Consider the following 144,179-nt stretch of genomic DNA (forward strand, 5'->3'; position numbering starts at 1 on the left):
GTGGGGAAGCAGGGTAATTGCATGTAATTCCATTACAGTTAAATTTGAGTCAGCAGGAAGGCGGCAGCCACATCCTACATGGTCCTTTTGTCCAAAGCCAACTAGGCTCACAAAATCTTATTATTAAAGTACTTAGAAATAAATGGCAGGAAACAATATGTAGCTACTGTCCTCTTGCTCTCTAATGCTGCATCAGGAAGGACAAACTGCTTCGATGAATTGATGAATGTTTTGTGATTAATAGGAAAAAGTAAGACAACAGCATCAATCAATTTGAGGATGCCTGGCTGCGAAGGAATTGCAATAGATCTGATTAGGAAGACTGTCACAAGGATTACATCTATTGTTCACCAACTGCAGAACAACTTCAGTGCGGTGTTACTGTTTGTTGTTCTTGAAAACCACTTCAGAGGGTGTGTGTTAATCTGTGTGAGATACAATGAGATTTCCCTCATAGATCATAATAATCAAAGATTGCTGTGATCTTAATGATTATCACCCCAGGACGTCTCTGTGGATTTAGATGTGTTGCTAGATATCCATGTGGAAGCGTCAGTGTGTTCATCTTTGGAAAGTGTGTTTTTTGCTCATCCCCATGGGGTGTGTTGTTGTTCCTGAGTGAATGTGGAGCAGCTTGAAGCGTCTCCCCTACCCCCCCGGCTGTGACAGCTCATCCATATGAGTTAGACGAGCAGGCTGGGCTGCAGTCCTATTGGTAATTGCCTCTGAAATGAATTACTTGGCAGAGAGTGAGACGGAGGGAGGGGAGGAAATTGTAATTGAACTGCCCCCTCCCTCCCGCCCTCTCCCTTATGCCTCAAGTTATTACATCTGCAGTGCAGAAAGCCATTTTCTGTCCGCACATAGACACACACACACGGACAAATACACACCCTCTTACAAAAACAATTTTACCCCTCCCCCATGCAATGGCCTCAGAAGAGGACCATATTGATGCAGGGTGATTTCATAGATTGATTGTTCACGGGCCCATGCACACTGGGCCACACTTCACTCCTGCACTCTTATTCAGAGCACAAATACTCTCTCACATGCTGCATTTGTGTATGTATTTGTTTCTGCTGCACTGCTCCTGCTCCACCCCCTATTTGGGGTGCCCTATAGCTGGCCCTGGTGTAAGGCCTAATGCTGCAGGACATTGTGGTGTTTAGTGCCAGTAGAGCCCTGGTTACCCCGTACACACAGACACACTCACAGCCAAGCATCGCTATTAATAACCTGCCTGTTGCTGGCATGTTGACAGTGAAAGCCAGATGGATTAAAGAGCTACCTGTTATTTTGCTTGAGGTTGCACATTTATACACATAATATTGTAGTTTCCTTTCTTAATTCGTCAACTCTATGAAGTGTGTCAGAGATATACTGTCAGTGCGGCCTTGCCCTGACTTCCTTATGCAACACATGTCCTTTGGCCTTTTAGCAGCCAGGGCATAGAAATAGGGTTGGGGGTGGGGATGAAGGCAAATGAGCCACCTATCCCTGCTCTGCCAGACATGCACATGTTGTGACTCCAACTATAGCACACAATAGGATCTATTTCTGTAAATGCACTCGGGTTATCACTCCACTTATGCTGAGCTCTGTCTTCCCCCCTCCCTCTCTTTGCCTAACGCTCTCACCCACTTTCACAGAATCATGGCCGACAGAAACAGCCGGTTCACCGTTAAGAAGAAAGAGACCAAGGTGGAAAACAAAGCAAGTGACGACAAGGGGAAGGAGAAAGCCGTGAAAAAGCCCGACAAAGTTGTGAAAAAGCCAGAGAAGACCCCTGAGCAGCCCAATGCGGGGGAGGAGAAGAGGAATGGGGCAACAGGAGGGGCGACAGGAGCGGAGGCGAGCAACAGTGAAGAAAATGGAGAATTTCAGCCCATAGAGCTGCCACCGTTTGAGATTGTCACAGGGTGGGTAAGATTCAACACACATACAGGAGTTAGAGTCAGTGTGTACACACCTGTTTTGCTCTGTAACACATCCACTTTTTGATGTGTATAGTTTTATCGAGACTTTCTCTAACTCATGTTGTTCCCAATGCATGTTCTATAGCTGATTTCAGTGAGGAAGGATACTAATGACTCGCACCTGCCGTCCTTACTAAAACTGCAGTAAGAATAGGGATGAGTCACAGACGTCGGCCCCTGCTATATCACTCCACCTAGCATCTGTTCCCTGGTGTCTGTCCTGTGAGTGCTAGCTGTTTCATATCAAAGCTATAAGAGATCTATTTGTGTAATCCATGTGGTTATTCGTGTACAACATAACAATGGGTTGATGTAGAGAGACAGGAGGGGTTTGTGTTTTGTACAGAGGCTGAATCACGGAGGGATCATCCACAGATTGTGGGATGACGTGAAAGCCAAAAATATTTATAGAAACATGAGTTTACTCAGTGGTAGCCTCATTAATATTCTATTCGCTGTGTCACCATAGTCTATATAGAAGACTCACTGTTATTTCTCTTCCACTGTGTCTTGGATGGTTGACAAATTCATCACAAAATAAGTGGCTCATGCTCTCAGTGTTGGTGTCTCCTGGACTGGCATTTCCAGTAATGCTGTCATACACTTCCATTAAAGGTGACAGATTATTTTGAAAGCACTGCTGATACATACATCACGCTGATTGTTTCAGGACTAGCATCCAGACACTAAAAAGCCCTGATTACGATGGCAGCCAGTGCACGAAACAGGCAGCTTAATATCAGATTTATTGAAACACTCAATGTCAATCTCCACTAGGGAACAGATGAGCCCGTTCTACTTCAAGTTCCAGTTCAGAAACGTGGAATACTCATCAGGGAGGAACAAGACCCTGCTGTGCTTTAGAGTGGATACGCCAGGAGGCAGCACAGAGCCTCTGAAAGGCTACATGGAGGATGAACATGCCACAGCTCATGCTGAAGAGGCCTTCTTTCAACAGGTAATGAACACTCAAATGTTTCACACTGACGGATCATGTGACACACATGTGAACCCTGCGGGAGGTCTGATTTCCATTAATTGGCAAACATTTCCCTTGCGATAATGATGTATGTAATCTGATGGTAGCTGTTTCTCCTTTATTCTCCATAAATCCCCACTCTCTCCTTTACAGGTGCTCCCTAATGCCTCCCAAGAGTATGACATCACATGGTACGTATCATCCAGTCCCTGTGTGTCCTGCGCAGCCAAGTTGGCCAACATCCTCAAGCAGCGCAAAAAGGTCCGTCTCTGCATATTCTGCTCCCGTCTCTTTGAATGGGAGGAGCCGGAGATAGTCGAAGGGCTCCGGGCTCTGGCGAGCGCTGGCTGCAAGCTGCGGATGATGAAGCCGTGTGACTTCCAACATGTTTGGGACACGTACGTGGAGAAGGAGGACCAAAGCTTCACACCCTGGGAGGACTGTCAGGAGAACTACATCTACTACATGGAGAAACTGTCTGATATCCTCAAGTAGATGTGAGTCAGTAAGTATTCTGTATTATATGTTGCTGTGGGCTTTTTTGGTCAATAAAAACCTTTTGATTTGAAGGTTTGACTGGATAATGACTGTCTCTTGTCCTGTCTTGTTGCAGATGGAAAACATCTCCCCACTGATCAGCCCACTTGTGAAATTCCCACTGGTTCAGCGTGTTATCTGATGGTGCAGATCAGTATTAGTTTGAATGAACACTGACGGCAACATTTTGTATTTTTTATTTTGACAATTTCATAAGGAGACACAAAATGCTCGAATGGCATTTCAGCAGCATCACTTCCTGTAGATAAATATATCATACAATATCCAAGTGGTTGCCTTTAACAGTCATTGCTGAGCTATTTAAACACATTAAATAAGCTTTGCTATCTACTGACATCTGGTGTTTGTTCTGAGAATTGAAAAACTTTGCACAGATCTTCATAAACATATTACACATGTATGCGTCAATATATGTACAATCCCCAACAGTATTGTGCAGTGCAAATCAAATCTGTACACATTTCTATGGCAGTGTTAGGCAGCTGGCTATTCTTACCTTAATAATTACTTTTTGAAAATAATATTTATTAATATAAAAAGCCTGAATTTGGCAGGTGGCAGATGCTAATTTCATTCCCTGTTTAAGACTAATGCTAACATAGTGAACGTGAGAGCATTAGCGTTCAGGTCAAAGCCCAGCTGAGGCTGAAAGTTTGACTATGTAGAGCTGATGAGTCTTGAATCTGTTATGATGGACACAGCTTGACCTTTCTCATGCCACTATTTGCATTTTCGGCCTGAAACTAAAATGATACAAATAGAGCTTCAGTCACTCATTGTTGAAAGGAAACCAGGCCGCCATTGTTTTCGGTTGCGTCATGGCTCTCAGCTGTCACAGCTGGAAAGACATGAAGGGTGAGATGTGTAAACTTGGATTATAAATACATTATGTGTCAGTCATAAATAAACTGACATAGTCTGTCATCACAGGGAAAATGTTTAATTAGAAAAGTGAATTCATATTATAATTATATTACCTTGGTCCTCCTCCGAGGCGATTGGTAATGGTGTTGTTTCACTGCAAACCGTGCCGTTCTCGTTCACTTCTGCAGGTCGGATTGGTTTAAAAGGCAACCAAAAAAGACTCTTGAGACACACTTACATAATAATATCGTTTTTGTATAATTTTCTTTACTCATCTGTTGGTTCTTTACCTTTAGATGAAGAATTCAGTGCTGCATCAGTGATGTATTGAACCAGTGGACAGGGTGCATCTGCAGGAGGGAGGAATGAATTCTTAACACAAGTGCACCAACGGCTAAAGGCAAACTATGAAAGTCAGGCTTAAACTTGAAAGTGTCAGTAGACACAAGTGTCTGTAAATTACAAATTAATTCAAGTGAAAATTTAAAGTATGTACAAATGACATCTGGTAATTTCAAATGTAGCTCAGAAATGAATAGGTGGTGGGCTGAATGTGCAGCATATGAGGAAATGGAGACCAAAACCACAAGCCAACGTACCATCACGCTCCTTCAGCTGAGACATGGTGAGAAACAAGTCTGTCTCTTCCGGCTTATATTCATCAACAACTATGTGACAGAAAAAGATATTAGGTAAGCTTGTTGTGGCTTTTGTTGACTTCAGATGAAAAATTCTCAGGGCAGCAGAAACAAGGCGTGAACACGACACTGACACATCGTCCCCTTTTAAAGTTGATATGGCCAACTTGTTAACAAACAGAAACATTTACACATAAAGCAATGTGCTGACTCTCTGTAAGTTCATCACTACGACTTACTGCATTACCATCGATACATTATTGCTATATTAATATTAATTATAGCTGCGTCCATGCAGATTTGTAGGCGCCATGGTCCCAAAAACTAAAGCAAAACCTGGTTTGCGGACGAGTCTGAGGACAATGCATGCCAGGAAGACACCGATGATGCCAAAGAAGATTAAGCCAGAGATGGAAAGGAGCACCCTCCTCTTCACAACTACAGATTAAGAATAAAAACAAAATGTAAATGAGACACAGTATTTGCAGAAAATGGAAATCTTCCAGTGGCTCAGTTGTACTCACGAAGATTCTTGGTCTTGAGTTTTTCACTGTTTTTTGAATAAGATGGTCTCCCGGTGCGAATGCCTCGACAGGTGTACTGGCTCTGCTCAGGGTCGTTCTGGGGTGTGACTGTATATTTCTCAGAGGGCAGCATATTGATCGGTTGGTCCTCTTTGAACCTGTTAAATTTTTGTATGTTTGAATCTTCAGAAAGGTGAGAATACACACAGTATACAGAACGCATTCAGAAAACGTTACCCTGCAGCTTTAACTGGTGTTTTTGATGTGCATTACCATGTGTAGTTCCAAGTGTCCTGACTTTCCTGCACCCCACACTTGAGCACCAGGCTGTCCGTGGAGAAGACCTCTGACCAACCAGTCAGCAGGATTATAGAAGCCTGTGGGCGCTCTGTAGAAACACAATCAAAGGTGTAACAAACACAGTCAACACATACACAAAACTGTGAGCAGGAAGGAACAAAAACGCACCTTGTACGTCAAGTCTCACTACTTGACTCTGGTCTGAGTGGAGGACCGCATGGCTTCCTCTTTTAGTTTGGCATTTATATGATCCGGTGTTTTTTGTCCTAACAGAAGTGATGGTATAATTTTTTCCAGATTCGGTGAGCAGACTGCCATCTTTGTACCACAGGTACTCCCATCCAGAAGAGACGTTAATGTGGCAGCTAAATGAGACTCCATCTCCAGTGTGCATCACACTGTGACTGGGACTCTGCGTCAGTATGACTCTGGGTTTTGAATCTGAGGGGGGATAATTATGTCATTGGCATTAGTGTCACAGCATTTTGAAGTACAGCATATCACACTGCACAGCCAAGAGGAAGGGGAAGCTGGCCTTTAACTATATGCTTTCAATGGCTTTTGACATGCTGGAAAAAAAAAATCTCACAAAGAAAAAACTTTCTGTCCCTTTTCAGTTTACTTAAAGTTGAACATTTTGGGAAATCCATTTATTTGCTTTCTTGTTGAGAGTTTGATGAGAAGATCAATGCTACTCTCTTCTTTGTCCATTAAATATTAAGATACAGCCCAGAGATGGTGAGGTTAGCTTGGCATTAAGACTGGAAGCAGGGGGAAACTGCTAGTCTGGTCCAGTTCAGAGTGTAAAACCAACAGTTTGTGGTTTAAGGGGAGATTAAATAGGTTAAAGTCCTGGATTCTTGTAGTCACTGTGAGGTTGCATTGCTAGCTGTTTCCCCCTACCTCTAGTCTTTATGCTAAGCTACGCTCTCCATCTCCTGGCTGAAGTGTCATACTGAACAGGACAGATGTGAGAGTCTTCTAATGCACAGCGAGAATGTGTTTCCCAGAACATCAAACCATTCCTTCAAAATGTTTTTGCTGAATATAGAGATGCCACCTACCACGTCTTCCAGTGTGAAAAGTCAAAACAATTAATATTAATTAAACGATATATGAAAACTATTTCTCTAAAAAACTGTCAAAAAAGAAGAAAAAAATCTCACCATAAACATGAAGTGTTAATCCAGAACTGAAGTTGCTGCTGACAGACCTGCTCTTGAGTTTTCCTGAGCAGCTGTATCGTCCACGGTGCGAGGCTGAAGCGGAGCTGATGGACAGAACGGTTCTATCTGAGTCAAAAGACACAGTATTATCAGCCTGGACCACCTGTCCATCTTTGCGCCATTTATATTGCCAGTCAGAGCTGCCGTCCATCCCGCAGCTCAACTTCACACTCTCAGTGGGGAACACATCCAACCACGGCGTTTGTCTCGTCAAAGAGGGAACAGGGATTTCTGCAGAGAAACACACACATTAGGCCCTTTCTAGGATCCTCAGCCACAACATTTCACAGCATGAAATCCAGAATCACAGACGAAGGCTGTTTATTGCTCTAAGCAATCACAACACATCAGCACAAAGTAACCGTCTTTGGCTCACCAGATATGCGCAAGTTTTGTCCACTGCTGCGCTCTGTACTGTACATCTGGTTGTTTCTTATGGCCATGCACTCATACAACCCGCTGTCCGATGAACTGGCATTTTGGATGTTCAAACTGTTGCTGATGATACGGAGCTCTGTTCCATCTTTGTACCAGAGATACTTCCAACCGGACGAGAGTTCAACGTTACATTTGAAGGACAGCGACTCTCCAGCGTACACCTTGTCAACTTCTGGCCGTTGAGTCATCGAGGGCTTGGGCTTCTTTTCTACACACACAAAGAAGAAATGCATCCGTGCATGTTTTGTGATATCAGCTAGTTTACTGGCTCCTTTCTGAACAGACATGCGGCACACTACAAATAAATGTTTAGATGTAGTGTAGTGTAACAGAGTAGTGTAACAGACACTTACTTTCAACTTCAAGGCGTACAGCCTTGCTAGTGTTGAAGAAAACTTCTTTTCCTCTTTTTGCTTCGCATTTGTACAATCCTCGATCTGTTGTTCTAACATGGCTGATTGTAAACTTGTTTCCAGAGTTAAGTAAATTGTTATCTTTGTACCACAGGTACTCCCATCCAGTGGAGACATTAATGTGGCAGCTAAAGGAGACTGACTCCCCAGGAAACATCAACTGGTAGTCCGGATCCTGCATCAGTGTGATACTGGGCGTCTCATCTGAGGGTTAGTAAACATGCAATTGCCATCAGTGTGTTAGATTACACTGCAGTCAATGTAAAAAGAAGCTAGTATTACACCAAATGTGCCTTAAACAGATATTTATCCCACCCACCCCTGCCCTGATCCCCAAAATGTTTAACTTTACAATTAAGAAAACGACTCTTTTATTATGTATTTAGTAGATGTAGATGTAATATCTTTACTCTCATGTAAATTGAAATAAAATAAAACTCACCATATACTGTGAGAGTAAGTCCAGAGTTAGAGCTTCTGCTGACAGACCTGTCCCTCAGGTGTCCCTTGCAGTTATATTGTCCTGCATGCGCAGCTGAAGCAGAGCTGATGGAGAGAGTAGCTCCATTCGAGTCAAAGGACACACCATTATCAGCCTGGACCAACCGTCCATCTTTGCTCCATGTATAAATCCAGTCAGAGCCACCGTCCATCCCGCAGCTCAACTTCACACTCTCACCGGGGAACACATCCAACCATGGTTGTAGCTGCTTCACAGAGGGAGCAGGAATTTCTAAAGACAAACAGACACATTAGCCTCCTTTCATACCCCTTTATCATACCGTATAAAACATGAGATAGGCACAAACAAAAGCATAATCTTTACATTATCTTATATCATACACAACAAAACTCACTTAATCAGGAGTTTTATAGAGTCAAATAACTGAATAATAATTCTTAAAACTAGATCCTCATTGGATTTGTCTCATGAACCTTTGTGACTGCAACAAGTAAACACCACCACGTTCCTCTAAAGATGTAAGCGCACAGATAAGCAGAAGCAGACCTACAAGGGCCTCACAGACAAGACAAATAACCAGTGTTTAATATGAAGATGAATAAATCCACTATGTGTGAAAACAGGCCACTCAACCTAAGGCACAATGATGCCAACCCATAATATTCAATGATTCACAGGGTTTAGAGAGGAAGCAATTAAATAACAACAACACGGACTTTACTGAGTATTAACATGAAAGAAGAAGTTTCTTAAACAGCTGCAAATCAAAGAATTTTTGTTGTCTGAACATAATTTTTCCCTTTGTTTGCCTTTACACTGAGCTTCCTTTTTCTCCATAAGTGGCGTGCTTCTGCTGCATTCATACTGAATACACACTTCTGAGCCATCCCTACCTGCCTTATGCTACACCACAACATCCTGTTTCAACAGAAATGCATAAAATAACGGAAGCAAGAGGCCCTCACAATGCGGTTTGACTGAATTCGAGAGCAGCCTGTAGGTTCCTGACGTCTTCAGGGACAAAACCAAACGATGCAAAATTACAACTGCACTGACATGTAATAGATAATCAGCATTTTACACATCAAACAACTGAACATCTGTAAACATGATGCCTGCTTCTCACCTACCGAGAACCTCTTGTGTTATTTTCTCACTGACGTCTGTTCCTGTTGTTTCACTCCTGGAGGCCTCGCAGGAGTATTTCCCCCCACTGGAAGGATTAAGATGGATGCTGATGGTTTTGTTGGTTTCAGGGAGATACCTTCCATCTTTGTGCCACTGATACTCCCAGCCCGTGGACACGTCAACATTGCAAGTGAAGTTGACTGTTTCTCCAACATACATGGGGTTAAAACCAGGGTTCTTGCTCAGTGTTGGTTTTGGTTTGTTTTCTAAAACAGAGAAGCGGTTCACAACAAATTAGCCAACTGCTGCACTGCACTCCAAAATATATCATCTATCAAATAAAATTATGCTAATTAATAATGAAATATTAACATTAAGAAGTAATAATTGTTTGATATTTTAGAAGACGGATTTTACTCTCACAGTTGCCTGTATGGTAAATATGAAGGTACAGCCATTTAGCTTAGCTTAGCACAAAGGGGGAAAGAGCTAGCCTGGCTAGATAGCAAAATCTACCAACCAGGCTCACAGAGACAACACGTCTCTGGGAAAACTTTCTCCAAGTCATAAGAGTCCAGCACATACCCAAACATAATTAATTAGTGGGGTTTTTTTGCTGCACTTTGGAGCAGTTCGGATTTTATCATCTTTGGCACAGAGCAAGGTTAGCTGTTTCCAGTTTTTGTGCTAAGCTAAGCTAGCTTGCTGTTGACAGTAGCTTCATGTTCAACTTTTAGCAAAAAAGAGGATAAGGTCACTCCTCAAAAACGTTAAACAATTCCTTTAAGATAGCTGAATGAATGTGAAGGTTATGGAACACTCACTATAAACTGTGACATCGACTGTGTTGCTGAATCCAGAGCTGACCCTGGATTGAAGGTGAACTTTGCAGGCGTAGCCTCCCTGAAAGGCTTGATTGATGGAGGTGATGTTGAGCGATGGCTCCCATTCATCCAGGCTGAAGACTGAGTCATCCTGGATCTGCACTCTATTTCTGTACCAGGTGAACATCCAATCAGAGCTGTCGATTTCACATCTGAACCCCACTGTCTCATCTTCAAACACATCCGTCCAGGGAGTTAGCAGCCTCAGGGATGGTTTAGGCGGGTCTGGAAATATGCAACACAAAGAAATGTTCAAGATGTTGATAGAAATTATTAACAGATTTAACAGTTAAAATGAAAAGAGAACCGAAGCACAGGAATGTTGATTGAATCATCTAAACTTCCAGTTTTGCAGATTGAAGTACCACTGATGTGTGCATAAAGGCTCGTATATGTAGATTCAGATGAAGCTGTCATACTGTTTGAAGTGCAGTTTGAGCCAGCAGGTGGCAGATTGATGACAGGGCTCACAGGTGAGCTTACCAGAGACCTTCAGCGTTGTTTTTTCACTCTCCTCTGTGTAGAATGGGCCTTTGCCTCTCTTGGCTTTGCAGTGATACTGTCCACTGTTGGGATGATCTATAGAATTTATGGTATAAGTATCACTATTAGCTGCTTGAATTTCACTTCCATTATGGTACCACAGATATTCCCATCCAGAGGATTCAGTGACCCTGCACGTGAAGGTGACAGACTCTCCGGGGAACAGCTTGTCGAACTTCAAACTTCGGTCCTGAGTGGGCTTGGGCCTTTTTGCTAATCAGAAAGAAGAAAGAAAAAGGTACCATTTCAGCTATTTTATATTTTCCTAGACATTCAGCAAAATATGGGTGATAGAGCAACATGAAACCTACCATTAACTGTGAGTTCGAGTGAGTTACTAGCTGCTGTGGTAACGCCCTTTGTTTTGTGCCGACCTTTACAGGAATAGAGTCCAGAATATGTTTGTGCTGCTGCAGTAATTGTAAGCGCTGATCGGTCTGCAGGCAGAGACACATTTGGATCTGAATCTTGTACTTCCTCTGCATTTCTGAACCAGGTGAGGGTCCAGTCAGAGCTGCCGGCAACGCTGCACTTGAACTCCACTTTCTCAGAAGGGAACACATCCAACCAGTCTGACTGTAGCTGCAGCGTTGGGACGGGAGGCTCTGGAAGTTTATTCAAAAATATTATTGATTAGATGAATGCAATAAAAAAGAACGTTATGCTGAAATAGCTGTGCACATTTGGCTCCACTGGCATTAGGAGTCTCATAGTTAAAATTATTTCAGAACACATGCATACAAAGGTTTACAATTTTCAGGTAGAATTAATACTCAAATGACATATTATTTAAACAGGAAGTCAGTCTCATTTTGCAAATTTGAAAGCAAAGCAACAAATTGTGGTAAAATAAACCTGAATGCCTGTGATGAGCTCACAGAGGACATTTGCTGACTCACAGCTTGGAAGCCTTCAGATGTCATTTGGCTCTGATTTTGTGGAGCTCTGCTTTGTCATATGTCTGTGTTTGTTAGTAGATTTTGCAGAACTGCATATAAAGACCTCACATGTACATCACATATGCTTTTTTTAAAACACTGACGCGGTTTCTGGCATGTCTCCACGGTAAGTGGCAGATGCATGATCATACTTCACGTTTGTGTTCTTCAGGTTAAAATCTCACCGTAGACAGCTGGGATCACTGTTGACATTAACCGAGATTTAGTTGGAGCAACATCTGGGACGAAGGTGACTGGTGGATGAGAGCAGAGGTGTGGAGAACAGAATTCAGATCAGAACAGCCAGGATTTGTGCTCTACCTACATCTCAGGAAGCGTTTTAAAAAGCAAATGCAGCAATAATTAACTTACAGCATCAACAAAAATCATTCCGGTAATTTGTCAAGCAAAAATGCTAATCATGCGCTGGTTCCAGCTTCTCAAAAGTGAAGATTTGTTGCTTTTCTTTGTTATATTTGGCAGCAAACTGAATATCTTTGGGTGTGGGCCGTTGGTCAAATAAAACAAACTATTTGAATACAGCTCAGTGAGTTGTGGGTAATCATAACAGGACTTTGTCACGATTTTCTGGCATTTCAAAGACGAAACAATCAATCAATGAAATTATGATGAGCTGCAGCCCTGAATGAGCCACTGTGGTCCTGTGTGCAACCACCGAACAGGTGAACTGAAACCCCATTAAATCAAACATCAAATCATTTCAGCAGAGCTGGCGTTGAAATAAGGAATGTTATGCTACACATGAGAGTGACAAAGGGGTGGACAAAATAACAGAAACACCTGACAGTCAAATGCAGTTCAGCACAACTCAAACTGCTGCCTCACAGCTGAAACACATCTGAGACATTATCCAAAAAATGATGATACATTTCTGAGCTGCATGTAGTATATTATCAGGTGTTATTCAATCTGCCTCTCATGCAACTGGATGACACAAGAACATTACTTTTAGAAAAACCAACCATGTAAAAACACGAAGTGGGAACTACAGAACAGTGAAATATGTGTGCGCACTAGCAGACGTCTAATTGCAGGAACTGCCACACTCATGACAACAAAGTACTTCATGTTCCTAAAACTTTCCTCACGTTCTACTTCCTAAACGTTGTTTTGGTCTGCTTGTGTTTTAGCACAGACAATCCAAAAATTTCATCCAGTCACCCAGGGTTAACTTGGAAACGAAATATTTAATTATTTACAGTGTATTTTGGCTCAACCAGAATAAGTGATGGACTTAGTATGACCGCTTTCAGCCTAAAGTTTTTAATGACTAAACTAAAAAAAAAAAATCAGTGTAACATGCATAAACTATATTGCAAAGTTCTCTCAGCATGTCAAACATGTGTCTTACCATCTTCAAGATCCTCATCCGCACAAACAGCGGTGAGATCTGTCAAGTGAGAATTAAGATGAACGGTCAGTGGGATTCACATGAAAATGCAAAAGAGATAAATCAGTGTGCACAGGACAGATCAAAATGCAAAAGATGCAATGGCCTAAAACTTACATATGGCGAAGACCTTGATAAGCCACATTTTCCACTGAGCGGCACATGAAGAGGCTTAGCTGCTGAAGTGAGTCATCTGCAATGTTGTGAAGTTCAGTAAAGGAAATAAAGTGCCGAATCGATAGGCGTGTTAAGCATGCTAATTTGGGTGGCAACTTTCCTGTCTGACATCTGCTTTTTCTTTTCTTTTTTTTTTCTTGTTAAAGCAACAGGAAACACTTGGCCAACCACACTCAGTTTGTGCTCTTAACATGAATGTGAAATTCGCTGATTTGTGCTGAAAAGCGGGTTTAGGGAATTGAAACAACTTGCAAGAATGCAACTGTGTTGACAAGACCAACGCAATATTGCTGTCTGCCATGTGCAAGAGAGGTTGAGTGTGTTTGATTTTTGAGCAATCTAAAATATGCCAGGATTGACTCAAACCCCTCTTAAACTAGACCCTTATTGTCATTTTAGTAAATAATCAGATTTTTCTTATTTTCTTCTTACAGAAGTGACAAACTAAACAAGCAGAAGTAAAACCAACCCACTCTCTAAAAGAGCAGTTTATTATTTTTACAGAAGATCTTTTTAAACCTGGGGGTGTGACACGATTTTGGGAACCTGAGCGGAAGCCACAGGGTTTTCTTCTTTCTTTTTTTTTTTTAACACTTCTATGAAAACATGAAGCCAGTTTACCACAAGCATCACATCCTTTTGTCCTCAGCTGGGAGTCACTCTCTAGGCATGCAAATGGAATTAACTTTATTCCCACTGACATTCAAGCATACACATTTTAGAATAATCCAAACATTTATGCATACTGTTAAGTGGCCACAGACTGCTGCTTTAGAAGAAAGTCAGCACTGAGGTTAACTTGTGCTCTGTCGTACAGTTTGACTTCCTGTGTGGCTGCGATGTGAGTCAGATGTCTGTTCTTCTGTCAGTGGTTCTGTCTCGCCATGAGATGTCAGTATAACACAGGAAATCACATCATCTCCAATCACGCAGCTGACCTGCATGTTGTAACTCACACAAAACTGGTACCGTACCCTACTCATCCTGTGGACATGCTCCATCTAGTGACCAGCTATTTCTTGCACAACAAAACTCTTAAAACTAAGGCGTCTTAATATGCAGTAACGTTTGTTTGTACGGTAGTTCATTTTTATGATGGAGAAACAGGCTGAGAAATATTGCTTACCAAGAGCAGATAAACCTAGCATGTGTGCAGGTCCAGATGTGAGATTCATATACATTAGCAAACACAGCCCCTTTGATTCTGGTTTAACTTTAATGAATCAATTGTTGTGAGCACTGGCTTCTTCCGCCTTACATCAAATGCAAAATTAAAACCATTCCTGTCATTCCATGTCAAGATTTGGATGCTGCAGTTTTTATATAAGGACACACCTCATCATTTCACAGGATGGTCCGAGCCCAGATTTGTGTTGGTGCTGCAAATGGTAACATTGTCACATATTGTATTTTAATCACTGTCACAAATCAGTTCCATCATAGTGTTCAGATTGCATCACAAATGTTGTTACTATTTAGAATTTTTTGTTTATTAAACTGGTGGCCAGTAGTGTCTGCCAGTAGAGCCCCAACGCTGACCTGTGACTCAATCTGGATATTTTATGGGGCTGTAACACTATTTTGTGGTCATGTAAAGATTCTCGAGTAGCCAAAAAATTCATTTTTTTATGCTGGCGTCCTCCTGTAGGTCTTTCATTAAATACAAAGTCTTAAAAATAAGAGTGATTTGACAGGTCAACTTGCAAGGTGACAGATTTTTTTATGAAATTTTACTTGAGCCATAAACTGAACGTTTGGTCTTGATGTTTTAAGTTGTCTTGCTGAGAATAGTTTCCTATGATTTAATTTTAGATTATGTTCATATTAAAGCTACTTATCCGTCTTGGTTTTGATTTTGTTTGATGGTGTGGAGCTCATGGTTTCCCCTAGATTTTGTAGATTTTTTGTAAATAAATCAAATAAAAATATTTGGTCAACCATAACCTGCACAGCATCCCAGTTCAACACATGCCCCTGAAGTCTGAGGGATTTAGTGTCACGTTCAAAGACGTTTATGTTCAATGGGTGTTTGCCTGGCAGGTGTTTGTGAATCTCATCCTCTGTCTGTCGCTGTTTTCTGAAGGAATATTCCACCACAGCCTTCTCTGCTGGCCTCACAACACGTGCCTCTGTATGCTGCTAGACAGCCAAACAAGAAAACTCTGCTCACAAGGCTTTCTTTTCTTGCTTTATTGAGCTCTTGCAACATGCTTGAATGTGATAACAACATGCATAAACTGCAATTACAGTACTAAAGTGCATGGGACACGGGCAGTTAGCTATATAACTGCTAGAACAAACAGCAGTGATTTAACTAACTTATATCAAACGTCTTTTCAGAAACATTGTGACCTCTATAAGTGCTTTGTACACATATGATGACGAAAATTTCCCAAGGTCCGAAACGTTTTAGAACAAAAATACAGTGTGACATGAATTGTTCAGATTTCGTCTCTACCTTTTGGCTAACTTGTTTTCACTGAGAGGAAAAACCCACATAGATTGTCTCTAGCGGGAGAAGCACTCACTCTGCTGTGACCAAACAAAATGTTTTATGGAGAAGATGTCTCACTTCGTAACTTTTAACCTTGGCCATTTTTATCATACATTTTTAACTTATTTACTTCCATCTATGAACCTATTTAAAACCTTTTTTTTACTAACTTATTATTCTTATGAAAACACTGATGTCTTTGACCCAAAGACATGACACTCCCCACTTGATATAAACACATTATATCACCACAAATACCAAAATAGCACAAAACATTTCCAGTGTTACATGGCATTAAACATATCACTCAGTCTCTGAGTAGGACAATAACCTCTGAGATAGGTCTTGCAGTCCCTTCCGTTACGATCTGCACTTCAACCTTGCGGACCTTCTTGTCACTGCACTAAAAACAAAAGTTTTTACGACAAGTCCCATGGGCCATTCCTTTCTGTTTACTTGAGCATCCTTCAACAGAGAAAAGTCCCCTTCCTTGATATTTGGTTCGTTGTCAGTCCATTTTATGCGTTTCTGTAAAGTCGACAAATACTTTCCTTTCCACCTCTTCCAACATGCATCTGCGAGATGTTGAACTTGTTTCCACTGTTTTCCAAACAGTTGTCCCGAGGAGTATTGCCAGATGGAGCAGAAACTGTGCTTGACTTTTGCGTGAGTAACATTGCTGGAGTGAGTATTTCTGGACAGTCTGGGTCAGTAGATATTGGAACGAGAGGTCTTGCATTTATAATAGCCAGTACCTCGACCAGTACCTCGACCAGTACCTCGACCAGTACCTCGGCCATAAATGACTGTCAGTGGAAAAACTTTACATTGTCTATTTTTATGTCCAACTCGTCTCTGATTAACTCGTACATTTTGACCGCAAGTATGGCAGCACAAAGTTCTAGACGTGGTACAGTGTGTGCGGGACGAGGAGTGAGTTAAGACTTTGCCATCACAAAACCTACACAATGTCTAAAGTTTGCAGGTAAGCCACAGCTCCTATTGCTACAGTAGACGCATTAGAGAAGATATACAGTTCATTGCTTTTCATAGCACTTAACGAACCTAGACTGTAGCACCTTTTGATTTGCAAATCTTCAAGAGCTTTTAAAGAGTCTTTCCACATAACCCACGCCTCCTCCTTTTCTGGAGGAAGTGGTGCATCCCAATCTCTCTCTTCAGATGACAGTTGTCTGAGTAGTGCTTTGCCCTGCATGATTATGGGAGCAGCAAACCCCAAAGGGTCATAAAGGCTATTGACTGTCGACAGCACCCCCCTGCGTGTGAATGGTTTGGTCTCATTGGATACAAGGTAAGTGAAGCTGTCTGTTTGCAGATTCCAAAGTCCCAGATTCCAAGTTCTCTTCTGAACTGGGAGAGGATCTACTCCGAGGTCCAAATCTTTCAGCTCCTTTCCGTGATCCTACACAGGAAACGCTTCCATGACTATGCTACAGTTTGATGCAACTTTGTGAAGTCTCAGATTAGATTCGGCTAATATGTTTTTGGTTCTTGTTAACAGATCAACAGCATCCTCTGATGTGGCAACTGATGTGAGTCCATCATCAACATAAAATTGTCTCTCAACAAACTGTCTTGCATCAGTGCCATGTTCTTGCACCCAGTTTTGTCATCTATAGACACTCACTGCGACCTTATCATCTGACTCAGATCTCTTGAACACAGAGTGACCCAGCTTGTCTGTGTTTTGTGTGAACTCAATAGTGTCCTTCCTCTTTGTGACTGATTGAGTGCTTTGCTGTGGCATGGTTTGATGTGCTGTGAGCCTTCCCTAAACACACAATAACCCAACCCAAGTCCAGTCTCTGTGCATAAGGAGCCTTATTTGGCCCATTTACTTGTTCGCGAACCTTATGCAGCCTGAGGATGTCCCGTCCCAGTAGTAAGAGGACTGGAACGTGGTGGTCGACTGGTTGGGTTTTGTTTGCAACGGGGAGCAGATGGGGATGACGCTGAGCAGTCTCGGGAGAGGGTATTTCAGTTCTGTCATCCGGCACTGAATCACATTCAATCAAAGGAGGCAGCCGGATGTCTGTTCTTTCATCCATGGATTGTATGAAGAAGTTCACAGCTCTCCTGCCAGTAGTTTCAGCTTTAATGGAGCAGGTTTTCAATGTGTACAGCGCAGGTGTGGCTTTTATTTCAAACAAGTTGAGGAACTCTGTCCCGGCCAGGGACCTATTGCTTTGTTCGTCGATCACTGCATACATATTGATTGCGCTATCTTTCTGACCTCCTGGATAGGCTTTCAATGGACAGATCTTAGAGCAAGACCGTGGGCTATTATTTTGACCACACACCTCAGTGCACTTGGATACGACTGCAGGAGGGTTCTCGGTTTGCTCTTCATCTTTGTTTTGTTCGTCACTTCCTGGCATGGCACTTTTTGGGAGAGGAGTAGGACCTGGATGAAGTGCCGATGTGTGCTTGGCGCTGTTGCACTCACTTAACTGCCACTCACTTAACTGCCACTTTACAATCTTTGGCCATGTGCTGAACTGAACCACAACACCTGTAGCAAATGCAATGCTCTTTGAGAAGGGCTTGACGTTCCTCTATAGGTTTGTCTCTGAACATCTTGCATTTTTTGAGCGATCTGGTGTGACCAAAACAACCAATCTTTTATGGGGTCTCACTTCATAACTTTTAACCATTTTTATCATACATTTTTAACTTATTTACTTCCATCGATTAACTTATTTAAAACCTTTTTTACTCACTTATTATTCTTATGAAAATACTGATGTCTTTGACCCAAAGACATGACAAAAGTGTTTTTGAAAAGTTTGTAGCTTGTTGCTTCAATAAGGTCTGCAGCTGTCGTTAGCTTGGATTCACAGCAATAATAATGGATTCCAATGATGTTCTGGAGTCAAGGACAAGAAGGAATAACCAGCATGCAAGCACTCAGTTTCTTCCTAAAAACACCACTTCTATGTCACTGATTTGGTGGGCAGTGGTGGCCTATTGTAGGCAGTGGGAATGAAAAAGAGCATTATTAAGAAAGGCCTGCTGCTCAGTAGCTGGTCCTGTGGTTGTAGTGCGTAGCATTTTATGTAAGCATCATATAGTGTCTTGAAATTTGTGTAGAAATCCATATAATCGATAATATAAAATACAGTTTTTATTAGTCATCGCAATAGCATGTCCAAGGATTCACTGTTTTATTAGGTTGTGCATACAGTATATTTACTGCAACAAACAGCACATGGACTGGCAGAAAAAACACATGGTAAATATAGCCTTACATACATGTCACCAACTAAAATAACATACAACATTTGGCAAACTGGGCGGGTTGGGTGGCGTGGGTCTTCCCTGCGTACTGGGGGGAGTGAGTGAGTCCGGTACATGTGGGTAGGTGGGTGGGATAGGGGGGAGGAGGGGGAGGGATATGGAGATGTTGGTATGTTGTTCTGTCCTCTTTTTCATTATGTACACACTGCTGCACAGCCAGCCGCGACTTTTTCTTACACCTCCTCAAACACTCTGGGCAATATAAGAGAGAGACACACAGAAAGGATTAGAGGGATTTATGGTATGTGGGCACGCACGCACGCACACACACACAAATAAACTCACCTTAAAACATAAGACCTGAACTTCTGCTCGTCATTTAAAAGCGCTGGTGGAGAGAGAATTGAAGCAAGAAGAGGGTTAAATGAGGTCATGAGGTGTTGATAATCACTTCAGCCACGAATGTGTGTGTGAGTATGGTTGAGGTTGTGTGTGTGTGTGTGTGACAGATTTTTTCCATCGAGGATTATCTGGCTCGGTTTCTGCCCTCTTAGCCCATTTTCCCTTCTTCTCGCAGCGCTCTACTCGGCCTGTCGACTCATGGTAATGTGAAGAGTTTGGCTGTGTGTCAGATCATCTGGAGTAATTTTTAGAAGCTGTGGAGCATCGCGCTGACATCACCTGCCACCCCCTCCCCCACCCAAAGGCACTCCCTGCCTAATCCCTCGTTTTCCCCCCTTGAGGGGCCCTCCCATGTATGGCTGTGCCTTACGGGACCGCATCCGACACCCTGCACAGACTTGCAAGCACGATCACGTCATCTATACGCCGCACTTTACACTTGGCATGAAAAACGGGCCTTTGGTAATCTGATCACAAGTGGACAGCTGTAAGTACAGGTGTGAATGCATCGAAGCACATCGAGGATGCATTAAGATCTGATCACTGGAGCCTCGTCGAGGATCGGTCAGGCAGGCATGTGACCCCATTTGCAGTATAGTGTGAACACACGCGTCCCTGCCCGCACTGAAGGTCAGCTTTGTAGTGAGCATGTAGCACAACAACTGCATCCAGTTTATGTGTTAATGTCAAACAAGTACAACGAGGAACAGGGGCCCTACGTTCAAGGTGGATGTAGTTTGGCGGGGGTCATATTGTGCCACGTGTGAACTATAACTGACGTCAACTAGACATAAACACAGTTCAGTCGTAGTTCATGTTTACATGCACTCAAGTCTGATGATATTATGTATTTTTTTATTGCCGGTAAATCCAGAGAAAAGACGAAAGCCAGCAACAAATTCCTGTGTTGCAAAGACGGATATATCTTAATCCTCTGTATCATAGATTTCCTTTGTTGTCCAAAAACTATAAAAAGAAACACCTCAGTGAGCCTCGCTGTTGCACTGAGTGACGTTCTTCATTCCCATAAACACGTCCAAGTTTATTGAAAGTCAATCCCGCGTACACGGTCCTGCTGCTGTAAACACTCATCGGCACTCCAAATACACTATTAACCTCTGTCTGAATAATGTTTACAAAAAAAAACTACAGTGTTCAGCTGTTGCCAGTAATTAACCTTTTTTTAAAGTGAAAATATACATTGTTGACCCATCTTTTAAGATTCACAGCTTTAGTAAGAAGAAGCGTTCTTGGGGCTGAGAGGCAAAGACGTGCTGGAGACAAACACATCGGTGGTTTTGGCCCATTTATGGGGTTTGTTTACAATAAGAAGAACAGAGATCACCTGCAACCTTATCCTTTAAAATCTGATTATTCCACACTTTTTGTTGCAGTAGTCTAATTTCTGAAATGCCCATGTAAGCAGCAACGGTACCTTGGTCATGCCTTGATCACATGGTCACGCATAGCCATAGCCAATGTTTCCTAATTGTATCCAAAACAATTCCAAGACGCAGTCAAATTTAAACAAAATTTATACCATATTATATTCAAATATTACCTGGACAGCATCTTAAATTCACATATACCACAAAAACACATTTCTTCACCACAGAGGCTCATCCTGAGCCCAAAGATACCAGAAAAAAGCCTTGCCCTTTATTCTTCATAAATTATTCTAACTGCATATAAATGTGATGGCAGTAGGGTAGAAAAGTAAATCATGACAAAACTGCATGTCCAAGACTAATCACACTAAAAGCAGCACATATAAATGTGCCACTTAAGCAATTGCCTTCACTTAATTAATGTGTGTTTTAATGAAGTTTAGGAGAGGACGGATTATAGTCCAGTTTACGGCAAAGAGGTGGTCAGTAAGGAGAGGAGATATATGAGGGACCTGCCATCTGAACGCTATTAACTGATCTAATCTCCCCCTTGCTCACATGTTCTGCATGTACAGCAGTCATGGAAAGTGCTAGTGTTTCACAGTGCCGTATAAAGAACCAGTAGCATGCTCTTTAGAGTAAGATAAAACCATTATCCTTCACTCTGTTACAACATTCAGCTATCCTGTGTGTCCCTTTACCAGCACGTTCAGTCCTCTCTTTCATCTTACGCCTCTGCTCAAATGGCCTTTCCCCCCCAGCTTTTACACTCTGTCCCTCCTTTTCGTCTTTTTCCGTCTTGCCACTGTCTCTCACCACTTGCTTCTCTTGGCAGCAGTTGAAATGACACTGCGAGCAAAGCCTACTGACGCTCCATGAAAGGCTACACCGCTCAAGCATTTAAAAAGCTTAAATGGAAGTGCCTATACCAAAACCCGAATATGGCTGCCTAATAGCGGGGGTATAAATAGAGACGTTAAAGCTGCAAAAACATCAAATTCGGTATTTCCATTGGACGGACAGTAATCTTTGCCACATTACCACATCCAAAAGCAGGGCTCGCAACGTACGAGATGTACAGAGGAGGAGGGGGCAGAAGTGGGGTGACACATATGAGAAGGAAAGAAGAGGGCAAGAGGGAAGGACAAATGAGTTGTTATTGGTTTTCATTTGATGCTTTGAGTTTAAGAACGCTGTAATTCATTGCATAACAGCTGTGTGACGAGCAGCGCTAGCGATGGTGGCCACACGTCATTAAAGGATATTTTCCTCATGAGGAAATGTTTAGCGATGCCACGTGCTCCCACTAGTGACACATTTGGTGTCTGAAGCACTGGACGCCTGAGCAGCCTCAGTCTCTCTGGCTCAGGAACGGATATTCGTCTGTGACCTTACCTCTGCAGGTTTGGGTGTTGGTTTATTTGCTCTTCTCCTTGTCGGCATCTGAGAGAACAATCTCTGTTTGGAGAGGAATATACAGTTTATGTTTTTATACTGGAGTGAAGTTATTACAATTACACTGAAACTGTAGTCATCAACTGGAACCTAAAACAGGTTCAAACTGATTCAAGACCAACATTTGTAGGAAGAGTTATATATATTTTGGGAGACGCTCAGTGGTGGAAGAAGTATTCACATTATTTTACTTAAGTTAAAGTTCTAATATCACAGTATAAAAATACTGTATTACCTGCATTCAAAATTAAGTAACAGTAAGTAAAAACTCTCATTTCAGTGAAAGTACATAAGTGTCAGCACCAAAATATACTTAAAGTACTCATTATGCAGAATGGCCAATTTCAGAGTAACATTATTATTGTGTAAGTGTTGCTAATGTTGCAGCTGGTAAAATTGGAGCTAATTCTAATTCCTTTAAATACTGCTGGGTAGCTTAATCTATATAATATATGACAATGTATTAATTGATTAATTTTTTGCATTCATAATCTGAATCTTCAAAGCCACTAGTTGCTAATGTTGTCAAACAAATGTAGTGAAGTAAAAAGCACAATAATAAGCATAAAATGTAAATTACAAGGATCTCAAAATTGCACTTGAGTACTTGAGTACATGTACTTAGTTACATTCCGCTACTGGATATGCTGATTTGCTTTCTTGCTGAGAGTTAGATGAGAAGATCGATACTACTTTCATGACTGTACGTTAAATGTCAAGATAAAGACTAGAAACAGGGGAAAACAGCTAGCCTGGCTCTGTTCAGAGGAAACAAAGTCCACCTGCCAGCACCTCTAAAGTTCAGCACACGTTAACACGTTTTTACATTTTGTGTTCTGTACAGATTGAACAAACAAGATATTACTTTTTAGCCTTTGGAGCCAGGCTAGCTGTTTTTGTAAGCTCAGTAGATCTAAACTGTATTCAGGAAAACTCTACCCCTCGTGTGTCTGCAGATACGTACGTTTGACCTCCAGCTTGCAGGACACGGTGGCCTCTCCCTGGGCGTTCTTGGCTCTGCAGGTGTACACACCACCATCGAAGCTGCAGGGCTTACGGATCTCCAGGGAGCAAATGCCCTGATTAGAGATCTGACGAAACTTGGGGTCGTCACCAATGATCATCTGATTCTTCAGCCACTCGATCTTAGGCTGAGAGGAGGAGGGCAGACAATTAAAAACTCACCATCGACACGGCGGTACCTGCTGATTTGTGAAACATCAGCAGATCTAAGGGGAACATTGGAGGTTTAGGGTAACTTTCACCCATCAGTGTCTCACACAAAAGAATAAAACACAGTTTAACCATTTACCATTTTAGAAAAATTTGAAGAGTTCTGTAAAGTGTTTTAACACTTTATAAAACTCTGTAATGGATGGATGGAGGGGGGATTTTGTTGTAAACAGTAGCATTTACCATCACCACACTGCCTTTCAGTCTTTCCTGTATCAGACATCCAAATTAATCAATGTGCTTCCTCCCTCTCCCGAGTCAAACATGTTGCTAGAAAACCCAATATCACACATTCACGAGAACAGCCCTGTGAATCAGAGCTGGACTGGACATTCAGCTGGTCTTTGGTGAGTTTAGACAGTCTGTGCTGAGTGTGACAGTCGGGTAGAATTGGAGTAGCTCAAGTCTCTTTCCTGACCTCGGGTATGTGCTGCTCCGGGTTTCAGTGACACTCTCGGTGTGTGGATTTCCTCCCAGTCCAGCTTCATGCAAGGCGACTCTGGTTATTGGATTTCACATCAGCTGATGCATTTCAGAACAGTTTGTGACAACTCTTCCTCACTGATGATGTGAAACATATTTAGCTATATGCGTTGCTGCTAACGATATAGCTGGTTCTTCTATTTTAGGGAGTTTGGGGCCTGACGTATACGTTTAGAAGCTAAAAAAGGACATTTTACCGACAGATTTTTAAGATCTACAAATTAATATTAACAAACAAACTGATGTAAGAATTTGAAGCATTTGAAGATGAGTAAAAGTGAATTCATCAGGTGTCAATTTAATCAGTTTGACATTGCTAGTTTGACATTTTTATGCAAGTACCAGGATGAGGAGAAGCAGGATTCAACATCTGGAAGGATTTGATTTGAAAGTTTTTGTCCTGCTTAGTGTAGGTGAAAACTAATGTCATCCGCTGAGTCCCTCCACCTCCATTGCCCTCTCTGATGGAGGTGGTGGACATTTCATCCTCTGCAGTAGACCAAATACCGACTATCTAAGCCTTGCAAACCAACACCTTCAACAAATGTAATGGCATTACCACACTTGTCATACGACCTGCAGACCTGCAGGTTCTACATGACTGGGGCAGTTGGGTGCATCGTTCCAAAATATGTGATCACATGAGACCATAGTTTCCTTCAATGAGCAAACAGCCTCGGCCTGCTGGTGGCGCTTCACTGCAGGTGGCACTGCTGGTCTGTCTGCAGGTTGGTCCACCACTTTGGTCCAGACTAGAATATCAACAACTACAGGATGGATCGCCGTTGACCTTTTAATATGAGGACCATTTGGTGAAGCTAAACCTGAATAAGGAATGTTTACTTGATCTGAGAACAATGTGCTTGTTGATATGCAGTAAAAGCCATAGAATAATTCATCAGAACAACACGTTGAATGAGCACATAAGGGCTCTATTGGTATTTTGCAACAGTCTGATGCTTGCTGCACAAAATTCAACCAGCAGATCTGCGGTGCGTATTTCAGATTTGACAGCGTGCAACATTACTCCAATGAGAGACTACCGACACCTGCTGCCTTAGGGTGCCTCAAAAGAAAGGACAGGTAAGACCTTCACCTGCTACACCAAATAAATTGTGCTGAGCTTTCTATGTGAGGCACATTCAGTTGTGGCGTTGCCACACCCTCTGCTGCACCTCTCCTTCCACTGGGGGGCATGGTGAGTCACCAAGGTACAAAAGTGACGCAGCCAAGGCAACCACCTCAGTGCACCCCAGAAAAATATTAGTACGCTGGATATGACACTGCGTTCTGTACCGTGCACCAACATGACAACAGAGACCTTAGTCCGGTTTAATTGACAGAAATAAAGACGAGGTAAATGCATCCACTCATCTCTCCTGCTCTTATCACTCTATCTTCCTTTCTCCCCCATCATGTTTCTGTTTTTGGGCCTGTGTGAGGATGGAAGCCACAGTGATAGCACTGCTACAGTCTGGAGAGGTGGCAAAAATAGTGCCTACAGTGATACAGCAACATCTCCACTTAGCCATGACAGGACAACAGGCTAAGCTTGTTATCATTGTCTCTTGTTTGGCCAACCCTGCTTATCTGTCCTGTCCCCTTCTCCCTCTCAGCTCCCCACACTATATGCCTCTATATGTAACAGTTCGTTATCAGACAGCAGGACAACTTATCACACAACATGCCTTCCTGCTAGGCCTCCTCAGCAGCTCTCAATGCGATCCGGACTCTGAGCCAGAGAGGAGAAAGTGGCTTAATAAACACATGCTACAACACACTTACAGCCCACCTGTGATAATAATGCAATTTAGAGAAGTTATATAAATACAGACATAAAATAGTGAGAGAGGGGGTGAGTGTGCATGAGTGGGTGAGATAAATGAGATTTTACTTAACGTAATTATATAACTGAATAGAAATAAAGTCAAGCGTGAATGCTGACACTGAGGCATTAACCTGTGACAGCAGTGTCACAGTTACAGGGTCAAACGAGGGTTAAGTACACGTTCTGAGTGTGTGGCTCTCTCATATTCAGTGCCTCTCTTTCCATGATCAGCGGGTCTGTTTTCTCACAGCTGCTACGATTCGCTTGCTCTGATTGCAGAACTGAAGCCTGCTGGTCCACAGGGACAGGCCCAGAAGACTCATTTAGCCACAGATGGTCTACGTTTATAGATCCCAGTTTCGGGGTGCGAATGAGCAACTGGGACCTTCTTCTCAAACACAGGCATCCGCTCGGTGATGAGCCAGGGTTTCACTGTGTAAGCCATAAACATGCTGTACTCGCAGCTCTGGGAATTATCAACACATGCCACATTTAAGAAATCCACACCGAGGTTTCTGGACCCTCTCGGCAGTCCCTGAAACATGAATATCTGCTGGTTCCAGTCCCTCCTCACTCGAGTCCTTGCACTGGCTTGTGTACAGGCCTGTCACAATAATTATGTTATCAACTTATTGTACAATATAACATAACCGTGATGGATATTTAGTACTTTTTCCCACATTCCAATATCTGAATATTCTATAAAATTAAATGTTTATTCCTTATTTGCATTAAAATGACTGTTTATTGTTATTATTTCTGGGACAATATATCGTTAACGTGACAGGCCTGCTGATGTAGTCGAATTCAGGCTCTTCAGGGGCAACCAGGCATGCTGAGCGCAGTCCGAGCCTACCTCTCTCCCTGTTTGATTTGTCTCAACTGCGGTGACGTGTGCACAGTGTCCAACCGCTGCTGTCCTTGGTGAGAGAAGCCAAGGACAGCTAGGACGCATAATCAACTGCATTTCCAGCACGGCCTGCCACCTAAGCCAACTGCGTCAGCCAGGCAACTGTAAAGATATGTTTAACCAGAGCAGCAGCCGCCAAGAACAGTGACAGACATACTGAAACTTCACACAGACATTCCAATGTAAGCCCTGCCCCACTTCTACAGTGGATCTTTATAGCGGTGACATTAATACCTCATTTGAGGCAGTATACCACACGCTCAAATGATTTATCGAGGCTCCCCGGTAACAACACAACTGTTTATATATAGAATAACAAATGTTGGATCAGGGAAATAGAATCAAAATCAGCCACCTGAAATATGAAAAATATCCCAAAACCAGGTGTTTCCCCAGTGAGCAGGTGCTCCAAACAATCAATCATAGTTTAAGATCTGAGCCACTGGCGTTAGCTATCAGCTATCAGGAAAAGATAGACTGATAAGATGTACTACAGGGGTGTCTGTCTGACCTTGGGGCATCCACGAACAGAACACAGCAGCTTGGTGGTGTATCCCACGGTGGCAGCGCGGTCACTGAGGGGGGTGGTGAATTTAGGTGCCTCGCTGAAGTCGTGCTCCTGGTACTCGGGAGGCTTGTAGACAATACCTGTGAAGACATGGACCCGGCTTAAGACCTCTCTGCCGACTATGTCTTATATGTAAAATTACAAAACCTGTCTGAGGACGGTAATTACTGACAGCACAGGACAGTGTTTACTGTGAAGCAGCTGCAGCGTACAACTACTGGTTAACTGCGGCTTGAGGCTTCCTTGTGTCTGAAAGTGATACTGCTGTATGTAGGTTCTGATGAACAGCGGCCACTGTGGCCACAAGTGACAATAATGCTAAATGTTCATGTAATAAAGTTCAATAAGGAAGATCTTTCCCATCTGATTTTCTCTCTGTTGGGAATTCCCTCTATTTCCCTTCTCCAACACCTCCGCTTTCCCTAACAAGCTGTCAAAATCCCTTTCATTCACATTTCGGACTTAACCACATCTGGCCAATGATCTTTCTCCGGGGGTCGCACAAGCTGATCTGTCCGCAGGTGCTGTTCTTTAAATATCCCATCCTTTCAGATGAAAGATTATGCAACTTGCCGTGTCCCCATCACCACCTTGTCCCTCAGGATGATCTGAGAGGTTTCATCTTGCCTCCATTGGCTCTAGCATCTAGTCTCCAGGGGATCCCACCTATCCCACCTGTCTTCACGGGCCTGTGCTAAATGAAGACACATCATGTCGATGGGGTCTGAGGTTAACCTCAATAAATGTCCTGTTAGACACTTGCAACTGATCTCTCCTTACTGAAACAGGAGCAGACGTGGAGAAGAGTCATAAGGGCAGCCAAGTGACCCAGTAACGGTCGTTATACAGAAATAACATTAGCTTACATTAGCCACCACTAGCTACTGGTCATACCAGACCAACTAAGGCTGCAGCAGCAGCCCCCCTGACTGCGTTGAACTGAGCAATTTATCTACGAGGAAGAATGTGATATTTCTTCTTTCAAAAGTTACACAGTCTTGCATTGAAGTTTTGAACATTTTTTGTGGTTTATATATGTGGAATCAGTTATAAATGCATCATATGCATGTCTGTGCAGTATTGCATTTTTTTTTTATCATGACTGGTAATTTTTCATGGCACAATCGGAAAAAATAAAAATAAAAAAAATAAAAAAACAAAAACACTTCCTGTCCCTGTAGGTTCAAACTGGAGGAGGGTTGTGCAGGAGCAGCAGGATTAAGTCTTATTAAAGCCTGAATTATGCTCCTTTAAATTAGCAGTTTTAAGGAATTGTGATCAATATATCTACTCAGCAGGACATATTCCAGTTGAAGAAAATAAAACAAACACAGCCATGGCGTTTCTGAACTGCAGTTTCTTGCTCCTCATACTTTATACGCTGACTAAATAACGTTATACTGGTCGATATATCAGCCTGCTTGGTTTATCCATCCTGAAGTAATATCCAAACAAAATGCACAAAGTTTATCTTTCCTCAGGCTGTCGAGTCAGATGCATGGACTGCATCTGACCAACTGCATGATGTCCAAGCACGTCAGAGATCAAATGTGTTTGTAGATGCTCTGAACGACCACGCTGGAAAGTGTAAAGCCAGCCTTCATAGAGAAGCGGTGCTCATTTAAATATGGAGATAAAGCTGCATATTCCACGCACACGCATAGACACAACACACTTACACACACACACAAACAGGAAGAGCTACATTTGCTCTGCCAGCTGTCTTAATGTTGTCAGAGGCTCTTAAAATGTATTTCAGTAATAGCTGATCACGGGCCAAGAGAGCTACTCACTTATGATTAAAGTAGTGCCAAGGCCATTTCCACTCCTCAAGTCTTCCATTTAAACACACACACTCACACACTCACACACACTCAAGACTCTCACAGACTTACTGCAGCTCATTAAACTGTAAGTACCCACTTGTGCTGAAGCCCTGCCACTAAACTCTTTATTGTAGCCACAAATTGACCCTGAACAATTCAGTAGTGAGTCAAGAAGGTCACCTGTCTTCTGGATGGTGGCCACTCCCTTGGTGACGGCGCTGGACTCACTGATGCCCACCTGGTTCTGAGCGAACACTCTGAAGCAGTACGAGTTGCCCATGATGAGGTCTGAGATGGTGGCGGTTAGCCGGTGGTAGTTCTCCAGCACCGTGAACCACTCCTTCAGGCGGAGACACAACAGTAAAAGCACAGACTCTGAAACCTACCGACCTACCTACCTAACCCCTAACCCTCCTCACTGCTCATTATGATTCGGATGCTCAGCTATCTGACACACGCTTGTTCGTTTCACAAAGTCATTGTCATGAAAGGACAGCCACAACAGGGAATATAATTAAAGCACAGGCCTGATCGCGTGTGACACATCTATCTATCAGCATCACTGAGAGAAATCAGACACTGAAATATGAATCAAAACCACGCCACAGTTATCTGTGTGGGATTCCCGTTAACGCCTGTTAATCCGCCCACCACTTCAAGCAGTCAGGCAGCGTGATTGGAACCGGTGTGTTTGCATGTGAACATCTGCCATACCCCGGTCTTCCTGTCGGCCTTCTGGACGGTGTATCCGGTGATCTCCGTGTTGCCGTTATCCTTGGGGAGGGTCCATTCCAGAGCAGCGTTGAAGCCCCAGGAGTCCACTAGCTTCACGCTGGCAGGAGGGCCGGGCAGCTCTGGGGGGACACAACAGCGTATTTATGAAGGATTAAAATCATAACCGGCGCGTCCCTCAAAGCATGAAAGGTGTCTGCTCCCGGCATGGTGGATCGGATGTGGACCATATATTTGCACGGTAATGCCTCTGCACATTTTAACAGCAGCAGCTGACAGCAGGGTCAAACACTCTGCGGTCAAAGGGCATCATTGTTAGAGGTGTGATGCATGTTAGCCAGTGCTTCGAATTTCTGGCAGAGCAAGTCACGAGTCTCACAACCTGCAAGTCGACAACTCAGCCGGGCAAACAGCTGAGCAGATTCAACGGGGAGGTCTGAAATAAGTCATCATTTACACGTCGCGCGCTCACAGGTGTGTGTTCATGTGTGTGTTTGAATGTAAACACGACGCATGTGTGACTCACCCACGATCTGAAGGGTGAGGGTGGCTTTGTCTTCAAAGCTGTCCACCTTAACAGTCATCTCGTAAACACCGGAGTCCTCCCTCTGAGCGCTGCGGATGAACATGATGCTGTCCTTGTCGCTGTTCCTGATGTTCACCCTCTTTGTATCCAGAGGTTGACCGTCCTTCAGCCAGGACACCACAGGTTTGGGCTTTCCCTGACGAGTAGGAGAACATGCAGGGTAAAGTGTAACGACTGCCAGCTGTACGCTGTATGTGTATACTACACAGACGGTGTGTGTGTATGTGCTGGCTTACAATAAAGGGGAAGACCAGGTTGATCTGCGTTCCAACCTGCTTGACATAGCGGGATCTGAGGGCACGGGGCATGCGGATCCTGGGGCGGTCTGAAAAACAAGAAGTCAGGTCAGACATGGTCGTCTTCCGCCTCAGTCATCACCTGTTTCCATTCTGATTAACTGATCTGTTGGTTAATTTACAGCAGCTGGGCACCCACGGATGTACTTAATCATAACATACACACAGTAATGTATGAATAAACAGCAAAGTCCTGCATGCTTAAAACGGCAGGTCAGCAAGACCTCAATGGACCAGACTGCTGACAGGAAGCTGACAGGAGAGAATATTGAGTAAGACAGTTCATACTGTCCAACGAGGCAAACTTATCATAAAAACATCAATTCCATTAGTTTTGATAGCAAAGTTTTGAGTATAAATGTTGTAAATAAAGATTTAGAGGTGCAATAAGTAGTTGATTAATTGATTAGTCAATTGACAGAGAATTAATCTGCAGCTATTTTGATAATCAGTCATTTTTCAAGTCAAAAAAATCCTGGTTTCAGCTTTCAATATGTGATGATTTGCTGCTTTTCTGCTGTATGAATAACAGTTTTGCTTTTTTGACTCTTGATCAGACCAAAAAGCAAACTGAAGGCATCACTGTGGGCTTCAGGAAATTCTAAACATCTCTAATTTGTCTCACATTTTCTAAAACTATTAATCGATAATCAAAGTAATCATTAGCTGCAGCCCCAGTTAGTTTGTAAGATTAATAATTATTAGCACTGACACTTCTCAATTTATTATACCCACAACAAGCCACAATAAACATACAGATATAGAGTTTGAATTTAAGGATTTTTATTAATCTTATAGGACTTTCTGAGATAAAGTGAGATAAATTAACTGATACCAGTGTTTCCAGTGTTACTTTCACGATACAACATCTGAAATAATAAAGTCATGCCCCAGTCTTATTGATGATTATGAGTAGTCACACACAGAGAAGGACATCGGAAAGTTTCTGTGCGTGAGAGGAAAAGCACAGTATCTGGGTAGAAAGAGGCAAGAGAGGAAGACCCTGCATCCAGCAGCTCTTAAAATAGCTTCGGTGATGAGACCCTTGGATGGACCCCGACACGTGTTCCCTCATGTCATGCACAGAGGAGCAGCGGGACGATGTCATCACTTTCAACTGAGTGGATTGGTCAAACATCACATCTAGAAACCCCAAATGGCAACAGACTGGAAACTGTAGCCACTCAAATCAAGTGTGTTAAATGCCAGTGTGCTCTAGCTGTGAATAATATAATGTGGATTAAATTGCACTGTAGTTGGGACTTTGGGACTTCGGCACTATGCTGGAAGGCTTCTTTGAGGCCCGGTGCTAAGTGTCAGGGACAGCATCCCTTGCATGTTTCTGCATAAGCAGCAAATGTCTGAAAAGCTCTCGGGGCTTACAGGATGCATGAAACATAGCTGCTGGCCTCCCATCACCTCTCTTCACCCTTCTCATCCACTCAAAACGTCCTCTTAACTCGCATAGCGTCAACCTTAGCTTAGCTGCCGCACCTTCTCCCTCTGTTGCTCCCCATCTAACCTGCTTCCTGCCCGATGTGTCTCTCTGACATTTGCCATCACAGCACTGCTGCAGGGATCCGGCTCCTGGAACCATCATTCCCCATGAGGATCAGGTCTGCCTCCAGATTTGGCTCAAACAGTAATCCGCGCTAATCAGCACACTTCCCAGCAATGCCCAGAAGTGTTGCTGGCATTACAGCGTCCAGCAGCCAGCAAGTCCTCCTGCAAACAATCTATAATCTGTCTTTGTCTCCGGATAAAGTGTCTTTGTGGGGGGCTTTCAGCATATGTAGGACGGCATGTCTTTATCAGACGCTTGTACATGTCGATGGTTGTCTGGTCAGGACACACAGCTGGTTTTACCCCCAATGGGCCACCCAGAATCCGTCAATTAGGCTTGTGTTTCGCTCCCCTCAGTTGACCAGCACTGCTGGTTGCCTAACAGCATTTCTCCCCTTAAATTTCCTGTTTGTTCGCAGCAGTTTGAACCCCGACCAGGAAATAACCCTCACAGCCAGTGCGCTGGAAGTGGATAACTGGGGCATGCCAGCTCAGGTCTACCCTACACCTCAATGTGACTCAGTGTCAGGGCTGATGGAAATTCACGGCCCCAGTCATAAAACCAATGTCAGCTTAAACAAAGAGGAGAGGAGGAGGCTGAAAGTGTCCCTTTAGCACCTTTCATGTAGTTTTTGTGGCATTGTTACACTTAATCACAGATAGCAACAAAGAAATAACTGCAAATTTGCTCTTCTTAATGGTGGCAAACATTTTCACAAAGTGAAGCCAGTGTCTTAAACCTGTATTCTTTGTAAAGGCAGAGGCCTTTACAAAGAATACAGGAGGCGACTCCACCGGCGACTCCACCGGCTGCAAAAAAAGTCTGACTGGATGTAAGCTTTTGAGAAAATTACTCTACTTCTCACTTATTTGATTTCCTAATGAGTTCATGGTCTCAATCGCTAGTTTCTTCTCCAGCACAGCATGATGCTTATTCTGTAAATGATGCTCCCATTTAGAGTAAAACAGATGATAGAGCAGGGTATGCTTTACATCATGGCTGCATTGTGACAAAAAAGTTGTCACCAAGGCGCGCCCTTGGGGTTCTCAGTCAGATCAGTCAGAATGGAGGTGCGGCAACGCGTATCCTCACCAGCTCCACCCTCTCCTCCAAATATGGTCAAATATGGATGCTGTAATGCCAAACTGAAGGCTTCAAAACAATAGTGCACAAACCAATGTGTTCCATCAACTACAGTGCCTATCATAAGTATTCACCCCCTTTGATGTTTTACCCTTTTATTGCTTTCATAAATCAATCATGGTCAATAAAATTTAGCTTTTTCAACACAAAAATTTATTGGAAAAAACTCTTTAACGTCAAAGTGAAAACAGATTTCTATAAAGTAATGTTAATAAAAGAAAATTATATAAATGAAAATAATAGTTTGCATAATTATTCACCCCCCTTAAGTCAGTATTTAGTAGATGCACCTTTGGCTGCAATCACAGCAGTGAGTCTGTGTGGATAGGTTTCAATCAATCTTGCACATCTGCCCACTGCAATTTTGCTCCATTCTTCTTTGCAAAACTGCTCAAGCTCTGTCAGGTTGCGTGGGTATCTGGCATGAACAGCCCTTTTCAAGTCCAGCCACAAATTCTCTATAGGATTGAGGTCTGGGCTTTGACTTGGCCACTCCAGAACATTTACCTGGTTCTTTTTTAACCATTCCTGTGTAGCTTTTGCAGTATGTTTTGGATCATTGTCTTGCTGGAAAATAAATCTTCTCCCAAGTCGTAGTTCTCTTGCAGACTGAAAAAGGTGTCCCCCAGGATTTCAGTGTATTTTGCAGCATTCATTCTGCCCTCTATCTTTACAAGCCTTCCAGGTCCAGTTGCTGAGAAATATCCCCACAGCATGATGCTGCCACCACCATGCTTCACAGTGGGGATGGTGTGTTTTTGGTGATGTGCAGTGTTTGGTTTCCGCCAAATATGACGTCTTGTCTGATGGCCAAAAAGCTCAATTTTGGTCTCATCAGACCAAAGAATCTTCTTCCACTTGACCATGGAGTCCTGCACTTGCTTTTTGGCAAACTCTAGTCGAGATCTATGACTTTTCTTTAACAGTGGCTTTCTCATTGCCACTCTCCCATAAAGCTTTGACCGGTGAAGAATCCGGGCAGCAGTTGCTACATGCACAGTCTCTCCCATCTCAGCAGCTGAAGCTTGTAACTCCTTCAGAGTAGTTGTAGGGGTCTTGGTGGCTTCTCTCACTAGTCTCCTACTTGCACGGTCACTCAGTTTACGAGGGCGGCCTGATCTAGGCAGATTCACACAAGTGCCATATTCCTTCCATTTCTTGATAATTGACTTCACTGAACTCCGGGGGATGTTCAGTGCCTTGGAAATTTTTTTGTAACCATCCCCTGAATTGTACTTCTCAATAACCCTTTCCCTGAGTCGCTTAGAGTGTTCTTCTGTCTTCATGGTGTAATGTTAGCCAGGAATACTGATCAACCACTCTCTGGACCCTTCAGACACAGGTGTTTTACAACTCAATCACTTGAAACACACCCACACCACTCAGGTGATCTTCATTTCACTAATTGTGAGACTATTGGCAACAATTTGATAGACCTCTATTGAATTAGACCATTAAATAAAAAAGGGGGTGAATAATTATGCAAACAATTATTTTTATTTATATATTTTTATTTCATTAACATTACTTCATAGAAATCTGTTTTCACTTTGACATTAAAGAGTTTTTTCCAATAAATTTTTGTGTTAAGAGAGCCAAATTTTATTGACCATGATTGATTTATGAAAGCAATAAAAGGGTAAAACATCAAAGGGGGTGAATACTTATGATAGGCACTGTATGTATTATACAGTCCATGGTTTTAGATGATGGACGGTGTTTTATAGAGCATGGTTTGATATTGAACCCCAATACTGATACAGTACTGAACTCTGTCAGGTCCTGAATGGCGGCACTGAATGCCTGGTCAGATTTGCTGTGTTGTTCACTCATTCTCTGATCAGATAGTTCCTGATTTTATTGATATAATTTTAGACTGTATTTACGTCAATTTCTCATACGACTGTTCGCATTAAACTTGATAACTTAGCACTAAACACGAGCTGAGGCTGATAAGAGCGCTGTTAGTTTTGCAGGTGTTTAGTGGATGACATTTTGATTTGATGATCGGACCAGAGCATTATTTCGCTATTACAATTAATCCCGAGGGGAACAAGAATATGTGGACAAAACTTCATGGCAATCCATTTCACAGTTGCTGAGATATTTCAGTCTGGACCAAAGTGGCGGACCGACGCTGCCACGTGTCACCTCATGTCACTGGCGTGGCTAAAAATTCACTCGCTATGAAAATGTAAACGCTAAGAACTCGTTATATTAAGGACTGTTTATTTGCTGTGATGCCATTATGTGATCTCTGTGGCGGACAACAGGACAGCGCCAGAGGCACGGCCATAAATTTAAAGACCGTGAAGCGACAGTGACAGGGTTAAGTCAGTAAAAAATATGGCGGCCAGTCCAGATGGCTCATTAGTCAAATGTTTTCCTTTGCCTGAGTCAGTCTTCCATTAAATCATCTGGAGGACTGGTGCAGCAGTGCAGCAGATCCTGTATATTTAAAGAGGAAAGACTTTCTATCCTGGCATGGTTATTCTTATCTTTGCTCAGGTTTTTTTTTAATGTCCTAAACATGCTGTAAGCTCATTAGTATCACCTGCAATTAATTCTGCAGGTAAACTTTTTAATTGCCGATTAATGTTCAAGTTGCCATATAAAATGCAATAGATGTCAAACCTAGAGTGAAAGCAATGTCCTCCTCTCTGGACTTATATGCAAACTGTGTATAACTATACATATAGAAGCATATTTGTATTTTGTGAGGGTGTGCATTTTCCTCATTTTGACTAAATCACTGAAGTACTACGTAGATAAACTTTATTATTCTTGTTACTTTATCTCTTTTAGCTCTTTAAGAAGCTAACAGTGAGAAACAAGGGTCCACAGACTGCTGCTCTTCATTTAGGAAAATAAAAATGCAACTGAATGCATCATTCTTATTATTTTATTTGCGTATTTGTCACACCTGCAATGACGACTGAAAGAGTGTGGTCAAGTGAAAGCATGACTTACAGCTAATGAAAGGTCCTGTCAGCACCTGCGGGATTTATGTGCATACATCTGTGCAGTCCATCTGAGGCCCCGGCAGTTAATACCACCTCTGCCTCCCTGGTTGCAACATGAGTATTTTAAGGAAAGGTCATAAGTTACAACTATCAGAGAGATCCTGATAAAGAGGCCGGAGACGGACATTTTACAAGCTGGTGAAAAAATATCAACTCAAGTATCAGCTGACTTTTTTAAGGTGCTTTGTGGAAATAAACCAACAGCACTTTGGGACGTTTTGCACACTTTTAGACAGAGTTACACTCATGTGCAGGTCTTCAGATCTCATATTTTAATCTCATCAAGCACAGTAACAGCAAAAGTTTCTACAAATAGAAGCTCACAATTGTAGTTTGGGCTGTTTGGGATTTCCCTTGAAGTTAACACTTGGTGCGTTCTGAGAGATGACATTGGCTCCTACTCACCAGCAACCTCGCGGATTGGCACAGGCCCAGCAAGTGTACCCGGTTCACTGCGGCCACCGGGGTTTACGGCCACCACGCGCACATGCAGCAGGTCATCGGCTGTTAGATTCTTGATGCAGTAGCGGTTAGCTGGGGTCAACTCCTCATGAGCAGCCACCCAGTCTGATGCTGCAGGGAAACCCAGGGTTTGTGTCAGTGTGTAGCTTTTAGAGCAATTTCCACTTCAAAAAGTACACATGTCACGATATCTTAATAAAGCTGCAGGTTGTTTTTTTTTAACAACACTTTCCAATTTCAGAGGCATAAAACACCCCTTGATTGGACATGTTAAGTGGTTTATCAGCTGTCGACACAAGTTTACAAACATCCTGACCATAAGGAGCACACTTTGGCCGCCATGGTGAAATCTCAGACGGCCTGCTGTCATCTGAGCAAACGAGCGCAGCTAAAAGTGGTGTCAGGAGATACAGTGACAGCCGGTGAAATGCTGCCTGCCGTATACGGCCTGGACCCGGCTATGAGTCTATCTGCCCTCTGACACTCCGGGGACAGGTGCAGCCTCGCACACACAAACAAACAGTGACTCACTTCCATCCTTGCGGTACTCGACGGCGTATCCGCTCAGGCCGGAGTCTCCGATGGCCTCTGGAGTTTTCCATTTAATGGTGAGGCTGGAGTCGTTCACATCTTCCACACTTACGTCCAGAGGAGCGCTGGTGGGGACTGAGGGAGAAGTGGACGACAGTCAACTGAAATGACACTAAAAATACAGTAAATACCCAAAACAATGATTTCATGTAAGACTGCAACTAACGATTACTGACATTATTAATTGATCGCAGATTATTGTCTTGATTAATCAATGAATCATTTAGAAAATAGTGAAAGGTTTCCATCAAACTTTCCTAAAGCTCAAGGCAACGTCTTATTTTGTCCACAAAAGGTTGAAAACTAAAAAAAAATACTTGGTTTTTAAGACAAAGAAAAGCAGATCATTTTCTCAGTTGATCAATTAATCAATTATTCGACTAATCGTCTCAGCTCTAATTACGTGGCCTTTGCTCTCAAACCTAGTTCAAATTCTGTATATCCATTTCAACAACCTGAGTCATCAGCCGACGTAGAGCTGCACTTTTAATCTGCACTATTTTGATAAATGAATCCTGGTTTTAATCATTCATAAAACAAAAATGTCAAATATTTGCTGCTAAAGTGAGAATTTGATGCTTTTCTTTGTCATGCATGATAGCAAACTGAACATCTTTGGCTTGTCCCTCTCAAAACATCTGTCATTAACCTTGATTGGGCGTTCAAAGCGCGACCAAGCTGACAGCAGGGCGTAAATGTTGGCGTTACCTGCAGGAGGTGGAGGCGTGGGGGCCTTTGGCGGCTCCTCAACTACGGCAGCTTCTGCTGGAGCAGCTAGCATCAAACAAGCAGGAGGTTAATGTCGCTTTTAGAAACCCAGCAATGGGGACCTGATGAATGTCCACAGCATCTTTTCCATATAGTGACATTTCAACCTGTCAATCACTGTGGATTTTCACTGGAAAAGATATCAGGAGGTCGTTAAGAAGCCACTAGTCCTCACAGCTGGGGGAAGCATGATGGATGGCACTTGTCTGATGAGATGTTTGCAGTGAATTTTGCGGTTGAGTGATAATGTCTGTGTGGTGGTTTATGTTTACCGTCTGGGGGAGCATCTGCAGCGGGAGCAGCAGCACCGTCTTCAGCAGCGGGCGCAGCAGCTAGCGTTAAAATGCCATTAGGAAAGCCAATTAGTGACGTACATGATGACATTACTCGTAGTGGGACTCAAACAGTTTCAAGCTAATTTGATCAAGATACACTCCACAGAGCAGTGGAGACAAAGCTTTCCATAATCACAGTGACAAAAACAGATTTTACAACCCAAAAACTGACTCCTGAACAGATTTCTGAGCCTCTGATAGATACACAGCATGTCCACTTCTGGGGTTGGTTAAAAACCTGCACATGATGACATTTACAGACAGAAATCACAGCAGATCATGAGTGAGAGACACACACACCACATGTGGTGCACAGTGGGACACAAACACACACATCATGCTTTGCAGCTTGTGTGTGTGGGCCGCCCGCGGTGTGTGTTTACCCTTAGCGGGAGCTGTCCAATCAGCGCCTCCCTCGTTGGCTGTGGCTGAAGTTAGGGGTTACATGTTGAGGTTAGCAGGCAAAAACAAAACCAGTCACTCGACTGCATCCACCACTGATGTACTTCACTAACCAGGGTCTGGAGAGAGATGTAACTGGTTCATATCTGGGTTTACCAGTTCCTGGCTGGTGATGCAGGCACTGGTGGATCCATTTCATCATATTAAGTCCTGTGCATTTTGTGCTGCTACGATCTACAGTGGATCCAAGAGAAAAGGTGAATAACAGGAAATTTACTAATGTAGTGACTTCTAGTTGTACTAATTTTCAGTCATCTATAGTTTCAATTTGTTCTAATTTGCAAAGCTGCAAGGTGTCAACCATCCACTCCATACATGCATCCATACACTCATTTTACAGTGCACTTTGAGAGGGAAGGCATTAAGGAATATTAAAGTCTGCACGGTTTAAGCTCCTGCAGAGTGATGAGCACTACAGTCGCTGCAGCAGCCCAGCTCCTTTGCTGCATGTGCTGTGACTCGGTGTTAGTATTTTTAGCATCATGCAAAAAGAGTATATTTTCATGCTTCGAATTTGTCACGATGTTCTGATCCTCTGCTGGATCTCAGAGGCTTTATATTACAGGAGGCACGGTGTCCACAAGCGCAAGACAACTCACAATATTACTGAGTGAAAAGAGGACGATTAGCCAATGTTAAGTCAAAAATGGCCTATTTTTTAACAAAAATTATATCTCTCAAAGTGTACGTGTATACTCTGTTGCCAGTTTAATAGGTACACCTAGCTAAAAACCATAGTTACAAAAATCTTCATGAGGGTTATACTACTACTACTACTACTACTACTACTAATAATAATAATAATAATAATAATAATAAATTGGAGGCTGCAGTTTGTGCTGCTTTTGAACTGTACCTCATTGATATAAATGGGGTGGACACAATGATAGAAACACTATAAACCATTTCTCAAACATTTTGAAAAAAAACCCTAATATTGTACCTTTCATGAAAGTAAATTTGGATTTTCCGCCTGGTGTTGTTGTTCTTCTGTACTGCCACATTATTTACTCACTAAAGCAGCAGCTTGACTCCAGCTCAGTTTCAAACCTCGGATCTTGCCTTACCTCCTATGACTGCTAAAGTTAACTTCACACTTTAATCCTCAAGAGGGATTTTCGCCATCATTAAGGTGCCTTCAGGTACCTGGAGCGCTTCCTTCAGCGGCGGGTGTGTCCTCAGCCGTGGCGGCGGGGGCAGCCTCTCCCTCGGCTGCGGGAGCTGCCTCGGTCGGCGCCTCAGCGGGAGCCTCGGCGGGTGCAGCCTCCGCAGGTGCAGCCTCCGCAGGTGCAGCCTCTACGGGAGCGGGTTCGGGCGCCGGGGCGGGCTCAGGTGCCTTCGCGGCAGCCTTCTTGGCTGGGGCCTTCTTGATGGGGGCAGGTTTGCCTGGCATCGTGCTGACAGACGACCAGTCCCTCTGGATGAAGGAGCCTGCGGGGGTCTTAAGTAATATATATAGCGTGAGGTTCGGTGGGCTTGGAGACAACTCCACCCATTCCCTGACTTTAACGCCCCCTCCACACTTCACTCACATCCTCATCCCTGTTAGGGGCTGTAACCCATGCAGGCAGGAAAAAATACTGGCTTCATTTAGTGGTAAATACGTTTTTTTCGCCTGAACAAGTAATTCAACTCACATTTTATTAATTAAAATAACATGTTGCCATGACAAAAAGCAGCACATACAGAGAAAATGGTCATAAAGCCTCATTAGTGATTACATAAAGTGGAATTAGCGCCCTCTAGTGGCTAACTTCATGTAAACAGACAGCCCAGACAGGTAGTGATGTGAAGAATGGCATGACTTTATTGTGTCCATTGCTCATGTTAGACATATGGGGTTTGATGCTGTTATAGAGACATGCCGTACAACCATTATTAGGCCCCCTTTTTTAAGCCAAGTGCTCCTTCCTACTAGAGGAAGACAGTAAAACCACCGAGGACGCCCGTTCTCTGCATACAGGGGCCATGCCTTCTCGTAGACCTCTACACGTTTTAGTGATTGTTGTCGCAGATGCACTGACTATTTACAGTGTTTACAATAGTGATGTCATGTACAAAAGAGAAAGAAACCTTTACAAATATTTGCATAAGAAAAAAACAAATGTCTGCTCTTAAAAGCAACGTGAAAAGAGGAAGATATCCAGTTATTAAAAATCCCTCCCGTGATAAGGTTAAGTGTGGTAGGTCCAATGGAACTAAACTTTGGGAAACACATCAGGGATACATGCGTCAACATCACGTCTCCAGGCTAATATCTGTTCTTACGCTGCTCCTGTCTCTCAGGCAACCCCTCAAAGATGTCAAGTCTTTCACACTTAAAGTTTAAAATGGTGTCACACAAGCAGCCCGGTCGTGATACACATTCTCATCTACTGCAGACACGCACTTCATCCTTAACTAACAGCTTATCACCATGACTACCATCCAAAGGTCAAAACTGATTACCCACTCTCCGCCCGAACCCGGGCATCAAGGTGCCGACATTAAAGTGACATCAGAGTAGGTGAGAGGAAGTGATGACGTTTCCTCTAAATCGAGGCCTCTGTGTGGTAGATTAAAGCTGCTCAAAGGCAGCTTTAGGCCAAATAGTGATTCAGGCACAGATAGACTTAGGCATCGTGTCTCTACTTTACACCAGCACCCTGTTTTGGAAAGTAGAGGAACATCTGGACAGAATATGGCAGTCTGAGGTACGTCAGGGTCAAGGGGCACATGGCTGAGAGGTTTAAGAATATCTCACACTACACTACTGTTTCCTCCCCTTCCACGTCTTTTTACGCTTTCTTCCTTCATAACAAGAACAGTCAGGATGTGAGCAATAAATACTCTCTGTAATCTAGTATCTAACATATATTATGTGCAAACAAATAAGGACAGGAACAGGAGGAAGCTACTTATCAATTAGTTTCAACCTTTCATACCCCCCAGCCCTTACTCTTACACGATCTCTTAGAACAGCATGTGAGAAGGAAACTGATTTCTACAGTTTGCAAAAAGGTATGTTATCAAAGACATAAAGAGCAAATGCAATGAGGAAGGAAATTTCTTCTTCTACAGATTCTTATCACTTGGGGGCAATTTTTTTTTTTTTTTTTACTGATGTTCTCCACTCCGGCCCTGTGGTATGATGAACATGGCGACAGTAGTATTTCGCATCTGCACTGTCTGATAATGGCATGCTAGGTATACATAGGTGGTAGCTGCTGTATACGGACGATCGTTGAAGGTGACTCAGTATAAAATCCTACAAAATCAAGATTTTCAAAGCTGTCTTCTCATCTATCACAAGAGAATTTTGTGTCTTAAAACCGATATTTAAATACAGAATATGCGGAGGAATAGCCAGAAGTGGTAGGCTGTTTGGCAGACAAGACAAACAAGAAGTTTTTGTTTTTTTCCTTGTGAGTTTACAATACAGTATGTTGAGCTGGGTCAGCATCTGTTTCTGCAGTTATTATATCAGTACCTGACTGGAGGAAACCGGCAGGTACTGAGTCCACTGATGATTACGTTTTCTTTACAGACTGACCCTAAATCCGATTCATTATTCTGTTCATTATTCACCCATGCATGTTTCTCATATAGCTTCACAGCTTCTGATATTTGATCCATGAATGACACAATGGCTGAGCAGATAAGAAAAAAAGCAAATTCGCATTCAAGTTGTGTTATCACAGAGTGTGTTATGTTCTATACTGAGCACCTTTGAGAAGTCAGAGAGCTCACCAGGAGAGCACTGAGGCAGGAAAGAGTAGATGCTGCCATCTAGAGGAATTACTCATGAACTGCATGATTTGGGCAAACCGATAGTCCTACATTGGATACACAGTCACTGGCACAGCCTCCTAAAATCCAATTACCACAAGTAGAAAATAAAGTGCATTTTTGGCTGTTGTCGAGTGACCATCCTACAGAGTTACCTCTGAATTTCTTTGTGAACTGAAGCATGCGCCTTCAAAAAAACCCTATACGGTAAGCACCAATAGTTGCCGCGAAAGTTCTGACAATCAAAAGCAAAAAAGAAAAGAAAAGAATGGGTCTTGATCATTAGGAGTATAGGTAATATTTTGCATCATACTATTCCGGTTACCATGCACTTGCAGATTCAACAACAACCCATGTGGAACAAATTGAGGGCAGAGAAGAGACAAGTCTTTCCCTGACATGATCATCGCAGCTTCCTATGGAAGCAGTTTGTCTTTCTCATGTTCTGATAGCAGGGCAGAACAAGCCCTTCGTCCATAATCACTCTGTCTCTCTCTGTAGGTCCTTTACATTTAGCTTTGTAGCTGCTCACTGAGCACACAGCAAAGTTAATAGAGTCTTTAAAGTCTCATTGGGACTACATCCGCAGTGTCAGCCGTGATAAAGAGCCCGGAGCTCCATAGCCTGACTGACAGTTGCATGTCATCCTCAGAGTGTAGCCTGCAGAGTGGGATCCAGGCAGCCCTCCCGCTCTGGAGACTCGATGTAGTTGGCCGACTCCTGCAGCTTCAGCAGCATTGCCATCTGGGTAGCAGGACGAGACGAAGAGGCAGAGTGAGTTAAACTGCAGACTGACGGACATGTTTTGTCTGGAAATATTTCTTGAAATGCATCTCACCAGTGGACACTGAGATAATCGTTTGGCTTAATGAATGTCAGAAAATAGTGAAAGCTGCTTGTAATTATTCTCCAGAGCCCAAGTGGACATCTTTAAATTGGTTGTATTGTCTAAACAACAGTCAAGAACCAAATTTAAAGTGATATAAAACAGAGAAAAGGGATAAATCCTCACATTTGAGAGGCTGGTACTAGCCAATGATTGACTTTAACACTTACTGGGACATTTACTAAGCCTGCCACAAATAACTGTCAGCACAAAATATTGCATCTCCACAATATTTCAATTTAACAGGCTATTAATGCTGCAGATTTAAATGAGTCCAGCCACAATTCATTTGAATTGTACAAATTTTTGCTAAATAGGATGTCATGCATTGTTCTTTATTCTTCTGAACGTGTGCTGAGCGTATCAGGAAAGTAAAATCATTTCTTGCTGCTGAACTTTAAAAGCTGGCTGAAGAGAAGACACTTTTGGAACTGCAGGCAAGAAAAGGCTACATGTGAGAATATATCAGTTAAATAAAAAAGATCAATAATGAGACGTGACTTTAAACTAAACACTTAAAAAGACAAAACAAGACACTTCATAAGTAGCCATTGCTGGCTGCTTCAGTCATTTCACACAAAAAAAACATATACAAATAATCTTGGTTTTAATTTGCGTTTTTCTCTGTCACTGCTTTGACTATAGTCTCTCATCCACTGTATGTCTCATACGACAGTGTTGCAGATTTCACACCTGCTTTTTCAAAATGTTAAAAAAAAACATCAGATGCATTTCCTCTGCTGCAGTGGTCAGGTGCAGTGGATATTTATATGAATTTCCATTTCCTCTTCCTGTTTTTTGTGCCTCAATAAAGCCTTGAGAAACACATTGCATGAACCCAAACATGCACATTTGCAGCTGCACTGCTTTTCTTTCATTTAACCTGTACAACCTTTTCTCAGTGAATTTTCTGCTGAAAATGAACTGAAATTAGTCCCCCATGTCAACAGAAACCTTCGCTCTCACCAGTGGGTCTGACTCCAGTGTGCTGGGTGGAGGTGTATCTTTGGGGGGCTTCTTCTCTTCACTAGGTGGGCCTATGCTGGGGGGAGGTAGGTGAAAGAGCTTGGACTGGTCCTGCTGTGCATTCGGCCAAGGGAGAGTCCCTCTAACCCACTCCACTGGATCCTCCCATACTGCCTTCTGCCCGTGCACCTGAGAGAACACATAGAAATATACTGTAAAACCACAAAAACCTACAACCAAAGTCTTGTTGTTACCACTGATGTTACACTTTGGAGGACATCTGGGTGAGTGTGTTCACCTTGATGCCATCTTTGGCTCCCTCCTGCAGGTATGGTATGATGGAGTGGTTCCACAGATCAATGAACCACTGCCTGAACTCTGCCACTGATACTGGGCACGACAGGAAAAAGCAGGGACCTGAGGGGGGCAACATGTCATGTCAATTGATTTCCTGCTCCAGATCCAATTATCGCCCCCATTCCCTGACTGTGTGTCCACTGTCTCTCACCTATGAGGAAGTCTGAAGTGCTGTGTTTCTCCAGGAAAGCGTGGAGGTGGTACCAGAGCTGAGGGACCCAGTCCAGTACGTGAAGGAGAGCCTGGTGGCGTGCTGAGTCTCGCTCCTTCTCTTGGTAGGCCTCTACAGCTTTACGGTGCAGATACCTCAGCAGGAACCCATTAGCCGGTTCCACATTGTTGGAGAACATTACCATCCTGTGGTCATATGCATGAAGTGTTACTTTTACACTTTGGGATGGCTTCATTTTGTATTCAATAGTGTATTAGCAAGTAAGAGCAGGCGTCGTAAAGATGTGCTCACCTGAAGCTAAGATGTAGACTGTGGTTAGATGTCATCTTCACAGGCTGATTGGTTGTTCCAATGATGTAAGGACTGAAACATCAACAGAGGAAATGATGTACTTTCATGAACCAGATCTAATTTAGATTCTACATATGTGATTGTTAACATTGACAAAGCAGCAAACAGCTATGTAAACAGCTATGTAGAGATATGGTGGCGTAAAGGCATCCTGAGCAGAGAAGGAAGTCCCTCTGTGAGTGTTGTAATATGCACTTCACTATTTTTAGTTTTGGTAGCTGGGCCGGCTGTGCGTGCATGTAAGTGCACATGAGTCACTCCCTGTGAAACTGTTGGCCCTCTCTGTGTTTATAAAGAAATGAAGAGAGTGAGATCCGACACAGCATTACAAAAGTGACACGGCAGAGCGCAGTTCAGCGTTCAGCTGAAGGCATTCATGGTGGCAGGCAGAATAGTTAGCAAGCTAATATTTACATTACATGGATTTAGGCCACCAAAATCAAAGAAATAGCTCCTCAACAAGCTGAAGATTTCACTAATGTACAGTGGGAAAAAGAGTGTGTAAAGTCACATCCCTTTTATAGTGACTCACCATTTGTGATACTTGCAGGTAAGTGCTCCATTAACAAGCTCAGTGATGGCTGCTGAGTCACTGATGTCATCTATAATCACAACCAGCGGCAGTTCTCCTCCACTATCTCTGTCAATCTGATTTGCTAGATCAGACAGATACAACTGCAAGTCCTGTGAAAGCAAACAAAGGGGAATATGAATTGCCTGTGTGCATAAATCCATATTCATATTTGTATTGAAAATAAAAAAGACTTGAGATAACTGGTGGACAAAAACCCTGAGCCACATGTTACCTTCTGCGACTGACGATGCATGTTGAAGGTGACGGCAGCGCTGCGACCCAGGACGCAGGTCTCACGGTCGGCCTCAGACGAGGCAGTCCGGCTGCGCTGCAGGAGGTAGTGGGCCAGACGCTGGGCCAGGTAAGTCTTTCCTGTCCCGCTGGGCCCAGACAGAACGAGACGTCTGTGCTTCAGCAGCAAGCTGATGTAGTGCAGCATCATCGGCTTAGGAATCATAGTCTCAAACACCAGTGAGTCAACACAGTTTTCTCCAAGACCTTGAGAGGGGCAGACATAGGGGAGAAAATGGATGAATGAATGAATGATTAAATATTTGTGCATAATGTATGAGAAAAACAGGGAAATGCTGATGTTTCAGTGAGTTATTAATTAATCACATGTACCTTACATTAGATCAAAAGCATTTTATTTTTCAAAATTTCCTAAGATGTAGACATAAACCTGAAATCTTACTTTATGATTCACATATCGTTGCCTTTATTCTATTTTATTGCAGTGTTAAACTCTCCCAACTGGTGCATTCACGGGCACACCGACATTTCAACAGTTCAGTGTTGGTTGCAGAACAGGAACATCTTTAAAGTAAGAAATGTTTGACATTTGCCACAATGTCAGTCTATGCTTACAATGATCAATATTATAAGCATATAATATAGCCAAATTTAAAAGAAAAATAAAATGAAGGCAAATAAAGTTGTGTTTAACAGTGTACTAGAATTAAGTAAGACAAACTAGAAAGTAGAAAATCAATCCAACTAAAAGGGGCTGGCAATAATTATACACAATTTTAAGCAAAACCACTGATGTGAATTCTCTTATCTTTTGAGGACACTAACCTTTCAAGGTGACAAATATTCGAGCTGAACCACTGCCAAGACAGCGATAAGGTGAGGTCTGAGGCTTGTCCCCTCCCATCACCCTCTTGCCTCCCTGGGTCAGCTGGTACATGTGCAGCGAATCACTGGACAGACCCAGGCTGGCAGTAGGGTCCACTTGAGTTAGGTAGTCCTGATGAAAACGAAAAAGAAAATATGTCAAGATGAATCTATCAAATCACAGCTATGATATTTGTTAGAACCACTAATGTCTACACAGTGAAAAAGAAAAAGCATACCTTGAAGGTCTTAGCTATAACAGAGTCGAGACAGGCCCAGTCGGTCCTCGCATTGACCAGCACTGAGCCCAGGTAGTACTCCTGCTGCTGCTTACTGTCCTGCAGACACAGAGAGCGGGAAAGAGTGCACAGTGTCCCAGTTGTTGGATTTAAAGATGTTGACATTGCTAGGTACTGTGGCCATTAAAGGTGGTCTGTGTTTACCTCTGGTTGATCTCCAATGCGGACCAATACTCGTGCATGCACCTCATCCAGCTGGGAAGACACACTTAATGTGTCAACTGGAGACAAGTCTGACGGAGTGAAGGAAAGAACGGGATGAGAGGAGCGTTGAAAGCTAACTTTCATGTGTACTGTGCATGTGTGTGAGGTGAAAATAGGTGAAATTCTGTGTTTGTCTCGTACCGGGATCTTTACAGTCATTCAGACTGAGGCTGAAGGACTTGGTGAGGGACATACTCATCGGCTGCCTCAGTGAGGGTCCCAGGAGAGAGGCGAGGCCTGAAGGCTGGGAAGTGGAAGAGGTGGGACCGGAGCCAGGGAGATGCAGCTGACTTCCTGTTTTCAAATGGTCATTCTCCGCCTTCAGGTTCTCCACCGTTGACTAGGACACAGGCAGGTGGAAAAAAAAACTTTAAAATCAAGTTATACTAACACACAAATGCAATATCATTTATACTTCAAGTAAATACTCCCCTGCAATGTACACAGAGGCAAAACAAACCTGCATGTTGTTCATGGTTTCTCGGAGCTGCTCCAGCTGATGTGCGGAGCTTAGAGCCTCCAGGCGGATTTCTGTAAGTTCTCTCTCTTTCAGCCAGAGTTCTGAGCGTAGCTCTGATACCGCCGTTTCCTCGTTGTCTCCCTCTTCAGTAGTCTCCATGATCCTGCAGGGGATGAGATACAGTCATCAGGGCCAGACAACGCTGAAGGCTAAACTGGATTTCTCACTATTGAGCTAAGAGCTGGGGTAAGGTGTTTGTGTACTCACACAGAGGAGGTGGCAGAGGTCGAGGTTTTGAGGGATGAGGGCTGGTTTTCTCCTCCTTCTACCCCCTCATGAAGCATCTTTGGGGAGTTGGGAGCTGAGGAGTCCGGGGTGGCGATTTCCTCAATGTCTGAGTACGTTTTGGAGCCTTTCTTAATGCTGAATGCCTTGTTGAAGGAGCTCCTCAGCTAAACAGAGGAAGGAGACAGGAAGTTGAACCAATATTCAGTGGATTAATGCATTCATTACGGAGAGATGTAAAAAAGAACGAGGTGTTAAGATTGTTAAGATTTGACACATGCTAAACACAAGGAAATGGTTTGACATCTTGGGAAACGCTTATTTGCTTTCCTGCTGTGAGGGAGATCTGTCTACAAATATGAGGCTGGAGCAAACAGACAATTAGCTTAGCTTAGCATAACATAATGACTGGAAGCAGAGAGAAACAGCTAGCCTGGATAAAAAAAATACAATCGCTCCACCAGCATCTATAAAGCTCACAAACACTTCCTGGAGTCTTGCTTTCAATGTGAAGTTGCCAGGATACCAGTCCAGACAAACAGCCCTGAAAAACCACAGCCTATTGTTTTCACATTTAGATTTTTATCCTGAGTAAACAAATGAGATATCACCTTCAGAGGTGCTGGCAGGCCAGTTTTGCTACCTTGAGTAGCCAGGCTAGCTGTTTCCCCGTTTCTAATCTTTATGCTAAGCTAAGTTACCAGGTAGTTGACGGTAGCTTGATATTTAATTAATGACATTAAACGTAAGCAAATAAGCACAATTCCCAAGGTGAGAAACTATTCCTTTAAGCTTCCAGACATTTTCTGCAAATATTTCAAAGATATCATTGGTGCATGTTTTTGCAGATTTAGTACCCGGCTGCTGGGTCAGTCAGGGTTACTGAGGGACAAAATACACAGTAAAGCACAGTGCAAATGAGGAGAAACATAATTGAAACGGCATTTAATTAAGTCTGATGACTATACTTTTTATGGAGCATCATGTCTGCTGATTGCCACTCTAACTGAATTACAGCCATCCATTCATATTCAATATTCACAGAACAGGCAGCCAATCAGTAATGTAGGAGGTCAATGAGCAGAGATGGAGGGTATTTGAGTACTGCGTGGTAGTTTTAGGTGGTCCATCATGCTTTATGACAGAAAATTATAGATGCTTTATAGGGACTCAATGACTGCACTCACCTCAAAGACCTAAAACAGGAAAATAACACAACACAGAGGAGGGAGAGACCGGTCACACTTGCTGTTATTGGGTTCATGCTACTATGTCATCATCACTGTGGAGAACAAACTGAGCATCGACAAACACCAGGTGGTGAGAGTAAAACACTGCCTCATATGCAGGGTGTGTTCTTACCCAGCTCTTTTTCTTCTTCTTCTTGGCATCTTGGTCCTTCAAGCTGCCCATGCTCGACATACTGGTCAGGCTGTTGAGACTGGAAATGCTCTCACATGAGTTCTGACGTCGGATTCGCAGGTCTGGTAAACAAGAAAAGTCAATATCAAAAGAGGCAAATGTGTGAACATGCAGGCAGATGTGCAAAAAGATAGAAGGAAAGCTGAAAGATCAACTTGTCAGTCTCCAAACCTTTCATGTTGTCTGGGTTGTTTAAGGCTCCATGTATGACAGCCTGGGCTTCCTCATTCCTGGTCCTCAGAGCTTCGATGGTCTCCCTCAGATCCATCAGCTCTGAGTCCTACACAAATATTTCATACATATCAGTGAGGTTGGGAATAAATCAGTTTGCCTCCATTTGCAAAACTCTTTAAAAACATAAAACAAAACAGACTGGACAGGACACCTCAGAAAATGCTTCTGTAACAGGGAGTGATGGAAAAAAAACTTGGAAGTATTCCTAAAAGTATTTATAGTTCACCACTACTCAAATGTATTGTCCATAATTACCTAATTTCATGCTCATCTCAGTTCAGTGCCAGCATGTCTTTTTTATTATTTCATTTTTTTCATTTGTTTAGATATAATATCATCATTGTTTTTCTAAATTGCCTGATTTTCACACAATCTTGGACCACACTGCACTTGTATATTGATGCATGTGACAAAGATTGACTTTGACTTGAAAATAACAAATCTTGAAATGGTCATTTTAAAAACCACCACTTTTTCTAAGATTTCTGCTGTCTTTTTTAAGTAATTAATTCCAGATTTTCTGCGTAGTATTGTCTGATGCTTTAGTCAAACACTTCATCTCCAGCCTACAGTATGAGCTGATACACCTGGTGGGCTTGATCCTGCTTGTGATGTTAACAGTTCAAAAGGACAAAGAGTTGAGAACAAAAGAGCCTCTCTGTGCTGCTTATTGTGTGCTAAAGTCGATCCCACTCCACTCTAAAAAGGGCCGCCCGGCCCATCTCCTCAAGGTTAAAGAGCCTGTGCTCCAGGCTGAGCTGCACAGGTCAGTGCGCTGGCACAAACAACAAAGACTTTTTCTGGAGCGGTCTAGACGGGCCTTTCAGTGGGAGCACCAAGGCATGAAGCACTACGAGAGACTCCTCACTTTTACACACACACACACACACACACACACGCACGCACGCACGCACGCACGCACGCACGCACGCACACATACACACACATACACACACACACACTGAACACAGCCTTGGGCACTGATCAATTCATTCCCACCAAAACAGATACAAAGGCTGAAGAATGCAGGAATGCGATGTTTGGTGTGAGTGCATGTGCAAGCTGTTTGCACTTATCATTCAGCCTAAAGTGAAGGCTTTTCTCTCATTGATCCTCTGTTTTCTTCTCACACTAAGTCACCCTATGGGGCTGCAGCCTGGGCCTCTAACCTACATTCAGCTCCTCACCGCAGGCTGTGATCAAAGTCACCTCGCTCCATGTTAGCACGATGCCGCAGCTTTTAGCTGCCTGCTCATGAGACGAGCACAATGGCGAATGCAGCTGGAATTTGGGTTTGTGTGTGTTTGTGTTTGAAAGTGTGTATGTGATGTTACCTTCTGTTCGTGGCTTACTGACAGACTCTGCAGCCGAGCTGTCATCAGTGCCAAGCTTTGCTCAAAGGCGGCCACCAGATTTGCCTGTTTGGAAAGATGAAAGCAACAATTAATTTTTCCCCAACATTTTTACTGAGGTAGTTGTTTGTAACAGGAAATCAGAAGCTTTTAAACGTGCTCATATTTATTCATATTACTGGTCTTCAACAGAGCATCAGTTAGATGTGGATAAAGTATTGGGAGACTAATGAAAGTAGAATCTGACACCCATGCAGCAGCAGATTCAATAGATTTCGTATGGCCCTTTATCCCTCATGTACGAGATAATAAAAAGCTGAATAACACACAAAGGCTGAACAGGATGTCTCCTGTGGAAAATTCACCTCCTCCCTAATCTCTCTCTCACACACACCCACTTTAGCCCAGAGCAGGAAGGGAAAATTACTTTCCCTTCTCTTTCATAGAATATATTAATACAGTAAAATAATGGATACAGCCCGGTCATTAATTTAGCACATAATCATGTTGTGATCCGTGCATCTGTTCTGCCTATTCACTGCCCTCGCATATTAAGGTCAAACAGAATGGAAACACACACCCACACCCACAGACACACACCCACAGACACACACCCACACACACACAGAGAAACATTTGATGGATGTGTGCTACACAATGCCTGTGCTGTATTGCTGCACTCAGACCAGTGGAAACACTGACAGGCTGGATATACGGAAACAACCTTGGTGAGCAGAGAGAAAGGGCAAAGCACCTGTGTGTGTGTGTGTGTATGCATGCATGTGGGTGCGTGCATGTGTGTGTTTGTGTGCTGAAGCTAAGTGGCTAGGGGAGAGAGAGAGAGTTCAGGAGTAGGTTACCATTATTTAGGCCTCACATGGATAAGAAGTGTGCTGAGTCTGCACAGAAATGAGCTATGACTGACATGCCTCAGCCTGGATCTCTCTCTGAAGGAGATGGAGGAGGGAAGAGAGAAGACTGGCTTGGCTGGCGATACTCTTTTGTTCTTGTCAACCAATCTGATTGCAAGAACAACGCCAACAATTGGCATTAGTCTGTCACTCAATACGTCCTGTATGTGGCACACAGCCACAAGCTCATTGGTTCCTACTGAAGATGTAAATCTTTAAGGACAGGTCATGAATATACAGTGTAATAAAAAAACAAGCAAACACAAGTAACTAGCAAGCTTGATGGGGACTATTTTCAGCTATGGATCTGGTGCAGTAGTGAGTATTTATGCGCAGCAGGACTGTGCATGTGGGACTGGCTCAAAATAGGAAAGCCCACGTTCATCACAATGAAGAAACATGAATGGTGTGTTTTTAAAAGTTTTTGGGCAACAATGGAGGAATACGGTTTATAAGGCTTTGAAAACACAGGCAATATCTGCCAGTAGGATCAATTCATTGTTGTTTTTGGTCTTGTAATGGCAATAGCAAAACTCAAGCAGCAATAAACTGGTAAACTAACTTAATCTGAAGGGAGTCTAATGTACTATGCAATTCTTTCATGTTTTAATCAAATTGCCAAGAAACAAAAGCAAAACATGGTTGAAGGCACCCTGACATTGCTCTTTTTCTTCCTGCTATCACTTGTTCAACACTTATTCGGTCTTTATGGGCAGTAGCTACCGTTGCCTCGGAGTAGATGTCACTGGGGTGGACAGTTCATCAAGATGAGTGACAAGTATTAGGGTGTAATACTGGAGGGCGGAGCTGCCCCAAAATTCTGGCATGAAAATGTCATTCAAATAGATTAGTCTGGTTGCACAGAGCAAAGTTTTTCTCCGTATGATTTCTCATCAAATTATGTTTTTCTTACCTAAGCACAAGTTGATTTGACTTTTTTCTGACGGTTCATGGCCATTTGTGGTTTCATTTTGTTCATTATTTTAAAAAGTGTAAAGCTTAAATTAGTTGCCAATGATGGCCAGTTAGGTATTTTCCCATAATGTTTTATATATATATTAGTTCAATAGGAAATTCTCTTACCTCAAGAGTCTTAACTCTTGAGGAATTACTTTAAGAGTTGAGACTACTGTAAAGGAAAACAAGGTCTTGTTACAGTAAGTAATAATTAGAAAGTTAGCAGATAAACAATACGTACATTTGCTGTCAGCTGTGTCGTCAGGTTAGACACCTTCTCCTGGGACGACTCCAGCTCCCTCCTCAGCTTACGGATTTGCTGTGAGGACAAACAGGTTTGTTACACTATAATAAAAACAGAGTTACTAAATCTGACAATGGCTGACATTGCTCAAGTCATGAATTGAGTGGATGCTATTCATGAAATTAATGACAGACTTGTTCTCCCACAGACAACAGGGGTGAGGTGATGGGTAAAAGGGCAGAAATGAGACAGAGAAGAAGAAAGAGCAGGAAAGAACACTTCTTACCTCTCCCTGAATGCGTTCCTCAGCCTTTGAAAGCAGGGGGAATAAAAGTCAAGATGTTAGGTGAGACAAACGGAGAGGAGAGGAGGACAGGGGAGAGGAGAGGGAGAGAGGGGACTAATAAAGTATTGGGGAGACCAAGGGAGAAGTCTTGTCTCTAGAGTGCACTGTTTAATGTGTGAAACGACACAGCATTATTGACTGCACAAATATCCACACACACTCACACATAAATACACCCAACACCACACCATATTGTGAGCTGTAGCTACCTGAGTGTGCATGTCGCCCACACTCACCGAAGAGTAGCTTGACGAGGCGTTGGATGCCAGTGAGAGTACAGACCCATGAACTGAAAACACAAAATGAAGAGCAAAAATAAACCAACAAGAAGATCGACTAAAAACAGAGTTCCACAACAACACGGAACTGGGCTTACCTTCATCATGCTCTTTGTCCCTGAAGGATCCGGAGCGAACCATTCCCATGCTGCGGGGGCGTTCAGCCAGTGACAGCGTGCTGCCCAGTGGAGACGCTCCGTACAGCTCCAGAGAAGCATCTTGTGTTGGGATGCTGTTGGATCGAGTCATCCTCGGAGGACCACCGACAGGGCTTGGTACTAGTAAGAAACCATAGGGGTCAAAGGAAAGACAGTTACTGATGTTAAATATATATATATATATATATATATATATATATATATATATATATATACATACATACATACGTGTGTGTGTGTGTGTGTGTGTGTGTAGGAATACATATATACTCACCCATGCTGCTTGTCTTGGAGGTGCGGGGCAGTGAGGTGGGTGAGGACAACAGTGGAAGAGTGAGCGAGTCTGTCATACTCAGAATAGTATGAGAGTGTCTCCTCTCTCCTTTCTCCTTCCCTTCCTCCTCAACCTGGGAAGCACCGCTGAAACTATTCACACAGAGGACAAAGTCAGTGATGTTAAAGGTTCCAGTTAGAGTGCTAGTGACAAATTGTCAGTCCTTCACATTCATGTTCAGCGTTGTGTAAAAGTCTGAGGGCATCATGTTTAAAGTGGAATGATAACACAAGTAGCCAAAGATATATATTGTAGTTATATGCAGTAGATCCTCTGCACAAGTATGCATGAATGTTTTTTTTACATAACTCATACATTTAGAAGCATGATGCTGAATCTCAATATGAGAATTGTACATTACAATCTTACATATACCATACCTGCCACTACTTTACTTTAATTGTTACTGCATGCAAGTGTTTATTCATGTTTTTATTCTTTAAATTAACATGTAATCCATTATCTATCCAAGAAGAGTTGTTGAAGACATTACTAAGCACTTAAAAATACTTTTTACCCATTTACAACTACATTTATAGTGTGTCATAAACATTTACTAAATGTTTACACAGTTTTTAAATGTTAAAAAGTTGTGTTACAGAGTACTAATGTCTTTCAATGAGTGGAAAGACAAACATAATGCAGCCAGCAGGACACAATGATGTACAGTTTTGAGGGGATTAAAGCAGGATTTTTGGAATACTGACAGGAATAATGAGGATTAAGACAATCTGTCATTCACTGAGGAGTTTATCAATGGGATCTCTGTATGTGTGCAGTTGGCAAGTGTGGCCCAACTGTGTCAGACTATCTATGTGCATGAGAGCATGTGTGTAGCTGCATGTGTGTATCCACTTACCTTAAACCTTTCTTTGGCAGTGTGTTTCTGTCTCTCTGAGAACTGTGGAGATTAAACAATGTCATTATTTAACCGCTTGTGCAGGGAGTTATTAAACTCTCAAGAGCAGGCAGCAGGCACAAAGAAGCACAGTAAGACTGGCAGACAGCTAGTGTCAGCCAGTAATTATGACTTCAGTCACTGGGGCTGCTACAACCCTGATAATAGGCCTGTAGTAATAATAGCCTAGAAACCCCAAAGTGTGTGCGTGTGTGCGAGTGTGTGTGTGTGTGTGAATGCATGTGGTTGTCTTTACTTCTTGTTTGAGTTCATAAGGTAAATAAACTTTTTAGCCCTCTCATGAAACATTTCTATAATTTGAGCAATATTTAGCATCTCAAACTGCATTTTGAGTGCAAAAACATTACATTTTCAATATTTTTCTTTTTTCTGACCACCATGAGAAGATGATGGAGGTAAATGATCCTCTTCAGGATTAAGGATAGATTTAGTTTAGTATATATTTAGTTAAGTCATATTAAATACTTTCTAACAAATGACCCTGACCTTAAGTAATTTCATCCTGATAAGTCCACAGGCGTCTTTACCAGCCTGTGTTTTCATTTTTGTGGATTGTTGTGTAGGTGTTTGTTGTGTAGGTGTTTCTCGCTCTCATAAATACCGCTGCTGTTGTCAAAAAATGACTCCATACCTTTTCCAGTATGAGCAGCAAACTTTTATTAAATGCCAACCAAATCACCTTTCTACCTGCCCACTTAATGAAGGGAGGGAAATGCATGATTGCAGTGCAGTGAGTCAGATATCAAAGATCTTCCCTGATCACTCCTGCTTTTCCTGGACAATTAATAATGTTGGTGCAGTTGACACATCTGACCAGTAGGTGGAGCTACAAAGCAGTATTACAAAAAAAGAAGGACAAAAAATCTGCATGAGCATGATCTTTCAGCAGAACTGAATCTCACCTGTCTATGAGAGAGATTGAAATTTTACTTCCAGAGCTCCAGCTGGCAGGAGGGCCTCTGTCCTCCTGTCTATCTTGGTCTCGGGACTCAATGGTTGTGTAGCCTCTCACCAAATTCTCCCTCTCCCTCTCTCTCTCCTGAGGCTCTGGGGCCAGACTCATCTGGAGAGGCAGTGACTCCATGCTGCGATGCAGCCCGGACAGACGAGGGCACAGTAGGGGAGAGGTACTCCCTCTGCTCCCTTCAACCCCGAGTGAAGAGACCTGCCTGGGCCCCAACCCTGCCCCCGAGCTCGAGAAGCAGGCTGAAGAGTTCACATTGAGTAATGGTGCTGGGCTGGGGGTCAGGCAGGGGCCAGCAGAGCTACCTACTGAGCTGGCCAGGTCCTGGAGTTTAGAGTAGGGAGGAATCTGAGGCGGCAGGGAGTCATGAACTCCCTCCTCTAGGCTATTGGAGTTCAGCTTGTCAAGCTGGGCCATGGATGGAGGTTTTGCCAGGCTGCGCACCCCAGATAACCTGAAGACAAAGAAGGGTAGTGTTGAAACAAATGAATATTCCTACTTTGGTTTGTATGTGAAAGTTTGTGTGTGTTGAAAAAGTACTGGAAAACCACCGAATGTATGTTTTGTGGTAGTATACCTGTGTGTGTTCGGTGAGGGCAAGTCCATGCCCTTGCCGCTGCTGGGAGGTCTCAGCCCTTGCAGCTTCCCTCCATTCTCTGAGGGGGTCTGAGCAGGGCTGCCCTTCAGAGACCCACCTCCACACTCAGAGTCAGATACTACAGCTTTAGCTTTGGCCCTCTCTTTCTCTTTCTCTCTGTCTGTCTGATTGACAGGACTGGGACTCGGGATCCCACGACCCCCTGGCTTACTCAACCCTGTTCCAGAACCAAGCCCCGAGGCGGGCTCTTTGAGCCTCGAGCCCTGGGGCGCTGTGGTGGAGGGTTTCATCAGCCCTGAGCCTGTGTCCATGGTAGTGCTCACTGGCCGAGCTGAGCTGGGCCGGGTTAGAGTCAGGGTGCTTGTCTTTGCTGGGCGTGGCAGAGAGCGGTACTGGAGAGATGTCCTGGCGTTTGGTGACAGAAAACCACTCTGGTCGCTGTTTGAAACATCCAGACTTGTCTTACGTCCTCCTCCACCACCAGCGCCTGGTTTGACAGGAATACCTGACGTTTTGGCAATCTTCCCCACAGTTGCAGAGCCACAGGGTATGGCACTGCCACCTGTACTCATAACAGTGGGCAAACTGGTATTGCTGGTTCCATTACTGCTAGCTGTGGTGGCCTTCTTGAAGCCAAAGTTTCCACCAGTTGAGGGCCTGACCAGGCCGGACGGAGGTTTACGTTGCTCACCAGCACCGGTACCATTTCTGTGGTCTTTACCAGCATCAGAAGAGGAGCGCTGAAGGCCGGAGGTCTTCACTGCTAACCGAGACTTATCCATTGGTTTCCCATCTGACTTTACTGTACCTAGAGAGGTAGAGGAGGGAAAAAAAACATCAGTGATGAGTAGCTTGAACAGTTTAAAGCCTGAACAGTCTGTGGTGGTGAGTGAGACTAACCAAACCATATTAGGACATGATACCTTATCTCAACACCTACATGGTCTGACTGTTTGCTGATAAAAACAAATCCCTGTCTGAGCAGACAGACAAGCGTGTAGACCAGACTCTCAGCCAACCCCACACACACACTGTTATCACACACTTACTCCTCTTTTCCATCCTGATGTACTAAAACAGTTTCCCTGCCTTTCCAGTAAGTGCATGTGTGCGTGTCACAGCTGCAGAGCGCTGAGATTAACATGTGCAGTGTGGATGTGGAAAACTGGTGTTCACATTTACGAAGCGTGTCTGCGGGCACAAAACTGCCTGAAACACCCAGTCTAACTGAATTTCTCCTCTCTTGAAGCTCTTTGGGGAAAGAAGGCGGGTGAGAGGTAACTTTGTAGAGCCGAGCTTGCACGAAAATTGTGTGATTTTGTCCCCATCTGTATATTTCCCAGTTGGCAAATTAATTGGACTTGTTTGGAAGTTATTATGAGAAAAAACAGTCTACTAGACACATGTGCACTATATGCACCACCCAGACGAGTGCAACCCCGCACTGCCCACACTCTTAATTTGTATCTAATGGGAGTTGTTATGGGAGGTTTATATACAAGGCATTAACAGAGTCAAAGAACTGCTGTTGAGTGAGACCCACCGGCGTGCTGCCTTGGGACATCTGGAGTCACTTAAGGGTATTTATAAACCCGCAAAAGACACATACACACACACATAGGGCCAGATATATATACCACACACACACTCATGGTTCTTAGTGATTGGATCTTATTGGAATGTGACACTGACAACACATTACGCTTGGAGTCCTTTTGTAAATGTGAAAATTGGGTTTACATGTCAAGTCATAAACTCAATCCATCGTATAACCGCAATGCTGTGTGTTCCAAGAAAACTTTAAGCTGCAGAAACACATACTGTTGGCAGTGAGAAGCAAACACTGACAGGATCCAGGCGTACGTATTAATTTTGACCTAAATGAATGATTTATTGACACCGGCTGTGGAGACAGTGGAGCTCACAGCTTGATACAGCGGCATGTGTAGAAGAGACCGTGAATCACTGCATGTCTCGACGCAAGGGGTCTGCATGTCTGAGGAGATGGAGATCCGAATGCGCAGGCAGACAGAAAAATCCTTTGCGTGCTGTAAAATTTCTAGCACTGCCATCCATGGATGTTGAAGAAAAAACGCTCATTTATATTCTCCTTCCTTCTTTGTTTGTCTATTAAAAGGCCAGAAGGGAGAGCAGTGGAAAGAGGACAATACAGACACACTCTCATTTTCCTGTCATCTCCCATCGACCATCCATATGTGTCTGCTTACATTCGCGGTTGTTAAAATACAGTATCAGTGTTTATTTGTCTGTACGTGAAAGGACTTTAAACATTTGTTGCAGACAGCTGGCTGAAAGTATCTGCAGGTGTGCGTGTCTGTGTGAGTGCATGTGACAGAGGACAGAGAGAAAGATACATGACCAGTCAGCAGATGCTGTTCGCTGACAGAATGAACATCTGCACTGTGTCCCACTTCCAAACTACAGGCTAATTCTAGTAGGTCTGCAGTGCATTCAAACCAAAAATTGACAAAAATCGGTATACTAAACCATTGTGCTTTACTAAATCAGCTTAATTTTTTGAATGTACCGTTATTGGGCTCTATTTTCCCTTAATGCAAAGCAAGAGAAATAGAGGCAATGCTCACAGCTGGAAGAAATTAAAACAAACTGTGGATGTTGGTTCCAAGGCTCCACCAAGATCTCAGAAAACAAACCAAATAAAAGCATTAATTCTTTGGAAAAACCTTTTAATTTCTCCTTGTTTAGTTTAAATGTCAGTAGTCAAGTTTATTTTGTCTTATTTTTATAGCCCCAATGCACAAATTTGTCTCAGAGGGCTTTACAATCTGGACCACATACAACATCCTCTGGCATCAAACCTCCAATTTGGAAACAAAGAAAAATAATAAAAAATAAGCCTAACAAGTTAAAAGACTACAAAGACGATATACTGAATCATTTTCTGTAAACACAAAAGAATACAATTTGTGGTGAAACAATTAATAATTAATTGGGTAAGGAAATTTTATCTGAATTTTTTTGTAGTCAACTAATCATTTAAGTCATTTTTTTAAGGCAAAATACCAAATGGTTCAGATTTTCAAATATAATATTCTGCTGCTCTCCTCTCTTTTATATCATCACAAACTGAATATCTTTGGTTTTAGGACTGCTGGCCAGAGAAAACCTTTGACAGTGTTACTTTGTGCTATGTTCTTTAGTTTTTTTATTGTAAACAATCAATGGATAAGAGGTAAAAATAACTGTTAATTGCACCTCTTAATAATACAAACCAATCTTATCCACTAACCACATGGTTAGCGTATAATGCACACTGCAGTAAATACTATTGAATAGGTATAAACTGTGGAAGTGTGTCTATCTCTGGATGAAGCTGTGCCTTCAAAGATTTCACACTCTCTGTGTCTCCTACAATACTGCAAACATGCAGATGCATAGTCATAAAAAATGAGACACACACACAAACACACTTATACACACAATCCTGCCAAACCTCAGCGATGAACTGATTTCAAGCATGAGCAGCAAAGACGTCTCTAACTATCTAAGAATGTCTGGCTAAATTCATGAGCTCCTTCACATTGATGAGCAGTGGCGCCCCTAGACATTTTTCATAGGGGTGGCGAGATGGGGCCACTGAAATCCCTGGTTGGCACACCAAAAGCCATAACTGATTTTTAGAAATTCTATTATGCTGTCATACCATACTGACTAGTTCAAAACAATGTCAATATGGAATCGTACACTGATATACTTTGGTTTCTTACTTTAAAGTTAATGTTTCTAATTATCTGACGCACAGACTAATACCTGTACAGTTCACATATGAACAACAATCCTGTTTTATTGTGTTAGGCCATTTTTCCTTAAAAAGACAAACATAGAGCTTTAATTTGAAGGGCTACATTTATTGGAAGGAACAAAACATTTTGGGGGAACAAGTCTACTCAAGTTTAAAAACACCACGGAGAGGCCTCCAATTATTGCTGGAGATAATTATTGTTTCCTTTCAAGTATGTTTGGTTGTGTTCAACCAATCATATGCAACTCGTGAGAGGGGGGTCAGTGGGTCGCTGTGGCCCTCTCTGTCCACCCCTTGGCAACGTTTTCACTTGACTTCATCTTCTGATGAATTAAGAGTCTCAAACTGGATGGCAGATTGAGTAGCCCTGATAGCAGATTCATACGGTTCACATCAATAACAATAACTGCCTGTCACACAGATCACAGGCTGGTTCAACACACATGTTGGGTGTATCTGTCATTTCAACAGCTGGCAATGCAAACACAGGACAGTCCCACAGAAAGAGGACTGTTTATACAGACACTGCCAATCGAGACTGGCACACAACACTTCAACTAATATCCTGTTGTTTTGGTTGTCTGTGTGCGTGTGTGTGTGTGCTTACATAAACAGCACACAGATGGTGTGCTTAAAAGGCAGCTGCACAATCCCCACTATTGTGCTCTTTGTGCGTGAGTGAGAGCGTGTGTGTGTGTGTTAAGTGTGATGGGTGACACTCTGTAAGGTTGGCACAATCTTAGATGTGTCTGCACTCACACACTCACATGCAGACACACACGCACACAGACGCTATTACAAATGCACACTGTCATTGGTCCAGTTGTTTTGGGTACAAGGCCTTTATTTAAGTGCTATAAATTGTCTCTGTCCGGCACCAAAATAAAGCTTGGATAGGAAAGGCTGGGCCAAAAGGAAGTGAAAAAAGTGTGTGTGTGTGTGTGTGCGTGTGTGTGTGTGTGTGGTTGGTTGGCAGGAAGGGAGTGGGTGGTGATGGGCGTTTGATACATGGCACCACTTTCTAACGGCCTGGAGGGTGGGCTGCAGCTGTGGATGAATGTGTGGGACAAAGACAGAGAGTATGTCTGTGACTGTGTGTGGGTGTGAGACTGCCAGAAAGAAGGGAATATTAAAAGACAGCCAAAGAAATGTGTCAGTCTGCTCAGGTTACGTAACCCTTTCATGTGTACCTATATATATTACACCTCACTGTGTGTGTGTTTCTGACATAGGCTACTTTCAGGAACAAATTTCAGACTACTGGGGACAGCTTAGGTTGTTATAGTAATATAATGTAAGTCTATGTAATGTCCCTAAAAGTGACCAAAGTCAATGTGTGTTTCTCCACTCACCTGCCACTTTCAGTCCGCTCTGAGAGGTGTGTGTGATCGGCGAGGTGACTCCCACAGGTGGGTTTCTTCCCTTCTTCAACATATTTCCCTGCCCCAGGGTCTGAGGTTTCTTCAGTTCGCCCTTGCCTCCTTCCAGCCCCTCCCCCTGCGTCCGTGTCTTTTTCCATTTATTGGCTGATTCAGACTTGAGACTTCCTGTATCGTAGACGCCGCTGCCGTGGCTCTTGCGGCTGGGTTTGGAATCGTCAGTGTCCCAGGACAGACCGCTCTCCACCAGAGATCTCTTTTCTGCGTCCGTACGCATCTATAAAGAGAAAGACAGACACTTGATTAGAGACACCATGCCAAAATGTTTAATAAGTGAGTGTGAGAGATCTGACTCACAGAACATGGATCCAGTGATTATTTGTATATATCTGGTAGGTTGTTTGCTTTATAGGCATGGTTTTCCTAAATCTAAGTCAGTCCACTTACTGGAAGTACATTTTGACAGCTTAGAAAGCAGAAAAAAAAAACTGAGCACAAAGCATCGTGGTAACAAAGTGCTGCAAAAGAATGAGAGAGAAACCGAACGTTTCTCATCTCACATAAAAACTGCATATGGCTTTAATTGTGAAGTTAGTCAAATGGAAAGCCTTCCACATGCTGGAATCTTCTTATAACATAAGAAGATTATTAGTGACACTTTGATAAAAACTCAGGAAGACTCCAGGTTTCAATGGATCTTTATATCCAGTATCTGTCGGCTTCTTTGAAATAGCCACAGGAACACCTGAGTGATAGGTGAGCTACGCTAGCCATGGTCTAGTTTTTCTTAAAGCCCTATGGATGAAACCCTAACAGCTATTAGGGTTGTGTGTCGACAGATCTCTCTCTGTGAGAACTGAAAGAACTTCATGTGATATGGATGAAAACTCTGGGGTGGAAAAAGCGAGTAAGTGGACCATGTGTTGGGACTATACATTTGTATTTTATTTTACACGAGCAAAATGTTTAAGTGAAATGACTTCTTGCAATTTTGGTGGACAGTAAGACTCTGGCACATAGAGTATAACAAAGCTAAGCAGTGCCTTTTCGTGTATTCCCGCTAAGATTACAATAAAATACAGTTAAATCCAACTTTCAGAAATGTACTCCATTTATGTAATCCTCAAGACTCCACCCCAATACTATTACAACTTTTCTTACTTAAAATCTTGTTTCTCTTTGGCTCAGTGTAATTACATTTCCTGGCATTCCTTAATACAATCCATGTTAAGGAGTTAGTTTGGGACACTGGGATGAATGAGCCAATGGAACAATTCAGTGGATCATTTATGCGAAAACCTTGTGCATCCCTTGAAATGAGTACTCTGAGTTTATCATTGGTCAGAGTTTGAAAAACACCATTTGATGAGGTGTGTGGATTCAGACAGAGCCTCAGACAGAGCAGAATAACATGTCTAACCCTGTCAACACCCAAAAACACACTGACTGATGTCTCATCTCCCCAGTCCAAATCCTTCCGTATGCTTTGTTTGAAGGCTTCAAAAGAGACAGCAGGGGAAGAAACTGCCCAACACACATGCACAGCACACTAATACAAAAATATTACATCAGACAAAATGACCTACACAGAGAAAATAGACAATACAGCCTAAAGATAATACAATAAAGAAGAATGTCAAATGTTGAACTAAAGGAAATGTGAGTCAAGGTCTTCTGTGTTTGTGTATGTGGTGAATGCACGTAATACACAATCCCTGTGTAAGTATGTGTGTGTTCATGAGAGTCTGCATGAGTGTGGATATGACTAGTTTCCACAGAGGCAGATTATTCTTCCCCCCTGCAGGAGACCGACAGTTACACAATGCGTCAGGAGGTGTGTGAAGGTGAAGATGTGTGTGCGTGTGTGTGTGCCAGTCTAGGACATTGCACCCAGAGGTTCTCATGAGGACTCATATGCTGAATTCCTTTTTTTATTAAAACCAATAGACCCCATGGGCAGGTTCACATCACACGAGGAGGTGGTATGCGTGAGTGTGTGTGTGCATATGTGTGTGTGTCCTGTTTGACCAGACCTTGTTGATAAAACATTGTCATTTCCTCACACACATTCCCTGATTATTGAAACGCGGCGGGTGGGATACACATCTGGCCAGATAGCTGTGGTGAAACATGGATAACAACAAAACACACAGACAGACATGCAGACACACATGCATAAAAAAGTAGTGGGGAAAAGAGGTGTATTAATATGGTCCACCTCAATGTAGAAATGAGGAAATCTAGTTTTTTGTACCACCTACGTACACCATCATATCCTCGTTGAGTGTATTATATAATATGTGGGAGAGATGAAGAATGAATGTAAAGTCAGAGATGCTTTTGGGGAAATTAAAATTAGCAGGAGCAAAAAGACAGACAGAGGCAGAAGAAATGGCTTCAGGACACAAAGAGAAAACAGATAAAGAAAAACATCAGCTGAGAATGGGGAGAGAACAGGGAGCCATGTGTCTTAGCAAATGTGGGGTGCATGATGATGTGGTGGTTGGTTGCTATGGTAATGATGCCATGGGGGGTAATGGTTGCTATGACTCCTGCAACTAGGCGTGGAGGGAGGCGCCCCGGTTCTTGCGGCTCACTGGCCCGGATGCAGGACTGCAGATGGCCCTGTGTGTGTGTGTGTGTGTGCACGTGTGTGTGTGCGCAGATGGCCACGTTCTAGACCTGTCCTTCAGTATAAGGGAAAAGAAGACAAAGACCCGCACTCTCAGCATCCCTGTGCTTTGGTTGCTATGGTTACACGGATTTCCTTTCTCTCTCACAGCCTCTGTCTCTAAAATCCCACTACATCAGTCACATTAACCACATTGCAGAGGTGTGACCTACATCAGACACTCCAGGAACACACACGTACACACACTGTCTGGAACCCATACAGCTACAGATGGATCTGAAAGAACCTCAAGCAGAGCTGCAGACAGGATTTTGGAAGCGCTGAGGTCTAAAAGTCTCAAATCCTCCCATCCCCACGGCACATTTCTAAGACTACAGCATACATCAGTGTGAGTCAATGTATAGTGAAGAACAAACATAATCACTCAGGGCAGTTGTGTCTAACTCCTGTCAGTCATATGCGGTGACACTGGTTGATCACTTTCACACATTTCTCTCTAAAACCTCCAAAATAAACCTGATCAGCTCTTAACACAGTTCTGTACACCCCACAAAAGACCAAAAGGCACCCTTGTGGAACAATGCAGCTGTCCAGCATGCAGTGTGTGTATTGCGGCAAACATCAGTTGCTGCAGATGTGATAAATATTATGGGTGTGCGTAGAATACTTAATCAGGCTTTGTCTCTGATGCCAGTGTCCTGCTGCCTGTTGTGTGAATGGCACACCATTCAGCACCTCATTAACAGCTCACTGCATTAACACCATAATCAATACTACTGTAACCAGCACACATTGCTAATCCATCTGTATCAGACGGCTGAGTGTGTCTCTATGTGAATACTCAAGTGCGTGTTACTTACCACAATGGCTGAGTTTCTGCGGGAGCCAATGGGAGTGGTAGGAAGGGAGTTGAGGGTGGGACTCGTGTTGAACTCTTCAGAGCTCAGGTTGTCGGAGCCGTCACTCAAACCACTGCTGATGGAACTGCTCTCATCCCAACTAAAGGAAACGATGACAAACAAGATGCGTCAGATACCATTCATATGTTAAAGCAGTGACTCCCAACTAGGGAGTAACTGTAATCCAGGGCGTGCATGTGCTGTTTTCAGGGTGTACATGGAAATATTGTGAAGAAGCTCAACTAAGTGAGTTGAGTCAGAGTGTGGGAAAATTAGTCAAAAGAACAAGAAGAAAAGTCTAAACAGGTCTCACCAAGTAATAAATTATTAAAATAGAAGCCAAAAGTAATGAATATGCAACTCAAATAGTTAGCTAAAGGTATTGAGAGAAAGCTTAAATAGATATCTAAAAGTAACAGACAAAGAGTTGCATTTGTCGGTTATATAAATAGATAAGTGCGTGAAATAGATAGCTAAAGGTAAGGAATGAATGGTTACAATAGGAAGTTGCTGTAAACCTTACAGATGAAGAGTTGAAATTGTCAGCTAAAATAATGGATAAATGGTTGAACTATCTAGCTTCTGTCATCCGCAGAACAAATGTAAACTTGATTGAACCAACTCAAAAACACTGACAGTTCAACTATGAAAACATGTTGGGTAATAATATTCACTTACATACGTCAGAGTGTTCAGTAACATTCAGTTTAAATCCGTTCAAATGATCACAGTCGGGACATGACAGGTGTTTTCAATGAAGGAGTACTTGAGTTGACCTGATAGGGTTGTGGGGACACAAAAACTACTGAATTAAAGAACCACAGCTTGTAGTTAGGAGAGAGATGTGAAGTCCTACATAACAAGTTTACTGTCATTCATGAGCAAAAGTGTGTTTCACCAGCTGTAAAACAGCGTATCTGTTGAAGTTGTGGAGTTATTGTACTGTAGTAATTAGGTTAAATCCAGACAGATGGTGGAGCTTTGCTCCCACTTTCTGTGCACAAATTTGGCAAAGTGATTGAGTAGAGTCTCCTTGAACTGGTAAACCTGAGTTTAAGCCCCAACGCAATCAAGCATCCACCTTTCTGAAAGTGTCCATCAAAGCACTGATTTCTTTCCAACTTCAAGGGCGTACAGGAGCTAATTCTGTTTCCCTGCAAGGATCGATCAGGTATCACACACCACCACATGCTCTCTTACCTGAGAATACCTGACAAAAACAAAGCAATCTGTGACAGTTGACTGGATATTTCTTCAAGGTTACACGCTGCATGAACCACCAATGCTCTCGCAGCTCAGTTACATCAGCGGCTGGCTTACTTGGCTCCATGTCTTTCTGTGTGTCTTTTGATTAATTATTCATAGGCACAGACCTCATTTAACGCTGCCTGCTCTATATACCTAACTTTCACACTGCAAACACTTGGCAAACGCAAAGCGCTCTCGACATCATCTCAGCCCACACACACAAAAATAGCAATGAGGAACGTATACACCGATGCATGCGCCCACGAGTGTATGCAAGAGGGGAGTCTGTGCCAGGACTGTGAAGTCTGTCCGCTTGGCACACATCTGCTTTGCTGTTTTCCCTTCTCCCAGAGAGCAACTGTTCTGAAAATCCTGACACAAACAGGTCGGGGGTGTTTCTACAGTGGTAACCTCTGTACATCTGAAATAATAACATCAATAAACATTCGACTAAAGGAAAAATTTGACTCAAATCCATGATGTTAAGTACATTCCAGGAACTATTTCATGTTACAGTGCTGTACTTGCTTTTATCTTCCCACTTGACCTCAAACTATCTTTCTAGTTCCGCCACCTTTATTAATTTCTGATATTTGACAGCCAGAAACTCATACACACCACTGTCGTAGCGATCTTAGACTACTGTTAGGCCTATGCTGGAACCCTGGTGAACATTTATGAATACAAAAGAGTCTTAACCTGAACAAGAAGCGATCACAATGGTCCAGTTTTTGTACTTGTGCCACTTAGAATTGCTTCTTCTTTTAGTCTTTAAATGTATTTACCAGCTATTCGTACAATTTAGTCAAAATGTGGGGGGTCAGCTGTGGAATTCACTCAATCTCAGCGCTGTTCATACACTTTGGGCTTTTGAGAGGAATTTTTAAGACTTACTTTTGTAATCTGGCTTTTAGTAAAGTTTCTGTTTTTGTGCCCTTTGTGATATAACAAGCAATTGAGTTTGGATTTCTCCGTCATCAAATCAATGGTGGTTGACGTTTGACCACTTCCTGCCTGCTGATAAAAGATATGAATACGATATCTACAGTAATATGACCAATCAAGGCGTATAAACCCCAAGACATAACTGGAACAAATCTGTCATCTGACTCAACACAATGACTTGAATGAGAAGGGGGGAGAGTGGGGGGAGAAAAGGGCTCATCTGAGAGATGTGTTTGGGTATGTCGGTGTACATCCACATGTGCTTATATATATAGTAAGTAGGTCACGTTTAAATCGGGGGGGTTTGGGGTTTTTCTCTTATTAGGGTCAATAGGTTAGACCGATATCTTGCTATACTGTAAAGCAAGATGAGAGGGTGGGGCTTGCATAATGAGGTCATGTATACTGTGTCACAGGGGAGGATGGAGGGAGAGAGAGCGGTGTGGGCCTTCCGGTTGGGTGCCTGTATGGGTCACGCTGCACCCTGGGGGAACTGACGGTGGGGAGAGGGGTAAAGGGAAAGCCCTTCCTGTCTCGCCTGTGGATACATAGACACAAAAAAAGAGCAGACGAGATTTTACGTCTGAAGTGGCTGTCATGCTGTCTCGTCTATATGCCGAAGCAGGATTAAGGGCAAATTAAAGACCGGGCCCAGCGAGTCGGCCTCCACTTTCTGTCTCAGTGCGAAACCCCTTCAAAACTTGACTTTTATCAAGAATTAGGTGGTAGGATTTGACACATTTCCTATGATGCATTTTGTAAATTTATTTCAAATGAATGTTTACAATATGAAAAAAATACATCTTGAGCTCATGAAGCAGTTTGAAAACTGATTGTATAAATCTTTGCAATGAAAACATGTGGAATTATCTCATCAGCTGATGGATGATTTCACAATTTGTTTCACAACTCTATTAGAGATTTAACAACTTTCGAAGAAGGAAGTTGCTTTTCCATAAAAGCTGATCTTGGATTCCTGTTTTACACCAGATTTCTATGTGCTCCCTTGTACAAAAATGCACAGAGGAACAAATAAACTGTGAACTCACCCAGACTGGATCTATTTGTATACAATACTAGCGCATGTGTCATTCATTCCTCATTGAGATAAACTTCCTCTCGGGAGACACAGCTGTGTTTTACCATCGGCTCCTCTCTGAAGCAACACCTTTCTCTTCATATCCTGTTATTCACTTCACAGCTGTCTGCGTGTCCACCAGTGCTTTTGTGAATGATAATGCTCTCTCTGATGAATAATTCAGATCTGATAGGAAACAGAACAAACACAGTCTCTGCTGGATTTGGTGTCACTCAGCTGACTGATGTGAAAACAGGAGCCCAGAGACGAGACAGACGAGGTCGGAGGTCAAACATCACGGATGGCACCGGCACCAGCTAAACTGGCGAATAACATAAGGCAGAGGATTTCATCTGATTTATCAGGGAGATTGTCTCGATAGCAGAGAGGGAAAAAGAAAGCAGAGCATTTTCATCACCAAGAAGAAATTCTGTATTGTTTTATTGTTTCGTCTGAAAAATGAAATGAGCTTTAGTCAAAGGCCGCTTCGATTAGACAAGAAGACGCCTCAGAGATTCAGAAAGTAATTGAGATGTTGGGACAATGTGGGCGCCAAGAGGAACATAAGAAACAGTCAGTCACAGTCCGTCTATCTGCGTGTGTGTGTGTGTGTGAATTTCAGTGTGACTGTCTTGGCAATAAGTTAGACTGCCTTCAGCTCTGATCTGCAGAAATCATGTTCAATCAGACTTCAATGACGAAAGCTTCTCAGCTCTGTGAGGAGGAAATCTTTAGTTCCAAAAGATCTTAGAAATTATCTGCTGAGGGCTTTAAGCTTCATGCCAGTGCCTTTTTTTGTAAAACACTGTCTGTACAAGTCAGTCCAAAGGTTTTGGGCTGAAAAAGAAACTTTCTTATTCCAAAGCCAAAACCTGATGTCCTCAATCAGTATCTGCGAATATATGGCTGCACCAGATCCACTGTCGTGTCATCCAGCTCTTCTTTCCATCCTATAGTCCTCCATCAACTCCCACTGGGTGAGATAAAAGGAAGTCTGAGCTTGAAAAGAGGGCGATGAAACATGAGGATACTCAAGAGAAGAGGGTGAAGTGGCGTGTGCGGCGTGAAGAAAGAACTGAAATGACAAGCATGAGAAGAGAGAGCTATAGTGGAGAGAGAAGTGCTGTTGATGGCACATAGAAAACCTCCTCAACATCTTAGGACATGATGCACTCTCTCAAGAGGATAGGCTCTCAACTCTCCCTCAAAACTTCCACCAACTTGCCTCCTCTACCTCACCATCCTTCCTTCCTTTAACAGCAGCTTATGAAATCTCGTGTTATAATCTCTCCGCCTCGTCTTTTTCGTTCTTTAGCAGCAGCTGCAGAGACTGAGGGATAATATTAGCACCCAATTCATCTACATCACCCCTTTCATGCATTAGCTTGTGTCTTACTGCAAAGCACCATTTTAGTCAAGCCACTTCAATGTCACACTTGTATTCAAACGTACAGCATATCTTTCTCTTAAAAGCAACATAATGCCAGCCTGATCTGAGAATCTAATGGATGCTTATGGATGTTAATTTCATTGGTCTATCAAAATTTAAGACTTGATTTCAAGCTAAAGGACACAGCTGGTGGTTGAAAGGATCAGGACATTGAAAAATTGTACCCTATGACTGTAATTTCATGAGCAAAATGAATATCAATGTTGATTCGATTTAGGCTGCCATTAATGTCAATTAATCTGACATGCGCTTGATTAAACTCATTCTTCACCTCCACCTGACCGATTTTTTTTCTGCGCACCATGTGCAAAATTCAGCATCCAGCTGAGCCGAGGATATGCCACATGGACACACTGTATTCTGTCATCCCGAGCCAGCTGCACACAACTGGTTTCCTACTCTGCCTTCACTCATGAAAATATAACTGCTACTCTGAATAGAAAAGCCACAATGAGTCCAGTGCAAACTTGTAATTCGTCATCTGTCAGAAAATGAGAATGTTTCATGCAAGAATGTGGAATATTTCAGATGGCTTGAATATTTCATTTTAATTTTTCGGGCTTATGAAGGTCATGGTGGTCTATATAAACAACATCCTCCTTTCACAGAGACATGATGTCTTTGTTCCTCGTAGTCTGCAGAGGACCGGCACACCCACACAAACACTGAGCCTCACAAACTATCGAGAGAATGGTTGAATAGCTGCCACTGAGCTTAATAGTCTGCTTTTATTAACAGGCTTCTGTGTTCTTCCACTACTCAGACTATGGAGCTAATTGCTCTGATCTCAACGTGAATGGTCTTTTTTTTGCTGTTCATTATGAGAGCCCTGCCCTCCCTCTGTCTCCTCTCCTCTCCTCTTCCTGACCTCTCTGTGGTTGAGGGATAAGAGAGGGAAAGTGAAAGAAATACACTATATCCACAAGGAAGAAAAAACCACTGCAGAGACAAAGCAGCTTTGCCTATGGTCTGTAGGAGCAGTGCTTGCTGGGAGTTGGAGTCTTACCAGACTCAGGGAGCAGCTTTAACAGCATTGGTTGATAAGCTGTACCATCTAAACAAACATTTGTTAAAACTGCATGGAGGCCATGTGGAGGAATGTGATGCTTAAGCTCTCCTGCGATGGGGCAAGTAAAATTAAACTTTTAGAACCAGTGAAGTCATTTCTGACTTTGCTGCATGGAAGATGGGTAGTGATTGTGGAAGGAGACAGACTAACTGTCTACAGACAGGATTAATAATAAAAATAAATAAACCTGATCAATAGTCACTGCACATTACAGAGAATGCTAGTGCACTTATGCAAAGTCTGCCATTAAACACCAAATCAATGTCTGGGAGGAGCAAAATGTCATTATCAACTTTGTTATGCAATTATGCATCACTTTGCGACAAAGTCAGAATCTTCAACTAGAGCAGCAATCGATGATTATGAATGTTTAGTTATGTCAGCTTCAAGATTCTTTGTGGAGTCTTAGATTTTGTTTTTTGTTTTTTTATTTTGTGCTTGAGGACATACGGGCCTCTTACTAATGGTCTCATGCTATTCCATTGATCAGCAGGTCACAGTAGTGGGTAAAGATACACTATAACATGGCATGCTGGATTTAAAATATTCTACTCGGGTCTGCAAATGTTTTAGGAGGAGAGAAATATACTTGGCACGTTTGTTAGACCTCAAGGATACACACCAGGTGTTTTGGTGAGTAATCCAGAATGTACACACAATGTTTTGTTGTTTACCAGAAAACTCCACAGGACACCTTTAAGCTAGCGGCAATGCTAATGCATCTGGCCAATCAGGAGCTGGCAGGAAACTGTTACGACTGCTGGACCATATTGGAGCAAATAAGATGAGAATATGGAAGACAGTTGTAAGGTGCTAGCTGGCAGAAGAGACAGAGTTTGTAGGATGCAATGATACAATAATGCACAAAAGGATCTAAATTGAGTGAATGATAACAGTACAAATGGTGATGTGAATAAAGGGGTTGAACTCTTTTTACCCTCATGGGGTTAAACAGATTTTTTTCAGGGTGATATTTGGACACAATCTCTTCCACTTGTGTAAAAGCATGGAAAGTGTTTCTGCAGTCCTACAGTGGACGGGAACTTTCCATTCCTATTAAAATCCACAGTGTCACATGGCAGAACCCAAAATGGCTAAATCAGACGGGTTCCCGGTTGTAGTGATGCCTTTTCAGGCAAATGGAAAGTAGGGCCGTGCCAGACTGGCACTGGGCAGTCAGCTCAGGAACCGGAGGGGGCACGCACGAAAGGGCTGCTGAAGTCATTAGATTCTCTAAAGATTAAATATGTGAGATTTGATTGGTGCTAAATATTACAATAGGGTGAGATGCATTGTCTGTGCTGTCTCTATGCAATTCAGTATTTGCAGACAGATCTCAGATCAGTTTGAAGAGGAAGAGAACAGCAGGTGATTTGGCCTCTCGGTCATGGGTAAGGGACACAGAGAGGACACATCTATGCAGCTATACATCAGTCTATAAAAAACAAACAACCGAAACAGACTCGCCTTACCGCAGGAGTGAGGATGCAGGAACTTATCATCTATTATATCCAGAAGGTCTGGCAAACAAAAGCTCAAACAAAAAGAAGAACTAAGAAGCCAACCATAAATAGAAAACAAGAAACTTAACAGAAACATTGTGACTCGCTGTCTGTTTTAACATCCTCTACTGGTTTCAGTCTGGATGCATAAAACAGGATGTAAACCAACTTGGATGACTGTTTTTTCACAAATTCCCACAGTGACAGTGGTGTAAACACAATTCCACACACACACACACACATATAAAACCAAACGACTGATGTGCAGAAGAGAGCAGCCAGACACACCCATTGTCAGTGTTCTTCTCTCTAACATGGCCATGGCTGCACCGACCATTTGGGAGATAGAGTTAAAAAAAAATACTGTAGAGTTGATTTAAGCCTCAGAAATGTTATGAAAAAAAATATCATGCTGACTGTGTGCACAATCCACTATGTGTGGATGGGCATTTACCTGGTAAGATCAAAAGAGAGGGTGAATGTGGTTTATGTGCACAGATGGCTAACAACATGGGTCCCTGGACCACTTCAGCAGCTTATCACCAGGAAACACACACACACACACACACACACACACACACACACACAAACACACACACACAAGCAAATAGCAGAAAATTTTCCGATCAATGGAGAGTAGAAATAGGAGAGGCTGAGATGATCAAAATATTCTCCCTGGCTGGATGAGCATTTAAAACATTATGTAGGTTACATTGATTTTTGAAGAAGCTTCTGTGTAGGATTATCCATCTCTGCAGCACCATATAGGGCCATGAAAGAATTCCCTATGCAGGACAAGTCCTTACTGTATCTTGAAAGCCTCAAAATCTGACACATGACGTATAGTACCTGGACATCCAACACACATGATTTGTCTATGATTGTATTCAAGATGCAGGCAAATCGATTACAAATGCCAGTTTAGTTGCTTGTTCTCATAAAGCCATCAGCCATCTGCTGCCCCCTGGAGTCACTGCATGTTGCTATCAGACAAACACTGCCATACATGCTGTGCTGACCTTTAATCTCACTGGTAAATTACTTATTCTACCACTTTTTAATGATGGCATGTTGTTGTCTGGGCGCTTCGGGCACTTGTCGAGTAATTAGCAACAAATCTGTCATTAAAAATGGCTTTTAATTAGCTACCCAATACAGGTTCTCTGTTGAGTTGTGTTGTTAAACACTTACAGTGAATCATTGACAAGACCCAATTAAAAACTAGATTGTGCAAGCGGCCTGCCTTTGGGTACACACTGAACAGAGAAATTAATTTCCTCTTCAGCATTATTTATGATTTCCTCTCCGTCCCATTTACACGATGAGGAATGGAACAATGTGTGATGGCTGCTTGGACACTCTTTTGTGCACACACACATGCACATACATACACGCACCACACACAGCAGTATTTGGGCATTACAGGGGATTACAGAACAGGCTGGAGTTAATGAGCTCGTAATTACTACTAATTCCATCTGCCACCAGGATCAGAGCAGGCCAGGGATGTCAGCTAGAGGTGCAGTATGTGTATACGTGTGTGTGTGTGTGTGTGTGCGTGTGTATGTGTGATTGTGAGTCTGGAGGAGAATAGGAGGTCACATCCCTAAATGGCCATCACAGAGGAGAAACCCTGTTGTGCCTTTGACAGGCATATCCCTGACAGCAATGGCCTGGGGGTTTAAGACACAAACACACACACACACACATACATAAACACACAAACGCAATCACATCAGATGTACTAAACTGCCATTGTCCCCTGGAGTGAAGCTTGAATTAGCTGTCAGAAGTGTATGATGTTAGTAGCTAGTGGGAACGGCAGCTTTGCTCAAGTCACTGCTCCGCTGAGGGTTACACTAAGCCAGGCAGGGCTGCACATTACTGGCTCTAAGGTGTTCGTCTGTGTGTAGAGGAATATTAATGCACATCATTCTTCCAAGTTTTCCTCGCAAGGATGGGGACACATTCTACAAATGCTCGGGGCTTTCTGGGTGGAAAGTTAAAGCACTGAAAAGGCACGTGCACGTGCACAGGCATCAGCAATCCTGGTCAGTAAAATGTGTCCTTTTCCTGAGCGTGGGGGAGGTGGAGATAGAGAAAACTGTACAGCTTAAGAAAAGGAGAAATTGCTTCAGCAAAATTCTCCCCAGAAAGCAAAGTTATCTCCAAATCTCTTCTCTCCTCCTGACCTCCCCAGGGTGGACGGACGAGGTTTGCTCAGAGTTCAACACATCGCAGCTGAGAGTCAACTTGGCTCTGAACTACTTCATCCCTGTGAAATGAAGCAGGACAGTCGAAACAGCAGAAGGCTCCAAGCTTCATATAAGGAACTTTGAGTGGTGAAATACTCTTGGAAGCAAAAATTGTGTGACTGTTGATCATGCTGACGCCAACTGGGTCGTCTTGATCTTCTCATGCTGTAAAGTCCCAAAAAAGGAAAACAGTAGGAGCAGAGAGAGGTGTGCAGATGATTCCTTGAGAGGCACCAGACACATACTCTTCTTCTTCTTTGTATTTGTCTTCTTACTCAGCTTAAATGGGGTTAAAGTTTAAAGGTTACTGACCCCCAGTCTAAATAAGGCTGCTGCAGGGCTTTGAATGTAGTCACAATACAAACAATGCCTTTTGAACTTATTTAGCATAAATTAAAGCATCTCCACAAAGTGATTTCATGCTCTTAATGTAAAAAGCATGACAAATTGGGTCAAAGAGTGTTAGATTTCTGAAGATATTAAAGGGCCTGAGTGTGCTAGGTGGCGACCAGCAGGGCTCTTATATGGGATTTCGACCCAATAACCCTTGACCCCCAAAAGCACCCCGAGTTTCTTCCAAAGGACCTTTCTTCTCTACAAGAGAGCAGGAAGCAGAAGAGGGACAGCACTCCTGGGACAAGGTGGAACAGCATTTTAAATCACCTCCATAAGTAGTTCAGTCTGGGGTGCAGTGTGCAGCGCTTCCAGCCCCAACTGAAGGGCTGAGAACTTAGGAGGAGCTTACAAGGGGAACCCCGGCACGTAGAGGCCCTGGACAGGGGTTGGATCCTGGGCTAGAATTACCTCTGGCCTCCCTCCAGACACGTCAACGACAACAAAACAGAGTGAAATACAATACAGCTAACCTGTTGGGTTTTGGGAAGGGGAAATGTTGCAAAGCCCGAGGTTTAATTACTGATATTAGAAATGATTTTGACTTACAGTAATAAGGATCTTACTAGTGTTAGCAACACTATCAAATGCATCACAAAAGGGAACTAAGTCCTTCCGACACACAGTCATACTCATGCACATACAGCAGATGGAGGAACTCTGATGTCAGCATGATGTGAGCTGGTGTCCATGGGAAAAGGGCAGTGCCTCAACATGACTACCAAATGCCTCAGTCACAGCAGCTGGCACAGACACGTAAATAACATTTCAGAGGGCATCCTCTCTCTACACAAAGAAACTCTCCTATTAAAGAAAATGTACGCTTTCAATGTTGCGGTCAGTTCTGTAATTTCTGTTGGCGACAGCTCATCGACTAATGCCACCACTTGATTATGTGTTAATCTCCCAGATTAGTACAGACAACAGCAGTCAGTTTCCACATTGCTGTGAGATGCTAAATGTGCTGACTGAAGCGGATCAGTGGATTCTGGGCTGATGATGGTACTTAAGAGGCCAAGCAACATCTCTTAAATCAGTTTGGGGGGAGTTCATGTTTAGAAGCAGAATGTGAGAACATGTGAATTATGTGCTTGTAGAACTTTTGTTTAAATCAAATCAAGCTTCACAAAGAGACTACAGACCTGAGCAGAACACCACCAAGCACCTGCCAAAGGTTGTCCAAACACCACCTCAACAAAAAAGAATGAAAGGCCCATTGACTGCGGCAGAGATACTCTTTCACTTCTTCTGGCTGAGATAAAGCAGACACCTATTAAAACACACACATTACTCCCATGCTGTGGAGGGGACAGACAGGTCGCTGCTATGTGTGTGTTTGCGTATTGAACACATGCGGTGGAGACCAACAGGCCTCGAGGCGCACCCTGCATGAGCACGCACCCATCACCTGCTGTCACTCATAACACACGCACTCTGGTCACGCCGCTTAAAGTTGTTACAGTGAGTTTGGGAGACATTCCTCGCCCTCGGGCTGCTCAAAACACACACTTCACATTCCAGCGAGTGTATTCTGGGGTTCCACTCCCTAATCCTCCGACATATGCAGACACATATATGCATACCGTCGCATGAGTGCGCAGAGACACACAGAAATAGATGGAGGCAGAGGTTCGAACAAAACCGAAACCCACAGTCTTAATTTTGTTGGCCCGACACAAACAGGAGGAATCGTCTGACTTTCCATTCATCTCGAAAGAATGCTCTGCAGGTTTCAATGCGGGACATTGTCTGAGCTTTTTACTCACTCTACATTTCCTAGAAAGCTACTTCACTATCAAGTGAAAATGACATCCTGAGTTTATTATTCTGCGAGACCACTGAGGTTAGGCTTAAAGCTTTCTCTCTCTGCCCCAGAGATCCCGTTAAGGTGGACTGTTGTCTGGCTGTAGGCCCTTCTCTGGCTTTGATCTAACAGAGAAACTCACTAAACCACGGGGGGCACCACCTCATGAAAATATGAGCTCTGTTTGTGAACACAGGCTCCTGTGTGTACAATAAAAAAAGTGCATGTGTCTTACAAGCACAGGTTACAAGCATCTGTTGTTTCGCTTTCAGGTCTAATGACCTTGTAGGCAGGACAAGTTAGCTTGTTCACTTAATAGCAAAACATCAGAGTCAGTGGTCACATGAAGTGACTTCGGTCATGTGTTTTTCTCCATTTTGGCCTTCTATATAAACTGACCCGGGGGTTTTGGCAACCGAAAATTAAGCCATTTGTGAATAAATCTATAAATGCTGGCAGTGTGGATGTAGAAAGTAGAGCTTTTCTGAACATTTCAGACGTATATTGTCATGTGATCTGGTTGGTCATCTGCTGCTTAAAGTGTCCTGCACATGAGTAGCAGAAGAGATTGAAATCTTTCTGTTTCCTCTGCCATTTCTGTGTGAACAGGAATCTTTTTAAAAACACCCAAAAACATGCCTGTGTGGATTTAAAAAAAAAAAAAACAAAAGAAAACTTTCACTACCTAATTTGTGTTTCAAAATGTATCTAGACTTGTGTTGACATGCTTGTGTGCTTAAGATTATTAAGTCCTGTTCATGAATCGTGAATCATGAGGGTGTGATAACATCATCAACAGGCCGTTGACCCTCTTAACTCATCCAATGACTGAGTCAGCAAAGTGTGTTTCCAAAACAACTTAATTTATCTTTGCTGGGTCCCTCCAGTCCAGCACAATAGACAACATTTGCGTGTTTGTGATAAAAACAGTTTGCAAGGTGAAATCCCTAACTTTCTGCTAACAGGTGTCACCTGACAAACCTGATCAACATTTCTCAATAGCGTAGCGAATGTGCCATTTGACTACACTCCGCAACACAGATGGATAGAATTATCATAAAGTAATTGAAAACATTACGGATTTCAGCTTTAATTACTACACTGGGACGCTAATGAAGCAGCTGATGGCAGGAAGCTGTAAAAGTGCTCAACCAATCAGATCGGCTGACCAACACTTGCCATGCACCACTAAATGACATCGGCTGTGACACAAGCCTGGTCTGCATCACAGTGACCGACGCTCCACTTTCATTTAATTACAAGGAACTTGAGAGGATTGGGGTGTGACGCACATTAATGACTGATGTCACCAGCTTATAAATCAGATGTTTGGACAAGGTTATGTTGTTAACCAGGGGTGAATCTAGATACTGAGATAGGTCATACTGAGCAGGCTTTTGTATACTGTTAAGATGACAACACAAACACACACACACACACACACACACACACACGCGCGCGCGCGCACAGGGACGGACAGACAGACACTAAGTTGATGTTGGATTGCTTTCAAGATGACTAACAGAGTTGATCAAATCTTTGTGAAGGCTGGAACTGGTTAGCCAATGATGCATGTTTAATGTTTCATTTCGTGCACACACACGCTGACACCCACACACAGGCTTACATGCACAGAAACTCACACACTTACTAATGCCACCTCTGGTTTCGATCATATAGGTTATCAGTCTTTTGACAGCCAGTCTGTTTAAGCACACATGTCCAACTCAAACAAGCGTATAAAAACACTCATATAAAAACACTCTTTGTTGGTGCTCTGGGACTGAAAATGTGTGTGTGTTTGTGTGTGTGTCTGTCTGTCTGTCAATGGGTTAGATGGCAAAAGTGTGTGTGTATGCTCTGTGTGTGTGTGTGTAACGCACTGATATCAGGCCACTCTGCTCTAATGGCTTTACATAAAAGGTCGATGACTGCGACAGGGGTCAGTCGACCAAAAAGAGCAAAGCTGACCCCCAACATCCCCCCAAACCCGTCCTACACACACACACACACACACACTGAATCAATCAGAGCATCTCTGATTTATCCATGTTGTCTTAATGTACCTTTACAGCAACCCGACTCCATGATTATTCCGACAAATAACTCTCTATACAATATGTGTTATGTCATTATGTCCCTGTTTTAGATAAATAAATACATAAATACAAGTCTTTTGATGCAGCTCCATGTCCTCACCATCAACAGCCTACTCATATCAACTGGCCTACATTAGCCCACACAATAACACATACAATTAGATAATTCTCACATGTCGTGGGCACAAAGACGATACGGAGGAGGCTTGCTGCTGTTCACCCAATCACAGCAGATATACCGGGTGCAGGCGTCGTTCAAAATGTAGGTCAGCCAGTTCAGTAGAATGCGCTCCGGTCCCCGCAGCGGATCGATACGAACACACCCACCCACTCACACATACCTGCCCCCGCTGACTGACCACCAAACACCAGCAAAACCACTTGTCATCGCATGCATCTCAAAACAATGGGCACGTCAGCCGACCGTAAAATACAGAAACACTTAAGGCGCGCACGCACGTTGTGCGCGTACACATGCGGCATTCACATCCATTAGCACTTTATTCTCATTAGATGATTTGCAGTAATGTGTTTCCTTTGATATAGCGTCCTTTTAGTCTCAGGCAGGAGCACCGGCCCGCCTTTTGCATGCTGCTTCTAATAGTCTGAACAGTATCCGACAATAAAAGATAGTGCTGATTCAACATATGGCTTTCCGCATTGAGGTCTGTGCCTATAGGCTATACTGTATAGACTATAGCTCCATCTATACACTCACCTATTCTGCACTCGGCGTATACCATGACATGCAATATCCCACAGCAGCATAATCTGCGCGCATGCCAGTCACAATAATGAAACGTGCGACCATGCAGCTGTTGGAGTTTTATCAATGGGACATGCTGCTGCTTTTTACGCACTGGTTCCGCCGGAGCGTCTACAACCCATTCACCGCCAGCAGATCCCTCGCATTCGTGCCGCGTTCGCACAGACTAAAGCAATGCCACTAGTGTGTCAATTGGCTTCTCATCCGGTATTGTCCAGTCACATGCTCGCTCTGGTCTCATCCGTTACCTTGACAGAAAGTGCATTGTCCTCCCCGCGCGCTGCGGCGCCGGGAGCTGCAGCATTTTCCCGTTCAGCACGCGCCCGCTCATTCTTCAACCGTCCAGCTTTCACGCCGCTTTGTTCCCGTTTGGCATATCCCGCTGCTACGGCTCTGAAGGAAGGTAGAGGCAGAGAGGAGCCGGCCGGTGCTTTCCGCCGCTGATAACCGGGGAACCGCCTGTAAGAGTCAGCAGCGTTAACTGACTGCCCCGCTCCCGCAGTGCCTCCACTCTGACACACACACTCTCTCTCTCACACACACACACGCTCGCGGAGGGAGGGAGGGAGGCGATGAGCAAGGGAGGGAAGCATGGATAGAAAGGCAACACCCCGAATTCCTCCTCCTCCGGCCCCCGTTTCACTGATCGCGACCAGCTGTGCCTTTCCCAAAAGCGCATAGAGGCTTTAACGCGCATTCAGCCGCGGGATAAAAACGCAGTCATCACATTCTCTAAAGCGACATGTCAAAGACATTTTCACACTCTTAAATCTCTGAACACACAAGACAGCTCCTCGACTCCACTCTCTCAACCAAGTGAAGGCTGACATTCATTTTAATTTTGGTTTACAATATATGACAATGGGGGATGAAGTAATTAGATCCTTTACCTAACTGAAAGTATCAATGACACGATGTAAAAACGTTCCACTGCAAGTAAAAGCCCCCACACATGAAATTTCACAAAACTCACATCAGCAACATGAACTTAAGCATCAAAAGTTTAAACTCATTATTCAGGACATCGCGTTTCAGATTTGGACTGTAATCACTGATGCACTGATGTGTAATTTGGAAGCGCTTTCTAATCAGACAGTGTTTACAACCTGATGGCTTTCCTAATGGATAATCATTTATTCACACTTCATATCAGTCCTTTGTATGAACACATTTTGGGTTGCCAGGTTGTGAAAAATGCATTTGGCTGGGATTTATCCTGTTTCAGCATCTCTTACTTTGCCTTTTTAGCTCTTAAATCCCTATCCTCTCAAAAAGAGCTGTATGCAGGGTATCTTGACCAATATCCATTTATTACAAGCAGACCTGATGGCTTGTTGTAAAATGCATTAATCATTAATAATGGGTTATGGGTTTTCATTTTACTGCTGTAGCAAGTGGAGGGGGATCTTATTTTAACAATTTCATATGGATGGATAGTTTAATCTGTAACGATGCATCATATGCTATAGCCAGGAGTATGTTATATGTTTTCAACTCTTAATCTGCAGCGCAACCCGTGATGACAGCCGTAAGTTAAATGTAGTGGAGCAAAAACTGCAATATGTCCTTGTCCACACAAGTATAAAGTGACATGGGCAAATGTTCTGTAATACTTTCCGTCAAATGATAAATTGGATATTAAATATCAGAGAGAAACTTTAAATAATACAATACAATTATTATGTGGAAACCATAACACACAGATATCTCCCAGAAATTTAAAAAAGTACACTTTGAATTCTAACATATAAAAATCTTTCAACAGTTGCCCGCTGTCGATAGAGGTGCTCGGCAGTAACCAAACCAACAGTGGCATGAATAAGCCTCAGTCATGATGAAATGAAGCAGGGAGGGTAAATGACTCTAGTGTTTCTATTGTAACAGATTGTGTATTGGCTATTGGAGACTTGCAGAGGAATAGAGTGTGTATCATGTATCCACTCCCCCCAGAGCTCTGCCCCCTCACAACATCCAGTGGTGTTTAAACACTTTAAGCAGTGAGTGGACCCCAGTGAATAGATCTGCCTGTCTGCTCGGTCTGTTCAATAAATGAATGAAGGGTGAGAAAGAGAGAGACAGACAGAGGAGGGGGAGGATGGAGATAATTAACACTGTCTTTTCAGTGAAGACAAACTGGTGTGAGTGGTAGAGAGAGAAAGACGAGATACAGAAATAGAGAGATTGGGAAACACACCCACAGAGAGAGAGAAAAAAGAGATCATTAACACACTCTTTTTAAGTGCAGAGGGAACAAAGACGGGATTCTTCAGGGTACTGCTCACCCGTACCATGCAGGGCGAGGTGGGCACACAGTGTGTGTGTGTGTGTGTGTGTGTGTGTGTGTGTGTTGGGGGGTCTGATTGGCATATTGGCATGCCGAACTGCAGGTGTGTGGAGCTGCTGCCATCATTGTTGCCTAGCGTTACTAATAAAGGGAAAAGAAAACAGTTTCTATGGGCGCACATGCACACAAACACTCCCACATTGACATACACACACACACTTGCAATCCTCCTTAAGTGAGTGAGCCTTTGCTTTTATTTATGTCAACTCTCATCTGAGTTTCTGGAAAGGGCTGTTGGACAGCGCTCTGCGTCTGTCTGGCCAGCTTCTACTCTGACCGCTGACTCATGCCCAGACATGCCCTCTGTCTCCCCCTCTATTTATTTGCTTCTCCTCATCAAAGAGTGTCTCTTTTTCACTTCTACCCTCCTTTTCACTCAGTATCTAAGCTCACTGAGCTTGTTTTCAGTGTACAATTTTGTGTGTGTGTGTTGGTACAGTGGGTGAGTATAATTAGGTAGTGATGTAACTGTGTAATGACAGTATACAGGCAGGGTCATCCATATGACCCTGGGAACCTGTCACTCCTCTGCTGATGAAAGAGACGAGCGACCTGGGAAAGCTCTTCCCCCTTATCAGACCAGGAACACACACAGACACACTGATGCACATGCAACACTTGCTAAGCTATAAACTGTATGTAAACAAACATAAAACACCCCCCCTCACACACACATATCAGCTGAAATACTCCTCTTCATGATCACACCCAGAAACTTCTGTTACTTTATCAACTTTCCCTCTCTACGTCTCAGCCTGGAATGTGTTTTCTGTTGCGCTTTCACCTCAAACCTTCATGCTATCACGCTTTTCACACTTGCTTCCTCCCCACTCACACACATGCATGCACGTGTGTGTGCACACACACACAAACACAGATATGCAAAACTGTTGAACAAAATTAAATTTGTATGATGAGTTAAGAACCAGCATCCCAATATTACAGTTTTGTATAATATGTAAAAAAAAGCTGTCAACACACACACACACACACACATTCCTCTGTCAGACTTCCTGGCAAACAGCCACCTCCCCCAGAGGAAGAGTCAACCCACAGTCTAGTAGCTCACTAACAACAGACCAAGGTTTTAGAAACTCAAATACTGAAAACATGACCTCACAGTGACAAACTCAGGGTTGAACATCAAAGTGTGTGTCCCAGTCTGAAAAGGTTCTTATGTGCTTAATTGAGGGACCCTCCATGTCGGGACCACCAAAAGCATCTAATTAGGCTCTTGCTTGGAGAGGATGCTATTCTCAAGGTCTAGTGTGCTGGGAACAATACGAGGTGGAACTGCTCACAACCTTGACAGCAAAGAAGGTTTGTCTTTCAACAGACAGAGAGGAACGAGGAGAAAAACAAAAAACAGCCGGCGCACTGGAGAGTTCAAATAGCTCAACAAGATTCTGCAGCCAGTTCAGCTTATGTATCCTGGGAAAATAATGAGGATATGTTCACTATTGGGAGCACTGGTGCATGCAGGAAATGATGAGATTAAGAGATGGTGTAATGAGGAGAACAGGAAAGGAGAATGATGGCAGGAGGCAGAAAGAAAAGTGTGTGACTAATGTCGAAACAACTCCAAAGAATAACACGGTGGGAGTCAATGGGAGGGAAGAGAGGTTAATTCTAATGCGCATTACAAACCCCCGTCACACCCCACTGCTAACCCTCCAAGACCCAGCTCTAGTGTGCATTTTGTTTTTGTGTGTGTGTGTTTGTGAGCGTGTGTGTAGCGTAGATTTGAGGCGGCTTCCATCCAAAGTTCACAAAAAGCTTGTCCTTAACCATGCACTTTCATTTACCCCCTATAGAGGAACTAAGCATGTACTTTGAAGGCTATAGATGTAGAGGAGGGGTATGAACGAGTGAGAGCAAGGTTAGTGGGAGTGGGAGTGGGTGTGGGTGTGTGTGTGTGTGTGGGCGGGCCTGTCTTTTACTGTGGGAACCAACCTTCAGGAATGAACCTAATCATTTCCTCAAACTCCTCTTTTAACATCAAGAAAGACAATGTTTTACATAAAAATTATAAAAGAGAACAAAATTGCACTCAGACTACCTATTTTAAAGGGTTTGTTCACCCAAACAACAAAGAAACCAAAAACAATTCCTCCCTCACCACTGGTAGTAACTAGCTATGCAGAGACTCAATTTTATTTCATTTGTTTGACCAGATTTAGAGAAACCCACTTCTGAAATTTCTGCCACCTCCTCAATATAATGGAGATGCATGGAATTTCATTTATAATGCTAAGAGAATAACAATAATACAAAAAATTAACTAGCAACATCACCCTCATCCAGAAACAGTCTCTTCATTAGTCTTGATAATCCACAGAACATGGCAAGAAGAGTTTAGCTTTAAAGTTTATTCTTCAGCTGCAATCAATCCAATATGGGTTGAGGCATTTCACTAAAATCTGCAAATGTGAACCCCAATGCAACATTAGAAAAAAAGTCAGGATCACCAAAGTCAGACCTGCTTGTGGTGCTAAAGGTAGTCAGAGGATCACCAAAGTCAGTAGGCTTCACAATCTGGGGACCAAATCAATCCAATAGTTGATGACAATTTTAGTCAGGATCACAGTAATGGACTGACCAACTGTCACTGACATGCTTAGTTCCCTTCAAAGCAAAGGTCTGTTGCACCAGACTGAATAATGTCAGTCTATGTGTTTTATATCTATGCTTATTGGTTTAGCATCATGTTCAGTTTTTGTTTTCAGGTTATCTCCTCCCCAGCCTGAAAAGGTTCTCGTGCTTAATTGAGGGACCCTCCATATGTGGACCACCAAAAGCGTCTTATCGGGCTCTTGCTTGGAGCGGACGCTATTCTCAAGGTCTAATGTTCTGGGAACAATACGAGGTGGAACTGCTCACAACCTTGACAGCAAAGAAGGTTTGTTTTTCAACAGACAGAGAGGAACAAGGAGAACATCAAAATGCACCGGAGAGTTCAAATACAGCTCAACAGGTTTCTGCAGCCAGTTCACCTTATGTATCCTGGGAAAATAATGAGGATATGTTCACTATTGGGAGCACTGGTGCATGCAGGAAAGGATGAGATTAAGAGATGGTGTAATGAGGAGAACAGGAGGGAGAATGATGGCAGGAGGCAGAAAGAAAAGTGTGTGACTAATGTCGAAACAACCCCAGAGAATAACACGGTGGGAGTCAATGTGAGGGAAGAAAGGTTAATTCTTATGCATATTACAAACCCCCGTCACACCCCACTGTTAACCTCCAAGACTCAGCATTAGTCTGCACATTGTATTTGTGTGTGTTTGTGAGTGTGTATGGAGTGTAGATTTGAAGCAGCTTCCTTCTGAAGTTCACGAAAAGCTTGTCCTTAACCATGCACTTTTTTATTAACCCCCCTACAGAGGAACTAAGCATGTACTTTGAAGACTGTATAGTTGGGGGCGGGGGGTATGAATGAGTTAGAGAAATGCTAAGCCTTGTTTGTAATTGCGTGGGCTGCTGCAGATGGACTGCTTGCTACGAGCATGCACAGAGGTGTTTATGCTCAATGCATTGTTTCTTATAGTATTCAACTCCAGGGGTTGTACAAACAAAATATTGTGTGAATAAGCAAGACGTCAACAAGTGTTAATGGACGAGCATCGTTATCCAATATGGCTACATGTGCTGCCTGGCAACACAAGTAAACACCAGCATACCACATAGCATTGCATTTGTGTACTGTAATTACTGTTGTTCACCTCCAAATCGAAATTGCCAAGTTCTATTCAGGGTCATTTGGCTGCCCCTGTGGTCTCTAAAGGAAGGGTCATAGAGGTGTCTGCAGAGGCGAACCTGCTTGGCCAGTCTCCCTTTGAACACATCGTGTTGAAATGAAAACCTCAGTGAGTGCAGCGCCCGCCTAGTTACATAAATTTGGAGATGCCCAATTTTCAGCGCTTTTGTGCTTACGTCATTTCTGATGTGCTTGACATCATTTATTGGCATGTGCTCTGCCTCAAGCATAAACCCAGCTTTACTGGGAGTGTGTGTGGGGGTGTGTATGGATATATGTAGACTATGCGTGGGCAGGCCTGTCTTTTGCTGTGGGAATCAATCCAATATGTGTTGAGACATTTAACTCAAAACCAAAAATGTGAACCTGAATGTGATGCTAGAGAAACGTGAGAGCATCACATTCGGACACATCCTCTGGGAACCATGAATGTCTGTACAAAATCTCTTCAAGGTTCCCGCTCATTTCTAGAGATCATTTTCCAGGAGTTTTCAGGACATTTTCAGTGATGAAAAATGAAAAAAGAACTGTTGGCCAGTATTTAGCCGTTGTTTGAGTAACATACATACTGGCTCCCCTGCATTGTTTTGACTCCGGCTTCCCATTCATTATTATGCAACTCTCTCAACAATGTCCAACAAACATTTGAAACCACTGCTCCTAGCCAGATTTGAATCACAAACCGCAAACCTTTGCAGGCAAAACAAGCACTTACTATAGCTTTAGGCTACTACTTTTGTTTTGCTGTGGATTGTTCTATAATTTGTATAAAGAGCTGCAAAAATAGTTGGTAGGATCATATTTTGTTGCATTCTTTGCATACGTTTCTTGTTTATCCACATTTCTTTTTTGTAGTCTTCAAAGTCCAACAAATTCAGTATGTAGCCTTCCTCCAAAGTCTTAAAAGCAAAGGTTTGTTGACTGAATGATGTCAGTCTATATGGTCTATATCTATGCTTGTTGGTTTAGCATCATGTTCACCATCAGTTGTTGTTTCAGGTCATTTTCCTCTTTTTATCTCTTCTATAGGTCAGGTGTGATTATATCATAAGAAAGGAAAATAAAGTTAATTCTGTAAACATTTCCAGGAAGAGCAGGACGGGTCTTTTTTTCTTAAAGGAAATGGGGTGAAATTGGTCATCTGGCAGAAGTCGTGACATTTTAACCTCTGGGAGTAGAGAAGCTGAGTCCACTCAAACACACCGTTTATTTCCTTTGCACGCTCATATTGTTGACATGGTAACACATCTCTCTGAACTATGTGGGGGTCCTCCACATGCGTACACACACACACACACACACACACACACACACACACACACACACACACACACACACACACACACACACACTATAGCCACCATAACACCCCCATCCATGGCCCCTTGTCCTTGCAGTCTGCTGACTAGGTCCCTGAGTTGTCTTATTCTTTTCCAATCCTGCCATAAGAGGAAGCCAGGGATTAGCGGGGATTATGCCGTAGCGTCTCCATAGAGATTTACCAATCCTCAGTAAAGGGGGTGTCTAGGCAACAGTAACAGTGGTTTTGGTGTTTGGCTGGATGCAACTGAACTGACAGAGCTTTCATGAGAGACAGAGTATGCTAGAGATATATGCTGTAGAAGTCCAAGGAAAAGCAAGGCAGCAGAGAAAATATGAACTTTCTTGACTTTCCCAAACTTTTCTTTCATTCCAAAGCAGGATGTGGGGAAATCTGTCCAAGGGATGCAAGTAAAGTTCCCAAGCTCCGATCCAGAACATGTGTTTGTTGCTCAATATTAGTATGTTTCACAATAATGAAATGGCCCGTAGTCAAACTAAACACATCCTTGACATAAATCAAGCATTCCTGTCACAACTGACTGCAGTCAGCCTGGACATTAACACTGGTGTATGTGTGTGTAACTGTGTGTGTGCAGACAGACACGCACAGAAAAGAGAATGATGAAAAAAAAAGTACAGCAAATATTTTCTTTAGCAACAGTGAAAGTCAGTGAAATGAACTGACAATTACGAGAAAGTCTCATTCACTTTTCTTGTTTGTTTGGACTAAACCTTGTTGCGTCATGATAAATTAAGAAGGTTAATAATGAAACTGTGGCTCAGCAAACTCAAGAGAATAGAAAAGGTACATGAGGACATTGTTCTCACTGAAGTAGGGGGTGTCAGGGGGTTTCGAGGACTGTAAATCCCCCTGCAGCCCCATATGTTACTCTCTATTAAATCTTTTAATGTGTTTGTGTATCTGTGTGTGTATGCCTCTATATGTGTATATGAGTAGCGTGTGTGGGTGGGTGCGTATTTGTGCCACTTTAGCAGACAAACAGATTAATGTCATTACTGTTTGTCAGCGGCATCCTGCTGTTACAGCTGGAGCCAGTTACATCATCCCTGAGAAAAATAGCCAGGCCGATAAACAATGTATCTGAATACAGGTTCAGCTACTAGATATGACCTAAATGTAATTATCCTATAGTGTAACTCAAAATGAAACTGAAGAGCCTCTCAAACAAATGAAGGATGAAAAAATAATCTCCATATGACTCATATATATACGCTCACACATAGCAAGTGTATGTGTGTGTGTGTGTGTGTGTGTGCGTGCGTGTGTGCATGTGTGTGTGTGTTCTCCATGGGTGTTCTCTCTAGTGTGTTGCCCACACGTGCTGGAACAAAGAAAGGGCGCACTCCTCCATTCAGTCAAGTTCCCATCATAATGACAGGAAAAGTAATTGATTACACGCCGCACTGAGCAGATAGAGCCAAACGAGCGCCGCACAGAGCCAGAGAGGCCCAGAGAAGAGCAGGTAGTGGATGACAAGAACAACACACACCCCATCACCCTCCTGAACCCCACCTCAATCTGCCTCTCATCAACTTTTCATGTGAATTGTCTCTGACACATACCGTCAGACAGACAGAAAGAAAGATGCGGTGAGAAAGGCAGAACCAACATTTTCATCTTAAAATGACCATTCCAGTTTTTTTTATCTGCTTTTAGTTCATGAGCTTTAAATCATGCTTTAATTAATTCACACTGCTGACCATTTCCCAATAAAAGGCTGTAGAATTTCCGATTTTGTCTGTTCTATTTTTCAGGCAACTACTCATGTCCACATGGTATAAGAAACTGGTCGGCTCTTGAAACCTGCTTGAGTTGTGTAATTCTTCACAGTCATTCATTTGCCTCTAAGATCTTCATTATTGTAACACACATTACAGTCCAGGTTAATCTGAAAACTGCACTGTTACCTCACTATAATGACATAACTTTGACAAAAATGAATGCAGACTTGATATTTACTGCATTACACAGCTTTCTAGGGTATGCCAATTGATTTTCTTAACATACGGAAATGGTCTGGAACTAACGGCTGCTTGGAAACACAAATTCAAAACACTCCAGCACAGTTTGCAGAATACCAGTCAATGGACCAAACAAACAACCAAAGAATAAGACGAGGAGGATGTAGTTCATAGTTCAACATCAGTATGAAGGTAAAATTGAATTAGAAGAGATGGAAGTTACTAACAAGCAATCAAAGTATCAGTTTTGTTTAGATATTTAGACCACATATTCCCAGTGAGGAAAGGAATTAATATGAACTCAAGTTTCTCTATTTCACATTTATGTCCCAGAATCCTGAAGTCAGGCCTAAAAGTCACTCCAGAGTGACTTTTGTCACCTTTAAACTCTTCAGCTAATTTCTTTTTATATCGGTATTAAAAAAGCTTTGATGGCACAAACACAAACCAAAGCATTTAATCACCTTTGTGTCAGACTATACGTACCATATGTGTGTCTTTCCCAACTGTATCGCACGTTCAAAAAGGCAAAACATACAGTTTTCTCTTCTTTTCCCCAGCATATTTCATTAGAGCCAATTTTGATCTCAGCCCATGTTGTGAGTAGGGTGGAGGGGGAGTGCTGCTCTGTTTTTTTTGGGAAGGGGGTCTGTAACTGGACCGCAACATGAGTCATAGTGTAAAGATCTGGCTCTTAGCAAGAGGGAAGCCCTGGGTGTGTCCGCTGAGGATCACATCAGGAGGAGGTGTGTGTGTGTGTGTGTGTGTGTGTGTGTGTGTGTGTGTGTGTGTGTGTGTGTGTGTGTGTGTGACAAAGAAAGAGAGAGTGAGTGAGCGGATCCATCACCTGTAACATAAATCAGATCCAGATGTGGGAAGAGGAATTCATTAATCAGATGTGTCAGGCTGCATTAGGTTCTGTGTGTGTGTGTGTGTGTGTGTGTGTGTGTGTGTGTGTGTGTATTTGTGCGTGTTGACATGTATTACTCATGTTGTGGGGACATAAAACCAGTTTACACAGTCACATTGTGGGGACTTGCTTTCCTTTTGGGACAAAAATCCCTATAATGTAAGCCATTCAATATTAGGCTGAAAACATTATTTAAGGTCAGGGTAAGGTTAGGTTTAGGGATGGGAAAGTAGCTATGGTTGGAGTAAGTCTCCAGGAAAATAATTCAAGTCAACATAATGTGATTGAAATGCGTGTGTGTGCATGCATGTGTGTGAAGTTCTAGGATTTGGCCAGTAGATGGGGTCAGAGCACAACAGGATCGAGCTTGTCCTGAGAGAAAGAACACTGCTCCCCACACCCAACCAAACACACACACACACACGAGTGTGGTCGTCAGTAACCATCCTGTCCCACTGGAGATAAGGTTTAAAGGCAATGACAAGGTCTAGGAGTTACACCTAATGAAAAGCACTCAACCATCAATCAGCTGAGGGCCAAAAAAAGGCCTCCAGTGTTTGAACAACACCCAAACACTTAAGGCTGAAGTAACAACTAATGACATCAAAGCTTATTCCAGGCATCTTTTCTGTTCAAAACAGATTACTTCTCTATTAAAACGTTCCTCTTTCGGCTTCAGTTCCTCTTACTGTGTTGGACTGACGCTAAGAGCAACCAGCTCACTTCTGCTTTTCTAGAGAGCAGACGGCACAGAATCAAAACACTGAAACCAGCAGACTCTGAAAAGCTTCAGGGAGCTTGGCGCGTGTGTGCATGCGTGCGTGTGTGCTCCAAACAAACGTTTTCATAATTCAGACATTTAGTGCAGTGAACCAGCTTGTCTCGCAGCGTAACCATGGAGACTGTGCGTTTACTAATGGGAGGCTTCTGAGGATGGGAGCTCTTCCATCCAGAAACGAAAGCGTCTGCACCCAGCAGGGCAGAAAACAAGCCGTGCGCTCATCCAAACGTCGACACGTGTGTGTGTGTGCATGTTGAGCCCATTATCACCACTCGAAGGACAACAATGGAAAACAATACTGACAATCAAGCCCAGATGAGGCTCAGACAGCAACTGTATGTAGACTTCTTGCTTTCTCAGCACAATATCTTTGGAAATGGTTACATCAAGAAGCTCCCTGTAGCACACTCAACAGTCCTACAAAGACTGATAAGTGTCTTCTCTCTATAGTGGACTCAACTGTCTCTATTATGAAAAAGGGATACAGATTATATACTGTCCTGTGAACTCTTATTTAAAGCCTCACTCATCATTTGCATTTGCTACCACCATTTAAAGCTGTTTGAGCTATCGTTTTGAAATAGATGCCTTCGGACACGTTTAAGTGTTTCTTTAATACTTTAAGCTTTAGGGGTGTAACATATGTGTCCACTAGGAAGAAGCATCACATTTATCAAACCAAAATGTAAAGAAAATGGTGAACAAATCAAGAAACAGAATTAAATTTCAGGAGGAGAGGAATTTTTTTCTTATGTTCTGCTAGATCGTTTGTGGCAGTGCTGTGCCCAAACTTCTCAACATCAGCTTCCTTAATCACAAAGATGTTTACATGCAGAAGCAGAGTTCCACATTTTCACATCTAGCAGGCTTTGAATGAAACATTATCATTCCACTGGAGTCCCATATGTCTACCTTGGATATGTCTATGTGGTTTCCACAAACTCCTGAGAAAACATCTGGGTCCTAAGCTTGATAGATGTTCGATTTTCTTCACCTGCTTTTTTTTTTCTAACATTGTTTGCTTGTCGTTTGGCAGGTAACATTAATACAGCTTGTTTGCTGGAAACAGCTGCCTGCTGCTGGAATCAGAATTGATGAGGGAGGTGAGACTGAACTGTACCACGGGTCATAAAATCAAAACAATGAACTGAAAGTGACCTAAAAATGTGACCTAAAAATGTGATAGTTAGTTTCACATTGAACACTGCAGTCAATTAATTCATCATTCATACATGTGCTGATTAACTGCCTCTAAAAATGCTTCAAAAAGTTTCTAAAGTGTAAATCCACAGCCTACATTGGACCAAACCTCATACGGTCAAGGTTCACACACACTCAGAGGAATGACCTCCTCATCTCCCTTCCCGCTGTTTCCCGTGTGAGTGTGGGGGGATACTGGGAGGGGTCTGGTTCCAGATGTAAGTGGTACTCATCAGACGAGAAGAGGCCCCGGCTAGAAAAGGACAGGAAACGAACAACTGACATAAGGGGTCCTGACTCAGTGTGTGTGTGACTGTACAGGGTCTGTGTGTCGGGCAGGTCACGGTACAGTCACGGCAAACTTACCTTTGTAAGTGAATGTGATTGTTTCCGATAAAGTCTAAACTCAAGTGAGTCACAGTGAGAACCATGATGAGTCAAATCCTGCTCACCCATATATGTTTATGGCCGAACTCTAATATTTCCAGATTCTGTTTCCTCACAATTTAACAGAACAAAGAGCCGAGGACTACACCACCCAAACAAAGAACATGTGTGTTTGTGATGCATAATTCATGTGGGGAAATCCTATGTATTATTAAATGCTGAGATGAGATATGGTAGTGTACTGTGACCTTTGTATGACAGGGGCAGTGCCTTTATGTATAATGGATGAGGATGAGTCATAAATAATGAGATAAGGGAGAGTAATCCAGCGTGGGGCTGCTTCAGGTTGATAGGGTGGGGAACAGCAGAGACAGAGGAACAACAGCACTAGTCTGCCCTCTAGTGGTAAAGACATACCACCTTGACACTGCAGCAGGCACCACACCACGGCCGGGTACAGAGTCAAAATGACCGTACAAATGATTCTTGGGACATTGGGAATTGAATATCTTTGGGTTTTGGGGTGTTGGTGGGGTAAAACAAAGCAACTGAAGACGTCAGTTTGGGCTCCGGGAATTTGTGAGGGGCATATTTCGCTATTTTTTTGCTGCTTCATAGAACAGACAATTCATTTTATTTGACAAATATTCAACCGATTATTCGATTCAGCCATTGAATCAACATCTCTCTGACACAGTCTAAACACAGTTGAAGGTTTTGTTAAAGGGCTATTGTTTTAGATCACATTAGATTGTCCACAATATTTCATACAGCCTGAACCCTTGACAAGTGCATATTTATAGACTATGAATACATCATGATGCACATGTAGCTTTAAAATCTTGATTACTTCAGTCACAATTTGATCTTAAGCAGAAAATGGCTCAATTTTCCTCTCTTCTTTGTCTGTCTTGTTTGTCTGTCTATCATCTCTCTTTCTCAATCTTTTTTCTTTAGCCTGCCAACAAATATTGCCTCCTCACACAAAGCACAATATAAACCTGTACAACCACTAATTGGAGGCCATGACCAGATACACAATAACGCTTCAGGGACCTGAACTGTGTTGCAATGGATTTCCTGGTGACTGGGGTGCATTTTTGTGGTTACCATGGAGATGTCAAGCTGTGGCCAGCAGAGGATTTTTTCTTTTAGTTTGATTGGATGAGTTCTGCAGGTTCTGCACGCACACACGCACACACACACACACACACACACACACACACACACACACACACACACACACACACACACACACACACACACACACACAAACACTGCCAGAATCCTAGTTTACAATGAGATAATGTGTTTTTCTTCACTGTGCTTAGAGTTGGTCTGTGAAACATGATGCTGTATGAATCTGAGTTAAAATTGTTGTGTCATACCTCCTCATATTGGGTCCAGGGATGCAAGTTCTCCAAAACTAACCAAAGAAGTCCAGGGAACACAACTTAGGGCATTCTTAAATGGACTACATTTCTTCTATTTATGTATCGATGAGAAACTTGATGTAATCCTTCTTGACAGGTCACAAGGTAATGTGATGCCTTACTGAGACAGACTGACGCACACTCAGGGAGCTAAATAACAATTTGAACACTAACAGCAGTTACCAGCATGCTTCCTCTTATGACCTGTCCCTCTGATTCAGTTGTCAGACAAAAACAATGTTGACAAAAGCACAACATGCAATCTTTCTGTGTCACTGTGATACGGCCATCAATAACACCTGGCACCCAAAAACATTCACACAAACATGACTGGGATTATTCCTCTCTAATCCATTTTATAGCAAACAAAGAGAGCCTTTTCCCGTAAACTGCCCGGCCTTCACTGCCACAGCCTCATGGAGACGGCCAGCTGTGCTGTGTGGACTGAACAGACACAGGTGTGAATGTGTGATGTAAGAAACAACACCATAGAAGATGCTCCAGTTATAGGGGAGAACAAAGTTTACATCACTTGGATAACAACACAGCAGACACGCTGATGAACATTTCTGATGAACGAAGCTGAGATAGTTAACATTTTGTTGTCTGATCTGATCTCGACATTAAATCTTTTGATCCAAGGAATCCATGGCTACTTTAAAACAAACCTTATTCTGACCTTGACAGCTCTGACCGATCCCACATTGGCAAGGCAGAATGAGTTACGAGTTTTCCAAAGACATGTGCATTCTAGCTCTGCCAGGGGAGCTCTGGTAAGCCAACGCTCCGAGGGGTCCTTCACATGGAAGCCTGCTGGCCAAAGCTGGCGGGCTTGCAGCTGAATTTGACAGGATGATCTCTGCAAGGGGGCTGGATGATTGTGACATCATGCCCGGGCTCTGCCAGAGGGCTGTTTTCTGACTATGGCAGAGCCAGCTGCACCAGGGGGGCTGCAGCTGCCAGTGTCAAGGCGGACACTATGAGGGGGGCTTGTGATGCATTGCAGAGGGCCTGATCAAGGCTTTGTTGTGCTGGTAAACCACTAACTACAGGCCTGACCGCAGCTGTGGGGCTGTAACAGTTGGCAGGTGGCAGGATTCACCTCACAAGCAATGTTAAAATCATTAATGAAACACAAGTGTCCTGGTTCCTGCAGCGTCATGAGGTCATAAAATACCCTTTATGCTGCTCCGGCTAATGAAGCAGGGATAAAAACACATGGCTTTAAAATAGAAAAGCTTGCGACTTACCCATTCCCCAGATCATCAATATCATCGTCATCTTCATCATCATCCTCGTTTGGGCTCTTCCTGTCGAGGTCGCTATTGCTGAGGTAATCTCCCTTCAGGAGGGATGGATCCGAGTCATCCAGTGCTTCGATGAGGTGGATGCGAGAGGTGTGGTTGATCCGGAGGGGAACTTCTGACTGCGTGTTACCTGTGGACGGAGCTTCGCCAGCCTGCAGGCGGGGGCTGGCTTGACCCTGGCGCCATGACAGTGGAGAGGAGCGATTTGACAGGCTGGAAATCGAGAACGCAGCAGCTTCATCGCTGTCGTAGCACATGGTGCCCTCCACACAGCTATGGAATGAAAAGTAGGATAAGTTTTAGGTTTCCATAAGAAATATCCACAGCAATGCGCTCACCAAAAGGGTTGAAAAGATCAGGGACACTTTTAACAGACAGGATGTGAATGTCTATTTCCTCTTTTTTGCTCAGAAGAGATTAAGACTTGCTTTCTCTATCCAACCATCTTCTCCAATCCTCTCCCCACCCAGCATCCTCTTCACTCTGAGGGGCTTCAGTATATAAAGCTGTATACTGATTTTACAAGGGCTTAGGGATTCGTTGGTTTTCAGGTGTCTGTTTCTCTGTGTGTTCACTGTGCCTTCATATATTTTTCACACATACGTAAGTAATGCGAGTGCATGTGTGTGTATTCAAGTTATTTTCCTGTCAGCAAACGTGCCTTGATGTTCCCCTGTGCTCTGCTTGAAATTGCAAAGCACTGTCACTTTATGCAGCGCCCATTTGTGTAAGTCTACAAATATCAGCATCACTAACATCACAATATCATGCATTCCCAGTGCTGAAGCAGCACAGCACATCACTACTTAGTGTCTGTGTTGAGAATGACGAGCATTAGCATATTAAAAGTTACTGGCTCTCAAAGTGTGTGACAGTGCATGCTTTTGCTTGCTACATTAAAATTAATCTTGTCTGCGGGATACAGAATCATCTCCACAAAAACCATCAATGGATATATGTTGATAAAAAACATGAAATGCTTAACTTAACATGAAACAGGCAGGAAAGAAGTGGAGAGAGGATGGCAGAGAGGATGCGACACGTCTTGTTAGAATGGATTTTCACAGGCTTTACGCTTGTTATGCATACACTATAAATCCGCGAAAATATGTGTAGACAAAACAATTTCCTTGCTCACCAATCCATTTGTTTAATTCATGCAAATCTCACACTCTAAACACTCGTTTTTCACAGGAAATATGACATCTTGTTTGAACAAGAAACTTCCTCAGAGAGGCTGGAGGACTCAAAGCAGAATATGTCTTCAGGGACGGCAGGGAGTGATTCAAGGTTATTACGGTACGATAAAAGTATGAATGGCAAAGGAAATGTATTCCAGCAGGGAACCATCTGCTGATTTGCTCTTCATGTAGGGAGCTCCCACCGAGGGACTGAGAGAGGATGCATGGCAGGAGACGAACGGACTGGCGGACAGAGGGGAAGCTCTCAAGGACAAAACCTGAAGACGTGCTGAATGCAATCATAATCAGCCAATGAAAGAAAGGAAGCAGAGGAAGGGATAGGACACACAAACACTCACATACACTTAATCATGGCATTAATGCATGCCTTGTTGTGTGTATGAATGTGAGTCGTGAGTGCGCATTTGCAGGGTCGGCTTTGAAGTCAGCTTTGAGCTAATGCTGCTTCAGTTCCGTATCAGCCAAAACAGAGGGAGAGCAGAGCAGGCGGAAAATGACAGACTAATGGCTACTGGTCTATCAGGGATACAGATATTGATCTGTAAGCCCACAGGCAGTTAACCACCACACCCCAACACACTGTTAGCAATGTCAATAAGAATCTGCTCATCTCAACTGCTGTTCCTGTCTTGTTTGTCTTTTCTTTTTGTTTCTATCACACAATGCTATGTGTGTGTGTGTGTGTGTGTGTGTGTGTGTGTGTGTGTGTGTGTGTGGCTGACCTGTGGCTGAGCTGCACTCCTCTCAGGCTGGTCATGGTTTCCTCCAGGTTCTGCCGAAGGTCCAGAACATTTTGCACAGTCCTCTTCCTCTGGGACTCCGGGTCTGCAGGGGGTGCATATGCACATGAATGCACACAAACATACACAAACACAAGGAGATATTTTTAGACTCAGAAACACAGCCTACCTGTTCAAACATTTACAAACACTATATATATATGAGTTCAAAATAATAAATACACTATGAAATGTGGCCAAATAAGAGTTAATAAATAATAATCATGGACATACAGACTGTTAATCATACATTGTGCTGTTAAACTGGTATGATGTTCAGTCCCTGCAGCCAGTGACCAAAATCTAGGATTACACCTAATCATCATCAAAGCCTGAAACATAAATCTACAACAGGGGAACAGACTAAAATAATGAAACTAGAGAATGTCACTAGGAAGAGACATGACAGAGGTAATAGTGGCAGCGTACAGACAGTTGTTTTTCCAGATGGCAGAGGAGAAACTAAATTAAATATGATGGCAGTCAGATAGACAAAACAACAGAGGAGACCTTTAAGACCATACAGCTCTGACACTCCTTTCTCTGTCTGCCTGGATCCCTGGATCCCTCTCTCCCTCAGCCACCCTCAGTCACACCGCCCTGCTGTCCGCTCATTGCACTGTGCCCCTTTGCCCCCCGCTCCGTCCATGGCAGAATAAGCCAGAAGCCTTTCTCATTTAAACCCACCAGGGGACACACTGGCATTTGTGTCAGCCCTTCTTAATATGATGCAATCTGCTCAGATTGGGCTACGTAGATTCATGCTGGGCCATCCAGCCTTACTTCTGTCTGTATGTGTGTGTGTGTGCGTATGTGTGTGTGTTCAGACAACATCTCCAGGGGGTTGGAGGACAGGACGCAATAAAAGAACAACAAGTGGCACTTAGTGATACAGACACCCTGTATTCATGCTCAGGTTTAAATTTACAGTTAGTTTTATTTCAAAACATGTCAGTCTGGGAGCTAAATATGAGGTCCTGCTCCCACTCTTGTTGCTAAAGTCATAGAATATTCAGGGCTGCAAGCTCATACCTAGTCAGACTGATGACTGAGAACGAGGAAGGACCTACACATACATGCACACAACCATTCAAAAGTTTGAAACCACCTCAAGTGCTACAGGAGCCTGATCTGGCACAGTTATATGGCTGAATGGACTACACTATATTTTTGAATGGTAATTTGTGCTGATAGGTTGTAGAAAGTCCTCTTCACAAACAGATAGTATTTTGTATCAAGGCTTTGCAAAAGCAGTAATGCTTACACGAAGAACAAAATGCTGCACAGTGGTTCAACCAGACTGACCACTGAAGAGCAGACAAAGATACCTCTGGGCAGTTAAATAAGAATGTAAGAAATAATCAAAACAAATTGGAGGCTTAGCATCAAAATCTGGGAAGATATAAAATAGGAAGAGGTTTCTGTGTCAGTGTCAAGTGCATAATGACTATAAGAAGCTGGAATTTACAGCAGTCTTGCTTTAGCAAAGATATTCTTAAAATTGGACTGACGAATCACATCAGTTTATACCTATTCAATCTAACTTCAGCAATCCAGCTTCCCAGAATATTTAAAAGTCAATTGCAAGCGCTGTTGTGGTTCAATAATCATTGAGGGTCACTCACACTTTTCTGGACTGGAAAACAAATTTAAAATTGAAGGATATTGGTGGAATGAATGGTTACAGTATTACAGTAACAGTATTCTGCTGTTATGCAACACTGTGGGGACATCAACTAGATGTTTCAGTCATTTAATTATTCTTAATTATTCTTCTTTTGGGGCAAATACTATTTCAAAGGTAAATAAAACATTTGGTGTCTGAATTTTTCTCTGCGTTAAAATAGCCGTTAGTGAAGGAAAGAAGAGTAACATCAATATAACAGGCGATCACAAATTTTTGAACAGTAGTGTAATCCATCATATACAGTCTCACATACTGAAGATAGTGCACCTAATTTGCATCACATGACCCTGACCCTTGTGCTTCCTCCCACTCTCGGATGTGCATTTATGTACGACAAAGTGATCGTGATAAAAGAGTTATAGCGGTAAGATATGGGACAGTCTGTTCACCCCTGAGGTTCAGTTCAATAGACCCTTAGTACTGGCCAGCTGACCCCCAGATGACCACAGCAAGAGATTTATTATAACTGAGGGACATGGTAAGGCAGAAATCCATCCATCCATTATCTATACACCGCTGAATCCTTTGCAGGGTCACGGGGAGGCTGGAGCCTATCCCAGCCGTCTCGGGCGAAGGCAGGGGACACCCTGGGCAGGTCGCCAGCCTACCACAGGGCTAAGGCAGAAATATAAATAAAAAAATAAAAGAGTCCTTTTACAACCATGACTGTCTTAAAAAGTTGTTCTTTTCAAATACAATGTTAGCATGCTAACATGCTAAGCAAAGTACATGGTAGACATTAGACGTCACAGAGGCCCTAGTATGGCAGGAGACTCTCGTTATATATTCAACATAAATACTGACAAATATTGAGCCATCAGAACAACACATTCCATATACAGAAGAAATCGATCAACAACAGCTGAGAACACCCCACCAGACACATACACACTCACCCCAGTCAAAACCACCCCTCCTATGAGTCAGTCCAGCTGGCTAGTGAGGAGCTGAAGGGGGAGGCCATTCTAATGAGTGAGGAGGGCAAATCATCCTGCCAGGGGTGTCAATCTCAACAACAGCTGCAGACTAAACACTGTGCTCACATACACACATATGCGTATGCACAGTGGGTCTACTCACAGGCACATGCTCAGTAATACGCTGAGAATCACTGACACCAGACCCGATTTATGAAGCTGGATTGATTTCTCCTAAAGAGAAAGGCCACATGGACAATTGATTAGATAGCTCTGGGGACAGGCAGCTCAGTGCTGAGATGATGAAATCACTGTGATCCAACTGTCCGCCGCTAACACACACATACACAGACACACATTCACACACAGTGCAACTGTTTCATAACAAAAAAATACATATAAAAATAGAACTACTTTGTTCTGCTGGAGGTGCTCACATTAGAGGTGGTGATGCACAGTATGGAAATTCATGCTATAAAGAGACACTTTCCAGCTTCAGAATGTTCAATTTTTGTAATCTGTTCATACAAAGGTTTAGAGGGAACAAAGAACCCCCAAAATATGCAAACACAGACAAAGTGTGACACACACTCACAGTCACACACATACAGGATTTAATTGGGCGATTTTAATTACCCTAAACGTGAGCTTTGTTTAACATCAGCGTCAAATTGATTAGATACGGTGTGCGTGATTGTGTATGTGCCTGTGTGTATGTGTGTGCACGTGAGTGCACGTCTACAAAAGACTTCCTGCCCTGCCTCTGCCCTGGCCCCGGTGGTCCCAGCTGGCATGGGGAGGGGGTGTAGTGGTGGTGCTGGGGGAATTAGGGATGCAAATATCCCTGTCAAGCCTGGCAACTCCCCAGGGGTGCAGATGAATTACGCTGATCTGGTTTAAACCGACTGTGTGTGTGTAGAAGTGCTTGTGTGCATGTGCATGTATGTGATGGGATGGTGCGCGCCACCTGCCTCTTCTCTATACACTTGTAAACACACACTCCAGCTCTGAAGAGGCTGTGAAACTAGCTGAGCCTGTCCTAAAGGCCCACTCAGACCCTTGAAATGAGAGTCAGCAAGTTAGAGTGAGAGTGTTATTTTAAGTGCATGCGTGTACTGCACATGCAGGACAGCCTCTGCATCCTAATGTAAGTCTGCACTCAAACAAAACGAATAGACAGACAGACTTCAAAGAAGCAACAGAAATAGAAAGTTAGAGGTGTAAAGGATTAAAGTAAGAGGACAGTTTTTTTTGGCATATTCTGCCTACTACACCACAACAAGAGTTCCAATGGCAAGACAACATAAATGTCCAATGGCAATAAAGAGAAGCACTGCCCTTTTCTCTCTTATTGTGTGTGTGGTCAGGTCACAAGCCCATTAAACTGAACTGCTGGCCTTTGAAATAGGAGCACCATTACCGAGCTTGTTTTTGAATCCTTAAGAGAGCAAAGCTGCGACAGATGTTCACAAACTGCTCAAGACTGATGGTTAAATGCAGGACATCTCATGAAAACAATATTTTTTAATGTTTTCTTGTTGTAAACAACTCTGATGAAAAGGTTACAACCAACAACAATCCATTATTCAGACTCTTAATACTTTGCCACTTCAACATCGTCTGTGGCTCTCAGTGAATATTTTCAGCATGATTGACTAAAAAAACTGCAGTGCCTGTGTTTATCCAAAATGAAGGGACATGTCACCCAAAGCAACAGTGTGACTCATTTATGTGTTTTTAATAGTCTTTGAACAACAATGGTCATCTGTGGCACAGAGAAATAAGCTGCATATCAGGCACTGTCTACACAGGCAATACCTGCTGGTGGGAGAAATATATTTTTGGTTTTGGTGTCTTTGATGGGATTCGCTGACAATGATAAACATATTGAAAAATATTGCCAACATTATCCTTTAAAATGTGAGGAAGTAGAAAGAGTATGCTTCTTGTTCTTCTAGCAGAAAGAGTGAGCCAAAGAGTAAGAGAGCGAAACTGCTGTCCACTTGGTTTCCTCTCTTGAGTCACTTGACTCTTCTCAAAAAAAAAAAAAAAAACACTCCCCAAAGACACACTAATGGCTCTGTCCTTGCAGGAGTAGTCTGCCATTGTGTGTATGGGTGTGTATGTGTTTGTGCATCCTTCTCTGACAGTGTGCTGTCTGTGTAGCGACTGTAAATGCGGGTTCATGCATCTGCCCACACAAGTGTGCGCCTCTACCAGCGAGAGCTTCAGTTTTGCAGAATATGAATGAAGGTTTGAGTAATGGCTTTTGTTTCTATTCTTTCCTTCCTCCCCTCTGGACTTCATTTGTCTCAGTCGTGTCCACGTGTGTGCACATATGTCAGTGTCACTGTATCCCTCCTCAGGCTACAGTACGCTTATCACATGATAAATGTGCGTGGTTGAGCATCACTGCTACTACATCACAAATTGGCTGTACCTCCTGCGATGTGTGCAAGTCTTTAAAATAGTCCTTCACTTCCAAAGTGGCGGTTTGTTTACAACAAAGACAATCATTATAGCATTCCTGACATGTGACATTACACAAACAGGATGCTAGCAAAACCTTTGTGGGATTTTTTATGGTTTAAGTTTTTACATCTTTGCTCTTTTTGGTAATGTTTCTTGAGGTTTCTTGTTTCTAGGTGAGACAAAAGTGGACCGTTTGATAACCCAGATATATACCTATAACAATGTGAGCCTGCTAAGCTAGTTAAATGGTTCAGTATTTTGTCTTTCTTTTTCTGTCCTCTGTCTCCACTCAACCTAGCATCACAGCCCTCTGCTGACCTCAGACAGTTTGCAAAACAGGAAGCATTACAACACACAGCCATTCCTGCACATCTGGACAGGGCCGACAAACAGACGCTAATGCACCCAAATGTGCATCCACGCACTTGCACACACACTTGCACACACCACACACACACGCACGAAAGTTCATCCGCTTCACCGGGATGTCGCAACAGGATATTAGAGCCCTTGAAGATCATATCTGATATGGGACATGAATGGTTAATGAGCCTACCAGAGTGTAATATTGCATCTGTGTAGACTAAATTTCAACAGTTATTGGTTCAAATGCAATCTTTCTATAACAGAATGATTAGTGTGTCAATGCTCATGTGTGGGAAAGAGAAGATATTGAGACACATTAGTGGCAGCTGACTGTGTCAGAAATCCATTTCAAATTGGGAACCCTTATGTAAGAGCAGATTCACAGACAGAGAAGATGATCAACACACTGAAACACAGTCACAGACATGCAGACAGACAGATGGAAATATTACGAATACATCCTGAATCCTGTGAGCAGCATTTAGTACAAAGTTCAAACTTCTCTTATCCTCTCGGCCCAGATATCCCCCCCCCCCAAAACCTCACTCTGGACGTTGACTCAAGCACAAACGTACACACATAAACACATAAACATACTGGCCATATCTCTTTAACCACAGCCCTATCTGCTTAGAAGTCACAGCACTATCCGCTTAGAGGGCAAGCTGAGGAGCCTTTAAGTGACTTGAGAGAAGTTTACTTTCTCAGAAAAGAAGGTCAGACCTCAAGGAGGTAACAGCAAAAGAACATCTCACCTCCGGCCTTCCTGATTAGGCTTCGAAACATAAAGAGGAAAGAGTGTGAGCATGGGTGTATGTCTCCACGCCGAGCTGTACTGGAGGAGATTAACGTGCGTGAAGTCCTTTGAGAGAGGCACAATTCAAAACACACACACACACACACCACATAGACATACACGTTATTCAGATTAGGCTGTCAGATACGGCCACCTGGAGGAAAAAAAAAACAGCCAGTTTGATGGATGTGCATGTGTTTGTGCGAGTGTGTGTCATCATGAAATGTCAAATATCTAGAGCTTTCAGCAGTATCGCTTGTGCTTCCTGTGTATGTTTGAAATTTTTCAGCTTGAATCTAAATCAGACGCAATCTAAATACTGACTGAGCTGCGCACAGCCACACACTTACACTTGCGCACACACTAAATAAACCCAGACCGAGCCCAGGCACACCATAATGTGTGGCAATGTTTGGGTGTATTTTTATTCAAGAGAGTTGTTTCCTGTGGAACTGTATTTTACGATGTGCTTAAACCCAGCTGCAGCTCCACTCTCACATGTCAGGCAGACAGTCTATGTGTTCTGTGTGCAGTTCCTGCACTGTTAATAAGGTGATGGGTGAGATGGTGGAACTGATGACAGCAAGTACCTCCACTAAAAGTTTACAAGATGCAGTATGCATGGTATTGCCCAACCCTAACTATATGTTTGCATGTTGGCCTTAAAATGGCTGTAAAGTGTATGCCACTGTGTTTGTTCACAAAATACCAGGCAGCTGTATATTTTTTCTTCTCACTCCACTCAATTTTACATTGTAGCCGCAGCATTGCAGCAGGGCTGTGCAAAATTCAGTTTCCAATTCAAGCTTCTTCCATACGTAATGTTTGAAATCTGATAGGATCAAATCTTTATGCATACTGCATACTTTTATGCAGATCTAACTTTTGCATGGGTGATGGGCCGTTCCACTGGCTTGTGATCAAACCTGTGGTGTATTTATAGTTCAACAAAAAGGATCTGCTGAGGCGTTGTGAAAAGTTATAACCTGGTAACATCTTTTTGCTAATGGTTGTTGGTTTAGCTTCAGCCTACACCCCTGACACTGCATTAGCATTCTCACTGTTGCAAGCTAACCACACTGCAGTCATAAGACTCAGTCAGATGTACGTGAGTGCGACTAATTCTGTTTCCTTACAGCAGCTACAACATGCGGATAACTACACCACTAACAATGGATCTTTTATCTGAGACCTTTCATTAGAGGAAAACGCAAATAGAACAGAAATAGATGAATACTAAGCATTCCTCATCACATGGCGGCCTACATAACTCTCCTTCTGTCTTTATCACCTCTTTCTCTCGCACACACACACACGCACACTTAAGTATATCATCTCCTTCAGTATCAATTTGGAGAATACATTGTGTTTTGTGAGCAAACTTTGTGCAAACACCAGGTTTCTGTTATCGCCTGCAAGATTAGTAAAACAGAAACTGAATGACAAGGGGGTGGCTGGCTAGAATGTTCATGGTCTGTAACATATCATTTCTTCATCCATCTCGTCTACTTCATCATGACAGTTAAGCTAAGCACTTGCATGGATGTTTTATCCAGAAGCAATTGAAGAGTAATTTTCCCCTGACACTCATTGTAGGTAAGCTGAGTGCTCCAGTGACATCAATAAGCACTTAAATCTTTCAAACTTCAATACAATTTTGTTTGTTTTTTAGTGATAAGCACCATGTGCGTGTGCGTGTCCGTTAGAGCTGATGAGACAAAAACACAGAGTACTAATATGATTTAGGAGGAAGATGGCAGGAAGCAGACAGCACTAATGCAATGGCTCCTGCATTAAGTCCTTTGAGACTGACCACAAGGCATCGTACACAACAACACACACAACAATGGAGGGGGGGGGGGGGGGGGGGGGGGGGGGGGCATTATCATACATGCACCCATATGTACAAACACTCTTTCTATATATGTATACTCCTAGTGACAAAATCTCTGTCACAGTAAAAAGATGTCCTCTGTCCGCCTCCCGAAACACTTGTACCAGAAATATCCTCTCTGCCGTCTGACTGGTGACAGAACACTGCTACCCGTCAACTCATATCAGAGTTGAAAGACAGGAAGAGAGGGGGAGAGAGAGAATCGGAGGGATGCTTTATTCCTCACTTTCCTTGGGCATTTGTGTTTATTCGGCTTGTCACCACTTCCTCGACGGGAGGATGGCTGCCCTGAATCCCTCAGTCAGCGAAGACCGGGGTGGAACCAGCCGCACCCGCATCACATTAGAGACTCAGCACTGTGATCACAATGAAGGGACTGAGTATGAAAAATACCCTGTCACGGCAAAAAGGATGAATACAGGGAATATAAAAAGGAGAGGTATCAGTGACTGAATATGGCACACGCTGAATATGAGTGTGTGAAATTGTGCGAGCTGTGGACATTTAAAGCTGCGCTGCTTTCTTGTTATTTCCTGCAATACTGTTAAGTTTTCTTGACCACGACTGTGTGTTCCTTCCTTCCTTTTCAGTTTTGTCGATTTCTATGTAGGATTTATTGTTCCACAGACAGCTGACGAGGATGCACAACCAAGTCAAGGCTGCTTTTCCAAGCATGTGTTTGTCGCTGAGTTGCATTCAGTTCTCTTCTGCTGGGCCTTCGTGACCACATGCAAGTGACACAGTCCCCCAGTTTCCACGATCAGCTCAGCCAGCACCAAAAGCACACAACATCTCCAATCTTCTAACCTAAATCTATTTTCTCTATCTGATCCTTTATAAAGTAGAATTCCCCAAAAATACCCAAATCTCCATCTAAACAGATGTCCTTTGGACTTTACTCTGTAATTCATTTTCGTCTTGATGGCTGGCCTTTTCCAGGGTGATAGATCTGTGATTAGTGGAATGAAGGCTGAATCTTCTCATTATGTTGATGCAAGGCCTAATCCGGATGCTTGCTGGTGTCTTATACTGGATCCTCTCTAAACCAAGCCTGCCCCATGCTGGGAAAGGCCACTGCTTTGGGGAGCTTACCCTCTCACATACACCTCATTATGGGTGCTGGATGGGACCGGGAGGTGTCATTAGTGGCACACATCTGAGGTTCATTGCTTTAGATTACCAGGGTAGCCAATGCAGGAACTGCTTTACAAGGTGCCATTCAGGTGGACTCATTTTTATTGGCAGAATTGACAGAGTTTATCATACTCTGCTTCTGTGGCTAACCTTGATGCAAATACTGTTAACAAGATATCTCAGCAAACATGCTGCCATTTGGGAGAATTACTGCTGCAAGTCAAGAGCTGCTGCCTGTGGACACACAAGTCAAGTAATTCTCTAAATCCAATTAACAAAAAGCTCTTCATCTCTCAGTGGTAAAACATGTATGTGCGATTAAAGAAAAACAGATTATACTGACACTAATCGTACTTCAACTCACAAAATAAACATATAGCCCTAACCTTGAAATATCCTGGATTGTTTTTTTTCTTTTTCTATTCTCATTGAGTGTGTGTACTGTGTTTGTGTGTGTGGGGTGGGGGGTATGGGGGTTCTCCTTTTGAAGTGCAAAGCTAATGGTCTTGGGCTACACATCCCGATTAAACCTCAGTGGCATTCTCCATTGTCTTTGTCTACCACTGTAGGCTAATCTCAAAAGGACAGTGTCACAGTGCATGCTGCTAGCTGCCATGAAACAAGACATGTTCCAGACACAGGCACATATTTTACTGCCTGTAGCTAACAGAGCTAACAGCTAACATGTAGCTTCCATAACAACAGGCTATGACTGAGCTAAGGTCATCAAGATATAATACTGTACAGCACAATGACACGTCGCTTTCGTGTCTGTAGTAAGCAGAGATGGTGGGAGTGTATGTGGGAAGGGGAGGAGTGGAACACTGGGAATGATCCAGTGAACATCCATAATCTATCTTCCTATGACAGAGCACACGGAGCAGAAACCAATTAGCTGTGTGTCCCATCGGAAATGGAGAAGCAGATACGATAAAAGATGAGCCCACAGCCGCGAGCTACAGGGCAAGTTACAATTAACCTCTCCCTAAAACACACACACACATGCATACACATGAACACGCATAAGTGTACTCACACAACTATCCTACACACCTGCTGTGGTGTGTACGATAAACCTCGGGCAGATTGTGGCAGACTGTAATGACCCAAAGCAACATTCGGTCACTTGGGGTGCCAGGTAGAAATTTAGGTCAATGGTTATTACCATTATTTTCCTCCAGTTTCGCTTTCTCTTTGTCCGTTTCTGTTGCTCTCTCTGTCATTTATCTCACTATGCCCTTTTAATTCCCTCCCATAAATTCAATTCTTACTACATTCCCTCCTCTACTTTCTTCCTGTCTGTTTTTTCCATCCACACCCCCCTCCTCCCTACCTGGCTGCCTGACGTGCAATAGGTGTGGCCAGCAACAACAAGGACTAAAACAGGGGACAAGGTCACACACAGATACACAACACACACACGCTTACGCATACACACACACCATGCAAACTACACACACGCACAGACATGCAGGACTGCAGGGGCAAGGTCACACAAGCTGTGATTTGGGGCTGTGCTGCAGGAGGCAAAGTGGTGAAGAGAGAAAAGAGGAAATGAGGAGAGAGGAAGAAGACAGAGAGATGATGGACAGAAAATGATTTCCTCGCAACAAGCCAGATATAACGACCCGCTACACTACTCTCTCCCCAGCTCTCTCACTCTCTGATGCTATCTGCTCGTGCCGAGAGGGAGGGATAGAAAGATAATGAGCAGGCGATAGAGAGAGAGAGAAAAACACAGAGAGTATATATGTGTGTCTGTATGGATGAATAATGGATGATAGGTGCAGATTTAGACCCTCATCAGTCACAAACTCAGTCATCGTTCCCAAGTACACCTCCATCAGCTAGAAATTTGGATATACTATGTGTCCTGGTACATTGGCCCCCGATGTGCGTGTATTCACGAGGACGTGTGCATGTCTGTGTGTTTGGAGTGAATGGCAGCACGTTAACTACCTGCCCATGCCACCACCCCCTCAGATTCCCCTCTCTCCTCCCACACGTTGCCCCCGGTAACAGGGGGAAGAGGTGGGGGTGGAGGGGGGTGGATAGTGACCATCTGTCAGTGGCCTGAAGATCAATGGAGCTGGAGGGGAGAAGGGAGGGAGGGGGGTGAGGGAGTGGTGCAAGGCTAAATATGTGGCCCACTGTGACCGGAGCCTGACTCAATATGCAGCCGTTTTATTTACCGACTGAAAACACACACCCCACTAGTCCCACTCACACGGCCTTTATTAACGAATGGCTGATTTCGGAGTGAGCCAGGACATGCTGAGGCTGCGGTATTGACTTGAAACATGCAGTTTACACTCTAACTACCACACACATAGATGCATACATGCGCGGGCCGCTTTGAAATTTAAAATATGCTCCCGTGTCAACAGGGTTGTAGAGTTAGAGACAGAAAAAACTGAGACAGAGATATAAGGAGTGAAGAAGGAGGGAGGTATTTCATAAATGAACGCATATTTAGCTCACTGTGGCAGTGGGTCAGATGAGACTAGGACAAAACACTCCAGTGCTAGCTAATGAATCAACAACAAAACAATGTCAGCCCTCTGGAACTGCTTACTTCAGCTGATTCATATGAGCACACAGTGCTAGTACACATCTACACAAACCTGTCCACACAGATATATATACCAAAAATCTATTTTATGCACATAAAAGGAGCATATTTGACCGCTACAGTGATGCAAAGAGGGAATTTCGCCAGCTCTCACCATCGTGTAGTGAAAAACACACTGACATTATGCTCTGCTGCAATAGAGACTGAACTCATTTAAAATTCACTGTTGATGCTGGAGCTACAGCCAGAGCTGAAGGGAATGGTTTGGGTGTGGAGAGTAGAGGAGAGGAGGGGAGAAGAGAGGAAGGAATGTTTATGTTATCCAGTGTCCACTGAATCAGTAAGTAACTGTCAACTTGTTGACATAATTGTAGCCCTACCGAAGTGATATTGGTGTCATGCTTGCAAAATAGGGATACAATAGCAGACTCACCAAGAATTTGGCTGAAGAGCAGCTGCTCCAGGTCTCCCAGAACCGTCACCACTAACTCTGGGTCCACCTTCAGAAAGCCCTTATCATCTTCTCCCTCTATCCCCTTCCTCTCTTTCTTCTCCTCTGTTGACAGAGCTGAAGATCTCCCCTTCTCCCCTAGTTTCTTGCCATTACTCCCTGTATTCCCAGCTCCATTGGAGTTAGCTTTAGTGGGGTGGTCTGCAGGGTCTGTGTCTGCACTCTGGCCTGCCTCAGAAGCCTTGCTGATGGGCTTGACCTCAGCATAAGGTCCCCTTGGTTTACCAGGTGCAGGGATTCGACTCGGCTTGCTCACGTTAGAAGTCACAGACGGGGAACAGAAAGGTTTGGGCTTCCCCTGGAAAAGAGACTGTTCTGACTTGGAAAGGGTCCGAGAAAGTGGCGGTTTCCCACCACCAGCTTGACCTGTCTTAGTCTGGCCCGGCTTGTTGGCGCCAGCGCCATGCCGGCTCGTATCATCATTCCAGCGGGGAGACTGGTAAAGGTGCAGCTTCTTCTCAGCATCGGTGAGCACAGACAAGTTGCTGAGTGATCGCTGCTTGCGGAGCCCGGACGGATTGGGGATTGGGATAGGGATAGATCCAGACGTGGGCCGGTAGACCTTGAGCTCTGACCCGGAGGGACGTGGAGGTCCCTGGGGCAGAGCCGAGGGCTTGGCCGAGGGCTTCCTGGAGGCCATGGCCTGGGCTGAAGTTTCCAGGCAGGAGACAGCAGCAGACCTCAGGTCCAGCTCTCTGGGCTTAGCCGTCATGCTAATGTTAGCCACATTAGCCTCCAACATCCCTCCTGCAGAGAGCCAAGCAACAGCATCAGTGACAGACTCTGAAATACACACAGGCAGACAGAAAGAAATGGAGGGAGAAAAGCGGGGAAAGGTGTAAAAACACCAAGACTGTCTAGCTTGCTCTCCCTCTCCGTCTCCAGTGGGTCCAGACTGAGCCAGACTCCCCACTGTGGGAGTGTGGATTCACCCCTGTATTGAAAATGACGAGAGGGTTAGAAGAGTGTCAGTTGCAGACAGCCTTACTCACTGCTGGTAATCCATGGATGTGCAGATCTGTGTCCAGTGCCTAAATCCACTTCCTCACAGCGTGTCTGCGGCTCCCTGTACCACAATAGCGAGCTAGAATAAAATACAGCTCTGACCAGCCTCTTTCTCTGTCTCCCTCTCTGCTTCCCTCTCGCTCTGTATTCCCCCCTGCTTGCCAGGCAAGCAGCAGCCGACTGACAGGAGAAACAGTCGCAGCGGCAGCAGCAGCAGCAACATCCCCCCTCCTCTTTCTCTCCTCCCCTCTACCTCTCCCTCACTCACTGGTTTGCTCACTCTACCCCCGCTGGCTCATTCACCCTCCCTCTCCTTCTTCTTCCTCTACCCTTCCCTCCTTTCTTGTTGTCTCTCACTCTCTCTCTCTCCTCCCACTGGCTGATTCACCCACCGATCCTCTCTCGCTCTGTCTCTCTCTCTCAAACACGCACCGCAGCTGCCGTGCTATTCTGCACACCAGTGAAGACAAAAAGAAAGAAAAAAGAGAGGATGACAAAAGAAAAGAAACGAAAAAGACAAAGAAACAAAGAAATTTATATTGAGCTCAGCTGTATCTGACTCAAATGATGTTAGATGCCAAATATTAGAGCCAGAATAAAGACCCCCTGCACACATACGCACATCCAATCACTCATAATCACATTAGCTGCTCTATTCATCCATTCATATTAAAATTTTCTTATGTGCCCTAATCACGAGAGGCCCACCCATGATTAAGCTGATTCAAATTATCTGAAAAACAGCCATGACTGCAGGATCAGCTTAGGAGAGGAGAATAGGACACACATTTACCAGTCCCTAATAGACAACGAGATGGGTCAAACACCAATTACGCTTCAATTAGTAGCCAGCAGACCTCAAATGATCATCACACACCCCTCCCACCTGCATCATTTTACCTCTCCACTCATCTCCACTGCTCTTTCTCATTTCCTCCCTGTCTTTCCTTCGTTCCTCCAGAAATACAGGATGCCGCCCCCACCTTCCAGTTAATAAAGCTGCACAGGCCATTAAGCTTGTATGGTATAGATTCATCAAAGTCTTTTCCATCCCTCAGCTCGACCATTACGATACCTCAGTGGTTTAAAAACAAGCATGCGTGTGCATGAGTGGGTGTGTGAATGAGTGTCTATATTTTTATCTATCCTCCCCTGCATGTGTGTGTGTGTGTGTGCGTTTGCATGGCTCTTTCTCAACGAGTGTGTCACATTGATGAGACAGGCTGAAGCTCCCATCCAGGGACTCGGTTAGCCCTGGCACGTTCAACTACGTCATCTCATCACGCTGGACATCCCACCTCAATAAACACAGGACAGAGGAGTAACTCAGACTCTTCTCCATCATTGTCTTTTGTTTCTCCCTTATTTCACTTTGTCCTCATCTCGCTGTGTGACCTGGATCTTTTGCTTCAAATACCTACAAAATCAATTCCTATAATTCCTCCTAACATACAGAGCTGGGTAGAGATCCGATGAGAGAGGGACATTAACAGAGAAATAGTGCGATGTCGTCATTTCTCATCTACCATTAGAGGTAATCATGATGACAACGCATAAAACAAACTTCAAGGCCATCATTGCACATTAACAATCAATACAACTGTAGAACTTGTTTGTGTATTAATGCATCCTGTCTACATACAGGTCTTGTAGCTTAACTGGTGCAGTGTTTATCCTCTGGGTGTGTTACCGTTAGAGCACTTCACCTTCTCTTGTACGCGAGCAGCAATTCCTGCAGCTGTGATGTTATCAGGTCTCTAACTGTTAAGAGTATTCAAACGAGCAGGCTGTTGGGCTAATGCCCGTTTTCAGTTACATTTGCATAAACTGGTTGACACTAAACCAGAGCGAAAACAAGCAATGTCCTGTTTGCTCACATTCCACACTCAATATTAGAAGTACTTTATAAAACAGCTAATTTTTCAACAGTACCCAAACTGGCGCCAGGTTCATCCAAAAATTACTCCGACACGCATTAAGGTACGTGCACAGCAAACCTGGCAACAACCGAACCTATCCATCTAGCCTTGACTGAGAGTGTGTAATACAGGAGCTCAGTAGCAGACAAAAACACAGACATACATTGACTCTTTTATTGTGTAAAGGTCAAAGCCATTAATTAGAAGCAGCTTGCTTTAATAAAGGGGCAATGTTGAGGTGGTTATGCCACACTGAGGCCAGAGCTGTGTGGTGACAGTTATGGAGGCTCTGGGGGATGGTAGAAGGCCAGTAGGGGGGTAAAGGATGTAATTTAAGGCTAATAGGTGCTGTACGTCAGCTGTTATATCTCCCTGATGAGGGATTAAGGTTAGTCAAACGACAGTGACCACTTACAAGGCAGGTCTGTGTGGCGCACAAATGCATGTAGGGCAAGGATACGCGTCAGTGCTCTTGAAAGCACATATACATACAGGTAAAGTGTGTGTTGGCAGCACACAGCTACTTGTTTGTTCCAGTACTCGTCTCTCTGGCACCACAGTCTAATCACTTTAATATATGGCCGAAGTAAACATATATTCTCTCGCCCTCTGCAGAATCAGGCTCCCTCTCCACACACGCACACGCACACGCACATGCACACGCACACGCACACACACACACACACACACACACACACACGCAGCATGTTGTCTGACCTGAGTAATCTGGCCTGACATCAAAGAAGCTGGCAGTTTCAGTGTGATGAGTGCCAGTGCTCAGTATTAGCCTACACATTTCATCACACAGCAGACTCACATATTCAGTACGTCGCAGAAGAGAGAGTGTGTGTGTGTGTGTGTGTGTGTGACTGTCTACACACTTGTGGGCTGACCACAGTGGCCGGAGCCATGGGAAAATTTGCTACGTTGACAGGGGAAACAGTTCCACCCACATATAAAGACACTTTTTTAAGCAAAGGTAAATGAAGGGAAGAGAGGCAGGTAGACAGGGACACAGGGATGAATGGCTAGATTGAAAAGACAGAGTGAAATAGAAGAGAGAGAGACAGGCCGACAGACAGGCGAGCAGAGAGCAGAGCAGAGAGGCAGCGTGTCTCTGTACTTTGCATGAGTATATTTGCCCTAGCACCTCTAAACAGTTAGGAACAGATCGTCCAGTATACTGTATTTCTACAGAGCAGTCATGTGAACTAGCCAGTGGGACACACACACAGACACTGTGTGGTGCATTATATGCATGTTATTAAGGTTACACAAGGTCTCCAGTTTTGTAAGGAAAAGTACTGCGAGGGATGAGGAAAGCACTGCTGCTTTGGATGTAACCAACTGTATCAGAGTGCCTTAAACTTTAAGAGGAACAGTTCCCATTCGACTAAACAGATGGCATGCATTCTCACTTTCACCCACTCACTGTTGTCACCCACTCCTTCTTGGTTCCTCTTGTTTTGCCTTTTTGTGTCTAAGTACAAAAAAAAGAATTTGTTCTAAAGATGAGACAAGCGTGAACGGGGCGGAGAAGTGAGAAAAAAATGACGAGAGTGAGTGTGATTGAAGATGGAGAAAAAGGGAGCGTGTCAGAAGAGGATAGAGTAGACACCGTGAAAGAAAGCCTACTGGATGCTGCTAGTGAAGAAAAGGGAGAACGAATGCAAGACTGCGAAAGTATAACACAGAAAACAAGGCAATGAAGAAAATGAGAGGAGGAGGAAGAGGACGGGGCGAGGAAGGATCTCTATATGTGTGCCAGAGGAGCAGAGGAAGCCTGTAAGACAGAGAGGGGATATCCTGCCTCACCGCCTCAACACTCACGCTACGTTTGCTTATGTCCGCTAACACACTAAGGCATAGGGTCCACAGGACACAGGGATGAATACCAGACCATGACACACACATACACAAGGGAAGGCTCACAGTCACTCACTCACACACACACACACACACACACAAGTAATGCACCAACACAATAACATGGCTATAAATGTCCTGTTTACACACAAAATACTGAGACGGCAAGCTGATACATAGCTGGTGAAGCGGTGTGGCTTCCTAGTCTGAGTCACAAATGTATGTGTGAATGAGAGAGGGAGTTCTTCCACAGTGACACCTCTCTGGTGGTCTCACTCTGTGCTGATGATGTACAGCATGAGTCACTGGCTTAAACATTTGGGCAATTCAGCCACTTAAAGGCTGTCCATGGCAATCGTGTGAGTGTATCAGTCATACGAACTCCTGATTCCGGAGGAACAAATGCTAATCCAACAAAAACACCATTCTCTCCCGGGGCGAATGTCACACACTCATCATGAATCACACACAGCTGAGAGCTGAAAAACACCAACTTCCATCCGGGGGGATAACATATGTGAAGAACTGGTGTGTGTTTTAAAAAAAGGCATCGTTCTTTTGAGATGCTCCCTCGCAGACGCCTCAGTGTTGACATTCTCAGCACACTTCCCAGGGGTATCCCACAATGCAGTGCTGCAGAGGCTGGTTGCCTAGTTACAGCGTGGTGTGCAGCAGTGATGGATATCATCAGCGTGCGTGAGTGTGTTCACTTGTGTTGTTGTGCTTCTCTCTGCAGAGATGGAACTGCGGTCGCTTAAGTAAAATTAACAGCAGTATGTGAATACAAACTTAAAATAAGACGACATATAATGAAGACAACGTGAATCATCATGAATCAATTAACACCAGGAATCTTCAGCCTGGAAGTATGTGCTCATATGCTGCTCGATTCTCCATGGGTTATTCATTTGACAGATAGAGGTCTTTGTGACTTCATTCGTGTGTGTGTGTGTGTGTGTGTGTGTGTGTGGTCCCACAGAGACACAGAGAGGTTACACACATGACTGAGTCCATAACTCGACTCCCTGGGTTGGGAGTCACCCCAGAGGTCAAAAAAGATCTTGAGTGTGTGCACTCATTCACCCATTACTCAATTCACCCTTCTCCTGCCTTTCTCTCCTCCTTTTTCTCTTTCTCACTCTATCTAATGCAGACATTACTGTGAGCCCCCTACATTCTAAGGAAATGTCCCTGGGCGCAGAGAAGAAAAAGGAGGACACAGGAGGAGGTGGCCTGCCACACAACGAGGTGGATGGCTCAGTGTGTGAGATGCTTCTATGTGGGCCTTTCCACCCATGTATGGATTATGTGTATTCATTGACTTGTCCACATATCCACGAGGATTTTAGAAAACAGGGTTCACACAAGCACTGTTAAAAAAAAAATCTCCATCCATTAAAGCGCTTTTAAGAGCATGCCAAACCAACAGGCAGCAATATAACCTCAACCCCAAAGCCATGCTGACCAACCAGAAGATTGAAAATAAAGCTTTTAAGCCCTTACCTGTAGGCTACCTGCAACTACAGGTCCAAACAGGTCTCGTCCAAAACCGGCGATCGGTGCCGTGGGAGTGCTATTGTGTCAGTGATTATGTAGCAGTGACCTGTCAGTAAGGTTTGTAGCATCACTATATTGACCAAGTCCACCATTGCATGAAATGTTGCCTAATGTAAACAAAGGAGATATTGGACATGAAAGGCAAAAAAGTCACACTCACCCACTTCACACTTGAAAGAATTTTCCAATTTTCAGTGCCTAAAATGCAGTTTGTGTGCAGACAAAAAGCCAAAACGCATTGAAAAAGCCTTTATTTTTTTTAACAGACCTGTGCACGTGCAGACTAGGCACGTGTTAAGATGCTCACTTTCCCACACTCATGTGATGTCTTCTTCATCAAACTCACCATTTAACTCAAACATAAAAAAACTGTGCCATCACATCAGCTGTCCTGCTGGACCACATAACTCTTGACAGTTCAAAGTTAAGGTCAAATGTGGAGTAGGGCATGACATTAAACCCTAAATAGTGATTACTGGCCCACTCCTGGAGATGAGTGAGGACATAATCTAGCCCGTGCTTATGTCTGATGATCTTCCCAAAGCTACTAAACCACTCATCACTGTCCGATGCCAACTCGGCATATGTCTCTCTGATTAGATTGGCCAAAGAGGATTACACACTGTCTAAGAGTAGATGTGGCCGGGGTTATCAAAATGCTATTCACTAGACTGTCCAGGGGCATTAAGGGATGGCAAGCATCACATTTATAAACCGCAAGCTGATTTCATACTGTCATTACTAAAGATTTGCTGATATCTATTCTAAAAGTAAGTGGCAGAAGAGCAAATGTTTCTCTAGGGCTCTTCGAACTGGTGTCTGCATCCAATCCCTGTTAATCACAAACAGTATGGCATAGTGTCCAAACTCATGCCTTTATGGCCATTTCCACTGACTATAAAAAGTTGACTCAAAGGTCTAGTGTGTAGGATTTAGGGGAACTATTGTTTTATTGCTAGATGCCCTTAAATTCTACAAACTGGACCTTTAAGATAAAAGGCTACCAAAGCTTTTGTATAACTCTGACTCATGCTAATCATTGCAAATCTTATGATCAAATTTACTGAATAGAATTTAGAATTTCTTTTTCGACTAAAAAGAAAAATGAGTAGCCAGTTTTATTAGATTAGGTTGCCGGTGAATTTACAGAGAGGTGTCTCTGTTGCTTAGCCTTCCCTCGTTGATGTACGAAAATGGGGTGGACAAAATATTAGAAACACCTGTAAATGTCACATGATACAATTCATCAGCACCACTAACTGACTGTGACCTCCAAAATGACCATAAAGTTGAATCAACACCTCTCCAAAACAGTTTCAGTAACAAATTAAACATTATAACCTTCACAAAATGAAGATTTATTGCAGGACTGTTGCCTTAGACTGCAGTCTGCCCTTAGCAAGCTATCCTAATAAAATATCAACTGAGTGTATATTATATAAAGAATAAATTAAAAGAACTGGGGCCATTATGCTACTCAGTATAAAACAGTGCAAGTTGGCTCTTGGCCAATAAAATGCATTTTTTGGCTCGCCTTGAGAAAAACATCATGAAATCTTTGCTCCTGATTGTGTGACAGTTTCAAAGGAACACAAGCCCTTTGATTTCAAAATAATGTGTCAGTCCCACACCTGGAAAGTACAATTCTTTTAGTTTTTATATCTGTAAATGTCAATGTTGCATGATATTGTTACGTGAGGATAGGTGTGGGATGCTGTGCAGTGTCTCAGACCAGATGTAAATCTTGACCTGCTCTATGTTTGTAGGTGTCTGTACAGTGCGTGTGTGTGAGACAGAGAGAGACAGAGAGAGAGAAGGAGAAAGAAACAGCTGACGGACTTTGAGAGTGTCTGTGGGGAATATCAGGCCATACCCTCACTGGGAGATGAAAAATGATACGCAGTCCACATCACATTTATCTTTCAAACACCATCTGTGTACTGTCACACAGGCATACATCAGCACACACACACACACACACACACACACACACACACACACACACACACACACACACACACACACACACACACACGCTCAGACATGAACTCATGCTCAAATACACCTCTCCAGAGAGCAACAAGGTCAGGAGGTCTGTGGTCTAATTGAAAGACCACATGGTGCTACAGTCACATTAAATGTTCAGGTCTTCATTAGAGTCTCAAATGGAAGATGTAAGAGCTCATTATGTTACTGTGGGTGCCATCTAAGCATATGGAAAACATTCAACTTGTGGAGAACTACTCTTTTAACATAGTCACTACAGACAACCATAACCAAATCCCATCATGATTTGGCCTTGTATCGTGAGGTCAACCAGAGCCCTCAGCTTTGAAATATTTAACCAACATTCAATCTGTCATCTTATCACTGTGCACACATTTCTGTTTTTTCTTTTTCCTCCTTACACAAAACAAAACCCATCAACCCACTGACCTTATCAGGTCTCCTCTTTTCATTTCTCACTCTTCCTCCTTTCCTTCCCTCCAAACTTTGCCTTCCTGCCAGCTTCCCTCCCTTCCTCCGCTCCCTAAATTACAGTTATTACGGTGTCAGTCCACCCTCCATGTAAATGCAGCTTCAGAGGAGTCTAAGACACATTAGTTCTGTTTCTAACGCCTTCTGGGGACCAATTACAAGGCCACAAACACAGTCCCAAGACAGCCAGAGGCCTTTAAAGACTGGGTCTGGTCCACCATGAGCTCCCATCCCCCTTTTCCACAACCAGCTGGTTGAAACCTCCAAAAAGCTTTAAAAAGATTTTATTTGTAAGCAGCTCTATTCTGGCAGCTACAGTTTTAGACAGACCAGATTAATAGAAGAGAGAAGTTAAAATTAGAGTACAGGAACTGTGATGTAATATAATGTAATATAATAGATGTCTGAATATATGTTTCTTGTGTACTATAGAAAGAGCATGTTTTTTACCCGAGGTGCACTACTGGTTGTCAGGAGAAATTATTTCAATTTTATCCATTTCAGAGCATCTATTCTGAAATGCACATTTGATCTGTCTGATTCTGTTTTCTGCATCATTATTCTCTCTCTCTGCGTCTCATCCTTCTTCCGTCCAAGCTGACACTAAAGGTCAAGACACTTTGGCTGTTTTCCCTGAGCTGCTTCAAAAAAAGCACATCAAAAAGCTAAAACCTAGCAAAATGTATCACAGTACATTTTAATCAATGTGTTAAATTCAACATGCATGAAATTGGATCAAAATGTCATTTTAATTTCACACTGATAACAATATACGTAATAGAGTAACAATATCATTTTATTCTGTCACGTGTGATGTGAGAGTAATGGAGGGATCATATTGTGTTTCTGTATTTAAAGTTGTTTACAACTAAATTCTGGTTTGCACTAAATGATTTCACAGATTTAAATTATGACATAAAAAAACCCAGAGAGTTATTGTGATTTTATAACTGTGATGCTTGTGAGTAAAGAGTATTAGCTCATTATTTTCATATTGCATTACCATTATTTGAAAAAATAACAAGCAACTGAAAACCAAAGGCTGAGATCATAGCTGACTTACAGGCAGTGATCAGCCAGAGGCAGCCTTCTAAAAAACAAACAAAACAAAACAAAACAAAAAAACAAAAAACATTTAAAACAACAAGAGAAAAGTGATCCATCTCCATTTATTTAGTCTCGAAAGAATCAACCAGTTCAACAAAGAAACAGAGTCTGGTTTTTGGAAAATGGTAAACCTTAGCATTCACAATTAAATGCTCAAAGCACTTAGCTGAGTATATGTCAGAATGTTCATGATGACAACGCTAACATGCTAATAAGTCGGTAAAATTTTTACCATGTTTTCCATCTTAGTTTAGCATGCTAGCATGCTAACATTTGATAATTACCACTAAACACACAGTGCAGCTGAGCCTGATAGAATCCACATCCACAACAGATTCACAGTATATGAATTAAAACCCGATACATACTTATTATTATGACTAGTTTATTAAGTTTCTCATTTTTAAGGGACAAAATGGTACTATTTGGCTGCAAATCCTTAGACCTTGTCTGTATGTTTACTGTGTATAAAAAGGAATATGATTCCTACAGTGTTAAGTTGGATGGTAACACCCTTAAAAGTGCAAAACAGCACTGTAAACCATTGTTGTTTCATTTAAAATTCAACATGCAAGATTACTGCGAACAATAAAAAACACATAACTGTCCTGATACTTTCTGACTACGCTGCACATATTCTGTCAGATGTGTATAAGCTAAGAGATTTTGGCCATTAAAGTTTAATACACTCTAACGCTGGACTGCGCATTTCAAAGCAAGGCAGTTGATCCCCTCCTGTCCAACTGACACCACATCAAAAAGAATGATTCACAAAGCCACTGATAAAGTCATATCTCTAAAGCACGTCCACATCCCTCGACTCAGACTGACCACAACAATGCATGACTATAGCTGCGGGTACTGAGCAAACCATTACTCAAAAAGACCGGGAGTGGGTCGTGCTGGCACTGTGGTTTTTTAGGTCAATGAAATTGGAAAGAAGTGGCTGCGAGAGAAAGCGTGAGGGGAAGAAGGGTTCAAACTCCTCAACAGCTCTTGGAGGAAGCTGAAATCAATGTGCGTATAACACTCCCTGGCAGCGAGTTGAGAAGTGCCCCATTTCAACCCATTACTGACCCACATCACTCCTGTCATCTTACTTCATCTTAACATCCTGAGCCCATCTCTCTTTTCCATCTCTTCATCTAGGAATCACTGCAGTCAGCAGAACCCCAGGCTGACACACACACACAGAATTACACCACCTAACTTTAGACATGGCTGTTGAGGTCTGATGAGCAGGAGCATGACAAACATACATTTAGAGAGAGAATGGTTGTCCCTTAGTCTTCACTGAGTCTATTCAGGTTCCACAATGAGACGCAAAGGTCGGCCATTGGTATGTCCTGCCTGACACCATTTATGACTCTGCTGCAGTAAATGCATCTACATGCCAGAAAGTAGACATTCATACCTGCCAACAGGGCTTCTGCTCTCTCTGCACCCTACTGCTAACTGGACAGACAGAACTAGTACAGGTTTTGCTTGGCGACAGAGAAAAAGGAAAAGTGATGTGTGTTGCTTCAGAAAAAATGTGTATAATATATGTCTGATTGCAAGCCTGTGTGTGTGTGTGTGTGTGTATGTGTGTGTGTGTGCGCTGTGTGTGTCTGTGTGTGTGTGTGTGCGTGTGTGTGCGTGTGTGTGCGTGTGTGTGCGTGTGTCTAACCTGGTGTAAAGTCATCGCAGCAGACTTCTATGGATCCTGATGAGCAGTCACTCAGTTCGTCCAGTGAAAAATCGCTCTCCTGTACTTGCACCCTGTGAACATGAACACGGCCATCACACCGCTGCTACTTTACATGCAAATCACTTCAATATCGCTGATTGCAATCCAACACACAAGCTACTATGTATGGCAGTAGGAAAAAGAGGTGACAATCCCTGGTGTGTCACACTGATTTCCATAAGTGCAATTCAAAGGAACAGAAAATCACTGATAATGCACAAAGCACTGTTAATAATTTCTTCATTATAAAAGTCAAGAGATGGTTAAGAATTTAAGTTCTTGTCTTGTTTTTTCTAATTCTTTATCCTTTAGAGTGTTGTACATTGTGCAAGCAGTGATTCTGCTATGACAGATTCATTGTTCACAGACTGATGCATTTAACTAAGACACACCACACCACTCAACGCCACACATCAGACACAGTTAAGGCTGCATTCTTTTACTTACAAAATTAGATTCACTTTTGTCTTGTTTTTATCCCACATCATGAGCGACTATGTGTGTGTGAGAGAAAACAATATACTGAGTCAGCCCAGAGGCTGTCAAGAGGACACTCTATCAATCAGCTCTGCTCCAGAAAACACGTGTGTGTGTGTAAGTATGTGTGTATCCTTGCGTACACATGTACGAAATGGCCATATCAAGCCTCTAGGGCTGGTAGTAGCCAGAATGGCAGTCAAAGTGTGTGTGTGTGTGTGTGCGCTTAAGATGAGAGGGGGATCATAAAGTGCTATGAGAAGAGAGAGAGTGATCATATGATAATGACAAGAGAAGGGTTTTACAATGGACATCAATAACTGGGAGCCATGAAGAAATTCTTGATAAGCTGTTGTATCAGTTGTGTGTGTGCGTGTGTGTGTGTGTGCGTGTGTGTGCGTGTGTGTTTGTGTGTGCAGACCACTTACCTGTATCTGAAGGGAGCCACAGTAGCCATGTTGACTCTGGGTGTGTTTGCCTCTGTGAATGCAGCTTCCTTGTCTAGGCTTTGATCCTGCATATCGACGGCCACCTTGGCCATTACTGGCATGGTGAATGACATCGGTGGCAGCGGCAGGGGACCAGGAGAGGATGCCGGACTGCTGTCCTCAGGAGTCCCCATCTCCTCATCTGATTGGCTGGTGGAGTCGCTGCGACCTCTGATGGCGTGCTTGTAGTTTGTTTGAATGAAGGAGGGGCGGGGGTTTCTGTTGTTCAGCATGGTGGACTGGGCTGGATGGTTTTCTGGAGGCTCTTCCTCTCTTTGTAGCATGACCTCACCTGTTGCCTGGGATACAGTGTTGGAGTTGTCTCCTCTTCTGAACTGGAGTGGTGGACGCAGGTTGCTTGCTCCCCATGTTTGGTTCTTATTAGTGAAGGTGTTTCTGTTGCGATTGCCATCGTGTTGAAACTGTGAGGGGACGTGAGGCGGGGCAGGTTTTCCCAGATCCAGCGTGTCTCTGGAGTGTGACGGTGGCACCCGGCGCTGGGTTAACGGGCTGCTGTATGCAGATCGTGACACCTGGGGAGCAGGCAGAGCTCCTGTTCGCTTGAAGAGCTGACTTTTCAGACCAGGGTCTCTTGTCGGGTCCCTGGAGGAAGGCCCGGGGATGCTGGAGCCCCGTGGGCAAAGTGAAGGAGAGTGCGTGGGTGTGTGTGTGGGAGTGTGTGTGGGTGTGTGTTTGGGGGTTTGTATTGAGGGCCTGGGCAGGTCACTCGCCCGGCGGCGGGTGTCTGCTTTGGGGGAGGAGGGCAACATGCTTTGTGGGAGAGGGATTCCTGACGAGGGAGGAGCCCGGGGGGGCGCTTTCACATTGACTCCCCCACTCATGCTGACCTAAATGAAGAAACACAGGGAGAGGGACACATATGATGAGTCAAAAAGTTGAACACTGATGTGCAACTAGTATTCCACTTTCAAACTAAATCCACAGCAACAGTTAGCATGAGTCAGTCAGGAACTCCCGACACACACAGACACACACACAAAAGTTTGTTTAGCGATTTTGAGGTTTATTACTGTGGTAAAATCGAATCTAAAGGTTTTAACTGGATCAGCTAAAGTGGAATTTGCTGTTCTCAACACAGAGAAAGTTAAACACTCATGGTATGTGAGCATGTGAATCAAGCACATATGACAAACTGAGTCATGGTAAACCACGAGTTGAGCTTATTTTCAGCGAGGCATGGAGCGTCTGCGCAATCAAATTTGCCTGCCGGGAGTTTAAGACACAAAAACAGCTTCACACACACACACACACACACACACACACACATACGCATTCTCACAGTGACGTCTCCCAGCTGCTTTTAGAGCGTTATGTTCTCAAATAACTGATTTTCTCCACATAATGAATTCAAATACACGCTCGCGCAGACTCCCACAGACACACATCACTGCTCAAACACACTGTTCTCTTGCACATAACAGCCACAGAAGACGTATGGGATCGTCCTCACCTGATTTGCTTTGATTCCAGATATTCACAGTTTCTGTTGCTCTCTCAGAAACACACAGCCCTCCCGAGAGCTCTAAAAGCCATCTTGATATTCTCTGCGCCCTTCTGTTCTACGCAAACCGCAGTGAATGTTGGTCGAGTGAAACATTTCGTGTAATGTCATATAATTTAACTACCTCATGCTGCTCTGCTCAAGGGAAGGAGGACGGGAGGCTGAGAGGTTGGAAGAAAGGCAGGGAGGGAGGGAAAAGAGCGCAAACAGCAAGTGTAGAGTGAGAGAGATCACACCATCTGAGAGAGGATTTGCTACACCGCAAAAAGTGAAATTTAAGTTAGATTAAATGTCTTAAATTAAGGCAATACATGTTTGTTATTTTACCTGACAACACATATCTTCTTACCAGGCACTTTTTTATGTTTGAGCACTTACCTTGTTTCAAGCTTTTTTCCCTCAATTATCTTAATTGTATAACTTTGTACGGAAATTTCATTACTGAACATATTTGAAACTAGAATTTCGGTAATTATAAAGCTGCTTGTTCAACACTGAGAAGTACAAAACTGCTTGTTGAAGTAAGAATTTCTTTGCATTCAGACAAATGTACTTGGCTTTTGTCTGGCTGGGAAAGGACATTTTTATTTGTTTTAAAAATCTTTCTAAGTGAAGTTTTCCTGTTCTGTTGGTGAATACTTTTGCTTATTTCAAATAACATTTCCTGGGTTTTTAAACATTCTGAGATTTCAAGTGGGAAAAATGCTTCAACTAGACTGTCTCACTTAACATAGTACCAAATGTTGCTGTTGGAGCCCAGATGTACAGGCGAAGGTCAACAGCTGCTCTGTTCTGCTCTCACTTTCATTACAAATATAGACAATTTTGCATACACATGGATACTGTACAATTTCTATCTCACTTCCTGTGCAGCACATCTACTGTGGAACACTATAGCACAAGTAGATTCCATCATTATAATTACTGACATACTGACAAATAGACAGATTTAAAGCTGAGCCCTACTTGCCCTTTCTTAAATAGCAGAAAAGTTGCTGCCAGAAGACTTCTTCGGAAGCTGTCTTTAGTAAAGCAGAGATGTGTCAAATTAAGCCATCAAAGTCACAAGGATAAAATGTTGGATTATTTGACAGTGCATCTAATCACTCTACTGCACACAGTGTGATGTGAATCACACAAGCATGCACGTGCACACACGTACACACATTTACCCAGCAGTCTGAGTAAAAAGGTCTGTCATTTTCAGAATCGCTGCAGGGCAAAAAAGTTGACTGGCTCATCTTAAAAACTCACACACATACCCAGAAATAACATTTTTCTAATGAAGGGATGGTTAGCTTCTCTGTAGGAGACCTTCCTTTCACCTACTTTCAATATCAGACACATTGACATACAAAATTCTGCCAAAGACTGGTTCTCTCTGATAGCAGACTCAATGCTAATGAAGACCTGCACAGCAGCATACAGCAGCAGTGATGCAGCAGTAGGTAAACAGAGACAGACGTGATCATCCATCCTGCTTTACCCTCATTTATTTTCCCAAATTCCTCCTCCTCTTCTTTCCTGTACCCCTGCATCCCTTGTTCTATCTCTTTTTATCTCACTAATAAGCATCAGAATTTCTGTCTGTCTGATGCAATTCCTGCCAGGATTTCCAGGAGCACAGGTGCGGCCTGGCTCTGTGTCTATCTGTATGGAAATTTGCTACTCCCCAGGGATACACTGGGGTCATACCAGTATTACTGCAGCCCACGTAAGGACATATTGAGGCTCAGCTGGTGGTGGGGTTGTCTGTGTGTTTATATACGCGGAAAGTAATCAGAGAAAGAAAAAGAAACAATAAGACATTTATGCTGCCTGAAGCGAGTGAAAAACTGGCAAATCAATTGCAGGTCTGATTCCCTCACACATAAGGCAACGTTTGTTAAATGTGTAGGGTGTCTGTCTCTGTGTCATGTGTTCAGACTGCATACAGTCCTCAAAGACAAGATCATTCTGCACAATTATGTTACATAAGTGCATTTACAATAGATGGATTGTTGGTTTGTTGACACTTCAACCTTAGGTCTAACTGTGACTTGTTGCTTCCAGAAACTACTTTAAATACAGAACGTGTACTTAAAGTGTTTTAATACACTTTAAATCTACAGGAAGAACAAACAGATTTTAGGTTTGGTTTAGGCTGGATGCTTCATGGTTTGGAAAAATGGGTCTGTAGTTAAGGCTGCAACTAACAATTCTACTTTTAATCTGACAATTATGTTTCAGATTAAATGATTAATCAGATAGTTGATAGCTGATGTCTTCAAAATTCATCGTTCTGACTAACCAACAGTCCAAAACCCTGAAATATCAAATTTGCAGTGATATGTAACAGAGAGCTTCTGGAGCTCCAGCCACTCAATAAAAAGTTCTATTACTGGAGAAATATGGCCATATCATTCCTACCCTACCTATGTTATGTAACTTGAAAAAAGCAAGCTCCTGTAGGTGGCAGGAGTGAAACTTAGTCATGCTCAACATTTTTTGTGTTATGGTTTCAGAATGCTTCCCTATCATGTGTTTTGGCAAATAAATGATGTCCAGATTTTCAGGCATTTTGTTATCTCTAATGGCTTGAAACATAGTATGCAGCTGTAAATGGCCCCAAATGTTTACAACATCTGCCCCTGCCCCTGATTCAAAGATAAAGACAATACATATATTGTATTTAACTAGAAGTCAAAAGTAAGGTTTTGGAGAACATCATGACTTTTGTATAATGACACAAACATGGCAACAAAAAAAGACAAATAATTTAACTCTTTTTGTGCCAAGTGAATGTAATGACCATTGCATCCAACTGGTCCTCTCGGTTACTCTGAAAGGATGGCACTGACATCTGCTGGATATTGCATGCAACAGCAGCAGGACCAATTCTTCCTTCACTAATTTTCTATTCTGTCTAATTTTCTGTCTATCACCACACATAGACAGGAGGTGAAAAATATGAGGTTATTCAAAAGGCTTTTAACCACAGTCATAAAATACAGCAGGTATGTATTTTCTGTAAGGAGAGAAGAAGAAGGACAGCACGGCCGCCGGCACTGGATGTTGCGATTGTTCTACTGGATGTTCTCACTTCATAATCTTATTACACGATCTTAGCGCCTCTGTCCCATGACACTCAGCCTGAACTGAGTTACTGTACTACTGATCTAAGAAACATACATACTCTCTTTCTTTCTCTCTCTCTCTCTCTCTCTCTCACACACACACACACACACACACACACACACACACACACACACACACACACACACACACACACACCCTTGTGATGAAAACCCTCTGACTCATCACATAATCAATAAATGAGATGGGAACACAGGTCCCTCTCTCTCTCTGAACTCAAGGACATTAGCAGCGCCTGTGTGTTTGTGTGTGTCACCCAGTCTGAAAAGTGTATGATAAACGAATGTAATTACCTCCATAAAGACAACAACCAAAACAACAGCGATAATGTGCAGTCATAAATCATCTTACAATACGCCAAACGCACAGTGACGAAAATGTGCTTTTAGGTTTCCTGGAAAGACAGTTTCCTTAGGAGAAGTTTTCCAAAAATAACAACACCTGAAGCTCGTGAACTGCTTATAATGTCATGTGCCAGATCTGCTGCCTCACATGAGCGTCTTACCTGTCGGTGGGGTAACGGGTCCTTCAGTGTGCCGTTAATCCGAGCAGCCAGAGCCGGCAGGAGGGAGGTCACACTTCTCCGACGTCCCAGGAACAATGGGCTGTTTTTTCCTTGATCACTGTTGCATCCTCAGTACTACCCTCCCATTGGTCCTCAGCGCCCCACCATTCATTGAGACAGGAAGCTGTGACAAACAGGACGGACATTTTCAGCCAATCACGGGCCACTGTAGTGAGGTGACTCATTTTAAAATCACTTTCTTTGATGAAATCAGTGTTGTCATCTTTTGGCAAAAAATGTAACTTCTTACACTAACACACACATACACACACGCACACACACACACCCACACAGGTCTGAACAATGAACTGAAGACTGTGTATGTTATCATGAGTCAGTAGCCCAAATGGAAATTTTTCTTGGCCTACGTGACCTACAATGACACACAGTACTCTTCATCCTAAAAATTGCGACAACATAGCATTGAAGTCATCTTGTATCTCCAGAGTGTCAGTACAGTACTGTAACACTGATTTGGTGTGAACTTGATCACCATGTATTTTTGATGTCATACAAGGGACCATGTCAGCGTTTCACTCACTGATGATTACCACTGAGCTGAACTGAAAACATAAAAATGACCAACACTGAGGTTAAAAGGTTTTTAGTGCAGCATAGTACCACCACATGGAGAAGTCATCGGTGGAGGAGTCTCTCAAGATTCCTACAGAGTTTGAATCACTCGCAATCTTGGAAAAAGATGTATGTCTACCACACACGTCCACTCATAGAAGAAAGGACAGACAAACACAAGCACCCACACAAACTAAACAGGACCGAGTATAATCAGACTACTGACCACATAAACATCACCATGTGTGCACAAACAGTTTGCCTCCATTCTGATTCGCTGCTACAGCTCTTCTCCAACACTCTCGACAGATCCTTGTCACACACATGCTACAGTACGTATGCTATGCATGCTGCTCTGAGTCATACAGCCCCTATAATGCTGACTCAAACTGATCACATCATGTCACCCCTGGTTATGCAGCCTCTCCCCTCTGTCCCTCTTTTCATCCCACTTAAGCTCTGCCTTTCTTTCCGTTAACCTCTCTCTTTCACTCTATCACCATCCAGTTACGCTGCCGAATGTGATGTCACTGTGAACATCATCATTATCCTTTAAAATACAGAGCGTTTGCATTTATCCATTTACACAAACTGGCATTCATAGTTGCATTTCCCCAAATGAGAGAACACAGAAAAACAAGGGGAGGCACACAACAACAGTCATATTAACAATATGCACAGACAGAGACAGAAAATATTAACCAATTAAAAGTGAACACAAGGCCACACTCACCCTGTGCAAGCATCAGGATACAAAGCAGTAAGTGAGTTTGTCTCCAATCTGTATGCTGCTGAGTGCGTCTGGCTGAGTCCCTGCCTTTGCTTCTGTCTACTTTTTCCTGGCGGGCCGCTGAGCTGCGAGCATGAGTATTTGTGTGTGTGTGTGTGTGTGTGTGTGTGTGTGTGTGTGTCTGTCATTCCACTCCTCTATCACGTCATGCCGCTCTGCTGCTGCCGCAGTACGCCTGCAGCCGTATCCCCGCCCCTCTCTTTATTTTTTCCTCCCCTCATCACAATCCCTATCTCTCTCTTTCTCTCAGTAATGGACCTGTTGGCTGGCTCACTCCCTCTCTGAGGTGAAATATAAGCCAAGCAAAAGCGGAGACAGGCTGGTCCATTAGTTGGATGAGTGTGGTTTGTGTGTGTGTGTGTGTGTGTGTCTGGCGGGGGGGCGTACTCACACATGGCCTGGTCTGTATAGTGTGAGTAATACATGGTAATTAAGCAGATGTAGCCACAAATGTGAAAAGCCCGAACCCATCATCCGGCTTTCTAAGTCTAATTGGTGGTCAATGAGCGCAGGATGAAAAAGACAGGAAAAAGACAGGGTATGCTTAAGATAGATCCAATGACGACATATAAAAATGTGCACAAACACACACAATATCACACACACACAAACACACACACAGAGCCGATGTCTACATCTGTGTCTGTGCTCCTCACGCATGCCTGCATGAACAAGCCTCCTGAAGGAGGAGCAGCCCATCCATCACTCCTCTAATTTCCCCCACACCTCTAATGAAAGAGGAAGAGACAGGGTGAGGAGGAGAAATAAAGGAGATGTAAAAGAGGCGAGAGGCTGGATGGAGGAAACAACATGTGCAGAGCGAACCCTCTCCTGACAAATAGCGAGGAATGATATATACAGTACATCCCAGACCTGACCTTGAACTCAGCTTCTCCTGTGTGTCTGTCTGCCTATCCATCCTAATAAACCACAGACTGTAAAAACCTCATCACATGCAGCCAGACCACTCGAAACATCTGATTCAGTTCACAATTTAGAATAAAATATTGTTTAAATGCGAGACACACTGCTGGGACCTTCAGCGTTACTCTGTGTAATGCCAGGGTGCCTCACAGATGGAGGTGTGAAACCAATTTCATCATTCATAGTAACCACTTGAAAGCCCCAAAGATGTTCTTTATCTGCTATTTTCACTACTGGATGACAGATTGTCCTGTCAGTGTGCTTGTTTTTTGTTTAATACAAAATAAGCTTTTTTTCCCCTCTGTGATTTGTTTTTGTGTCTTTGCTCTTCAATCCCTCTTCTCTCCCAAGACACTTTCTGTCCTTCTCTGTGTCTCAGTCTCTTATTCTCTCTCTCCATTTCTCTACCTATTCTCTCGTCTCATATTTCTGCTGTGCTGGCTTACAGTTTGACACACTGACATGAGGGACAGTGCTGAATATTTAATGAGGACTGCGATACACAAAGGGATCAGACCTATAAAATAAGCCTGCAATGCTCCCTTTTCACAGCATACATTCGGCAGCTTAAATGATTTCATGATTTCACAGAATGTCGACTTGTTTTTCTTTCGTGGGCTTGTCAATCATTAGACTGAATGGTCCATACGGGTCTTCACAGTCTTGATCTTGAAGTAAAGTACAGCCCGAGGGCTCTCTACTTGATCACATATTGATTGGGCATTGATTGGCTGTGCTAACACTGGACTTGGTCTGCAAGCCTCCGCTGAAGAGACACATAAATAATTCAAAATGTGTCCCCTCAAGCTGCAGTATGCAAATGAATACTGTACATCAACTGATCAACCATCCACATGATGAATTGATAAATGCTATTAGGACACAGCACATGGCCTACCAAGCACAGCACCTCCCCCACACATACCGAACACATGCCGACTGTACACATAACCCCCACCCTCCCTCTTTTTCCAACACACATGCACAGACTGCCCAGCATGCCCTTCCTGCTGTAGATCACAATCACTTGATAGCTCACCTCCAAATACTCACGTGAATGTGGAGGCTGCTCTCGTTTTTTTTTTTTCAGCTCCCAACAGCAGATTAAAAAGTGTGAAACTCACACACAGCAAACACTCCAAAGTCTGCCACAAGCACAAAACACACTAACATGATCTGTTGCTTTGTGCAAGTGGCTCATGAAACGGGAAGTGACTTGTAACAGAGGGATTATGGGTAGGAGTGTGCAAGCGTCTGTGAAGAGTGTATGTGTGTGTGTGTGTGTTTTGGGGCGGGGGGTTAATGTCATAGCTAATCTTCTGATGTCCCCTAAGGCATGTCCTCCTATGAGACAGACCCTGACAGACGCTGCTGTAACAATGGGACACTTGTGTCACTGTCAGCCAGAGGGGCATCTGGAGGGATGGCGGGGGGTTAACTTGTTGGCTGTCTGGAGCATGGGGCCTCAGCTGTGTAGCTTCAGTGACGACAGTGAAAACAAAGTAATTAAAAAAAACGTCCTGATCACCAACAAATAGAAAAACGTAACATGTTCATGTAGCTTAGATGAAGGTAGCAGTTCCCTGTGAAAGTTCGTGTCAAAGTACCACACTTCTCAATCCAAAGTGCACTAATATCCTGAGTTCGCTCCGATGCATGATGGTACCTCGTGTGACTGCACTGTTAACACTAGATGGCATCAGTGTTAAAAAGATTTCACATTGAAAAGGCTGCATATCACAAGGCCAGAGCTGTCAATGGTGCTGTGAGGAGCCAGACGGTTGATCTCTAGTATCCACACTTTGAGAGGGTTAAGTGACAGAGCCGAGTATCATATATGCTGGGAAGAAATGGAGAGCAGCTAAAACAGAGTCAGTCTTTGTCATCCTTGACAGGTACTCAGTTAAAATGACACATAGACCAGCACTAACAGAGATGGATACACATCCTTTTACAAATGCAAATACTGCTCTTAAAATGTATTAAAATGAAATACAAAATGCTGGTGTGAAAATGTATTTAATTGAAATACCCCTGACATTGAAAAGATGAGTTTTGCTAATTTCCCACATCATAGATTTGAAGTGGCCAAGCAGGATATCTTGGAGGTGACAGGCTGCAAATTAAGGGGCGCATGTGGGTGGTGTCTGTCAGTAAAAGCAACCATTGACTGACTGAGAGAACAGCCAATTGAAATGCAGCTGGGGGAACTAAGCGACACTGATGCACTATTGAAGATGACAACAATCAATACACTAAGAGAATGCCTTTTTCAAGGGCGTTAAATGTAAGTGCAGTGAAGTAAGTACATTTCTAAGACATCCAACTTTACAAGCAACCAGTGCAAAACACACAAACAGTACCATTACAGCCGAGTATGACACAGTACCAAATAGTAGAAGAGAAAGAGAAGGATACCCTCCATCCATCCATCCATCTGTACACATTCCTCCACTTATGGAAATCTGGTCACATCAGCGACATGACGTGTTAACAGACAAATTGAACCTTAACCACACAGACATCTGGGGTCATGTTCCTCTTAGTAAGAAATTCTAAGAAAAATTGTTAGAAAGATTTTTTCTAAGAATTTTCCCTTACAGTTAAGACTAGATCCTGGTAAAGATAAGTTATTCACAAAGCATCTCAGCCCTTAAGAGAGTTTTTAAGTTCAGGGAGGAGGACTATGAAGAGGCTTAAGAGTTTCTTGTTCAGAGACAAAACAGCAGAAAAAGAGAGGGGCAGGAGAAATATTCTCCAAGCACAGCGAATTAATGAAACACTACAGATTGGATGCTGCAGGGATAATGTTTGCGGTCAATCTCACTCGAGATGGGTTCACATCTCCCACCCAACGTAATAACATAAAAGAAAGTGATATCAACACTAAGATATTTGCCACCTGGAAAGTGATCACACAAACTGTCACAGCGCTTCATATGGTGTCTCATATTGTGGCGCTACTCATCTCATTACCACTGGATGTCCACATGTTCCAGGCTCACAAGAGGGAATTCACAGACATAGCTGTCGTCCTCCGTTAATAGGTCCATCAAATATATGGCACGCATGGCAACAAATGTAAGATGTCCATTCTCACTAAGAATGTTGCGTTTTTTATCAACTAATCACACCTTTTAAAAGTGTGCTTCATACCTATAACATGGCCCCTAGCTGTTATTTTTGGTTCGGCATAGCATTTAATTGGGTGTTCAGTGTCAGAAAACAAATGTTCATTAAGAACTAACCAGTTGTAAATAGTATCTTCCAAGCATGAATGAGTGTTGTGACTAGGCAGGCTGATAAAAAAAAACGCTGATATAATGATGGTACATGTACTGCATTTATATGGAACTTTTCTAGTCTGCCGACCACTCAGACCTCTTTACAAAACATGGCACATTCGCCCCTTCGCACACCCGCTGATCGGTAGCAATTTGGGGCTCACTATCTTGCCTAAGGGCACTTCAACATGCAGACTGGAGAGGCCAGGGAATGAGCCAGTTGTGGCCGGTCTGTACACAGAAAAAAATCTGTTGACTGTCACCTTTAAAGTATACCCTTTAGAAAATGTAGCCGCCTTAGGCTAAGACAGACTCTTTACAATACGTATACTGACAAGTTAAACCAGCTTAGACTACTGGGAGCTGAAAATCCCACCCCCCGACCCAGTAACAGCACTGACAGCAAACACAAGAAACAGAGCAGACTGTCACAGATCTTCACAGGTAAGCACAGCTGCAAGCTCCTTCTGACGATTACTCCTTAGTTCCTTTTTTTTTACATGTTATTCTCCAGATCCTGCATGAATCTTTCTCTCTAGACTAAAGTTTTAAGCTAGAGGCTTAACTCAACTAGGTAACTTGACAATATTTAAATGGCTGCGTGAGGTAATCAAAATGACTGCCTAACAGGAAGTTTAATGAAGATCACGCCCCTTTCATCAGTCCCTGTTCATTTGTTCTTATGTATTATTGACTATGTCTAGCAATAAATATGGACCTAAAAAATAACCCGCTCCCTGTTGGCATTGTTTCACTCTGGTCTAAATACTTTTTCCTATGATTAGCCCTAAGTCTGTATCACTTTTTTCTTTGTGAGACTATTTTTCAGTTTACCCTGCTACTTCTAGTCCTTGCAGGTTTCATTTCATTAATCCATCACCTAAATTACACAGATTAACACTAGAAAGAAGAGGAAACTGCATATCTAAATAATCAACCCCATGTAATTCATCCACTATCCGAAGTCCAAAGCAGCATCCCACAGATCGAAAACCAAATTTGCGAGCCAATGGTCAGATCCAAACATGAGTCTCTGTTCGCTCCTGCCTGAGGGCGACTCGCAAGAAAAGCTGCAAACCAGCATACCTCTAAAATAGCCGCCCTGAACACCGACACGTTTCTAGTGGAGACTTGTTCCCATACGGGACTGTCATTCACCAACAGATCTGTTTACAGTGTTTACCATTTGCCCTGTACCTTATATGTAAATTTTTCTCTCTCAGATTGTCGGGCCGGACTCTAAATTACGTTCAAGACACTTCCTCCATAAATGGAAGAAACAGAAAAAATTACCAAATGCGGTACATGCTTCTATAATTTAATCTTTTCATTTGTGAACAATTTCCACTTCAAATAGTTCTTATTTCATTTTCATGTTGTGCTCTTTGTGCTGTCTCAGAATGGAGAACAGTGTCTGATCCAAAACAAGCTAGTTGGCTATTTTCACAAGAACTTCTCCACAGCAGCAGACATTCAAAGAGTCTGTTTCTGAGTGTGGACATCAGACAGGACAAAGAGGAGCAAGACCGGGATTTAGTCGCATTCTACAACAGAGACAACGTTCAGTGGACGTCGCCTCTTAAATGCAAACTTCAAGGTAGTCACTCGTTGACTGAACTACTGCTTAAAATCACCATATTGTTCAAATTAAGTGAATTATGTAAATAAAAGTTTGTTTCTTTACAGGTGATGTTGCAACAGGAAGCGGGGTCGACCGTCACATGATGTCAACAGTAATTTTCAAGCTTATAAGTGGATTCCACATAAACTTAGGTTAGACACAACAACAGCATCCACACACACAACAATGCTGATTCAGACTACTTACAGAAATCAGGCGTTTACAGACCAGCTTCAAACTATTAAACAGTAGATTGTGATCCTTAGAAATACATTGACTGATTTTTGATTTTTCCATACGTACATTTATAAGAAAGATTTGCTTGTCTTAGCCCATCTTTAACGCTTTAATGCCGTGGGTTTCATATTTGATACATGCATTTCTGAAACGTTTTGCATTACCATATGGTAAAAACTTTGCTCAAAACGATACAAACAAAAAAAAACATAATTGCAAATTAAAAAAAAAAATTAATTGTTAAAGGGCCAAATAAAGTCTTCAAATACAAAAAATTTGAATTTTCTGTCCATTATTTCTTGGGTCAGGCATTATAGGGTTAAGTTAAACTATAAATAATACCGAAAAATCAAGTTGTGCACTCAATCCCAAGTGGCAAATGGTGTATTGTAAACTGTAATACTGTGGGCTATATTTAGTAAAAACCTCAAAAGGAAAGGTTTATGCATTGCTGCAAGTAAGGTAAATAATCAGTGTTAACCAAAGTTATTAATTACTTTAAGAGTAACTAAATTGCATGAGTGTTACCTGATTTTTTATGGATATCAAAAGGGAAAATAACTGTGTTTTCCTGTGTTCATCTTGTGGTGGATAGGCTAATAAATAAGAAAGAAAACTATACTTAATACTCGAAAAAAATTGAAAAACTAAATCTTATTATCATATCAGGTAAAGTGAGCTATGGGTTTCATTCAACAAAAAAACTAGGAGATCTCATATCACTTTCCATTCTATTTAACTTACACTGAATACGCTCTCAATCATGTGCTCTTCTCTTCTCAACCTATCACCATTGAAGGAAATACGGCCATCATCAAGATCTTCGAGGGTGAGCCTGATCACCTCATCCCCTCAGTTTCAGATGAGCTGCTTGACAATAACATGTTTACCATCGCAGGCCGGATGATAGGCCACACCTTCCTGCACGGCGGCCCGAGTGTCCCGGGACTTAGCCTGGCCATTATTCACACTCTCTTTGGAGGTTCACTGGAGACCACTCCTGTGACGATACAAGACTGCCCTGATCTAGACATCCGTGAAACTCTGAAAATGGTGAATATGAAAAATACAGAGGCATATACTGTATATTCAACTAAAAGGCTCAGTCTATTATTCAATGCAATGAACTCAGCATCATAAAACTGCAACCAGTGTAATTTATCCTATGCATTCTGCACCAATAAAACATGCTTTTCATTATGTTTCATTCCAGCTTGATGGAGATGTCGAATTAAAGGAATCTGACTCCATCTATCAGCTCTGCCTGTCGTGGGACCTGCCAGCACCAAATGCCACCAACAGGAAATGGCTTTCTGAAAAGCTTCTCTTGCATGCAGTAATGTCAAAGTGTTTCTATTTTCTCTACTTTAGCTCCTCAAGTCATCTTAATTTCTCCACGCTTGTCCTGAACACACTGAATGCCCTGTCATTAGATAACATACAATTCCATTATGTTCTTAAAGACCCCCAGAAAATCAAGTTTTAGATACCAGGAGACATACCATCAGGGAAATAAGCAGTCAACGTAGTGGACTAATGACAGTCTCACTAACATGGATTCAGGCACCCAGGATTCCATTTGTAACATATGGTTAAACAAGGGGTATCAATGGAGAAGCCAGGTGTAGCTACGCATCTGTATTTTGTAAGATAAGTATCACTATTACCCAAACGACAGCAGAGACATGTTTTGTTTTCAAAAGGAGAAATGGTGAGCCTTTGTGGATTACTAAAGAATCTGAAACACACCTTATATGGCTTCAGGGTGTTAACAAAGAGTTACGGTAAACAATGCTCAAAACCGTTTGTCAGATAGCTAAGCCCCCTGAATTACATGATGGCTACATACATTATGATAATTCTGACAGAAAACGTCAGAAGACCATAACTGTGTAGCATACTGCAGCTAGCAAAACAGAAAACAAGCGTACCCATGTGTTTTTGCTGAACAGGTATGCCGTAGCTGCAGGCAAGTGGTGGAGGGGTGGGTGGAGATGGAGGTGGGGACTGCTTAGATCCATGCATACAATATGAATGCAAAAGTGTAGAGTTACATCTAAGCCAGTGTAAGGCAAGAGCTTTTTTTTTTTCTCTCCTTTTTTCTTCTTTTTGTTAAGAGCCATTCAACAATTTAACTCAAAGGCCATGTTCTCACCCAGGTACAGAGTTGGGATGTACTCGTCAGGAAATAAGGGACAAGTCATTTCTAGAGATGGGATTAATGGCTCTTTGAGGGGAGCCAGATCTTGGTGAGCCATTCCTTTCAAAGAGCCGTTCAAAAAACTGGCTCATTTTTATATTTGTTAAGTTTTAAGAAGGCAGTCTGGCCTTAACTCGTTTTATCTTGGAAATAACCACTGGGAGGAATGAATTTAGATATCCCACCAATATGAGTTTAAATTATTCTGAAATATTGATTATAACGTTGTTTGACATGTGTGGATTAGATTTTAAAGTCTGATCTGGATTAATTGTAAATATTCCACAGGGTGGCGCCATATCACTCTGCATTGACAGTGCTTCGCTTTTTTTTTGTTACTGGCGCACTCAAGTGAAGGCAGCGTGCACAAGGTGGCGTGATGCTATTTGCATATCTAATAAGCGCCTCTGGGAAGCACTCCTCCCCAATTAACTCGGGGAAAAAAAAGAACGGTTCCCAGCTGTGACTCGGTTCCCATCGTTCATGTTAACATTCCAAGCAGCATCACTCAGCTACGTCTCTGATGTTGGCATCGTAAGATAATGTGCACATGAAGACATTTAATAACTGCTGGAGAGGTCGAAACATCTCGCTATGCTAATAACCTTTCGCAACATAAACCTGTGTTGACTTCCACTTTAAAGCAACAGAGAGAAGACAACCGATTAATCATTTTGTGTGTGTTGTGTCGTGTCTCCTGTGTTGCAGGTTATTGAGCGAACAAGGCGTCAAATCAATCAGCTCCAAAAAGGCTTAGAAGAGACAGGGCTATGGCCACTGCTCATTCACAGACGAGATGTAATCCCCATCCTGTTTCCCAGGACATCAGAAGCACAAGTCACACCTCAGGTACGGCAGCAAAGGCACATCTCACAGTAGCTCAATGCCGCAAATAACTGGCAACAGAGAGGATTCCTTGTCATTTTGCTTGTACTTGTGAGAAAGGATAAAAGTACAAACATACAAAATAACAAAATAATGTTAGCACTTTCAATCACTTAGATGAAACAAACAGTATGATTGGCCTGTCCTTTTTTTCATTTTACACCAGAGCTTACTGTTATTGTTTTATTCATTCCCTTTGCGCTGCAAATTGCACCAATGTCCAATATGAGGAGGATCACAGATTACTTTGAATACAGCTGCAGTTACATGTGATTTCAGATGATTTTGGACTGCATCATATGGCCATCATCTATAACGGTCATCTTTGAGAGCTACAAAGAGGAAGAAAAAGACAAGTCAGATGCCATAGATGTATCTCGAGTGTCTGGCTACTTGAAAACATTTATTGAAACTGGTATGTAAGAGTACTGTTCCTGTGATTGTATTTCATTTCTTTTTTTTTTTTTTTTTTTTTTAAGAATTAAGCTTTTTTTAGTGGATTCTGTGTTGTCTGATCAGCTACCTTTTAACGCAGCGTCTCCAGCTGAGCTTAAGAGCCTCGTAAAGTTCTGGATAGGATGGGAGGTGCCAGCCTCAGAGATGACGGTGGAAATAGTGGAGGCCACATTTCCAACAGCTTCAACATGTTTTGAGAAGCTGAGGCTGCCGAGGCGCTACACTGAATACAAAGCATTTCATCAAGATTTGTGTGCATGCATTTCGTTCAGTTACAGCGGTTTTGGCTGTGTCTGAAGTGGACTAATGTTCACTTTAGATTCAACCTGTGGACTTTATGCATGTCATACATGTGTGACTGTTATAAAATGTATAATAAAAGAGTCTTTGATTACTTATTCCTAAATACTTTTGCTTCTTTAACATTTCTCTCATTGGTGAATTTGCAACAGTATTCCTGTCAGTGGAAAATGTGGTCACCAGGGCTGTAGCTAAGGATACAGGTTTTATTTGCAAGGAGTGACAACCATGATGATTAGACAGACAGCATAACTTTCTTATTATTTTAGTCTCAATTAATGACTCACTTATCGACAAAACATGCAGACTGTTAACTATCATTCTTCCTGGTATTATCATTATTGTAAGAACTAATGTGAATAAAGGTGAAACTAGTCTTGGAAACTAGCCAATTGGCAACAATTTAGGATAGGAAACGGATCAAAATTGATAGAAAAAACAAACCATAGAAATTGTCTTTTTTATTCCATGCAGTCTTCTTCCAATTCTGGTGTGTCATGCTGGTAGCCTTCAGCAGAGCTGAGCAGCGAGCTGCCATATTTTTTTCATTTTCAAACTTTTAGTCTGCAGCCCCAACCAACGCTGACTGAAGTCACATCACTCGAGGCAATTTATAAGATTTCGTGCAGCTCTCTCCAGAGCCACACAAAGCTTTCTAAAACTTTTTTTTCACATATATAGTTGTACTCCCCAAGACCTGTAAATCAACTTTGACATGTATAATTGTTTTCTGAACAGAAATGCCAAAAGAATCTAGTCTGAAATGTGAATGTTTGTTGGAAAATATTTACTTACTGATTTTCTAACTTGTTAGCACATGTACACATACAAGTCAGTATAAATCGTCACTACTTGAATCAAGCCTTCTAGCGTTTGTACTGGTGATCAGTACCAACAACGACCACATGATGGTAGCAGAAGTCAATCATTGTATCCACTCTGCTTTCTCTGCCGGCATTAGCAAGCAGCTCCTCACCCCATTTCTATTAATGCTTTCCCATCTATTAAGCATATGAGCGACCTTTACCAGCTGGGCCCTAAAGGTCATTTAAGCTTGTGGTGATAAAGTGCAAAGGCTGGAATTGCTTTGAGATTGCGTAAGAGGGAAAACAACTGATTTAGTACCATTTGACTCTTCAAATTGACGATCTGTTAAAGGTTAACCTTCAGAAAGATAAAAATAAGATAGTGTGACAAATTTACTGGCTCATAGGATAAAACAACCCTGACCCAGACTCGGAAACTATCAAGAAGAACCTCAAGAGTCATTCATGATACTTATGCAGTTGGTTGGGAGGTTATGAGTGCATACACTAGCTTTCACCCCAAAAATCAAATCATGCTCCCAATTTTTCTGTTAACTATCCTATTCTCAGGTTTGGATACGCAGGTATGTTATTCCTCAACAGGCAATTTCAGGACTGATATGATGCTTTAAAACCAAGACAGTCAACTTACACACTATAAAACTTCACCTAGTTTAGCAGGACTGCATGCTTGTTAATTGTTGTGTAAACCCCTTTATCCTCCAAATATGAGGCCTTTATGACTTCATGTAAAGTACAGCCTGAAACCAGAGAGAAACAGTTCAAATAGAAAGGGGAGGAAATGTGTGAAATACCACAGACATGTTTATATATGAGCCAACTCTTTAAATTATTAAATGAGGCCTGCAGTTAATCTTTTGTTTTCACTGTATTTCTGGCTCTAATTCTTAATGGGTAGAAAATATTTCAACTGTGCAAGGCAATACACAGTTTTTTTAGCTTTCCAATCCAAGTTCCCTCCCCATTCAACCCTCTCTCTCTTTCTCTCTCACTAAACCAGTTACCCTGAAACTCCCCTAATACTCAACACGCAGTACGTTGCACACTGAAGCAGCAACAGAGGAAGCTCCTCCCTTTCAGCATATCTGGAACAGTGGAAGGGCGGTGCGGCACATACCAGCAGCTCTGTCTGGGTCTATTTTGTATGACCGGACAAACCAGAATAAAGTCTTACACTTGGGTTAGTTAGAGAAGCTACTTTTTCAATTAAGAATAGAAGTGCAACTCCTCCACAACTTTGGACCGTTGGCTTCCTGAACACACCCCAGTGCTGCACAACGGCACTTTGATCAGGGAGTCAAACCTCAATCTGTCCATCATCACGGACTGACTGCACCTACTAACTGCAGGTATGTAATGTTAATATACTGCAAACTGCGTATGCTTCCTGCCTTCTGTCTGCATGTCACTATATTCACTTCCTACTCTTTCTGCCGATGCATGACGAGAAAAACGCTCTGCCACAGTGTAAATTTATTTTCTGTTAAGCTCTCCTGCGAGTCAAGCCAGAGGAGACGCCTTTGTTTGAACAGCTATTATACATTCGAGTTTGTAAAGTGGTATCAAAGCATGCAGTTAAACATTAACACCATGTGGAACACTAATGTACAAGAAACCCTAATACAGTATGCAAAGATCTTAATGCTCTCTGGTGTGGGCAACAAGTGCAGGAGCTGATACAGAAGAGTAGACTGATATTAACCTGAGCCTAAATCCCACAGATGTCACATGTACTCCCATCTACTTCATGAACAGACTTCCGAATTTGTACTTTTGTGTACACCCCTGAGGTCCTTACCTCACACTCACTCTGTTTTGTTTGGGCATTCCTGTACAACTGCATGTGTCCCAACATGTTTGAAAAGTGAAGCCAATGGGGAAATGCCTTAAACCTGCACTCTTTATAATTACCAGCAGGGGGCGACTCCACAGGTTGCAAAGAGTAGTCTGATTGTACAGACGTCTATGAGAAAACAAACATACTTGTCGTTTGATTTATTACCTCAGTTAACATTTTCCTGAAGAGTTTATGGTCTCAATCACTTGTTCCAAGTCTTCTTCAATGTGATGTTCAGTTTATAAATTATGGTCCCGCTTAGAGTAAAAGAGACAAAGCAGGCTATGTTTTAGGGCGTGGCTACCTAGTGATTGACATGTAGAAGTGTAGTAAAGCGTACCCATGGCATTGTGCACATTTAAATAGCCATGAACTTGTTTTTGGGTGTTGTCTGTGGTGTTGTTCAGCATTTGCTGTGCCAGTTTAGCTGAATGCACATAGTGTCCTCAGGTTCTCTGTCAGATCCACCCCTCGCTCCTCCCTCTCGTTCAGATATGATCTCTCCTGGATCCTAAATATACTAAGATGGCAACAGCCAAAATGCCAAATTCGAGGCTTCAAAATGGTAGTCCATAAACCAGTGGGAGACATCACAGTGGCTACGACCACTTCTTTTATAGTCTGTGGTCGAAACGTACAGAAGCATTACCAACATGTAGCAGAATTCATCTACAAGAATACTGTGCCCAGTGTAGAAAAGGTGGTAAGTAATAGAGTATTCTCTGCTTCATCATATTCCTCACCTGTTGTTTCTCACCTTCTGCTTCACATACATGGTCCAGGGGCTGGGACTTGGAGTCATCTTCACATCATGACACTGAGCTCATATACAAGCTTCTGTCTTCTTTTTCTGCTCCTCATTGCTCATCTTGGCTCCAAAATTGCTGTAAAATGACAATAAAGAGCTAGAAGGTTATTTGAGACTTGTGACTTACCACTTCAAGTCATATTTTCCTAGCTGGGCAGCTAGAACGCTTTAAAATTATATTATTCAACCAATGTCTGGTGCAAAAATATTCCTGACATTTCTGCTTTTACTGGCACTCTTGTCGTTTCCAGGACTGCAGAATATACAAACTGCGAGGCTTGACATGAAAATAATCCCCGAAAATGCCTGTTGGTATCTCTGTGGCTGTTAATATGAATTCCTTCCAGCAGAACATTCATAATCAAGGCCTTTCACTTTCCTCTACGTTTCACATGTTATACTAACCCTGCTTCACCGCACTTTCCCTAAGTTTCAGTTCAGTTTTCTGTGGCTGTGCTAGTCTCATTTTTAATTTTTGTCATGTTTCAACAGATGACATCTGCTGGAGTGCTTTGAAATAAAGCCAGAGACTCAGTGATTGAGTAAAAAAAAAACAACTGATGTCACTTTAATTGGCTTTACATTGGTTAGCTTGCTTGGGTAGTAGAACTTTAATATATTATTGAAACTTTCCCTTCCCAGTCTATTTTTCCAGCATCTCTTAAGATTTCACTGTCTGGCCTTTGAATAACCCCCAGAAATAAACTCAGTGCTTATAATGATGGGGAGTCACATTGCAGTAGCAGCCAGACACAATCCGCTCAACCCATTACTTCACTGTGAGCTAATGTGTGATTTAATGTTATTCACTGAGCTCATATTCACTTTAAGCACCATTCTAGTGTCTGCAGTAAAGAAGCTATGTTTAATTTTGAGGTGTTGTATTTACATTTAAAGAAAGCGAGAGAGAACATTTGGCACGGCCAAGCTTCTCTGAGCGAGTCACAGGATCACAGCGTATATGTCATTTCCTATCTTGATTTCCTTAAAAAACAGAAAGTGTGTCTGAGGTTGGTAAGAAATGGACAAACATTTCCATACTCTGCTCAGACAGCTCAGCTCCATCCTCTGACCACAAGAAAAAGGAGCTAACCCAGGTAGAATTT

The 144,179-nt window shown here is 42.9% G+C and overlaps 5 protein-coding genes across 12 annotated transcripts in view; 2 read left to right on the forward strand and 3 right to left on the reverse strand.

Moving 5' to 3' along the window:
• The first annotated feature begins 1,568 nt into the window (after positions 1 to 1,568).
• apobec2b (apolipoprotein B mRNA editing enzyme, catalytic polypeptide-like 2b) lies at positions 1,569 to 3,846 on the forward strand. 2 transcript variants are annotated; one of them, XM_041945189.1, is made up of 4 exons: positions 1,569 to 1,922; positions 2,757 to 2,937; positions 3,112 to 3,455; positions 3,572 to 3,846. In XM_041945189.1, the coding sequence occupies exons 1-3, from the start codon at positions 1,657 to 1,659 to the stop codon at positions 3,451 to 3,453; spliced, it is 789 nt and encodes a 262-aa protein (XP_041801123.1). In that variant the 5' UTR covers positions 1,569 to 1,656; the 3' UTR covers positions 3,454 to 3,455; positions 3,572 to 3,846. The 2 variants fall into 2 exon arrangements, with proteins under 2 accessions (XP_041801123.1, XP_041801122.1); XM_041945188.1 differs by having other exon boundaries at positions 1,571 to 1,922; positions 3,112 to 3,463.
• On the reverse strand, positions 3,677 to 13,500 carry LOC121612331 (carcinoembryonic antigen-related cell adhesion molecule 5). Its single transcript, XM_041945155.1, has 19 exons — positions 13,404 to 13,500; positions 13,248 to 13,286; positions 12,061 to 12,129; positions 11,249 to 11,542; positions 10,878 to 11,150; positions 10,335 to 10,619; positions 9,513 to 9,776; positions 8,362 to 8,652; positions 7,860 to 8,123; positions 7,445 to 7,714; positions 7,009 to 7,299; positions 6,011 to 6,283; positions 5,816 to 5,930; positions 5,543 to 5,700; positions 5,355 to 5,456; positions 4,980 to 5,048; positions 4,671 to 4,730; positions 4,494 to 4,562; positions 3,677 to 4,354 (listed from the first exon to the last, which is right to left on the reverse strand). The coding sequence occupies exons 1-19, from the start codon at positions 13,429 to 13,431 to the stop codon at positions 4,290 to 4,292; spliced, it is 3,279 nt and encodes a 1,092-aa protein (XP_041801089.1). The 5' UTR covers positions 13,432 to 13,500; the 3' UTR covers positions 3,677 to 4,289.
• A 5,631-nt stretch (positions 13,501 to 19,131) lies between these two features.
• Positions 19,132 to 40,663, reverse strand: mybpha (myosin binding protein Ha). Its single transcript, XM_041945169.1, has 12 exons — positions 40,417 to 40,663; positions 37,646 to 37,780; positions 37,058 to 37,225; positions 30,863 to 30,951; positions 30,567 to 30,762; positions 30,023 to 30,162; positions 29,489 to 29,648; positions 27,426 to 27,562; positions 23,425 to 23,611; positions 22,401 to 22,463; positions 19,561 to 19,603; positions 19,132 to 19,467 (listed from the first exon to the last, which is right to left on the reverse strand). The coding sequence occupies exons 1-10, from the start codon at positions 40,661 to 40,663 to the stop codon at positions 22,423 to 22,425; spliced, it is 1,500 nt and encodes a 499-aa protein (XP_041801103.1). The 3' UTR covers positions 19,132 to 19,467; positions 19,561 to 19,603; positions 22,401 to 22,422.
• A 1,623-nt stretch (positions 40,664 to 42,286) lies between these two features.
• On the reverse strand, positions 42,287 to 111,605 carry LOC121612329 (neuron navigator 1-like). 7 transcript variants are annotated; one of them, XM_041945150.1, is made up of 30 exons: positions 111,476 to 111,605; positions 110,406 to 111,230; positions 98,078 to 98,180; positions 96,097 to 96,426; positions 66,081 to 66,219; positions 62,562 to 62,865; positions 57,405 to 58,233; positions 56,766 to 57,281; positions 55,804 to 55,845; positions 54,885 to 55,036; positions 54,551 to 54,730; positions 54,411 to 54,463; positions 53,826 to 53,903; positions 51,699 to 51,782; positions 50,302 to 50,410; positions 50,071 to 50,192; positions 49,896 to 49,904; positions 48,691 to 48,875; positions 48,424 to 48,586; positions 48,105 to 48,303; positions 47,904 to 47,992; positions 47,700 to 47,798; positions 47,422 to 47,593; positions 46,577 to 46,842; positions 46,303 to 46,454; positions 45,711 to 45,782; positions 45,399 to 45,604; positions 45,189 to 45,307; positions 44,891 to 45,079; positions 42,287 to 43,782 (listed from the first exon to the last, which is right to left on the reverse strand). In XM_041945150.1, exons 2-30 carry the CDS (start codon positions 111,223 to 111,225, stop codon positions 43,687 to 43,689), a joined length of 5,877 nt encoding a protein of 1,958 aa, XP_041801084.1. In that variant the 5' UTR covers positions 111,226 to 111,230; positions 111,476 to 111,605; the 3' UTR covers positions 42,287 to 43,686. The 7 variants fall into 7 exon arrangements, with proteins under 7 accessions (XP_041801084.1, XP_041801082.1, XP_041801085.1 ...); XM_041945148.1 differs by having other exon boundaries at positions 54,384 to 54,463; XM_041945151.1 differs by lacking the exon at positions 49,896 to 49,904.
• Positions 111,606 to 141,501: 29,896 nt separating this feature from the next.
• The window catches only part of csrp1a (cysteine and glycine-rich protein 1a), an 8,018-nt gene continuing 5,340 nt past the window's right edge, over positions 141,502 to 144,179 (forward strand). Inside the window, exon 1 of the mRNA XM_041945197.1 lies at positions 141,502 to 141,777. The gene's annotated coding sequence lies outside the window, so the exon portion shown is untranslated. The remainder of the gene's footprint in view (positions 141,778 to 144,179) is intronic.

The sequence above is a fragment of the Chelmon rostratus genome, chromosome 10 (genome assembly GCF_017976325.1).
Source record: "Chelmon rostratus isolate fCheRos1 chromosome 10, fCheRos1.pri, whole genome shotgun sequence".
NCBI classification, from domain to species: Eukaryota; Metazoa; Chordata; class Actinopteri; order Chaetodontiformes; family Chaetodontidae; genus Chelmon; species Chelmon rostratus.

Coding starts and splice junctions, on each gene's coding strand:
- apobec2b (XM_041945189.1), top strand. CDS start 1,657: ATGGCCGACAGAAACAGCCGGTTCACCGTTAAGAAGAAAGAGACCAAG. Junction 1,923..2,756: donor CCGTTTGAGATTGTCACAGG/GTGGGTAAGATT, acceptor AATCTCCACTAG/GGAACAGATGAGCCCGTTCT. Junction 2,938..3,111: donor AAGAGGCCTTCTTTCAACAG/GTAATGAACACT, acceptor TCTCCTTTACAG/GTGCTCCCTAATGCCTCCCA.
- mybpha (XM_041945169.1), bottom strand. CDS start 40,663: ATGCCAGGCAAACCTGCCCCCATCAAGAAGGCCCCAGCCAAGAAGGCT. Junction 30,952..37,057: donor GCCAATCCGCGAGGTTGCTG/GTGAGTAGGAGC, acceptor CTTGTTTTTCAG/ACCGCCCCAGGATCCGCATG. Junction 29,649..30,022: donor AGGCCGACAGGAAGACCGGG/GTATGGCAGATG, acceptor CTCCGCCTGAAG/GAGTGGTTCACGGTGCTGGA.
- LOC121612331 (XM_041945155.1), bottom strand. CDS start 13,431: ATGTGGCTTATCAAGGTCTTCGCCATAT. Junction 11,151..11,248: donor ACTCGAACTCACAGTTAATG/GTAGGTTTCATG, acceptor CTTTCTGATTAG/CAAAAAGGCCCAAGCCCACT. Junction 10,620..10,877: donor AACAACGCTGAAGGTCTCTG/GTAAGCTCACCT, acceptor GCATATTTCCAG/ACCCGCCTAAACCATCCCTG.
- LOC121612329 (XM_041945148.1), bottom strand. CDS start 111,225: ATGTTGGAGGCTAATGTGGCTAACATTAGCATGACGGCTAAGCCCAGA. Junction 45,308..45,398: donor CACTTCAGACTTCCTCATAG/GTGAGAGACAGT, acceptor TGCCCCCCTCAG/GTCCCTGCTTTTTCCTGTCG. Junction 45,080..45,188: donor GAGCCAAAGATGGCATCAAG/GTGAACACACTC, acceptor GTGTTCTCTCAG/GTGCACGGGCAGAAGGCAGT.